The sequence below is a fragment of the Triturus cristatus genome, chromosome 8 (assembly GCF_964204655.1).
Source record: "Triturus cristatus chromosome 8, aTriCri1.1, whole genome shotgun sequence".
NCBI classification, from domain to species: Eukaryota; Metazoa; Chordata; class Amphibia; order Caudata; family Salamandridae; genus Triturus; species Triturus cristatus.
The window spans coordinates 1,496,544,483-1,496,688,661 of record NC_140591.1 but is presented as its reverse complement, the minus strand read 5'-3'; positions in this window follow the sequence as shown (position 1 = coordinate 1,496,688,661).

Sequence of the window (144,179 nt, the reverse complement as noted above, 5' to 3'; positions counted from 1 at the left end):
ATACAGTAGCCATGCAGCTAAGCAATCACACTGTCATTCCCAGTCCAATCCTCCTATCATCTTGACAGCACCATGTCTGTATCTACTCTCTGTGCTGAAACACAAGCACTTAAAAACTCACCCTCCTGTAAACTACCAGCACTCTCACTATCTAGTCACTGTGCATACACCTATAGAATGTCTCAGGCATTAAGACACATAGTGCTACTGTGAAATGTGTGCAATGTATGCAGGCCTGTAACCCCCAGCAGACTACTGATTCACCCTTGCAATAAGCCAGGTAGTATTCATGTAGTGCCCCAACCAGCCTATCAGTCTCTGTCCACTCCTGCAATTATCCTGACAGAAGCATGTCCTTACCTAATCGCTGTGCCAACACACAAGCACTTAAAAACTCACCCTCCTGACAACTACCAGCACTCTCACTATCAAGTCACTGTCCATATACCTGTAGAATGCTTCAGGCATAAAGATACATAGTGCTACAGTGAAATGTGTGCAATGTATGCAGGCTCCCAACCCCCTGCAGACTTCTTATTCACCCTTGCAATAAGCCAGGAAGTATTTATGTAGTGCCTCAATCAGGCTGTCACTCTTTGTCCACTCCTGCAATCATGCTAACATAATCATATCCTTATCTTACCAACTTACAAGCACTTATATACTCTCCCTGCAGTCAATGACAAGCAGTGTAACATTTCAGTCACTATCCATGCACTTGTAGAGTGACTCAGGCATTAAGACAAGCAGTGCTACATTCAAATGTGCACAATCTATGCAGGCCTCTAACCACCAGCAGACTACTGATTCACCCTTGGAATAAGCCAGGTAGTATTCATGTAGTGCCCCAATCAGACTGTCACTCTCTGTCCACTCCTGCAATCATCCACACAGAATTATGTCCTTAACTAATTACTGTGCAGAAACACAAAGCTTTAAAAAATCACCATTCTCTTTCATTGCAGAACTCACATGATCCAGTCAGTACCTATGTACTCATATAATAACCCAGAAACTAATACATGCTTTATTGCAATCATCTATACAGTATTGATCCACTCCTCGAGACACGTAAATATTAGTTATTCCGTTCTGCAATTACCCAGTTAGTACCTGTGTCTTGCAATAAATGGATAGTGATTTTAAAAGAAAACAATTAAATGATTTTTAGATACCATGTCTTTGTTTAGTAATTCAATAGTATATTTTATTAAGTTTGTTTTAATAAAATGATATGTTTTTTTTAAAAAAGATATTGCTCATCGTCAATAAAATAAAAATGACTATGACTAGAATAACACAAAAGAAGAAACAACAAAGAAAGGAATATTATTTGAAGGGAACACAACAGAAAAAATTAGAGGAACTACAACATGTGGAAAAAAAGAAAAAGTCTTCTGGTAAGGGAACCAAAGAATTTATCAAAAAACTTTCAAGGCTGGAAACAGTGTGCATAATGTGAAGAGTAGAAACAATGCCTCAAGAAGAAAAAACAATAACAAGAAAAAAGGAGAAATTAATGGTAAATTAAGTTTTCAAGAAAAAATATATGGTAAAAGGAGAAATAAACAATTTACTGAAATAAGGAAAAGAATGTTTTATAATAGAATTGTCTTTAATTTGTTGAAAGATGTGAAGAAATATAAAAGAAAATACGCATTTTATAAAAAGGAAAAACAGATTGAAACTATTGTTGAAAAGGCTTTTGAATTAAAAAGGAAATTATTCATTTTGGTATTAAACAGAATTTGATCATTAGATAAGCCAATACGTTTTATAAAGACCAAAAGTAAAAGGAAGAGAGTAATTAACAGAACTAACTTTTGTGATGTTTTTTGGGGTGAATGGAAACTCAGTTCAAGTTCAAAGCCTGTTTTTAATGAAGAGAGCTATTTTCAAACCAATAATTTATTGCATGCAGTTGATACCACTGGTCGTACTTATGAGGTTAAAAACGGTTGTCCAATTGAAAAAGAAAAATGGTTCCTAGTAATGTAGAAGAAGTGGTAGCGGATGAAGTTCTAGGGAGACGTACTTGAATTGTAGTAGTATATGCAGTATACGTCAGGAATCTATTTATAGTTTTGGGAATTTCTTACGAGAGTATACTTAAAAAAGTCTTAAACAAAAGATTAAGATGTTGCAAGGACTAGATCCTTGCAGAGTGAGAAAAAATACTGGAAAGCAAGGTCATTCTATAGCTTGTCTTTCTAGAAAAGTATGTCAAAGTGTTTTTCATCATTTTAGAATGTTACAGTACATCATTCTCATCTAGGGAGATGCGTCACGTTGTAAAGCCCTGCGCCACATTATACCTGCGTCAGGTTTAATGTATGCAGGGTGGGCATTCCTTCGGATAAAGCCTCGGAAAAGTGACGCAGTGAAATCTACAAGATTTCACTGAGTCACGTTTCTGATGCCGCTGCGTCAAAACCCTGCGCCTGCTTGAAGCAGGCGTAAGGCATGACGCAGCATGTTAGATATGGGCAGCCCCTGAGCATTGCTGGAGTTGCATCGCTCTTGCGACACGACTCCAGCAATGCGCCGCCCTTACGCCATCAGATGCATCACGCATCTGTCTATCCTTGCACCACGATGCGCCACATTGTAAATGCAGCGCATCTGTGGTGGCGCAAAGGTAAACTTGCGTGACGCATCTCACCTGGCACATCCCTGCTGATATGCAGGGATGCGCCAGTCCTTGTAAATCTGCCCCATAGTTTTTGAAAAAATATACAAGAAAATTGCTTGCAGATCATAATTGCTTTAAAAAAACACGTGCCCTGCAGATGATCCAGGGACATGGAGAGATTTCTTATCCATGTAAAGAAAACAGCCGGTTTGGGCTGCCCATCACTTCCCTGTACTTCAAAACGCCAGTCCACAGAGGTTCAGCTACCCACAATGATTCTAATTGGCTTCCCACAAACATATACTACACCCAGGCCTAAAATAAAAATAACAATTCCAGATTGGGAATTTGCAGGATATCAAACGGGCCAACACTGTTTTAGCTCCAATGGAAATAACGTTTCCATTTCATAAATTGATTAAGTTCTAGTTTTATTAGGAATAAACTATCCGCAGATTGACTGGTATGCTCAGTGGTTTAACTGCTGCTTGAATATTGTGATGCCCCCAAAAATCAAACACTTGTCTAAAAATGTGACTGCTATAGTCAAAAACTATATAGATTGTATTCCGTCTTCACCCCGTTTAATCTGTGCTAAATGTGAGCTGGTGGTTTCCAGTGCTCGGCACTGCTACCTAATTGTCCAAACTGGGACTTTTAGCAGTCTGCCATCTGGTGGAGCTCTATAGAAAAATTTAGAGATGAGGACAACAACAGTTGTTTATTCGCTCAATATACAGTAAAAATGACTAATACCTGCTGCCCAATCCATTCTTATAGCATTGGGGACATGGAATAGTCTGAATTGCCACACTTGTAAGTGTGAAAATCTTTAGTAAGTTGTGTTAGAATTGTCACTGGCAGTGCAGGCAGGGGCAATAAGTGTTGCAAGTTGCAGTTGCCCACTGATAGGGACCTGGTTCTTATTGTGTTACAAATTAAGCACTGTATTTAATTGTCACGTGGAGCAGTACCCATATTGAATACAAATATATTTCTCTGATCTGCCCTCAGACAACCTTTCTACCCCACCCACTTGCTCCAAACCCTGTCACGCACAGGCCCACTGCTCCCATTTACCTGCACTCTATATTGGAAACATACTGTCTCTTCACCTTCAGTTTTCAGAGCCCAGACTCCAACATTTACAGAGGTGGAAGCACAGCTGGCACATTGTCACCTGTCCTCCCAAGTGCATTGGGTTTTGGAGTTCACTGTGGTGATGGTATTGACATGTAAAGTGGTTCTCCATCAGGTATTTTCACAGGCAGTGCTGAACATCCCTGGCCACATGTTTCATAGGTATTTCCATTACAGCACATTGTTTAATGATGGGGCAAATTAAATAAAATTAGGCTAAAACCTGTGAAACAGAGAAGCAAAGTCCACAGACACTAAGTAGAAATGCTATATGTGTTAATGTTTGCACTAATAATACTGACAATGAAAATGATCACCAAAGAGGCCTGCTTGGAAACAATATTTCAAGAAAAACTAAGATGTTAATTCAAAGCAAACATATGAAAAATGCATTTTGAAATGGCTATGTTAAGAGGCTCATTACGATTTGCCCTTTGAAATTAGAAAGTCATGCTACATATGCCATAAAAATGACAAGGTCCATAGATTTATTGCGGACCTAGTTGCTTCTTCTGGAAGTTTGATGTGCTCCAAGCAGACAAGGTCAAGAGTAGAGAAAATGAGTGGATCTTAGGAATCCCTGGCTCATGTAATTCCTGTTTTCTAAGAGGACCCTTAGGGTCCCCATCGTAATCAGCTTATGACTTTGTGGCAGACAGTGTTGCCGGATGATTTCACAGGACAAAGGCAATGGGCCACTAATGTCAACCACCAATGCAACAATGTATAAGCGAAGAGAGTATGTAATAAAAATATGTTCTTACCGGAGGTTGCCACTTAAAGAGCAGAAAGTGATGTTTAGGATACGTTAGTAACACTTAATTATAATTTGTCACCATATAACACCACCATACAACAAAACAACATTTTTCCCATACAAATGAGCAGCCTATGTGATTCAGCAGCAAAAAATCAGAAATGCAAATTCGGAAGAAGCAAGTAGAGATACGCAGGTAAAAAAATCCACTTTATACTTAATTAGAGAGACTGCATTTAGAGTACAGGGTTATAGTTTGGTTATGGCAACAAAGAATCTGATGAAGCTGAGAAAGTACAGGGAAATAAGACATACATTTATAACATGGGTAGTAGTTTTACCATTTGACCAAAGGTCAAAAAAATATGCCTTATACTAAGCCTTCCACCCAGCAGGATTAAGGAGCAAAGGCTGTGTGCATTAATGGTCTATGGAATCTGTTTATACTTCTGTTGTTACAGCAAGAACCTACAATACATATGGCCCGATTCACAAACACTTTGCTTCGACTTACGCTTAAAGTCCATAGCAAAGCAGTTGATCTAAAGAAACTCGCCTGCCCCCCTCTTTTGGAGTCTGACTGAGATGATAAGGTAAAGGCTATACTCGTCACAACTAATTAAATTACCACAGTTTTTAGGAGTTCAAAGGGCAGATATTTCTCAATTTGTTTTATAAGTCTCAGCGAGTAGTAGGAAGCTGTGATGACTTTAGAAATTTGATGCTGAAACTTCAGATCTTTATCTATTTGGATCCCCAGGTTTTTAACCTTTGGAACCGGGATAGGATGTGCTCCTAGTTCTAATGGCCACCAAGACTGTGACCAAAAAGAAGGGTTATTTCCAAATAGAATAAGCTCAGTTTTGGAGGAACTCAACATCAATGAGTTATTATTCATCCAGTTATTTACTTCCTGCATACAGACCCTAAAAGAGTCCCCCTAGTCAATTGTGTTTTTAGCAAGAGATGCTATAATCTGCGTGTGATCTGCATAGGGTTCCATGGAAAAAGAAAAGGACTTAATAAGCTTAGCTAGTGAAGTGACATACACATTAAACAACGTGGGGCTTAGGGATTAGCCTTGCGGTACCCCTCAGGGCAGATAGTAAGATTGAGAAGTACAAATCCCCACCGAGATATTTTGCTGCCTGTTCGTTAAAAACGACTTTAAAGAGCTCAGTGCTGTACCCCCTATTCCCATGCTCCACAGAATGTCAACCAGCCAGCACTCGGTGGTTTACTGTGTCAAACGATGCTGAGAGGTCCAATAATACCAGAGCTGCATTTCCTCCAAGATCAAGAGTAGCTAATATTTCTTCTGTTGCCATTACCAATGCAGATTCAGTACAATGTTTTCTCTGAAAAACCAACTGAGTCACAAAATTCCAGATTTTTAGTCGCTACATTGATGCTAACGGGTGCTGTGAGATCTTTTATAACCTCAAAAAGCATTTTGTTTGCATCACAGGCTACTCTAATTTGTTTGTTCACAGTAGTAACCTGATTTGGTTGTCAATATAAGCTGTTTGTTTTCTGCTAATTTAATTTTATACTCCTTCTTTACGTTTTCCTCATTATTCTTTTGCCCTTTTCGCTCCAGTTTGCGACATTCCTGTCTCAATTATTTTAGTGACTCCCATACCAGGGCTGGGAGTGCTTCTCAGAACTATGAATATGTTTAGGATGAGTGGGAGCTCAGTTCTGAGCTAAGCAGAGCCTCTCCAAGGAAGAGGATGGGAGCTGGGTGGGGCGCAAAACTGGGGAGGTGGAAGCGCAGGCTGCTGGGATTTAACTGCGAGCCTGAAATGCCTGCCTCTAGGGGCTGGTGCTTATAGAGGAGCAAAAATGTCCCAAAAATGTTTGGCAGTGCTTGGAGAATATTAAAGTAAACATTTGCAGGCTGCCTACACCTTTAGCAGATTCCTGCCTCGGACTCTCATTAACCACATTCCTCAGCGACAGCACAGCCTAAACAATTAGCAGAACATCCTTGTTGCAGCTCAGATTGGAGCATAACAGCTGGTCATTTCCAGCTTGGGAGGAGGCGGGAGGGATGAATGCTGCGCCAAAATGCAAGCAGCCACAGTCCTGAAGCACCCACAGTGTAACACGAGCAGAGCAGGAAAAAAAGTTATAAAAATGTCCCCCCACTCAAAGATGAACATAACCAAGCATACTGATACAGTCCCTGCTGCCTGGGAGGAACAAGGAGAAAAAGGAGGGACAAAGAGACAAGACTAACCACTAGCAAGCAAGGATTTCTAAAGGAAACTCAAACAAAAAAATGAATAGCATGGGCATGGTTTTGAGCCCAGAGAGAAGTATGATAAAGTATACATGAGGTTGTACGCTTACGCACAACCTAAAAAGGCAAAAAGAGAGGGTGCTTGGGAGGTAAATGGGCAGAGGTACTTTGGGAAACCAATGCATCGGCTGTCATACAATGGGTCATAAAAGCAGAGAGAAACACATTGCACATCTGCCAGCAAATGATAGCAGGCAGAGCTCTTTTGATCTGTGTTGCGCAGATGATCTAGGGACATGAAGAGATTTCTTATCCATATAGAGAATGCAGCTGATTTGGGCTGCCCCTCCCCTTCCTTGGATTGTAAAACAGCAGTCCAGAGATGTGTGGGCTACCCACATTGATTCTGATTGGCTGCCTACAAAACAAAACTCCTGCCAGTCCTAAGAGAAAATACATATAGGGGTCTTATTTGCAATTCCCTTGCACCAAATTTAGATTATTATAATGGAATTTGCTGAATATCAAACAGGTTAGTTCTGTTTTAGATCCAATAGAAATGACCTTGCCATTTCAGACACCAAATATACAATTTCTCAAGTTCTAGCTTTGTTAGTAATAAACTAACCAAAGCTTGGGTGGTAGGCCTGGTGGTTTTACTCCTGTTTGAATATTTTTTTGGTTTAAAAAAAACAACACTTGTCCAAAAATATGATTGAGAGAGTCAAAGCGTACATATAGTTTATGTTCCAGCTCTACCCTGTATAGAGTAGGGCACAAATATATTGTTCAGAGCTGTCCTCGGACAACCTCCCCACATCACTTTCTCCAACCCCTGCCACTCACTGGCCCGTGCTCCCATTTACCTACACACTTATTGGAAACATACTATTTCTTCAATATCAGTTTTTAGAGCTCAGAATCAAATAGTTACAGAGCTGGGATCACTTCAGGCATATTACACTCTAGGTGGATACCAATATATTGCTCTGAGCCTGCCCACCCCACTCCCTGCAATCCCTGCCAGGTACCATGCCAACCTCCCATTTACACAGAATTTAAACATATAGGGGGTGGGATTGAAGTTGCTTATTATCACCAGTCCTCTCAGGTGCATTATGTTTATGAAGTCCATTGTGATGATGATCCTCACAAGTAAAGGTCTTCTCAATCAGCAGCTATGCAGAGCCAGTTCCTGGCTGGCAGATTGTTTATGTGTGACATTTCATGATTGCCAACAAATTGTATTGTACTCTTTATGGCTCCTGTTGCAAAGAGATCTAAGAGCTAAAACTGTACCTCAACTGTACAATGTTTAAGGATACACAAAGGATAAACAAACAAAACACATTCTACTAAGCAATGCTTCAAGTGGCTGTCAATTAACTACACTTCAGTGCTGCATGGAGCTGTCAAAAATGCCAGACTGTATATCATATGGCTAGCCTTGCAAGTGCATCAACAAACAGCACTTTGGGTGTCTCATGCACATTGCTGCATTTTGCCATAAACACACTTTGCTTTGCTTCATCAGACCCCTCCTGCTAACACTTGTAAAAGGAAGAGAGTAATTAACAGAACTAACGTTTGTGATGTTTTTTGGGGTGAATGGAATCTCAGTTCAAGTTCAAAGCTTTTTTTTAATAAAGAGAGCTATTTTCAGACCAATAATTTATTGCATGCGGTTGATACCACTGGTCGTACTTATGAGGTTAAAAACGGTTGTCCAATTGAAAAAGAAAAATGGTTCCTAGTAATGTTGAATAAGTGGTAGCTGATGAAGTTCTAGGGAGACGTACTTGAATTGTAGTAGTATATGCAGTATACGTCAGGAATCTATTTATATTTTTGGGAATTTTTTACGAGAGTATACTTAAAAAAGTCTTAAACAAAAGATTAAGATGTTGCAAGGACTAGATCCTTGCAGAGTGAGAACAAATACTGGTATGCAAGGTCATTCTCTAGCTTGTCTTTCTAGAAAAGTATGTCAAAGTGTTTTTCATCATTTTAGAATATTACAGTGCATCATTCTCATCTAGGGAGATGCGTCACGTTGTAAAGCCCTGCGCCACATTATACCTGCGTCAGGTTTAATGTATGTGGGCATTCCTTCGGATAAAGCCTCGGAAAAGGGACGCAGTGAAATCAACAAGATTTCACTGAGTCACGTTTCTGATGCCGCTGCGTCAAAACCCTGCGCCTGCTTGAAGCAGGCGTAAGGCATGACGCAGCATGTTAGATATGGGCAGCCCCTGAGCATTGCTGGAGTTGCATCCCTCTTGCGACACAACTCCAGCAATGCGCCGCCCTAACGCCATCAGATGTGTCTCGCATCTGATTATCCTTGCGCCATGATGCGCCACATTGTAAATGCAGCGCATCTGTGGTGGCGCAAAGGTAAACTTGCATGACGCATCTCACCTGGCACATCCCTGCTGATATGCAGGGATGCGCCACTCCTTGTAAATCTGCCCCATAGTTTCTGAACAAATATACAAGAAAATTGCAGAAAAAAAATCAGTAATCTGCCTAATGCCAACACTGCAAGAGTGTTCTACATTCAATGGAGAACTTTTAGAGCTTGAAAATGAACCAATAATAAAAATAGAAGCGATTGATAAAATAGAGCATGACGGAGTTACTATTACTTTAACAGAAAACTAACAAGCAAAATTGGATAATTTGGAAAAATCGATATCTAAAACTGCTGGTTTAGAAAAAAAATTATATGTATGTGTAAACTGTCGGGTCATTTTACGGCGTAATTCGAATGTGGAAAAAGGTTTAGTAAATGAAGCAATGGGAAAAGTGGTTGAATTTGTCAATTATCAAAAAAGAGATGGGGTTGAATCTTTGAAGATACTGCTGGGGCTCCTTCCTAGCCCTAAAGGGAAAAAACTTCCAAGGAAATTTCTCCAGCTGAGGCTGGTACTGGTTAAACGGAGAATAGCAATTAGGTGGATGAGTTTGACGCCCCCCACGGTGGAGAGTCAGGCCAAAGACTTATGGGAATCAGCGATGGTGGAGCTAATCCGCATGAAATGAGTTAGGAAGGATGACAAATTGAAATATGATGCGAGGTCCTGGTATGCCATGATTACATAAGTCCCCAATAGAGGGGTCCTCACCTCACAGGAGGTGGAGGGGACGCAGGCTGACAATACTGAGTCTGAGTTGCTGGTATCTCTTGGGAATATACAGTCCGAGAATGTAGTAGACCTGCAACAATAGGAAGATGTAGCCCAACATACGGCACATGGTGTGGGGGGATTTTCCTCTAGATGACCCCGGGGGGGAGAAGTGGGGCTTTTGAAGAGTTTTGTGTTGTGATTTATATCCATGAGTAGCTGATGTTATGTCTGGACATAGTAATATGTATCATAAATACAAAGTTTATGCTATGAATGTTTTCCACCTTTAAACGGAATGTATTGGCATTTTTGCCATGTTCTCCTGTGAAGTATACTACTGCCATAATTGTATTGTGATTCTGGATGACCAATAAATACAATAAATATGTATTTTACAAAAAATCTGTGAGTGGAGATTCAGGCAAAACTGCAATTAGACTTGCAGCAAGTTGCAACCTGCCAACGTGAAAAATGTGTATTGTGTATATTATTTTGCAACCAGTGAAAGCCTCACAATTCTTTAAATACAGGTTGTCTCACAGCATCCTTCATCACTAAAGTGTGAAACATTTGCAAGATGAAATTACAAGTTACAAAATATGCGCTGGGTAGACAATAAAACATTAAGTTTTAAAATGGCTACCCACTAAAATTAATTTACAACATGACATTTAATGTAAGTGTTCCCAGAATATCAAAATAGGATTCTAACATTAACCTTTATAAATACTTGTACTTCTGGGTGCCATATTTCATCAGAATAATTAGTAAAAGCTACTCATTTTTTTTTGCTTGCAGATCTTAATTGTTTTAAAAAAATGTGCCCTGCAGATGATCCAGGGACATGGAGAGATTACTTATCCATATAAAGAAAACAGCCGGTTTGGGCTGCCCATCACTTCCCTGTACTTCAAAACGCCAGTCCACAGAGGTGCAGCTACCCATATTGATTCTAATTGGCTTCCCACAAACATAAACTGCACCCAGGCCTAAAATAAAAATAACAATTCCAGATTGGAATTTGCAGGATGTCAAACGGGCCAACACTGTTTTAGCTCCAATGGAAATAACGTTTCCATTTCATGAATTGATTAAGTTCTAGTTTTATTAGGAATAAACTATCCGCAGATTGACTGGTATGCTCAGTGGTTTAACTGCTGCTTGAATATTTTGATGGCCCAAAAAATCAAACACTTGTCTAAAAATGTGACTGCTCTAGTCAAAAACTATATAGATTGTATTCCGTCTTCACCCCGTTTAATCTGTGCTAAATGTGAGCTGGTGGTTTCCAGTGCTCGGCACTGCTACCTAATTGTCCAAACTGGGACTTTTGGCAGTCTGCCATCTGGTGGAGCTCTATAGCAAAATTTAGAGATGAGGACAACAACAGTTGTTTATTCGCTCAATATACAGTAAAAATGACTAATACCTGCTGCCCAATCCATTCTTATAGCATTGGGGACATGGAATAGTCTGAATTGCAACACTAGTAAGTGTGAAAATCTTTAGTAAGTTGTGTTAGAATTGTCATTGGCAGTGCAGGCAGGGGCAATAAGTGTTGCAAGCTGCAGTTGCCCACTGATAGGGACCTGGCACTTATTGTTTTACAAATTAAGCACTGTATTTAATTGTTGCGTGGAGCAGTACCCATATTGAATACAAATATATTTCTCTGATCTGCCCTCAGACAACCTTTCTACCCCACCACCTTGCTCCAAACCCTGTCACGCACAGGCCCACTGCTCCCATTTACCTGCACTCTATATTGGAAACATACTGTCTCTTCACCTTCAGTTTTCAGAGCCCAGACTCCAACATTTACAGAGGTGAAAGCACAGCTGGCACATTATCACCTGTCCTCCCAAGTGCATTGGGTTTTGGAGTTCACTGTGGAGTGGATCTTAGGAATCCCTGGCTCATGTAATTCCTGTTTTCTAAGAGGACCCTTAGGGTCCCCATCGTAATCAGCTTATGACTTTGTAGCAGACAGAGTTGCAGGATGATTTCACAGGACAAAGGCAATGGGCCACTAAAGTCAACCACCAATGCAACAAAGTATAAGCGAAGAGAGTATGTAATAAAAATATGTTCTTACCAGAGGTTGCCACTTAAAGAGCAGAAAGTGATGTATAGGATACGTTAGTAACACTTAAGTAAAAATTGTCACAATATTACACCACCACACAACAAAACAACATTTTTCCCATACAAATGAGCAGCCTATGTGATTCAGCAGCAAAAAATCAGAAATGCAAATTCGGAAGAATCAAGTAGAGATACGCAGGTAAAAAAATCCACTTTATACTCAATTAGAGAGACTGCATTTAGAGTACAGGGTTATAGTTTGGTTATGGCAACAAAGAATCTGATGAAGCTGAGAAAGTACAGGGAAATAAGACATACATTTATAACATGGGTGGTAGTTTTACCATTTGACCAAAGGTAAAAAAAATATGCCTTATACTAAGCCTTCCACCCAGCAGGATTAAGGAGCAAAGGATGTGTGCATTAATGGTCGCTGGAATCTGTTTATACTTCTTTTGTTACAGCAAGAACCTACATTACATATGGCCCGATTTATAAACACTTTGCTTCGAATAACGTTTAAAGTCAATAGCAAAGCAGTTGATCTAAAGAAACTCGCCTGCCCTCCTCTTTTGGAGTCTGACTGAGATGTTAAGGTAAAGGCTATTAGAATAGTCTATACTCGTCACAACTAATTAAATTACCACCGTTTTTAGGAGTTCAAAGGGCAGATATTTCTCAATTTGTTTTATAAGTGTCAGCGTGTAGTAGGAGGCCGTGATGACTTTAGAAATTTGCTGCTGAAACTTCAGATCTTTATCTATTTGGATCCCCAGGTTTTTAACCTTTGGGACCGGGATAGGATGTGCTCCTAGTTCTACTGGCCACCAAGACTGTGACCAAAAAGAAGGGTTATTTCCAAATAGAATAAGCTCAGTTTTGGAGGAATTCAACATCAATGAGTTATTATTCATCCATTTGTTTACTTCCTGCATACAGACCCTAAAAGAGTCCCCCTTGTCAATTGTGTTTTTAGCAAGAGATGCTATAATCTACGTGTGATCTGCATAGGATTCCATGGAAAAAGAAAAGGACTTAATAAGCTTAGCTAGTGAAGTGACATACACATTAAACAACCTGGGGCTTAGGGATTAGCCTTGCCGTACCCCTCAGGGCAGATAGTAAGATTGAGAAGTAAAATTCCCCACCAAGATATTTTGCTGCCTGTTCGTCAAAAACGACTTTAAAAAGCTCAGTGCTGTACCCCCTATTCCCATGCTCCACAGATGGTCAACCAACCAGCACCCGGTGTTTTACTGTGTCAAACGATGCTGAGAGGTCTAATAATACCAGAGCTGCATTTCCTCCAAGATCAAGAGTAGCTCTTATTTCTTCTATTGCCGTTACCAATGCAGATTCAGTACTATGTTTTCTCTGAAAAACCAAACTGGGTATCATCCAATAAGCGGTTCCTATCAATGTAGTCCATTAATTGTTGAGTGGGGACTTTGTCTGCCAGTTTAGCCTGGAAGGGTAGCCTAGAAATGGTTCTATCGTTACCCAACTCTTTCGTGTTGAGATTAGGTTTCTTTAAAAGCAGAAGCACTGACGCTAATTTCCAGCCATTAAGGAAAATTCCATGCTTGCACATGGCTGCCATAATATCGCCCAGTCGATGTGCGAGGGGTTCTGGTGCCATATGAAATATCTTGGGTGGGCATGGATCATTAGGGGAACCAGATTTAATAATGGGAATCAATTTCCTTATCTGTACTGCAGCAGGTGGATTAAAGCTATTAAACATTGTGCTTTCCAGCTCCAGATTGGGGCATTGCATTGTATCTATGGGGACATTAGAAAAGGTAGCTAACTGATTATGAATAATAATGACCTTCTCTTGAAAGAAGTGAGCAACTGAGTCACAAAATTCCAGATTTTTAGTCGCTACATTGATGCTAACGGGTGCTGTGAGATTTTTTATAACCTCAAAAAGCATTTTGTTTGCATCACAGGCTACTCTAATTTGTTCACAGTAGTAACCTGATTTGGTTGTCAGAATAAGCTGTTTGTTTTCTGCTAATTTAATTTTATACTCCTTCTTTACGTTTTCCTCATTATTCTTTTGCCCTTTTCGCTCCAGTTTGCGACATTCCTGTCTCAATTATTTTAGTGACTCCCCATACCAGGGCTGGGAGTGCTTCTCAGAATTATGAATATGTTTAGGATGAGTGGGAGCTCAGTTCTGAGCCAAGCAGAGCCTCTCCAAGGAAGAGGATGGGAGCTGGGCGGGGCGCAAAACTGGGGAGGTGGAAGCGCAGGTTGCTGGGATTTAACTGCGAGCCTGAAATGCCTGCCTCTAGGGGATGGTGCTTATAGAGGAGCAAAAATGTCCCAAAAATGTCCGGCAGTGCTTGGAGAATATTAAAGTAAACATTTGCAGGCTGCCTACACCTTTAGAAGATTCCTGCCTCGGACTCTCATTTACCACATTCCTCAGCGACAGCACAGCCTAAACAATTAGCAGAACATCCTTGTCGCAGCTTGGATTGGAGCATAACAGCTGGTAATTTCCAGCTTGGGAGGAGGTGGGAGGGATGAATGCTGCACTAAAATGCAAGCAGCCACGGACCTGAAGCACCCACAGTATAACACTAGCAGGGCAGGAAAAAAAGTTATAAAATAGTCCCCCCACTGACTGACTGACTGACTGAAATGCTTATAAAGCGCACGAATGCCACGGCGTCTTGGCGCTGTGAGATACAGAGGAGAAGGAAAGCAGTGGAGCAGTCAAGTTTGGGTAAAAAGCCGGGTCTTTAGGCCCTTCCTGAAACTCATTTTAGATTTTTGGGTGCGTAATACTGGAGGTAGCGAGTTCCATATTTTAGCCGCCTGGTAGGAGAATAACTTTCCTCCCCATCGGGCTCTGTTTATTCTGGGCTGGCAGACTAGGTCATGATTGGCTGACCTCAGCGTTCGAGAGGGTACATAGCGGGGCAGTAGATTGGTGAAATCGTCGGGTCCCTTACCATGTAGGGACCTATGTACCAAGCAAAGAGCCTTGAATTGAATACGGCACCTGATCGGGAGCCAGTGAAGCTCCCGAATGGCTTTGGATGTAGGGTGGCGTTTGGGGAGGTTCAGCAGCACCCTGGCCGCCGCATTCTGGATTGCCTGCAGTTTGGACAGTTGTTTTTCTCCTACTCCCAAATAGAGAGAGTTACAGTAATCAATCCGGGACATTACAAGGGCTCCCATCACCGTTTTTCTTAACATGATCGGGATGCAGGGTAAAACTTTTCTGAGCACCTTGATACTGTAGAAACAGGTCGATGTCACCTGATTGACCTGGGCTTTACACGAAAGATCTTTATCTAATAGGAAACCAAGGTTCCTGACCTTGTCTACAGGGAGAGGGCAGGATCCTCCTTCGGGAGGCCACGTTATATCACTCCAAATAGATGGTTTATGACCGAACTCTATGATTTCGGTTTTATCCGTGTTCAGTCTAAGAAAATTGTGGCTCATCCAGTTCTTCACCCCGGTAAGGCAGTTTCTAAAGCGTTCCGCCGTGGCTTCGATTGACTGTGAAATTGACACTATGATTTGAGTGTCATCGGCGTAAGACACCAGTTGTAGGTCATAGGATCTGATCAAGGCAGCTAAAGGGGTGACATATAGATTGAATATTGTAGGCGACAATGCCGATCCTTGCGGGACCCCGCCCGGAAGGGAAAATTCTGTAGATTGCAATCCATTCCAGATCACTTGGTGAGTTTGGGCGCCCAGAAAAGAGGTGATAAGGGCCAGAGCAGTGCCGGTGAATCCTAGGGTGGTTAGTCTTTTTAGCAGGACAGAGTGGTTTACAGTTTCGAAGGCCGCTGTGAGGTCTAATAATATCAGGGCCGACCGACCACCCTCGTCCATGGTCTTACGTATTTTTTCGGTGGCCATGATAAGAGCTGATTCAGTAGAATGAAGGGGTCTAAAACCGTGCTGTGACGGATCCAGCAGCTTCTTTTCATCCACATGTCTCAGAATTTCCTGATTCATGGCTTTTTCCAGGATTTTAGCAGGTAGAGGCAGGCAGGAAATGGGACGGTAGTGTTTGGGTTCAGAGGGGTCAAGGGTGTCCTTCTTAAGAATAGGTCTGATGCAGGCCATCTTCCAGCTTTTGGGGAATTCACCTTGATGAATAATTTTATTAAGCAGGGAAGTCAGGACATTTGCGATGCTGTCAGGGATCGAATGCAGTACATAGGGGGGGGGCAGGGATCCAAGGGGGAGCCAGATTTTATCTGAATGAGTAGATCGGATACTTGCTTCTTCTCTAGTAAAGAAAAACTAGAGAAGCAGGCCGTGGTCGGAGTGGACTGTCCGACATCACTGGTGGATATGTCGGATACCATGGTGCTGAGATCATCATATACCATTTGTACTTTAGTTTGAAAAAAGTGGCAATTCCAGTAACAAAGCTCTGATCTGGACTGAAGACTGTGTCCCGGGGGCTTTTGACTAAATGGGCTACAGTTTTGAATAGTTCCCTGGAAGAGTTAGAGGAGTTTTGAATTTTATCTGTAAAATAGGTAGCTTTGGGCTGTACAATTATTTGTTTATACTCCTGTAGGACTTTCATGTATTCCAGTTTGTTTTCCTGACTGTAGTCTGAACGCCATATCCGCTCCACTCGTCGACATTTAATCTTGATTGCTTTCACCTCTGCCGTGTACCAGTGAGCGGTGGCGGACCGTTTACGGGTTTTTTTTGCTTCCATAGGGACCAGTTCATTGACTGCCTCAGTGATCCAATTGCTGAAGTTAGTTGCCCAGTCCTCGCTATTTCCACATTCAAAGTTCGGGGGATTTCTGGCCAGTGTTTTGGCTAAGGCGTTAGATTCAAGCTTTTTCCAGGGACGGGTTATTTCGGGAGGCATGCAATTTCTACGCTGATTTACAAGGTTTTTCAGTAGCAAATTAAAAAAGATAGCGTTATGGTCCGACCATGGTACAGAGAGAATAGACGTAATCTTAATGTGGTTACTGTTGGTAAAGATCCCGTCAAGGGTATGTCCTGCTGAGTGAGTAGGCCTGTCAACTAGCTGCTTCATGTCGAAGCTGAGGAGATTATCAAGAAGAGTGGCTGAGTTCGAGTCGTTATTCTACTCAAGATGATAGTTAAAATCACCCAGAATAGTACAGGTAACTGAGTCAAACGTTGTTTCTGAAAAGGTGTGTAATGCTTTGGTGAAAGGACCTCTCGGGCCGGGGGGGCGATACACAAGCAGTCCCTCGAAGATCAGGCAGTTATTCTCTTTAATCTTAAAGGTCATAGCTTCGGCCTCTAGGTCTTGTTGGGGGCATATACGTAATTTGAGGTGCGATCTATAAATTATTGCAATACCTCCACCCATAGATCCAGTTCTATTTGTGCATTCCACAGAGTAACCTTCGGGAGTGGCGGTGCTCCAATCAGGACCAGAGGCATTTGATGCCCAGGTTTCTGCAAGGAACATCAGGTCTGCGTTGTGATCAGTGATCAACGCTTCAATTTCATGTTTATGCTTCGGCATGGACCTTACGTTCAGTAGTATACATTTGAGAGATCTGTTGTTATTTATCATCGTTTTTGAGCAGTTGTCCTGATTAGTAGCCTGTGGCTGGTTGGTTAAAGCAGTATGCACTTTTATAGCTGGAGGTGGGCCAGCCACATTAGGTGAAAAGGTCAGGGGGTTGGTTAGTACTTGAAAGCCACAGGAGGGACATGTGGGGTCATACAAGTGTCGCCGAAGTCAACGCTTATCGGGTGATCGCAGCAGCGCTGGTCCAGCCTGCATAGATCAAATTTAGAGTATCGCAAGTCGTGAAAACGGGCATAGCTTCTGGCACTAGGCGCGGGTCTGTCGTGGACGGGCGCAGACGGGCTTGCCTTAGGAGGAACAAGGAGAAAAAGGAGGGACAAAGAGGCAAGACTAACCACTAGCAAGCAAACATTTCTAAAGGAAACTCAAACAAAAAAAATGAATAGCAGGGGCATGGCTTTGACCCCACAGAGAAGTATGATAAAGTATACATGAGGTTGTACGCTTACGCACAACCTAAAAAGGCAAAAAGAGAGGGTGCTTGGGAGGTAAATGGGCAGAGGTACTTTGGGAAACCAATGCATCGGCTGTCATACAATGGGTCATAAAAGCAGAGAGAAACACATTGCACATCTGCAAGCAAATGATAGCAGACAGAGCTCTTTTGATCTGTGTTGCGCAGATGATCTAGGGACATGAAGAGATTTCTTATCCATAAAGAAAATGTAGCTGATTTGGGCTGCCCCTCCCCTTCCTTGGATTGTAAAACAGCAGTCCAGAGATGTGCGGGCTACCCACATTGATTCTGATTAGCTGCCTACAAAACAAAACTCCTTCCAGTCCTAAGAGAAAAAAAATATATGGGTCTTTTTTGCAATTCCCTTGCACCAAATTTGCACCTCTGAAGCTTCACTTTTGTGACGCTCGAAGGCACAAATTAGACCATCATATTTATGAAGCCACGAAAAGTGGCAAAAGCCAACAACACAGACACCCTGCACCGTTGTACAAGGGTGCCTGTGTTGGTGCTTGGCAGCAAATTGTGGACCGGTAGAAAGGACAGTAATGCACCGTATCTTGTAAATACAGTGCATTCCTGCCCTTTTGAATTGGCGTTCGGTGGCGCAGCAAAATGACTTGCTAAAATAAAAAATCCTTAGATTATTATAATGGAATTTGCTGAATATAAAACAGGTTAGTTCTGTTTTAGATCCAATAGAAATGACCTTGCCATTTCAGACACCGAATATACAATTTCTCAAGTTCTAGCTTTGCTAGTAAAAAACGAACCAAAGCTTGGGTGGTAGGCCTGGTGGTTTTACTCCTGTTTGAATATTTTTTTGGTTTAAAAAAACTACACTTGTCCAAAAATATGATTGAGAGAGTCAAAGCGTAGATATAGTTTATGTTCCAGCTCTACCCTGTATAGAGTAGGGCACAAACATATTGTTCAGAGCTGTCCTCGGACAACCTCCCCACATCACTTTCTCCAACCCCTGCCACCCACTGGCCCGTACTCCCATTTACCTACACACTTATTGGAAACATACTATTTCTTCAATTTCAGTTTTTAGAGCTCAGACTAAAATAGTTACAGAGCTGGGATAACTTCAGGCATATTACACAATAGGTGGATACTAATATATTGCTCTGAGCCTCCCCACCCCACTCCCTGCAATCCCTGCCAGGTACCATGCCAACCTCCCATTTACACAGAATTTAAACATATAGGGGGTGGGATTGAAGTTGCTTATTATCACCAGTCCTCTCAGGTGCATTATGTTTATGAAGTCCATTGTGATGATGATCCTCACAAGTAAAGGTCTTCTCAATCAGCAGCTATGCAGAGCCAGTGCCTGGCTGCCAGTTTGTTTATGTGTGTCATTTCATGATTGCCGACAAATTGTATTGTACTCTTTATGGCTCCTGTTGCAAGGAGATCTAAGAGCTAAAACTGTATATCAACTGTACAATGTTTAAGGATACACCAAGGATAAACCAACAAAACACATTCTGCTAAGCAGTGCTTCAAGTGGCTGTCAATTAACTACACTTAAGTGCTGCAAGGAGCTGTCAAATATGCCAGACTGTATATCATATGGCTAGCCTTGCAAGTGCATCAACAAACAGCACTTTGGGTGTCTCATGCACATTGCTGCATTTTGCCATAAACGCACTTTGCTTTGCTTCATCAGACCCCTCCTGCTAACACTTGTAAAAGGAAGAGAGTAATTAACAGAACTAACTTTTGTGATGTTTTTTGGGGCGAATGGAATCTCAGTTCAAGTTCAAAGCCTTTTTTTAATGAAGAGAGCTATTTTCAAACCAATAATTTATTGCATGCGGTTGATACCACTGGGCTTACTTATGAGGTTAAAAACGGTTGTCCAATTGAAAAAGAAAAATGGTTCCTAGTAATGTAGAAGAAGTGGTAGCTGATGAAGTTCTAGGGAGACGTACTTGAAATGTGGTAGTATATGCAGTATACGTCAGGAATCTATTTATATTTTGGGGAATTTCTTACGAGAGTATACTTAAAAAAGTCTTAAACAAAAGATTAAGATGTTGCAAGGACTAGATCCTTGCAGAGTGAGAAAAAATACTGGTATGCAAGGTCATTCTCTAGCTTGTCTTTCTAGAAAAGTATGTCAAAGTGTTTTTCATCATTTTAGAATATTACAGTGCATCATTCTCATCTAGGGAGATGCGTCACGTTGTAAAGCCCTGCGCCACATTCTACCTGCGTCAGGTTTAATGTATGCATGGTGGGCATTCCTTCGGATAAAGCCTCGGAAAAGTGACGCAGTGAAATCTACAAGATTTCACTGAGTCACGTTTCTGATGCCGCTGCGTCAAAACCCTGCGCCTGCTTGAAGCAGGCGTAAGGCATGACGCAGCATGTTAGATATGGGCAGCCCCTGAGCATTGCTGGAGTTGCATCGCTCTTGCGACACGACTCCAGCAATGCGCCACCCTTACGCCATCAGATGCGTCACGCATTTGTTTATCCTTGCGCCACGATGCGCCACATTGTAAATGCAGCGCATCTGTGGTGGCGCAAAGGTAAACTTGCGTGACGCATCTCACATGGTACATCCCTGCTGGGATGCGCCAGTCCTTGTAAATCTGCCCCATAGTTTCTGAAAAAATATACAAGAACATTGCAGAAAAATAATCAGTAATCTGCCTAATGCCAACACTGCAAGAGTGTTCTACATTCAATGGAGAACTTTTAGAGCTTGAAAATGAACCAATAATAAAAATAGAAGCGACTGATAAAATAGAGCATGACGGAGTTACTATTATTTTAACAGAAAAATAACAAGCAAAATTGGATAATTTGGAAAAATCGATATCTAAAACTGCTGGTTTAGAAAAAAAATGATATGTATGTGTAAACTGTCGGGTCATTTTACGGCGTAATTTGAATGTGGAAAAAGGTTTAGTAAATGAAGCAATGGGAAAAGTTGTTGAATTTGTCAATTATCAAAAAAGAGATGGGATTGAATCTTTGAAGATACTGCTGGGGCTCCTTCCTAGCCCTAAAGGGAAAAAACTTCCAAGGAAATTTCTCCAGCTGAGGCTGGTACTGGTTAAACGGAGAATAGCAATTAGGTGGATGAGTTTGACGCCCCCCACGGTGGAGAGTCGGGCCAAAGACTTATGGGAATCGGCGGTGGTGGAGCTAATCCGCATGAAATGAGTTGGGAAGGATGACAAATTGAAAGATGATGCGAGGTCCTGGTATGCCATGATTACATAAGTCCCCAATAGAGGGGTCCTCACCTCACAGGAGGTGGAGGGGGCGCAGGCTGACAATACTGAGTCTGAGTTGCTGGTATCGCTTGGGAATATACAGTCCGAGAATGTAGTAGACCTGCAACAACAGGAAGATGTAGCCCAACATACGGTACATGGTGTGGGGGGGATTTTCCTCTATATGACCCCGGGGGGAGAAGTGGGGCTTTTTAAGAGTTTTGTGTTGTGATTTATATCCATGAGTAGCTGATGTTATGTCCGGACATGTTAATATGTATCATAAATACATAATGTATGCTATGAATGTTTTCCACCTTTAAACGGAATGTCTTGGCATTTTTGCCATGTTCTCCTGTGAAGTATACTACTGCCATAATTGTATTGTGATTCTGGATGACCAATAAATACAATAAATATGTATTTTACAAAAAATCTGTGAGTGGAGATTCAGGCTAAACAGCAATTAGCCTTGCAGCAAGTTGCAACCTGCCAACGTGAAAAATGTGTATTGTGTTTATTATTTTTGCAACCAGTGAAAGCCTCACAATTCTTTAAATACAGGTTGTCTCACAGCATCTTTCATCACTAAACTGTGAAACATTTGCAAGATGAAATTACAAGTTAGAAAATATGCGCTGGGTAGACAATAAAACATTCAGTTTTAAAATGGCTACCCACTAAAGTTAATTTACAACATGACATTTAAGGTAAGTGTTCCCAGAATATCAAAATAGGATTCTAACATTAACCTTTAAAAATACATGTACTTCTGGGTGCCATATTTCATCAGAATAATTAGTAAAAGCTACTCATTTTTTTTTTGCTTGCAGATCTTAATTGCTTTAAAAAAATGTGCCCTGCAGATGATCCAGGGACATGGAGAGATTTCTTATCCATATAAAGAAAACAGCCGGTTTGGGCTGCCCATCACTTCCCTGTACTTCAAAACGCCAGTCCACAGAGGTGCAGCTACCCACATTGATTCTAATTGGCTTCCCACAAACATAAACTGCACCCAGGCCTAAAATAAAAATAACAATTCCAGATTGGAATTTGCAGGATATCAAACGGGCCAACACTGTTTTAGCTCCAATGGAAATAACGTTTCCATTTCATAAATTGATTAAGTTCTAGTTTTATTAGGAATAAACTATCCGCAGATTGACTGGTATGCTCAGCGGTTTAACTGCTGCTTGAATATTTTGATGGCCCAAAAAATCAAACACTTGTCTAAAAATGTGACTGCTATAGTCAAAAACTTTATAGATTGTATTCCGTCTTCACCCCATTTAATCTGTGCTAAATGTGAGCTGGTGGTTTCCAGTGCTCGGCACTGCTACCTAATTGTCCAAACTGGGACTTTTGGCAGTCTGCCATCTGGTGGAGCTGTATAGCAAAATTTAGAGATGAGGACAACAACAGTTGTTTATTCACTCAATATACAGTAAAAATGACTAATACCTGCTGCCCAATCCATTCTTATAGCATTGGGGACATGGAATAGTCTGAATTGCAACACTAGTAAGTGTGAAAATCTTTAGTAGGTTGTGTTAGAATTGTCATTGGCAGTGCAGGCAGGGGCAATAAGTGTTGCAAGCTGCAGTTGCCCACTGATAGGGACCTGGCACTTATTGTTTTACAAATTAAGCACTGTATTTAATTGTTGCGTGGAGCAGTACCCATATTGAATACAAATATATTTCTCTGATCTGCCCTCAGACAACCTTTCTACCCCACCCACTTGCTCCAAACCCTGTCACGCACAGGCCCACTGCTCCCATTTACCTGCACTCTATATTGGAAACATACTGTCTCTTCACCTTCAGTTTTCAGAGCCCAGACTCCAACATTTACAGAGGTGGAAGCACAGCTGGCACATTGTCACCTGTCCTCCCAAGTGCATTGGGTTTTGGAGTTCACTGTGGTGATGGTATTGACATGTAAAGTGGCTCTCCATCAGGTATTTACACAGCCAGTGCTGAACATCCCTGGCCACATGTTTCATAGGTATTTCCATTACAGCACATTGTTTAATGATGGGGCAAATTAAATAAAATTAGGCTAAAACCTGTGAAACACAGGCGCAAAGTCCACACACACTAAGTAGAATCGCTATATGTGTTAATGTTTGAACTAATAATACTGACAATGAAAATGACCACCAAAGAGGCCTGCTTGAAAGCAATATTTCAAGAAAAACTAAGATGTTAATTCAAGCCAAACATATGAAAAATGCATTTTGAAATGGCCATGTTAAGAGACTCATTACGATTTGCCCTTTGAAATTAGAAAATCATGCTACATATGCCATAAAAATGACAAGGTCCATAGATTTATTGCGGACCTAGTTGCTTCTTCTGGAAGTTTGATGTGCTCCAAGCAGACAAGGTCAAGAGTAGAGAAAATGAGTGTATCTTAGGAATCCCTGGCTCATGTAATTCCTGTTTTCTAAGAGGACCCTTAGGGTCCACATCGTAATCAGCTTATGACTTTGTGGCAGACAGAGTTGCCGGATGATTTCACAGGACAAAGGCAATGGGCCACTAAAGTCAACCACCAATGCAACAATGTATAAGCGAAGAGATTATGTAATAAAAATATGTTCTTACCAGAGGTTGCCACTTAAAGAGCAGAAAGTGATGTATAGGATACGTTAGTAACACTTAATTATAAATTGTCACCATATAACACCACCACACAACAAAACAACATTTTTCCCATACAAATGAGCAGCCTATGTGATTCAGCAGCAAAAAATCAGAAATGCAAATTCTGAATAATCAAGTAGAGATACGCAGGTAAAAAAATCCACTTTATACTCAATTAGAGAGACTGCATTTAGAGTACAGTGTTATAGTTTGGTTATGGCAACAAAGAATCTGATGAAGCTGAGAAAGTACAGGGAAATAAGACATACATTTATAACATGGGTGGTAGTTTTACCATTTGACCAAAGGTCAAAAAAATATACCTTATACTAAGCCTTCCACTCAGCAGGATTAAGGAGCAAAGGCTGTGTGCATTAATGGTCACTGGAATCTGTTTATACTTCTGTTGTTACAGCAAGAACCTACAATACATATGGCCCGATTCACAAACACTTTGCTTCGACTTACGCTTAAAGTCCATAGCAAAGCAGTTGATCTAAAGAAACTCGCCTGCTCCCCTCTTTTGGAATCTGACTGAGATCTTAAGGTAAAGGCTATTAGAATCGTCTATACTCGTCACAACTAATTAAATTACCACCGTTTTTAGGAGTTCAAAGGGCAGATATTTCTCAATTTGTTTTATAAGTGTCAGCGAGTAGTAGGAGGCCGTGATGACTTTAGAAATTTGCTGCTGAAACTTCAGATCTTTATCTATTTGGATCCCCAGGTTTTTAACCTTTGGGACCGGGATAGAATGTGCTCCTAGTTCTAATGGCCACCAAGACTGTGACCAAAAAGAAGGGTTATTTCCAAAAAGAATAAGCTCAGTTTTGGAGGAATTCAACATCAATGAGTTATTATTCATCCATTTATTTACTTCCTGCATACAGACCCTAAAAGAGTCCCCCTAGTCAATTGTGTTTTTAGCAAGAGATGCTATAATCTGCGTGTGATCTGCATAGGAATACATGGAAAAAGAAAAGGACTTAATAAGATTAGCTAGTGAAGTGACATACACATTAAACAACGTGGGGCTTAGGGATTAGCCTTGCGGTACCCCTCAGGGCAGATAGTAAGATTGAGAAGTAAAATTCCCCACCGAGATATTTTGCTGCCTGTTCGTCAAAAACGACTTTAAAAAGCTCAGTGCAGTACCCCCTATTCCCATGCTCCACAGATGGTCAACCAACCAGCACCCGGTGGTTTACTGTGTCAAACGATGCTGAGAGGTCAAATAATACCAGAGCTGCATTTCCTCCAAGATCAAGAGTAGCTCTAATTTCTTCTGTTGCCGTTACCAATGCAGATTCAGTACAATGTTTTCTCTGAAAAACCAAACTGGGTATCATCCAATAAGCGGTTACTATCAATGTAGTCCATTAATTGTTGATTGGGGACTTTGTCTGCCAGTTTAGCCTGGAAGGGTAGCCTAGAAATGGTTCTATCGTTACCCAACTCTTTCGTGTTGAGATTAGGTTTCTTTAAAAGCAGAAGCACTGACGCTAATTTCCAGCCATTAAGGAAAATTCCCTGCTTGCACATGGCTGTCATAATATCGGCCAGTCGATGTGCGAGGGGTTCTGGTGTCATAAGAAATATCTTGGGTGGGCATGGATCATTAGGGGAACCAGATTTAATAATGGGAATCAATTTCCTTATCTGTACTGCAGCAGGTGGATTAAAGCTATTAAACATTGTGCTTTCCAGCTCCAGATTGGGGCATTGCATTGTATCTATGGGGACATTAGAAAAGGTAGCTAACTGATTATGAATAATAATGACCTTCTCTTGAAAGAAGTGAGCAACTGAGTCACAAAATTCCAGATTTTTAGTCGCTACATTGATGCTAACGGGTGCTGTGAGATTTTTTATAACCTCAAAAAGCATTTTGTTTGCATCACAGGCTACTCTAATTTGTTCACAGTAGTAACCTGATTTGGTTGTCAGAATAAGCTGCTTGATTTCTGCTAATTTAATTTTATACTCTTCTTTACTTTATCCTCATTATTCTTTTGCCCTTTTCGCTCCAGTTTGCGACATTCCTGTCTCAATTATTTTAGTGACTCCCCATACCAGGGCTGGGAGTGCTTCTCAGAACTATGAATATGTTTAGGATGAGTGGGAGCTCAGTTCTGAGCCAAGCAGAGCCTCTCCAAGGAAGAGGATGGGAGCTGGGCGGGGCGCAAAACTGGCGAGGTGGAAGCGCAGGTTGCTGGGATTTAACTGCGAGCCTGAAATGCCTGCCTCTAGGGGATGGTGCTTATAGAGGAGCAAAAATGTCCCAAAAATGTCCGGCAGTGCTTGGAGAATATTAAAGTAAACATTTGCAGGCTGCCTACACCTTTAGAAGATTCCTGCCTCGGACTCTCATTTACCACATTCCTCAGCGACAGCACAGCCTAAACAATTAGCAGAACATCCTTGTCGCAGCTTGGATTGGAGCATAACAGCTGGTAATTTCCAGCTTGGGAGGAGGTGGAAGGGATGAATGCTGCGCTAAAATGCAAGCAGCCACGGACCTGAAGCACCCACAGTATACACTAGCAGGGCAGGAAAAAAAGTTATAAAATAGTCCCCCCACTCAAAGATGCACATAACCAAGCATACTGATACAGTCCCTGCTGCCTGGGAAGAACAAGGAGAAAAAGTAGGGACAAAGAGGCAAGACTAACCACTAGCAAGCAAGGATTTCTAAAGGAAACTCAAACAAAAAAAATGAATAGCAGTGGCATGGCTTTGAGCCCACAGAGAAGTATGATAAAGTATGCATGAGGTTGTACGCTTACGCACAACCTAAAAAGGCAGAAAGAGAGGGTGCTTGGGAGGAAATGGGCAGAGGTACTTTGGGAAACAATGCATCGGCTGTCATACAATGGGTCATAAAAGCAGAGAGAATCACATTGCACATCTGCCAGCAAATGATAGCAGACAGAGCTCTTTTGATCTGTGTTGCGCAGATGATCTAGGGACATGAAGAGATTTCTTATCCATATAGAGAATGCAGCTGATTTGGGCTGCCCCTCCCCTTCCTTGGATTGTAAAACAGCAGTCCAGAGATGTGTGGGCTACCCACATTGATTCTGATTGGCTGCCTACAAAACAAAACTCCTTCCAGTCCTAAGAGAAAAAAAATATAGGGGTCTTATTTGCAATTCCCTTGCACCAAATTTGCACCTCTGAAGCTTTCCCTTTTGTGACGCTCGAAGGCACAAATTAGACCATCATATTTATGAAGCCACGAAAAGTGGCAAAAGCCAACAACACAGACACCCTGCACCATTGTACAAGGGTGCCTGTGTTGGTGCTTGCAGCAAATTGTGGACCGGTAGAAAGGACAGTAATGCACCGTATCTTGTAAATACAGTGCATTCCTGCCCTTTTGAATTGGCGTTCGGCGGCGCAGCAAAATGACTTGCTAAAATAAAAAATCCTTAGATTATTATAATGGAATTTGCTGAATATCAAACAGGTTAGTTCTGTTTTAGATCCAATAGAAATGACCTTGCCATTTCAGACACCGAATATACAATTTCTCAAGTTCTAGCTTTGTTAGTAAAAAACGAACCAAAGCTTGGGTGGTAGGCCTGGTGGTTTTACTCCTGTTTAAATATTTTTTTGGTTTAAAAAAACAACACTTGTCCAAAAATATGATTGAGAGAGTCAAAGCGTACATATAGTTTATGTTCCAGCTCTACCCTGTATAGAGTAGGGCACAAATATATTGTTCAGAGCTGTCCTCGGACAACCTCCCCACATCACTTTCTCCAACCCCTGCCACCCACTGGCCCATACTCCTATTTACCTACACACTTATTGGAAACATACTATTTCTTCAATTTCAGTTTTTAGAGCTCAGACTAAAATAGTTACAGAGCTGGGATCACTTCAGGCATATTACACACTAGGTGGATACTAATATATTGCTCTGAGCCTCCCCACCCCACTCCCTGCATTCCCTGCCAGGTACCATGCCGACCTCCCATTTACACAGAATGTAAACATATAGGGGGTGGGATTGAAGTTGCTTATTATCACCAGTCCTCTCAGGTGCATTATGTTTATGAAGTCCATTGTGATGATGATCCTCACAAGTAAAGGTCTTCTCAATCAGCAGCTATGCAGAGCCAGTGCCTGGCTGCCAGTTTGTTTATGTGTGACATTTCATGATTGCCAACAAATTGTATTGTACTCTTTATGGCTCCTGTTGCAAGGAGATCTAAGAGCTAAAACTGTACCTCAACTGTACAATGTTTAAGGATACACCAAGGCTAAACCAACAAAACACATTCTACTAAGCAGTGCTTCAAGTGGCTGTCAATTAACTACACTTAAGTGCTGCAAGGAGCTGTCAAATATGCTAGACTGTATATCATATGGCTAGCCTTGCAAGTGCATCACCAAACAGCACTTTAGGTGTCTCATGCACATTGCTGCATTTTGCCATAAACACACTTTGCTTTGCTTCATCAGACCCCTCCTGCTAACACTTGGTCACTGAATTGCCACTGTCACAGGATACACAAGCACATTTACCCATTCCAAGCCACTCTTAATCCTGGAAGTGCCAATCTTGACTTGTGTCTAGTCAACACCGATCTGACTGAATCTAAATTAAAAGGTATGCTCTGTATGCACATTGAAAATCAACTCTCAATGTTCCACACTCAGCATATATATTCATTTTGGTGTAGGCAGTGTTTGAATCAGCATCAGCAAAAGTGACCACTATTTTTTTTTTATCTTACATGAGGCCAAGTTTAATAGTGGCAGCCTCTGCTTATTGAGGACAGAGACTACAGTGCTGCACTTAGAGAGCTTAGCTCACCTTGTCTAAACTTGACCAGGGAACTACGACAGGAGACCTTGGAATTACACGGTTGCTCTGGTCAGGATGGGCCTTGCCAGTGTCACGGGTAGCAGGCAACTTTTGTCTATAAAGTTGCTTGTAAATAATCACAGTCATCCAGCTACAGACATGACCCCTTTGATGATTCACAAGCAATATGATGCCAGCCTCTTCAGGCAACAATCCGTCAAAAGGAAACCTGTGACTACTTCCTTGCTGCTATACAGCTCTCCTGCACAACAGAGGGCCCATATACAAGGAGGCTGTTCTATTCGGCCATGTAATGAGACAGGCCAAGCCCATGGCAGGCTGTGGAATCATCGTTTCTGGTATATGATTGGCATAAATTGAAACATTCTGGCACTGGAATATTGGGGGCTTCTATAGGAAAGTGCTTGCCCTGGCACAATGATGCTAGTTTTTCAAATGTAGTGACATCCATAGTGCACTTTGGAAAAATGCGGTCAACTCCTGCAGAGTGTTAGGTTTAGATATCTTGGCACATCAGAAGAGGATTTAAAAATGTAATACGTGCCCTTTCAGAGCCTTTTGCTTTTTAGCAATATTTTTGCAAAGATTGTGGTTTAAAACGCACTATTTGCCCACTAACCTTAAACAATTATTTCAGGGGGAGATAAACCCATAGGACAAGCCTGCTTTCTTGCTTTGTAAACTCACTACAATTGAGGCAAATATTACATTTCAAAACTTCAGTCAGCATCATAATTTAGGTGGTATCTCAAATGCACCTCCGTCTATGCCGTGTTGTTATAATAATCATGCAGTTATAATGGAACTTCCTCAATGTCAATTATTGTAATAATCATGGTGAAGGTCCTGTCACATGACTTCCTGGAAAGAAAACTCTCTCTGATTCTAGCTTTTCATGGCCGGAGGCATAGACATCTGCTTCAGATGTCTCAAATTCCATCAGCGATGAATGGTGTTGCAGAGAGGTAAGGGACTATTGACTTGACATTACATTTGAATGTGGTGATGCAGGGAACAGGCACTAAATATGTTAGTTCAACCAGAGAATGATGGTACTTGGAGGGGCTGTCAGTGCTGGACATCACTGGTCCAATGTATCACGGTCTCTCCAATTCATTTCCAGAGAGCAGTGCATTAGATTTGATTGTGTTTCACAAGTTGCATTCAGTTCTTTAGGCAGATACCCCTCCAAGCTGCAGGTGGATCCACGAATTCAAACACAAATGCCAACGCCAACCAAACATGTTAAAATGCATTTTGAGAAGGCCATTTTAGGAGCCTCATTGTGAGTTGCTCTTTAATGCTGATGTAGCTAGTAATTCCTGTTACTTGTGCCATAGAAATGGCAAGGTCCATGGATTTAATGAGAACCCACTTCTTTCTTTATGGAGATTTGATTTGCTCATAGCAGGGACAATCTCGATTAGTGTAAACACATGGAAATATGGAATTACTCATTTCTAAGAGGACCCTTGGAGTCCTAATAGTATTCACAATACAGCTCTATGGCAGACAATGCTACCAGATGATTTTCCATGGCACTGGCAAACTGCCAATGGGCCTCTAATGTCAGCCACCAATGCTATAATGTAAAGCAAAGACAGTAAATCAAAAAAATATTTTCTTACCAGTCCAGCTCTCTTAAATAAAGAGAAGAAAGTGAGGTCTAAGGTTACTTAATAACGTTTAGTAAGACATTGTCAGCATATAAACCCACCACAGTTTTGTCTCATACAATGTGTTAAATATGACCATTAAAGTCTGGTAAAACCATCTCCAACCAGTTGATCCCCATTCCCTGGAGTTTAAATGTTAAGTGCATATTAACGAAGTGGTGATACTGCATGGCGCTGTACTTACATTCCCACAGTATTGTGTAACTCATGACCCTGGTGCTACACTTAAGACATAGGCATGTTTATAACTGACTTATGGCTAGCTTTGATTTGATTATTTATTCCCTTGATCTTTCCCGGTTTTTAAAGCCCCCAGATTTAAATAAGAAGGTATGAGAAATTGGGTTGTTGGTTGACTGGGGTGTGAGCTCTGGTCAAGCAACAGCCACAATCACTTGCAGGAAGGACCACAAAGAGTCATTAAATTGACCAGTGCTTAACCCGAAGTAACTAGGCACAAAAAACAGTCAAGCTTAACTTAGAGGCTTTGTGTAAGGTATTTATGAAGCACATAAACAGTTTTAAAGCAAAAACATAATACAAGAAAAATCCCAAACAAATTTTAGAAACACAAAGTAAATGTTAATCAATTATTTGACACCAAAACAAACAAAAATTCAATAAGTTTAAATGGTTTTATGAATTTTAATTTGTTTTTGTAAAAACTACCACGTAAAATGTCAAAGCGCCAACCTTCAATATCAAGTAGTGCGAAATCAGGTCAAAGTAAAAAAATATGACAGACTGCGATGGAGCGCGGATCAGATACACACAATGGATTCGACCCAGTCAGTGCTTACCTTCGGATGTAGAAGAAATTCTGAGAAAAAGTGCGTGAGAATGGAACGTTGAGCAGAGCAAGGCTGCAGGAGATTTCCGAGGAGGGAGCGTCATCGTCAGATAACCTTGGGTCAAACCCACTGTGTTGATTTCTGCTTTTGGTCCTAATCTCTGAAATGGAAGTCAAAAATCTCCAGTTGATAGAGGCAGTGGGCTATAGCAAAGACAGTTCCACGAGGCTGGATACCCTTTGTCGAAGGACCGCCAAAAAGGATTTGCTGCTAATAATAATGTAGCAGGAGAAGATGGTCTGCTCCTGGCTCTCAGGGTTTCCGACCAAAATGTATCTGTCGTCAGTTTTGGGATTTGGTAATCTAGGCACCTTTACCACCACTACCAAGGGTCCAGGGCCAGTGGGACACCTCTTGGAGGTTCAGAGCTCACTCAGGCTGGGTCCAGGTGCGCTGTCAAGATGGTGGGTGCCTTTTGAGTACCTGTGGCTCTGAACAGGAGACCAGCAAACTATCCCTTGGAGTTACTCTGGTGGTCCTGGGTTCAGGTGAAGGTGAAGTGCTCAACAGCAGGGCTGGTCTCTGAGGGTTCAAGGCAGGCACCAGGCAGCAAAGCATTCCCTTCAGGTACAGGTTTTGCAGAGTGCACAGCAGGTCACAGCAGCTGGCTTTTCACCACAATTCCAAAGGCACCAAAAATGGCATAGCTACCTGCTCCCATTTGGAAATTACTGCTTATGAAATGCAATAATGAATCTCCAATGTAAACCTATGGGAGGGGTAGGCCTCACAGTAGTGAAAAACAAATTTGGGATTTTTTCACTACCAGGACACGTAAAATTTAAAGTACATGCCAAACCTTTCAAGTTGACATTGCAGGATGAAACTGCATTCAGGCAGCAGACCTGGCATATGTGATAAGGTGTATGTTGTAAGGTGCTATTTAAGTGGGTGACACAATACATTCTGCAATCCCACTGGTAGAATTTAATTTACAGGCCCTGGGAATATGGTATACCATTTTACAAAAAACGTCTAAGTAAATTAAATATGGAATTGGGTATGAGCCAATGTAAGTATGGTTTAGGGAGCAGTGGTAAAGTGCACATAGTCCTAAAGCAAACAAAAATAAGTGCAGCAAAAAGGGTGATGATGAGTGGCAAAAAAGTTGGGGAAGACCACCCTAAGGCTGACTGGTGTAACAAAAAGCAAGTTATTTTTTCTTGAAGTACACCTTACCTTATAGTTCTTTTGTTCTAGAAGTCTTTTAGTTAACAAAACTAACACATGGAAGTACATAGAATTTAAAAGAAATGGATTGACTTCCACAAATGCCTGATGCAAACCTTATGCAGTCCTCTTTTAATATGTTCCTTGAAACTATGGATTGACTTCCACAAATGCCTGATGCAACCCTTATGCAGTCCTCTTTTAATATGTTCCTTGAAACTATGGATATAATATTGATTGATAAGTTGTAGAGTGATTCATTGCTGTACAACATGTGGTCAGTAGAAACTATGCCCAGGTACGGAAAAGAGTGGACTTTTAAAAACTTGACCTAAGTGTCGGAGGTGTACTTCTGAAATATTAATATGTTTTGCGATTGTCTAATTAAATAGAATATTGCAAATCCTTGTAGCAGTACCTAGTGTCACAACAAGCGACAGACAGCAAGTTGTGCAAACAGAGCACTGTCTCTGGGTGTACAAGATTGAGAAATGGCCCTTATCCCATACTGCAATTGATCGGCTGAAACACTACTTATTTCAAAATGACATTATGTCTCTACTTCTAAAAAAGTAACTAAATATCTAATGCACTACTTCAGGCAGCCCATACCTCAGGCAAATATCAGGTCTCCTTAACAAGCGTCATTGCAGAAGTTCTTTTTCACTTTAAGCCTATTCAAATTCCAAATACCAATGCATGCTCGCTCTAGCTTGGCGTTACAACAAACAAATAATGGACGGAATGCTGACAATGCAGACATTCTCCCCCAGTCAAGAGATCTGGGTTAAATCCATCGTTCTTTTGCCCACTACGCCACCCCAGTTCAGACATGGCCATATGCAAATCAGTCTTGACCCTGTGCCTCATGGGAACAGTCCAGCCCGAACTGCCAAGCCATGTCTTCCCTGGACCGGAATCAAGCATCCTAGGACCGGTTTCTGGCTATCAGCCGTCATCAGCCAGGATAGCTTGAATCCAGTGGCGTAGTGAGCACGGGTCCCAGGTCTGGGAATACCCATCCCACTTAGGGCGAAAAGCGTTACAACAAACAAATGATGGACGGAATGCTGACAATGCAGACATTCTCCCCCAGTCAAGAGATCTGGGTTAAATCCATCGTTCTTTTGCCCACTACGCCACCCCAGTTCAGACATGGCCATATGCAAATCAGTCTGGACCCTGTGCCTCATGGGAACAGTCCAGCCCGAACTGCCAAGCCATGTCTTCCCTGGACCGGAATCAAGCATCCTAGGACCGGTTTCTGGCTATCAGCCGTCATCAGCCAGGATAGCTTGACTCCAGTGGCGTAGTGAGCACGGGTCCCACGTCTGGGAATACCCATCCCACTTAGGGCGAAAAGCGTTACAACAAACAAATGATGGACGGAATGCTGACAATGCAGACATTCTCCCCCAGTCAAGCTTGGCATCAGTTAAAACCACCTGAGACGGCTGTTGCTTCAGACAAATATTGACGACGTGATGCCACATGCTGAATGGCACTACTGGGTTTTCCCATACAAGGCGCTCAGATCATTTTGAGTAACTTGTGTAAAACCACTAAACCTTGCAATGCTAGTATAAAACTATAGCAAATGTACATATTAGTATTTGGGAAGGCACTGATGAAGTGCTGCACATCTAAGCATAATAGCTTAACAATAAAAATGTACAATCCGTAAATCTTGCATCTTTAATCTTACATTCTCTAATACAGTCTAAGTACATTACTGCTATGTTGAACCTTTGCAGAGGCCAATAATAACAATGGACTGCTGCTTAGAATGTCTTGATCTAAGCCCTAAAAAGTTACCAAAGTCTAACTTTACCAGGAAATTAAACATGATATGGATAATACTCATTCTACGTATTTTAAAAACCTGCAAAAAGCTATTTCCTTCAACAGCATGAAATCCACCATCTTCATATCATTTGCAATAGACTCCTTTTAAGGCAAATCTTGCTCTTACAAGATAATTGTGAATATCAAAGTTCACAATTTTTGGAATCAGAGACTCTCTGCCAAAGATTGACCAAGAGAGGCTATTCTTGCTGGCTGGTTAAGTGAGCAAAGAAACATGTTTGGTTTTATCTAAGAGAGAAATTATTAAACCATAAGATTCATGACATTACTTTTAACTCCTTGAAAAATGTCATCAAAAGAATACTTTTATGTAATTGTAACAATTTAATGTGCAAATTGAAAAAAATAAACTAATTCCTTTTAAAAGAAATCAGCATATTGAAAATCAAATAGTCTAAGCCCATGCTACCAGGCCTAGTTATTTGACAGCAACATTGGACCTTCCAGGAGTTGCAAGTGATTTCACATCTGCCAACTGGGTTGTTTGTGCACACACTAATAACACTAAGGTGCCAATTACGATCCGGTAAAAAAAATTCCCGTACGACTCGTATCCGGTCTTTTTACCGTACGAATCATACAAGTGCCGTACGAACTGGCAATCATGATTCGCATGGTAAAAAGTCCATACGAACCGCCTTGGGAATTAGTCCCCACACGTCCTCGGGTCGGAAAATGTGTCCGACACGTCCTCGGACGATTTACCGTACAAACGTGAACAGTCAAGTCCGACCGAGGAATCACGATCCATCCCGTGCGTCCGATGTCACAACCGTATGGCTAAAAGACCGTCCGCACCGAACTCCAATAGCAACCATGAAGACGTCCAAACAGGTGCCCGGTACGCGCCGTACCCCCCCAGCCCCCGCATGTACGCGCCGCCCCCCCCCTGCCCCCGCATGTACGCGCCGTACCCCCCCAGCCCCCGCATGTACGCGCCGCCCCCGCATGTACGCGCCGTCCACCCCCCAGCCCCCGCATGTACGCGCCGTCCCCCCCAGCCCCCGCATGTACGCGCCGTCCCCCCCAGCCCCCGCATGTACGCGCCGTCCCCCCCCAGCCCCCGCATGTACGCGCCATCCCCCCCCAGCCCCCGCATGTACGCGCCGTCCCCCCCCAGCCCCCGCATGTACGCGCCGTACCCCCCCCAGCCCCCGCATGTACGTGCCGTCCCCCCCAGCCCCCGCATGTACGCGCCGTACCCTCCCCAGCCCCCGCATGTACGCGCCGTACCCCCCCCAGCCCCCGCATGTACACGCCGTACCCCCCCCAGCCCCCGCATGTACGTGCCGTACCCCCCCCCAGCCCCCGCATGTACGCGCCGCCCCCCCCCAGCCCCCGCATGCACGCGCCGTCCCCCCCCAGCCCCCGCATGTACGCTCTGTACCCCCCCCAGCCCCCGCATGTACGCGCCGTCCCCGCCAGCCCCCGCATGTACGCGCCGTCCCCCCCCAGCCCCCGCATGTACGCGCCGTACCCCCCCAGCCCCCGCATGTACACGCCGTACCCCCCCAGCCCCCGCATGTATGCGCTGTCCCCCCCCAGCCCCCGCATGTACGCGCCGTCCCCCCCCAGCCCCCGCATGTACGTGCCGTCCCCCCCCAACCCCCGCATGTACGCGCCGTCCCCCCCATGTATGTACACCCGAGTACGTGTCGAACCCCCCCGTGTATGTACACCCGAGTACGTTTGAGTCGTACCCCCACCCGTGTATGTACACCCGAGTACGTGTCGAACCCCCCCGTGTATGTACACCCGAGTACGTTCGAGTCGTACCCCCCGTGTATGTACACCCGAGTACGTGTCGAACCCCCCCGTGTATGTACACCCGAGTACGTTCGAGTCGTACCCCCCCGTGTATGTACACCCGAGTACGTGTCGAACCCCCCCGTGTATGTACACCCGAGTACGTGTCGACCCCCCCCGGTGTATGTACACCCGAGTACGTTCGAGTCATACCCCCACCCGTGTATGTACGGTGCGTACCCCCAGCGCGTACATACACGGGTGGGGGTACGACTCGAACGTACTCGGGTGTACATACACGGGGGGTTCGACACGTACTCGGGTGTACATACACGGGGGGTACGACTCGAACGTACTCGGGTGTACATACACGGGGGGTTCGACACGTACTCGGGTGTACATACACGGGGGTTCGACACGTACTCGGGTGTACATACACGGGGGGGTACGACTCGAACGTACTCGGGTGTACATACACGGGGGGTTCGACACGTACTCGGGTGTACATACACGGGTGGGGGTACGACTCGAACGTACTCGGGTGTACATACACGGGGGGGTTCGACACGTACTCGGGTGTACATACATGGGGGGGTTCGACACGTACTCGGGTGTACATACACGGGGGGGGCGTGTACATGCGGGGGCTGGGGGAGGTACGGCGCGAACATGCGGGGGCTGGGGGGGGACGGCGCGTACATGCGGGGGCTGGGGGGGGATGGCGCATACATGCGGGGGCTGGGGGGGGGGGCGGCGCGTACATGCGGGGGCTGGGGGGGGTACGGCGCTTACCGGGCCACCTACTCTGGTCATTTCGCGCCATACTTCGCATTTCCGGCACTTTTTGGGCGCCGTAAAAATATTGCCGTCCGGACTGCTGTCGGTTCGAATCGTAATTCCTGGTTCGTGAAACGCGGCCTGAGAGCGTCCCGACGTCACGTCGGCGCATTCCCCGGATCCCATTTGTATGTATCTTTTCGTCGGCCGGTGTTTTGTACGACTCGTACGGAAATGGTGTTTCCGTGCGAATCGTGATTGCATGTTTGTAAAGTTTTACGACCGGGTACGAGTCGGACGGAAAAAAGCCTCCGCCCGACGGTTCGTACCCGGTTTTTGCCGGATCGTAATCGGCACCAATGATGTTTCAGTATTACACAACACCCTATAAACCCACACTAATTCTAACAGCATCAATGTAATTTGTGCCATTGCTTGACTGAGTTGAGTTACTCTTTGTTGGGCACACTACAGAGAAGGCAAAGCTGAGAATAAATCAACATGAGGGCAAAAATGGCTGCGGAATACAAAAGGCCCCCTTGACACAACACTTTTTGCAGTTTAAACAGCTAGACAATAACTTGCTATGGATGATATCTGGGGATTTCATACCCCTGCAGGAGGTGCTGGCTAGCATAATGTAGCATTTTTGGTACATTCAGAGTATTTTTGGGACTGATTTTATTCTTGATATACTAGATATATAGTGAATATCTTTTATCAAGAACTTCTTTAAGTAACATTTTCTTAACCTAATTTCATAGTGGTGTTCCTTGAGTCCACTCAATTACTCTTTTCAATTTCTGTTTGGACCTAGGTTTTCCACAATGGCTTTAGCAACCCGACTCTAGTATGTACCACGTTTGGTGACTGTTAACCAGTGTATGTCACAATGTAAATGTAATAAAACAACATGCTCCTTACATATTACTGTGAATCTCATATTGAAGGAGCCAATATTAAATACGGTAAATAGACATAATATCGAAAAAAAAATATCGAGTGGACAGAATATCGAGTTTTAAATATAGAATGGACAGAATATCGAATTGCCAAAATATAGTGGTGAAGAATATCGAAAAACAGGTAAGAAATATCGATTGCAATAATATAGAAGTAAGTAATATCGACAGTCATAATATAGTTGTTAAAAATATCGAATTTTTTATAGTGTTTTAAGTGTTAGTATAGGTGTTAAAAGTATGTATTAATATTGTAATGTATGTTAGAATATTTTTAAAGTAATTAATTTTATGTTATTTTATTTTTGTGTAATTTAATTCCGTAGCGGGTTGTGGGTTTATAGGGGAGTAGGGTGGGAAGTCATTTAATTATAGTACATTAAATAATAATTTATAGGAATTATTAATAATTTTTAATTTAATTTAGCGTTTTACTTCTGTAGCGGGTTGTAGGTTTATAGGGGAATAGGGTGGGAAGTAATTTAATTGTTATGAGTTAATTATTAATTGGTATTGAAAATTAATTGGTTGTTGATTAATTATTAATTGGTAAATAATTTGTATTAATTGGTAATTAATTTGTATTAATTGTTTAATTGATAATTATGTTAATTGTATTCATTTAATATTTGTAGCGGGTAGTGTGTTTATAGGGGAATATGGTGGGAAGTAATATAATTGTAAAAAATTAATTATTTAAATAATTTGTGTATATCGTTAATCAATATATTATTAATTAATGATTAATTGGTATTATTAGCATTTATTAATGTTTGTTATTGAAAAACAATTGGTTGTTAATTAATTATTAATAGGTAATTAATTAAACAAAAATATATTGGTATTTATAAATAATCAATTATTAAATCTTGTGTGATTGGTAATTAATTGTAATACTTGTTTTGGTATTAATAATTAATTAATTTTTAACAAAATATTAATTTATTATTTACCCTACTTTTGCACTTACTTGAGTGGGAATAGTAATTTTTACCCCTACGCTATCCAATGGTTTCCCTATTATTGCACTCTCTGGAGTGGAAATAGTAATTTTTACCCTACCGCTATCCAACGCTTTCCCTACTGTTGCACTCTCTGGAGTGGGAATAGTAATTTGTATCCCTACGCTATCCAATGCTTTCCCTACTGTTGCACTCTCTGGAGTGGGAATAGTAATTTTTACCCCTACGCTATCCAACGCTTTCCCTACTGTTGCACTCGCTGGAGTGGGAATAGTAAATTTTACCCTCCCGCTATCCAACGGTTTCCCTACTGTTGCACTCTCTGGAGTGGGAATAGTAATTTTTATCCCTACGCTATCCAATGCTTTCCCTACTGTTGCACTCTCTGGAGTGGTAATAGTAATTTTTACCCCTACGCTATCCAACGCTTTCCCTACTGTTGCACTCTTTGGAGTGGGAATAGTAATTTTTACCCCTACGCCATTTGACGTTTTCTCTACTGTTGTAATCACTGGAGTGGGAATAGTAAATTTTGAACTCCCGCTATCCAACGCTTTCCCTACTGTTGCACTCTCTGGAGTGGGAATAGTAATTTTTATCTCTACGCTATCCAACGCTTTCCCTACTGTTGCACTCTCTGGAGTGGGAATAGTAATTTTTACCCCTACGCTATCCAATGCTTTCCCTACTGTTGCACTCACTGGAGTGGGAATAGTAATTTTTACCCCTACGCTATCCAACGCTTTCCCTACTGTTGCACTCACTGGAGTGGGAATAGTAATTTTTTCCCTCTCGCTATCCAACGCTTTCCGTACTGTTGCATTCTCTGGAGTGGGAATAGTAATTTTTACCCTCCCGCTATCCAACGCTTTCCCTACTGTTGCACTCTCTGGAGTGGGAATAGTAATTTTTACTCTCCCGCTATACAACGCTTTCCCTAGTGTTGCATTCTCTGGAGTGGGAATAGTAATTTTTACCCTCCCGCTATCCAACGCTTTCCCTACTATTGCACTTACTGGAGTGGTAATAGTAAATTTTACCCGCCCGCTATCCTACGCAGAAAATATTGAATATTTGTAATAAATATTACGTTAATATATATGTATTAATTTGTTTTTTTACTTACATTAAATATTTATTAATTTTAATGTTATTTAAGTATTTTTAAGTATGTGTCAGTTAATTATATGTATTATTTCATAAATTTTATATTACTTTTAAAACATTTAAACAATTCAATATTTTGACTAACTATATTATTTACAACGATATTTTGGATTTTATATTTTTGTACTTTCCTGTTTGGAGATAGGGAGTCGATATTTTGGTATTCTATATTTTGGCATCGATATTTTTGTAAGTCTATATTTTTGTAGTCGATAATATGTCAGTGATCCATTAAATACAAATACCTTTTCTTTTCTAAAAATAACCTTTTGCAAACCAAATTTGCAGCCTTCTTTCGCCTTTTTCTAAAAGCATTTCCTTCATTAACAAACAACATTTTATTTTATGTTATGAAGGCCATTGTACATTGTTGATAAAGTGCGCCTTAGGAGTGTTAACTCCTCTGGAGTGGAGGATGAGATGTTTAGATCCTCAGCATTAACTTTATAATATGGAGAAGGTGAATATCTTCAACTCCATGGTGGAATGTGTGATGTTTGCCTCGAATGCTTCCCATATCTAATTAAATATGAGTGGCTGACGCAGAGCATGCCATACACTGTGCTGACTTCATTAACCCACCGGATAACCTGGCTAACATGCAGGAGGTTAGCAGTGCGGAAACATCCAGAGATATTTCTCTAACCACTACAGCAACTACATACATGGGAGAGGCACTTCTGGAAAGATGAGCATCTCCCCCTTTCAGTGGTGCCTCTCCTAAATGGATTCATGCTAACAAATGTGGCCAAACTATAGTCCCTGAACAAGAATCCCCATTAAACACTAGGGAAGATTTTTTGTTATAGCAGGGTCAGCTCCCAGGCAAAGGGTCAAGCCAACATGGGCATATATTCAAAAATGACTTTTTCCCTGTACAGGTGTTGGGGCAGGTGGGTTGTTGTCTCCCTGAAGGCTTCAATGCCCTTCAACAAAGGGAAAATTGAGGTGGTCATTTTGTTTATGATCGCTCCTGCCCGGGAGTTTTCTATTACCTCCGAGGTAGCAGGAGTTATATGAAGGGCATCATTTGAAAGGAGGGAGCCTCTACTTTCTAATGATGCCACTCTGCCACAGATTCCTGCTGATCGCTGAGGAGGAATTGAATCAGCCTACCACAGCCATTTCCTTCACTGTAAGTGATGCCATTATGTAGGAATTACTGAGCCTTTCAGCCAGCCCTCTTCATCTAGTGGTCTACTGTTTGTGGCCCACTACAGCACACAGCATGGAGCAACGGGCCAGCCCATTCAGCCATAGGCTAACTTTACTGTGGATGATGGCATTCTGGCTTCTCACAATGAGCACATATTCACATAAAGTAGTTCCCTTCAGTGCCTGGAACTACTGTGGCAATATGTGCTTTTGGCACCACTTGTTCCCTGTTGAATGATTCCAGGTTTTTGTGTATGATGTGATCTTTGAGGAAATGGTGCCCCAAACAAATTTGCATGCCTAAACATTTCTGATGGAGAATGGACGTACTTGGGGCCTCATTCCAGGATTCATCTGTGAACTCACATTTCACTTGGGGAGTTGAAACATATTTGGGCTTTACACTGCTCATATTAAAATTGCACAGATCAACATCACAGTCTAATTGGTCTACTCATACACTTTGGACAACACCCAGATTTCCATATGTTAAGAGCAGAGATCAAAAACTCTTCAAAATTACCTTGGGCCGTACAGACTATGACTGGTTGTTCTAAATTTAGACTGCCATGCAAAAAGGAGTCTGCCAAAGTCCCCTAGATTTATATTCCAGGAAAGAATATAGGGTCATATTTACAAGGATTTAATTCAATTTTTTGATGCTACGGTGGCTTTTTTGTTATCGCCATATTTTCAAGTTGCAGCAAAGCCCCGTTAGTGACAGTTTTACAGATTTAGCAGCATCTTGTCACAGCACCAATTCGGTTTTGCATGACTTACCAAAAATGAGAATGACGGCTTGGCGTTCCCATGTAAAGAATCCACTAACCACACAACGCTATATTTACAAGAATTTCCTTGTACATCGTTAAAAAAGAAATGCTGCCACTAAGTCACATTAGTGTCAGTTTACTACCGCTAGGAATTACCTCATCTTTAAAATGATGCTAACACACTTGTATAATAGGGGCCTCATTCATGAGCTATTGGTGCCGGGCGGCACTGCAAGGAATCTTGTTGCTCTACCCTGCATCAATAGAAAAGGGCAGGAATGCACTTCCCTTAAGCCTCCCCTGGGGCGGGGGCATTAGATTCTGACGCATTCTCAGGTTTGCGATTTCTCGTAAATCTGGGAATGCTTCAGATTCCAAGGGTGTTATATGGGAACACCTATGGAATGCCCCTTTCATGCAATGTTCTGCATGAAAGAGGCACATAGTTACAAGGCCATTAAATGCCACATAAAGTGGCTTTGCGTGGCTTTGTAATTATGCCATGGCACATTGTGCCACTGGCCCATCAGCAACAGAAAGCTGGAGACAGGGAACCGTGGAAAGCCATAAACTCCCCGGAGCCATTGGGAACCATGGAAGAAGGCGGGTTGCACAACCAGAAACCATTGGGGGAGCAGAGACGCCCTGCCCGGATATTCGTCACTGAAGAAAGGAGGCACTCAGGTAAGGTGGCGTTGACAAGGGCAAGTGCATGCAGATACTTTGAGCATCTTTTATAGCCTAGCTGTCGAGCTGCTGAAGGTGGCGGTGTGCTGACAATGTGTCACAATCAAATAGGCCATCTGTGCATGTCTATGATTGTGTGGACACGTGTCATGGTTGTGAATGCAACATGCTTAATGTCTTTTTGCGTAACTAATGTTTGTTGTGTATACAATCATTGTTGGACAAATCCAGAGTGCACAAACATGTAAATGATGGAACAACCACTGCCACCAGGGATTACTCAGATCATAGCCCACATGATACATTGGGACAATTAAACTACCAACAGTTCCATAATACTAGCACTATTTACACTTTAGGTTAGACAAATGTGAGTGTGCACACTGTGCAAGAACAGGGTAAAGCAGGGTCATGACAACCACCACCTCAGCCACAGCAGTGTTGTTGAAGGGAGCAGATCTACTGCTAGAGTATCACCCTCCTTCACTTCTGCCAAGAGGAGGTCATAGCCCATTACATGCTTAAGAAGGCATCCATTACCTGCCTCCTGAACCAGATAGCGCCTGGCCTGTAGCCCACATCCCAGAGTTGCCGCAATACCCCTCCACAGACCAAGCTACTCGCTGTCCTCCACATGCTGGCATCAGCAATTTTTCAACCAACCACAGTCAGAGTGGCAGGAGCATCACAGGCATCCTTTTTCCAGGTTCATCCCCAGTGTCCCGGGTGGCAACATAAGCCTGACAGTTAACAACGGCGTCTCCAAGGGCATATTGTGAATGTCATAGAGGAATTCTGCACTGCTATTGCCAATGCAGAAACACAATGAATGAATATCAAATACTGTCAAAGCTATGGCCTACACTGGCCCCAAGTTTTCGTGCATTGCAGTGCATGCAGGAGTCTTGTTCAGTGGTTCTGTGTACCTCACAAATTTACTAACTTCGGTATAGTGTCCCTACAGTGGACACCGTGCACCACCATGTGTCGTCTCACAGGGTCACACACATCCACTTTCATGTCCATGACTCACTAACTGAAACACCACATTTCCAATCAGAAATGTTAGGGGTAATCTATGATGCAATATCTGAGGCTGGTGTTGTGCAATCTTTAGTAGCATGGCATTTTGACTTGTCTCAACACACAGGGATGAGGCATATGTATCTTATTTATGGTGCATTCCTGTGCGTGGCCTTGGGATGGTGCCAACAAATCTGGGCAGTGTCAGGACACTTGTGCCTTGTAGCAAGAGTAACTGCACTGCATAGTTATTTATTCTGTGCATGAAGGGATACCTTACAGCACAAAAATAATCTAGAAAGGAGATTTGCCTCATCCATGTGTGCTGCAGCATGCACAAGAACTAAGAACGTTTCCGAGTGTTGCATGTCTAATGTGGCATTTTCAGAGCTGTAAAATTTGACACAGCCCCAGATATGTGAATCTATGATATGTCATCAAAAGCTATGGATGTTGTTGTGGAAAGTCCAACCCGACACCGATTGCCCAGCCCTTTGCTGTAGCGGACTGCTGTAGTAAGGAAATTATGAACAAGGTGGTATAAATAAAGGTAACACCACAAGAATATACACAAAATTTATGTCGCAATGGCATTTGTGCCTTGACACAAGTATAACATGCTTGGTGACACATATGTGTGTGTCGCAGCCCCATGACAGTGGTAGACACCTTACTGGAATGGGCCACATATGTAGTCACACATACAAGATATGGAAAACATCTGACCAATGAAAGCCATATACACAACATATATCATATGCCTTAGCCATATTATTGCCAGGCATGCAACAGCAAAAAAAAATGGCACAAATACAAATCGAAATAAAAAACTCACAAAGTACATTAGTTGTCAATGGAAATTCAACTCTTAACCATTTGCGGCACACAAATTAAAACAAACTGCACTGAACTGCCATCTCCGGTCTGCAATGCTGGTTGTCGATTGCTCACCAGTTTCTGCTTAGTTTTGCACTTGGCATAATGCCAATACTTCTTGCAGTTCATCACTTTCCTCTTAACTTCTGCGATGGAGTTCAATTTGTTGACAATGGATTGCCATATAGCGTTTTTGGTTCCCAATGCTACCTAGGAGGTGAGTAAGGGCTGGTGTTGATGCTCCGTCACCTCCGCAATCATGATCTCATTCTCCTCTTGACTGAATCTGTGCTTACTCTTCTTCTTTCCCTGGGACTCTGGCTGGCCATCCTGGCTTTTGGGGGTGTTGAGGTTGGTTGTTGTCCTGTGCTGAACTTGGTCCTGGCTGCTCCATTCTGTATTCAGGAATTATGTTTTATTTTTTCTTTAGTGGTGTATTTGTAAGCTCTTTTTGCTGCTAGACGCGGAAAAGTGATGCTGGGTTGATTAGCGTTTTTACCGCTAGTTGGTCGGCCCAAAATGTTTACACGCTAACAGAAAACATTTTTATCACCTCGATGCTAGAGATAGTGTCATTTTTTGGGCCCACAAGCTGATCCTAACGCTACGTAGTTACGTATTGTAAATACGTCACAAACATAGTGTTAGCATTTGGCGATCAGCAGCAGTACAAAAATTGCCCCTAAACAGTGTGAAAACTGCTTAGCAGCAATTTTTGTAAATATGCCCTATAGTGTTTCACACATTGCTGAACCTATACAGTTGTTGGCTGCTGTTTAAGTAGTACATACCAAGCAAAAGACCTCTCTAACATCAAGCTGTACATGTTGTGCAGGATTTCTGCTGGTTATACATGCAGCCTGAGAGAGTATGCTGGGAAGGACTCCAGTATAAAGCTGAAGGTTGCTCATCCACATTAGGAATAAGTGAGAAGACTGTAAAAGATCTTGCTCAATCACTCTTTCAAAAAGCTTATAACATTTATATAAATTTATTCAACAAGAGTCTGCAGATTTCAGTTTGTGTGGAAAATGCACTATTTGTAAATGTCATACCTATAAATATTCTATGCATATATATACTTACAACTCTATACACACACACACTCACACATATGTCTAGGCATTCAAACATTATAATGGATATGCACATATTTGGAGATATATTGTATATACATTGTTTTATGATTGCACTGTTTTTAATATATTGTTATGTTATCTATATTTATAAACGTGCACTACCACCTGTGAGGGTACACTGATTCTGAGCAGGTGCGGTGCTTCAGCTTCTTGTGGAGTTCAAGAAGGGAGGAAGAAGCTCTAATGTGGAGTGGGAGGTTATTCTATGCTTTATGAGCGATGTAGGAGAATACGCATCCTCCTGATCTGGGTCTGTGTATGAGTGGGATATTGGCTAGTAGGACTCCTGTGGTGCAGCAATGGTTTGATGGTTGGGGGAAGATGTGACTGTTCCGATAGTTGGGGCCTGAGTTGTGAAGTACCTTGAATGTGTGAGTGAGGAGTTTGAATTGAGTGCATTTGTGTTTCAAAGCCAGTGTAGTTCCCCGAGCTGTGGTGCAATGTGAGTTCTGTTTGGGAGGTTGAGGAAGGGTCTGGCTGCCATGTTCTGGAACATCTGCACTCTTCTAGTCAGTTGCTTGGTGATCCAATCATAGAAGGTGTTTTCATAGTCCAACTTGCTGATGACTAGGGTGTGATTCACAGTTTTTCTAGTGTTACTTGAGAGCCATGTGAAGATCTTTATCAGCATCTTCAGGGTGTGGAAGGAGGATGCAGTGATGGCATTGGCTTGTGCAGTCATGTCCAGTCTGATGTCAATTATTATTTTGAGGTTCCTGGAATGAGTCCTGGGTTTCGGTGTGGGTCCCAGTTTGGCCAGCCACAAGTTGGAGTCCCATGGTAAGGTGTTCTTGCTGAAGGTCACTACTTCTGTCTAGTCAGGGCTCAGCTTAAGACAGTTGGCATTCATCCAGTTAGCAACTTTGTTCATGTAGGCAGTGAACTTGTTTCTTGTATTGGGGTCTTTGGAGAGAGGGAGAGTATGAATTGTGTGTCATCTGCTTAGGAAAGGATGTTGATCTTGTGTGTGCGGATGACATTGCCCAGATGGACCATGTTTGTGTTGAAGAGTTTGGAGTTGAGCAATGTACTGTGAGTTTGAAGGCTTCCGATGAGTAAGGTGTTTGCGTAACAGCTTTTGTTCTATTCATTAAGAAGGAGCGGATCCAACAGAGAGCCAATCCCAGGATGCCATACTTGTTCAGGAACCTGATGAGTATGTGATGTGCGACTGTGTCACATGTTGCAGGTAGGTCCAGAAGAATGAGGGCTACCATGTCTCCTCTGTCAAGGATCATGTGGATGTTGCCTGTGGCAGCAATGAGTGGTGTTTCTGTACTGTGGTTGGGCCTGAATCCAGACTGCATGGCATCAAGGAGCTGTAGTTGCGAAGCAGGCAGTGTCAATTGGTGGTTTTCTTGAGCAAGGGCATGATAGTGACATGTTTCTAATGTCTGGGAATGTTGTTGAATCAATGGAGGCATTGAGGTTCGGTGTTAGTGCTTCACTGGTTGTTAGGAGGGTTTTTTGAGGGTCAAAGTTGCTGTATATGGAGATGAGTTTGATACATAAGAATTCCAATAGTTGCTGCCAATCTCTTGTGACGAGGAAATGTTACTGGAGGTGGCAGTAGGCATAGTAACATCTTTGATAATGGTGAAGATGTCCCTGCTACTGTAAGTGCTGTCAGCAATGCAATCTGCAAAAGCTGTGGGCTTAGTTGTTATGAACCCCAATGTACCCTACACAACCTTTTACCTATATCTGCCCTACCATTGTTCTACATACGGGTCTGACGCTTATCTTTTACCTAGTTAGATGGTACATGACTTTGTTGTGGTTTTCTTTGAAAAAAAGCCTCATATATTATGCATGAGGATTCTCAGCATCATAGCAGGATTACCATCTTCTGCATAATAACTCTGTATAAGGGTCACCTTTATCATCATCCTTGCCCAACATGCCCTTGGTACACTTCTAGGGAGAACCCCTGAGGGTACCTTTTGGGTATATAAGCACTACATCTTCTCTGGGCAAACCAGGGGTGAAAAAGACATCCATGCTGATGCAAGACTCTGAGGTTCCTGCACGCAGACACTCCAGCACTCAGTGGCCTGACATCCCTGCGAGGTGTCCTTCTTGAGAACAAGACGGGGTCCTTCGCTCTACCACATCAGGTAATGGGGATGGCTTCATCCTAAGGGGATTCTTGGCTTTACACCTGCATACATGCTAGGTACACTTTGGTACATTTAGCTAGGGTTTGCATCGGAGGAGTACGCATTATTACGTTCATGTATCTATATGCCTGCATATATTCATTGTTTTAGCACCATGGAAGAATTTTAGCTTTTCTTTACTCTGCTGGTGGTCATAATTGTATATATCTGTTTTTGTCTAATGGTTGTTGTAGCACACATATTTTATACTAGAATGACGCATGTTCAATAAATCCTTATTGAAAATGTCCCCATCATTTATTCTGTGCATCTCTCTGAGACAAAAGTACGCACAAATGATTGAGCGAAACGTTCTGTACTGTTTCCACGATCCCTGAGGGGTCAGGGTTGTCATGTTCGATAGTTGTCAGAAACTATTCGCTCCTTGGTAAGGTTGGGGTCTTATAGTGGCACTGTGAGCTAGCTGGTCTAAAGACTAACATGTCCTCCAGGGGTGTCAGGAATCAGTCTGGACACCAATTCCTTAGTTTATGTTGTCTAAACACGCAGATCCTATATAGATTTATAGGAACTACACAACATAGTGTTCTGTATCAGCTAGTGGTAGCGGCTTAGGGCTGATTTGAAGATGTATCTATCTGTGGTGTCTTGGCTTGATCTCCATGTGGACTCCAGTTGCGTGATGTGGTTTTTCACCAGTTCTTTCGAGTACCAGCCGGCTCTGGTGGACATTTTCAGTGGTGGTAGGTCTGTGATGGTGCATGATGGGTATACGTAAAGTGACGAGGGTGTAGTCTGTCCAGGTCATAGTTGTTGGCTTCTTGACTATGATATTTGCTGAGAACGCATATTCATATACATGCCTATATGTTTCTGTCTATACATGTCTATTATTCTTAGAATCAATGTAAATGGTGGATTAATAGGCAAATACAAAAACTGCAAGATGGTTTATTGGTCTGTTTTACACGTTATGCTAACTGCAACAGGTGGCCAGTGTTGAACTTATGGAATTCAAATGAGTCACATATGATTGTTGCCCAAACTGGGTCAACTGTGGACATTCTTAGATTTGGTGCATACACTGGCTGGGGTAGAGACTCTTTAGATAAGATGCGGAGTCCGTACACGTATAAACACACCCAAGATGGCGCCCATACCTGGTCCAGTTGGTGTGCATCACAACGCAGTAGCTACCATTTATCCTGTGGTTAAGTATCACTTCCGGCATAACCACGCAAGTGCAGCAGGAGATACAAACACTGGGAGGACATGGACTGGGGGTCCGATCAACAGGTACGATAAGTTTGGAGGTCAAAGGATAGATAATGCACTTTATTGGTAAAGATTGGAATACGAAATGGAAAACAAGTTCTGATGTTTTAGCATATGTGATTCTATATTATGGGAGCAAACAATACAGCCGAATGAAGAAACTAATTACTTTGGAAATAAAGATGGTGAACATTAATTGAGGAAAGATATTGGGATTTACAAAGTCGGAATATAGAAATTAACGTGTGAATGAGATTTATAGACAGCAATCCTGGGATGGAAGTATAACCGGCATTAAGTTAGGACATCTATATGGATACATATAATATATACATTTGAAGCTATTGGTGATGAGATACTGGTTTTTAAATCATTGATTACCATACACATTTATAACGTGACATTAAAGAGGAAGACAGGTATGTGCCATGCCACATATTGGGTTATAATTGGGAAGCATACTTTTTGACCAGAGGACAATTTTGGGGTCATGTCATGAAGGCCCACTAGTAGGTGTCTTTTATGTGACAACTAATATCAGTAATGTAGACAATGAATTGCACCACGTCCCGCTTGACAATGTTTGTGTAAAACCAACACTGGAAGTGAATTGACATAAACTTATATATGCTCAATATCAAGTTTTCTTTTATTAGAACAGGAAAAAAACTGAAAACAAGCAGACATAATACATGGCATCACAGAATAAATAAGAAGAGTCGGAAATAGCAGTTATCCAATAGTTAGCAGCACTAGATTACATGGAGATACTTTAATAGATCTTGATTATTAGCAACTATACAAGCACTCAATAAAAAATAATGTGGAGAATATATAACATATTTCTCAGTAACCTGTATTAAACTATGGTGGATGCTCTAATTTACTCCCAGTAATTCCCCACGAATACTTATGCCACTAATTGTTACTGTATAATCGACAACTACGTTCTACAATAGATACATCAAACTGCAGTACAATCTATTTAAAGTGCACATAAGACTAGCAGCAAAACATTTTAATTGAATACTATGATAAGCTAACAGCTATAAGATGGCTACAACAACCTGGCATATAAATCACAACCTATTGAAAGTGCATTGTGCGACTATCCTTGCAAAAAAAAAAAAAAGAAAATCATAAACTATTCAAAGTGCATTGTGCTGTAGCAGTGGCTATTTTTAAATTATCTGAACAATACCTACATCAAATTTTGCAAATCAATATCAAGAACTATTGAGAGCGCAAATATGGCTAACAACAGCTAATAAATAAATAAAATGCAGAGTTTGGCTCCTATAAAGCACCAACTTTTATAATCTCCTTTCCTCCATTACACAATAGGTACAGAAATTCTGCCAGATAGCTCTGAATCTTACAGTAGCCCCAACAAGTTTTGCATAGGCCTCCTCAAATCTGAAAGTCCTGCATATTTTATTAATCCAGTGATCAATAATAGGTTGCTTATCGGTTCTACAATTTTGCAGGACAAGTGGCCAAGCGACCGCTATGGAAATTAGTTTAAAATACTACTACTATTTTGTTAACCATTTCACCTCCCCAGATAAACCAAATAAAACCAACATAGATGATGGATCAATTGTCAAAGACATAAATAGAGAATTCTTGGTAAAAACATCTTCCCAAAATTGCTGTAAGTTGTTACATCGGTAAAATATGTGCACCCATCCTCCATCACCCTGTTTATTGCATCTAAAACATTGGTTCGGATTTGTTGAATACATCTTATGCAATCTCAGGGGGGTATAATATGCTAACCATCTTGATAAGAAGTCCATTCTCTTAAAATTAGCGCCTCTGAGTGCTTTATTTGATAACTCACTGAGCTGCTGCCATTCTTTCGCATTAAACTTGCAACCCATCTCCACACAAATTTTCGGGAGCTCTTTTGTCAAAATCTCTTCTGTATGGGCCTTTTGGTGTGATAGCCAATATCACAGCCCTATCCCCACCATTTTATTTGCCATCTGCATAGTGATTTGACGTGCAGCCTCACCTATCACAGTATAATTGTTTTTGAGAAAATTAACTAGCTGAAGAAAACTCAAAGAAAGGGCGGTAGTCAATGTGCAAGATTGCAATCTCATCGTTTCTCAAGTAATTAATGTCTTTTGGTTATAAAAATCCCCAAGCTGACCGAAACCTAGTTATTTCCATACTTGGTAGAGCCCTCTAGACAATGTAAGACCTCCTCCTGCACAGTCTTGAATAGGGGTATAGGCAATATCAATGGTGATGACTAGCACTTAAACACAACTGTTAGTGTGTTATAGAATAATTAATGATGGTCTAACTTGGTAATACACTCTTATACTTGGGATAACCTTTTCTGGTTTCCAATATTATCACAAATGTATGGTATGTGGTGTGTTTGTCACACACTACAACCCAAAGCAAATCTTATAGTATTCTAGCCCTGAAGAAGTCATGGGGAACACCCTATGCAATGAAATACGTGTTCCCTGGTATTTAAAGAAAGAAAATAAAGAACAAAAGACAAAGATTTCCACATATGTTGTTTAGAACTTTTGTATATAATTGAATGAAGTGTGTGCTCGGGACTCAAATTGTACTAATTTAAAAGATCAAATTGGTCTCAACTAAGGAGGTTGGGTGATTCTTCCTTCCTTTGGAGCACTACTGGTATAGATAGTAGATAATGCAAACACACTCATGAATAGAGAGTGCAACGCAAGGGACCCGGGAAATCATCACCCGATTGTGCATGCATATGTGATCATTTCCAACACCCATTGATCTGAGCTAATATTTCTCCATGTTGGTGAAAAGTTTTGAAGGCATACCCTGACAGTTGTGAAATAGTCAGGGGGAATGGTAAGAAAGTCAGTGCTTGGTGTCTGCATTTGCGGTTTGGGTATTATTTCTGTGACCACAACCTTTAAAGATATTTCCCCTGTAAGATCCTCTATAAAAGGTTTTACTGTTGGAGGATTAAGCTTGAGTTTTATAGGCAGAGCCTGAGGGGGAAACATCCATTACAATGCAGGCATTGCATCGCAATGCCTTTACATCGCGGTCATTGCAACGCAAGTTGTTACAACGACTTGCGCAGGATGGCGCTCTAACATAAGGAATAGTATGATTTACTATTCCAACACCTTCCCTACTGTACGTAGACTAGAGTTGGAAAAGGAAATCATACTTTTCCTAAGTCCTGCACCCTCCAGCGCAAGTCATTGTAACGACTTGCATTGTAACGAACGCAATGTAAAATACCGCGTTATAATGGTTTGCGATGTAACGACATACATCCAGCCTGAGGTATCAGAGGAGACAGATTTATCACCGGTTTGTAATTGAGCATGTGAAAGGATCCCCAATATCTGGAAGTTTGTAAAGCCCCCACTGATTTGGCATCCTCGGTGTCCTTTTTCATTTTCTCAGGCACTGAATCCAACTGAAGACCAAAGAGGTGCTCTTGTCAAAGGGGATATTGAGAATGGTTTGTTGCACTTCAGGTTTGAAACCTGAGACACGCAGCCAAGCATGCCTACGTAAAAGAACACTAGTATTTATACCTCTGGTTGCATTATCCACAGAGTCTAATGCTCATTTAAGTTAATTGTTAGTGATGAGTTTACCTCATAAACAATTTCCAAACCCCTCTTTTTATATTGTTCTGGGAAATATTGGGTAAGCTCCTCCCTCTCATCCCAATGAGCCCTGTCATTTCTAGCTTAAAGAGCTTGGCTGTTGGCAGTACACTATTGATTAGCAGATTGTGCTGCTATTCGTTTCGCAGAGGCATCAATGAGGTTTAATTCTTTCTCTGGGAGAGTTTGCTCTTTTGCTTGCATTAGCCACTGCTAGCGAGTCTGGTGGTAATTGTCCCCTGATGTATATAGGGTACGATGGTGCAGCCTTGTACTTTTTGTCCACTCTTGGTGTAATCATTCATGGCTTGACAGAGTCTTTAAAAATGTTGTCTATATGATGTAACATTCCTTTAAGGAATGGTAAATATTGTGACACCCTTTGAACAGTGGATAATGCTTAAAAAATGAAGTCATCTTCCATGGGGTTTTTATGTAAAGGCACATTAAAATGAACTGCAGCTCTAGCTCTTCAATCCTTATTGGCAGAGGCATCATCTGGTCGTGATGGACATGTGGGATAAAGGTCTGGGAATGTATCCCCTTGTGTTTATATGTCCTAAGCATCCCATGATGTGTGTCCTCTCGTATGATATCATCCTCATTAATTATAGGTGAATGAGGTGACATATGGCCACCCTCAGAATGTTGTAGTGAATCAGGTGGTGGAGTGGCTGGTGGGTGGTGGTGTTGGTGGGTTTGGTCAGGTAGGAATGGGAACATTCAAAGGGCTAGTAGCAATGACTTTTTTCTTCTTTTTAGAAGTTTTTGAAGGAATGTGTATAGCATCTTCAAAACTAAATTGTCTTTCAGAGGATTGAGGCTTTAGTGGTTGAAGAATTATCTTTTTGGTTCAGGGTTCAATCTGAAGTGTTGTTTGTTTTGGATCAAGTCTTTACTGCATAACATCAAGGATTGGTTTTGGTGGAGTTTTCGGTCCAAATGTGAGCACTTTTCAGCCAAAGAAGGTTTGGCATAGTCGGAACCGAACCCAAAGGCAAGGCATCCAAATCAGTGACGGACCAGAAGCAGGTTTTTTAAATGGAACAGTTTATTTAGTTTCAGGATCAGGGACAGTTGTACTCATGGTCTGATGTTTTTTAGTTGAATCGAGGATGGCTGAGTCCTGTTCAATAACGGGATCGGAATCATTGATGGAAAATGTATCCTCTTGAGCTGCTGAGGCTTCCTCTTGTCAACTGAAGATGTCCAGTGAATCGTCTGCCTGTCTACGCAGCATTACTTGGCATTGGGCACGGCGGTCTCTAGGTGTTTTTTTGGACCAAAAAGATCTGCAGGCATACAGTTTTCCTCTTGTTAATCCGATGATAGGCATAAATTGGAAATGGAATGCTAGTTGGTGTGAGGATACTTCAATTGGCAATTCGGACAGAAATAGAATAGAGTATGTTCCCTCAGCAGTTCATTCTTGAAGAATCCTTTGGAAGTTGAAGAGGCCCGACCGGGCGGGGCCCTTATGCCATGTAAGGAAGTTGAAGACCTCAATGCGCAAATATGTTTTTGCTTACAAATCAAGTGCAGTATTAACTTTCAGTGCAGATATATATATATATATATATATATATATTATCAGTAGATAGTTATAGTTAGGACCACGTTTCCATAGGATAAGCATTTTGACGAATTTTCCAAAAGGTTTCTCTTTTTTGATCAGCTACTATCTTGAAAGTTTGGGGGTGATTGGTCAAGGGGGGCTGAGAAGAAAGGGGGGTTCTAAAATGTGTTTTCTCAATGCATTTTCAATAGGAAACTTTAGACAAGGCTACAGGTCAAACTGCTGAACGGAATTACGCCAAATTTGGGAGGAAGAAAGGTCTTTTCCAGAAGGAACGTTTTTGTTGAAATGTTGTAAATCCGTTCAGTAGTTTTTGAGATGTTAAAGGAAACAAATATATCTGTGTGGAGCCTAACTCCCGAGCACGAGCTTGCCTCTGATTGGCTGCTAACGTTTCAAACCAGGAAGTGTCCTCTGATTGGCTGCTGTTGGACTTGGCCCTTCTGGCAGGGTCACCCCTGAACTTTTTGCTTTTTATTGTGACCTGGTGTTAGTGGTTTTAGGCCTCTAGGCGCTTTCACACTGTGTCCCAGTGGAAAGCGCGTGCGCTCTGAGTGCATGTAGTGAGACTGACCTGCCCTCCCATAGGAATGAATGGGGAATGTGTGTGTCCCTGGTAGTTCCTGATGCGTGGGGAGTGCAGGTGCGAGTTTGGTATGTACGGACTCGTGTGATAAAATGCTGCACGATGATGTGTGCGGCGTGCATGTATCTAGTGTGGAAGTGCCACTTCTAGAAGTGGGCACTTCTGTGTGCAGTGTGAAATGAGTGCCTTGTCTGGCGATTGGTTGCCTGAGGTCAGGTGATGGGCTAGGGAATCCCCAGAGTCAGGAGGAGTCACCCAGTGGTGAATAGGGAGATCAGCAGCTAGATGGGTGGGAGGAGTACACTTGGGTCCTGAATAGGGCTGGGCTTTCCCCACACAATGCTGTCTCCGCCCCCTGTGGTGCTACTGATGACCCTGGCCTGTCCTGTGAATAGGGAGAGGGGCTGAGCAAAACAAAGTGCTCAAGAACCAGTTGCATCTGGTTCACCCCTCCCCTGCACCTTTGGAAACAAAGGAACCTGTGTAAAAAGGGGCTGTGTCCCCTTACAAAATGTTCTCGTTCTGTACTTGAATCTGCCTGGGGCGTGCTGCTGCTGGGGCCCAGGGGAAGGCTGGCCTCCCTGGGCCCTGCCCAGCCCCTGGATGCCTGAAGGACTTTTCTGTGCTGGGAGTTTTTGCCCCATTTCCTTATGTCCAGGACTTTGGCTTCAGCTAGCGCCTGGAAGCGCTATCCTTTCATTGCCCAGCTGAGGAGGAGCGTGGGCTGCGCAGCGCTGTGCCGCTGCCCCTTGTCCGAGGGAATCCCAGCGCGAGGGATTCCCCCAGTGATGCTGTTGGAGCAGGTGCCCACCCCGCGTTCTTGTTAATGTGGTCGCGTTATGGCCGCCCGCTGTAATTAATGGAAAGCGGGTGCCCGCCCCGCTGTATGTGGCGCTTATTTGATTGTTGGAATGGCGGGTGTCCACCCCGCAATCGCCACCACCTCGCGCTGGTTTTACGAAGCCGGAGCCCACCCGGCATGGCCGCATTGTGTAGGCTATTACGGGAGCCCGCCCCGCACTCCTAACTCTGCTGGCAGGAGCGGGCTGCCGCTGCCACTAGTGACCCGGAAGTGAGATGAGGGAGGCGGGGCCTGTGCCCCGAGCACGTCCAGAGCCTCGCGGACTCCCGGGCGGAATCCCTGTCCTGAGGGAGGGGACCGGGCGAAGAAAAGGGAGACCGAAGAAGTACCCGCGGGGGGGAGAGAGCCTTCCCTGTGCAGCCCACCTATGCCAAAGAGTCTCCCGCTCCAACGAAGGGAGCATATGTGATGAGAGCCCCGGTCCCAGAAGAGGGACGGGACCTGGTGAAGAGGGGGCCCGCCTGAAGCAGAGACTGCTGCCTTTACCCCCAGAGCCGGTGAGTGAGGGCTGAGGGCTGACCGGGCCGCATTTCTCTCCCGCTTCAACGAAGGGAGCACATCGTGATGTACGCGCCAGTAAAGGCATCATTATTTTAGAGCCAGAGGGGGACCCTTATTTGTGAGGAACTTTACCGGGACACCGCCACTTGCCGACTAAGTGAAGTGGGAAACCGCCAACTCATCTTGTAGCCTCCCCGTGTCCCTGGAGGGATTGACCGCCATATCGCCGTTTAACAACTTGCAGCACCCGCTTCGCGGGTGCCGCTGCGCGGCATTTGGCGTGGGGTCGAGGCTGCAGGAGCGCCGGAGAGCACCCGGAAGGAGGAGGGAACAACAGCGTGAGGTAACTGAGGACGCGCGCTGCAGGGACTCTCTAGACCAGGAGTCCCTGCGCTGCACAGGTGTGCACGGCCGCGCCCCCAGCAAGACACGCCCCCGGCCGACCAAGCTCTTAAGTGTGAAGACCTCCTGAGTGCAGTGGGATCCTTATTTGTGAGGAACTTTACCGGGACGCCGCCACTTGCCGACTAAGTGAACTGGGAAACCGCCAACTCATCTTGTAGCCTCCCCGTGTCCCTGGAGGGATTGACCGCCATATCGCCGTTTAACAACTTGCAGCACCCGCTTCGCGGGTGCCGCTGCGCGGCATTTGGCGTGGGGTCGAGGCTGCAGGAGGGAACAATAGCGTGAGGTAACTGAGGACCCGCGCTGCAGGGACTCTCTAGACCAGGAGTCCCTGCGCTGCACAGGTGTGCACGGCCGCGCCCCCAGCAAGACACGCCTCCGGCTGCAACGCATCCTTTAAGAACAGCGCTCTTCCGCTCAGCGGGACGCCGAGCGAAGCCCGGGCAAAGGGCGGGCCCTCTGTGGCCCTCAGAGGCCAGAAGAGGCTGGACTGGGCCACAAACCCTGGTCGTTTACACCTAGCTCCTGTTTGCTACTACTTCTAGGAAATTCGGGTTATGAACTGTCGCAAAACTAGAAGTATGGCCGCTGCAGGAGCTAAAAAACTCACTGGAACTCTGGACGATTTTATCACCCGCACTCATGCGTTAATCGACGAGGGAATAATACTAATGGATAGGAGAGTGTCTCAATACTTGGCCATGGCCAAGCGATCCTCCCTGGGCCTTATTGCACAGGCACAGACACCTAACATTGACTCTCGGACAGATATACAGGCCCTAGTACATAGCACTGGAGAGACTGGGGATCTTGATGTTTCAAACACTTTACAGGATCTGGAGGTTTCTCCTAACCTTCATCTCCTAACAGAGAGTGGAGCGCAACAAAGTGAGTCAAACACCTCTAACACCATATCCGCTACAAAAGAAAGGGGCCAGATAGAAGGGGCAATCCCCAAGCAAAAACGAAAGGCCAATAAACCATCCATTCCTAAAGGAAAGAAGGTTCGAATTCCCCCTAACCTCCCTAACATGGATAAACTGCCAGTAGTTTTACCTAGTCCGCACACTATCATCGACCAAAGTCTGGAGGAAATGCTGGAGCTGAGTGGGGAAGTTGGTAATTTAGCAAAATCACCACAACAGGAGGGGAATGGTTCAAGCATAAATAACACCACTATTTTTAATATGTTAAAAGTATTGCTGGAACCTATAGAGGCTAGATTACGCTGCCTGGAAACTGTCCTAAAAAACATACATAAGGATATAAGTGCTCCTAGTTTTACCTTGAACAACAAAACCGCCCAGGTCACCATCCCACCTAAAACGGCCAACAAGCCTTCGGTGGCTATTAACAGAACGTTGGAGACCAAAAATGTGGCCCCCAAGAAACCTAGTAACACTCTAAACCAGGTTGGCACCAAAACAAAGCCCTCTGTAATTGACCAAACTCAGAAAACAGATCAAACCCAGGAAACAATTAAAATTAATCCAACCCCTCAGGCTACATCAAGTGATCGTTTATCACAGCCTCTAAATCTTGATGCACCCAACAGAGCCAAGGGCATGGCCCGCAGAAATATTCACCTTCCCCCTGATGCCTGTCCCTACGTGATCATTTTCACTGGTGTTACTGAAATCCCTCCATCAGAAGTAGAATCGTATCAGGCTCTTAAAAACAAAGTATGTCACTGGCTATCCAAAAATTATCCCCTCCCGCCATACATACCGAGCAATATTCTAATGATAGAGAGAGCTCCGTGGGTGGGAGGCAACAGAAAAAACCTACAAGGGGACTGCGTAGTGGTCACTTTTGAGAATACGGAGGTTGTAGATTTTATCTGCAGTAGTGGATCCCCTAGATATCAGGCGAGCACGGTGACTGCTAGACCTCTTTCCTACTTTTATCTACTACAAAATCAAGCTGATAATCGATGGAGCTGGTTAAAAGGTCCACATGACCGTAAATCCAGACAGAGACTTAATCGCCCCTGGGAAATACAACCCCTTGGGTGGGAGGAGGGGTGGGATGCGGGATGGAACCTGGCAAGGAGCAGAAGAGGTAGACCGCGCCAAGGCGGTCCTCTTGTTGGTTCACATCACATCCAACCTTATTATTACCACCAGCTTACAAATGGTCTAGACAATCCCTTGCACTTTCCAATAGCCAATTGCTTTGAATGCCTGTCAACCACAGACTGGGCTAACAAACACAGGGCTCGCCAATTGGACGGAGTTATCAGATTATTCCTACTCAACCATGTAAGGATGTTGCTACGGAGGACTTGATTAAATTAAACTTATCCCCTACGCCTGACAAAGGCCCGGCGGAGGGCGAGTGCCGGGGAGTGCTTACCCCTCCTAATGTAGATTCACTATATTGTAAATTTCTTACCTGGAATGTGGCGGGTTTAAATGTAAAGGCTCTAGATCCCATATGGCAAGGGTTCGTAAAACAATACGACATCCTGGCAATCCAAGAAACATGGGACACCACCACAAGTTTTTCATTGGATGGTTTCTGCAGTTTTTCTACTCCAGCAGTTCCAGGAGCAAGAGGGAGAGCAAAGGGTGGCCTACTCACACTGTGTTCTCTGGACTTGGTGGGGGTTTTTAAAAAACTAGATTCCGCACCCATGAACACGTTAGTTGTGGAGTGGACTCTACCTGATTCAAACATTTTTTTGCTTATTAATTTCTATAATTCCAAGGAGGTTTCCTACGCGAATGAGCATTTGACCTCCCTGTTAGACTTCCTGTCAGTCTATAGACAAGATTGCATTTCCGTCCCAGAGATGGTAATCCTGGGTGATTTTAACATTCACCCTTGTGAGGGAGATTGCTATAACGATAGATATGGGGGTTTACCGACCGAGGGCATTCCCCATTTTGAACACACGAACGAGGGTGACTGTCTTGAGACTTTCCTTGCGAACTTAAACCTATTTGAATTTGATCAGGGCAAAAATGAACCCAGAGCCCCAACCTTTATTGGGAGAGACGCCAACACCGTCATAGACTATATTTTTGTATCAACCGGGGTCCTGTTAAAGGCATGTGAGTATAGGGTTGTTACTGCTAGTTTCAGTGATCATCATCCTGTCCTCCTAATGCTGGACCTAGACTGTTTCCGGACCAGTAGAATGACAGGCGTGGCAGCTTCAAAAGACTTGACGTCTAAGGACCAGGGAAGGCATCTAAAATAGGGGATGATTGTCCCTGATCAATTCTTCCAAACATTAGCCCAAGAGTCGGAGGCTAATATGGCAGTGTGCTTAGACCCAACCGCCCTGGGCTCCGATGTAGTGGCAGCATATGAGGAGATATGTGTAAGGATCTCTAAGAACCTGGAGCCAAGGCCAGGCGCACAAAAGAATAAGAAGATTTACAAATGGTTTAACAAGGAATGCTCGCTAAAACACAGTGCCCTGCTGAAAGCACTAAAACATAAACCCAGAGACAGGCCCTTAGTGGCTAACCTAAGGAAGGAATACAAAATTGCAGTTATTAATCGCAAAACCCAAATTAAGGAGGAAGCTTGGGATAGTTTACTATCCATTGATGTATTGAGAGACAGCAAAAAGTTTTGGGCCACTGTGAACCAGCCTTTTTTTTCCGAGGATGGGAAAACTGATATGGACTGTGTGATCGAAGACGATAGATGGCTAGGCCACTTCAAACAGATTTATGAATCCACAGCATTAACTTCACCAGTCAGTGCCCATGCTTCATCCCACCTGGCTATGGAGTTTAACACCACTGAGGTTGAAAGGGCGATTAAAGACACAAGTAAACACAAGGCCCCGGGACCTGACGGGGTCCCCGCAGATCTCTACATCCAGTATCCGCAATTTTGGACAAAAATATTAACCAATGTTTTTAATGCGATACCTGTCGCTGGTTTTCCTTCCTCTTGGTCTACCTCTATTATTGTGCCCATCTTCAAGAAAGGGAACAGGGGGGACCCTGCCTGCTACAGGCCAATCTCCCTGTTGGACTCTGCCGTTAAGATCCTGGGCAGAGTCATTCTGCAAAGACTGGGGGATAGGCTTGAGGAGAGCGGGATCCTTTCGGAACTACAGTATGGTTTCAGAGCACATAGAGGGACCATGGACCAATGTTTAAACCTTCACCTCATTATTAGCAAATACACCGTGGTGAAGGGGGGGCTTCTTTATTTGGGATTTATGGACTTATCTTCTGCTTTTGATTTGGTTAACCGTTCAAAACTGTGGATTATTTTGCGTGATTTGCGTTTGGACACTACTTTGGTTAATTTTTTGCACGACCTTCATCAAAACTTGTCCGCCTCTGTTAGGGTAACAAGGGAAGGAAGATGCACGGCGAAGTTTAGGTCAGGGAGAGGGGTCAGACAAGGCTGCATCCTGACCCCTCTCCTCTTCACACTGTACATTAACTCCTTGGGGAAATCCCTGAACTCAGCTACCTTGGACATGCCGCGTATGGGGGGGCTACCTATTCCGGTCCTCCTATACGCGGACGACGCTGTCCTTATAGCTCGGACGGGTACGGGCCTGCAAAGACTATTAGATCACTTTGGTGGTTTTATGGAAGCCTTGGACCTAAAGATTAACACTGCTAAATCTCATGTTATGGTTACAGGTTCACGGAAGAAAAATATGAAGATTAGGTCCTTCAGCTGTAACAGTTCTCCAATTTGGAGGGTACCCTTCTTTTGCTATTTGGGAGTCACCTTTGACGAGAAAGGAACTTGGGGTGCCCAACTGAAACTAAAGGAGAATGGAGTTAGCAGATCCACCACAGCTCTTATGCATTTCTCCAAAAGATTGGGTTCGAGACCCATGGAAGCCATGACTCGTATTTATAGAGCTAAATGTGTGGCAATTGCATCCTATGGGGCAGATATCTGGGGCTACGTTTCAGCCCCAGGCATCCAAATTGCAGAAAACAATTTTATACGAGCCTTGTTATCACTCCCGAAATCATCTCCTACATATTCAATCCATAATGAAATAGGCTTGGGACATGTCACTGATCTCTTAAAAATGTCCCCACTGTTATGTTGGTTTAAAACCTGGACAAATGAGGAGATCACATTGAATCATTGCATTCTCAAAGATTGTATGACTCTGGATAAAGCAGACAGCATACCGTGGCTGGCGTATATTAGAGCGGCATGCGCTAGGCTAGGGCGCCCAGATATGTACTCTTTTCCACAGAACCTTAAGAAAGAGGATGTACGGTGGGTCAAGCAGCACTTTCGAAATATGTTGGAGTCTGAGAGGGAAACGGTTGAGCTTTGTAAACCAATGGTAAGATCATTTTACCAACTTTCGTCGTCCATGGCTATGGAACCTTATTTAAAATATGTAACCAAACCATATCATCGTTTCCTACTTATAAGGTTCAGGTTCAACCTGATACATCTTGTGCTTGGCTCGTACACAAAGTGGGGTACTCCAGAAGATTCCCCACCCTGCACCTGCGATTTTTTTTCCACACAGGACACTCTGCACCTAGTTATGCTTTGTGAACATTATTTGGTGGCCCGTAAAAAATGTATTTTCCCTATCTTGAAAGACTTAAACTTTGCTCAGGTACGGCCGGCTCTATTATACCTACAGATGTTGAACTCGGTACAGGTCACATATGGTGTAGCTTGTTTTTTGGTAGCAGCCGTTAGACAAAATAAAACAAGACTTGTCCCAAAAATCAACCACCAAACCTGACACTTGAAAAAAAAAAAAAAAACATTATTGGTGGGAATGTTTAAAATATACTGAAATGGGTATTCCCTATATCTATTTTTTAAACTTGTGCTTGTAAATCCTTTTTTAACATGTTTTTCATCCAGGATTGGCAATCACCTTTAAACTTGTTTAATTGTATTTTAACCTTGTTTTATGTACTATGTATTGCTTTTATGGTTTTAATTAACCGAATAAAGTTCTTTGACTGACTGACTAGAGCCAGAGGGCTCCAACCTGGGGGCCATTTGATATTTAGAAGTCCCAGGGGGACTTGGGGGCCAATTGTTCTAGAGCCTAGAGGCTCCAACGCTACGGGGGCATAATACATTTCTGAGCCTGCGTGGCTCCCATGAAGGGCATATGTTTGTTTGTTTTGAGCGCCAGGGCGCTCCAACGTGGGCTCCATATTGATTTAAACCCCCAGTGCGCTCCACAGTACTTTGGGGCAAGTTCCCTTGCTAGATGGGCGCACAATTATTTCAGGAGCCCGTGCGCTCCATGGGGACATATCGTTTCAGAGCCTAGGTGGCTCCAACGTTTTGGATATTGTTTCAGGGGCTAGTGAGAGCCCATGCCTACTATTTGCCTTCCCCAGCTGCGCAGCACTTAGTGCCAGCTGCAGCGTTTAGGCCCTGTGTTTGTCCCCAGCTGCCCAGCAAGTAGTGGGCAGCTGCTACGTTTAGGTTCTGGCGCAACCTGGACTCTGTGATTTTGGTGCTAGGAAATGTACGGTGTAGTATGTTTTGCGCACCCTGTGTTCATGCTTTTGGTGCTAGGAAATGTACTGTATATAGCATGTTTTGCGCACCCTGTGTCTTATACCTCTAAATGTGGTCATTTCTGCCTAGGAGGTTGGCTTACCTGTTTAGGTTGGTGTTAGGGAGATGGTACTTCCCTGTGCGATATACGCCCCTAGTATAGTTATACTTAGGTGGGTAGGTCTAATGCGTTAGGCCAATGAGAAACTGCATAATGTGTTTAGGCCCCTGTGATGGATGCAGAATAGGTTTTATACCTGATGCTAGTGTGATGACGCTGAGGTCATTATTGCGCCAGTAGTTACTGGTTGTGCTCTACCGTGCTAATTTGTGTTACAGTTAGTTTATGTCCTATATGTACAAATTGGTGATTTGTGCTGATTCTGACAGTGGTCAATGTGGCCCTGTCCCATGTAAATAGTCCCTTGTAAAATTCGGCACAGTGTAAATTGTGTGAATATTATCTAATGTGTTTTGGTATAATACAAAGGCTATTTTTATATAATACCTTGTGTGGAGTTTCTTTTGTGGTGGGCCTTGGGTGTTGTTGCTGTGTGCGCGCGCAAATGCTTTACACATTGCCTCCGGGATAAGCCTGACTGCTCGTGCCAAGCTACCAAGGGGGTGAGCAGGGGTTATCTTTGGCGTGTAACTCCCCAGCCCTGACTAGAGTGGTGGTTTCTGCCTGGCTTTGGCGCAGGCCCTAGCCAACCAGAAATCCCATTTCTAACAGCTGCTAACACTTCAAACCAGGAACTGTTAGCAGCCATCTTCTGCCTCGCATCGAGTGAAAATATAAAAAAAGGTGCCGGGGGCAATTTAATATACCGGAGCTCTCTGTGTGCGACATAGCCCTTTCACGCTCCCTCCGCCCACATCACCAGCTTGCAGCTATGCCTTTAGAAGTCAGTCCGTCGGCTCACAGCTCTCTACCTTTGCGAGCTAGTATGCTGCTGTGCCTCTTTGCAAGTGGACGCGCCACATTTGGCAGGGAGAAAGATCGTGGTCCAGAGAGCATGCTTTTGTTTATACACCTTTCACGCGTGCTCTGCCCACATCACCAGCTCACAGCTATGCCTTTAGAAAGCAGTCCGTTCGCTCGCAGCTCTCTACCTTTGTGAGCTAATACACTGCTGTGCCTCTGCGAGCGGACGCGCCACATTTGGCAGAGAGAAAGGTTGTGGTCCAGAAAGCACGCTTTTGTTTAAACCCCTTTCACGCTCCCTCTGCCTACATCACCAGCTCGCAGCTATGCCTTTAGAAGGCAGTCCGTCGGCTCACAGCTCTCTACCTTTGCGAGCTAGTTTGCTGCTATGCCTTTTTGCAAGCGGGCGTGCCACATTTTGGCAGGAAGAAAGGTCGTGGTGCAGAAAGCAAGCCTTTGTTTAAATGGGGTAAATCCGTTCAGTAGTTTTTGAGAAATATCATACTGTACAGATATCGATATTTGAGAATTTTGACATCTGAATGGTTGAGGCGTTACGAGCATGAGCTTGCGGCTCATTTGCTGCGAACAGTTGAGACTAGGAAGTGTTGGTAGCCATTTTGTGATTCAGTCCATCAGCGGGTATCTCTCCGTAGTTCTACCTCTGCGAGGCAATACTGAATATATAACGGAGCTCTGTCTGTGCGAGATTCCCGTTTCACGCTCCCTCTCCCCACATCACCACTTCGCAGCTATGCCTTTAGAAGCCAGTCCGTCGGCTCGCAGCTCTCTACCTTTGCGAGCTAGGACGCTCCTGTGCCTCTACCTCTGCGAGCTAGTACGCTGCTGTTCCTTTGCGAGCGGACGACCTGGAGTTCTCCCTCTGCGAGTCGAGCTCACGGGCCGCAGCTGTCCCTCTGCGAGCCTGGGTGCAAACTGTTGATAAGTCACACTATATAAGCATTGAAAAGCCATTTTGTGATTCAGTCCGTCAGCTCGCATCTGTCCGAGGCAACTCTGAAAACTGACCAGAGCTCTTTCTGTGCAAGATACTCCTTTCACGCTGCCTCTAACCACATCAGCAGGTAATGCACCCTCTTCCCATATCACCAGCATACCCCCAACAACCTTCTTGGGCCCACAAGTCTCCCTCTGCGAACCACCGGTCGGCTCGCAGCTCTTTGGGTGCGACTTCTCGGGCCCGTAGTTGTATCTGCGAGATACCCCCTTCACGCTCCCTCTCCCACATCACTGTTCCTCAGCTATCCCTTTGGAAGCCAACGACCTACACCTTTCCCTATACCTGTGGACCTGCAGCTGTTCCTCTGCGAGCTGGCCCGCTGCTCTCCCTCTGCAAACTGACGGGCCATGGCTCTCCCTCTACAAGCCAGCCAGTCGGCTCGCAGCTCTCTACCTTTGCGAGCTAGGACGCTGCTGTGCCTCTACCTCTGCGAGCTAGTACGCTGCTGTTCCTTTGCGAGCGGACGACCTGGAGTTCTCCCTCTGCGAGTCGAGCTCACGGGCCGCAGCTGTCCCTCTGCGAGCCTCGGTGCAAACTGTTGATAAGTCACACTATATAAGCATTGAAAAGCCATTTTGTGATTCAGTCCGTCAGCTCGCATCTGTCCGAGGCAACTCTGAAAACTGACCAGAGCTCTTTCTGTGCAAGATACTCCTTTCACGCTGCCTCTAACCACATCAGCAGGTAATGCACCCTCTTTCCACATCACCAGCATACCCCCAACAACCTTCTTGGGCCCACAAGTCTCCCTCTGCGAACCACCGGTCGGCTCGCAGCTCTTTGGGTGCGACTTCTCGGGCCCGTAGTTGTATCTGCGAGATACCCCCTTCACGCTCCCTCTCCCACATCACTGTTCCTCAGCTATCCCTTTGGAAGCCAACGACCTACACCTTTCCCTATACCTGTGGACCTGCAGCTGTTCCTCTGCGAGCTGGCCCGCTGCTCTCCCTCTGCAAAGTGACGGGCCATGGCTCTCCCTCTACAAGCCAGCCAGTCGGCTCGCAGCTCTTCATCTACGAGCCAGCCCGCCGGCTCGCAAGTCTCTGAGAACAGATGCAATGGAACCAATGATCATGTAGGTCGGACACCCAACACTGCTCCGACAGCCTCCAGCAGCAGCTCCTTGTCCCCCATCCCCCCTCACCCCCACCCCCCACAAACAAATGTGGCAGTCACGTTAGAGAATCTGGAACGTAAAGAATTGGCTAATGTCGTACAATTATTAATAAGAAGATGTTTGTGAGGTTGGACAAATAAGAATCACAGTCATGTATGGATTTACATATAAAACATTTTATTTAAACAAAAGAACAAAATAAAAGTAGGTACAGGTATGGCATGTCATCCCTCGACAATTTGTGAATCACAGCCTGCAAGACAAAAAGAAAGATAAGATGGTGCATCATGCGTCCAGCAAAGGAGAGAGAGAGAGAAAGAGTGAGAGAGAGGAAGAGAGAGGCCATCAGGCCATCAGGCCATCAGGTCTCACATTTGGTGCTGCATCTTAATTTTACCATGAGAGAGGACATACCAGTGCACCCACCATCATTGCAGGCTGCACACTCGCTCAGCCCCTATGGTGCCAATAACTCAGTGACCAGTGAGGCCCCCGCTGTTTGATGGTTCAAGCCTACACTGCGGTCCAGCAGGGCACACAAAGCATGAGCTGTCCGGACCACCGGGACGGGGGATCATTGCAGGCTGCATACCTGCTCAGCACTTACAATGCCCCTACCTCAGTGGACCAAAATTCACCGTCCTGTGGCGGTGTGCCCATGCCGGCCGTAGTGCATCCGGTGCACCAAGTCTGAAATGGAAATGGCGTGGAGCACGTGCATCCAGTCATTTTTATTGGCAGGGTATCGTGTCCTGTGACAACTGTGCTTGATGGGTGTGGTGTGGGTGTAAACCAGCCGTTAAGGAGTGGCTGTGGCTTACTGAGAACTAGACCAGTGAGCAGCAGATCACTGCAATGAAAAGATGGGCCATGTAGTGTTGTTTTCCCTCCCTGTATGTGTAAATGGATTGGGCTGTCCTGGCATATGCCAGTCCTGCGTGAGGCTGTGAACAATGATTCCGGAGCTCTGGGCGTGGTTCTGTCCTGGGCTGTATGAGGAATCAATTGATGCGGGTGTCCCTGTTGTAGTGGTGCCACCACCCGGGTCGCAAGCACCAATGTGTTACCCTTTACTCTTGGTATTGTGTGCATTATTATTGGTGGGTGACTTGCATTCTTCACACATGTTTGGTTGCCACATCTCGCTACATTCAGCTATAGTGTGGCTGAGGGGCAATGACGTTTTTGGAAGGTCCACTGTCCTGTTGTGTGCTGCCTCAGTGGTAGTATGAGGGTGGTCCGGGGGGAGGTCCTGAGGGAGGTGGCAGTGGGTTATGTGGCCTTCTTGGGTGTCGGAGGTGCATGAACAGTAGCTCTATGACATGTGTTGGTCTTCAGATGTGATTCAGGGCTGGGCTCCCTTTCATTCTGTAGGTAGTCGTCCTACTTTACACCAGTAAAAGGCAGATGTTACATTCCTACTGCTAACACAGCTTATTGCCTGGTTTTGGGACGCACCGCAGATTTGGCTGCTCATTGAAAATATCGGGAAGTGGTTTTTTCGTGTTATTTTTGTACAGGAACGCCTACTCTGCATATTATTTATGTTAGTTGTTGCTCTCATTTGTGCCAATTTTTTTTGTTGGGAGCTATTGCTGGAAAAGTGGCGATATCGTCTGTTTTAACAAGGTTGAGAATGGAATGATAATTTAAAATACCTGAAAACACTATTGGTTTAATGAACATTATAATTAGAAATTAACATTTAAAAAACCTTTGAAATTCACTGAAAAAAAACATAGGTTTTACAGAAGTTATAGTTAGAAATTAGCATTTACAAAATCTATGGAATTCACTGAAAAAAACATAGGTTTCAGGGACGTTATAGTTATAAATTAGCATTTAAAAAAGCTGTGGAATTCACTGAAAAAACCATAGGTCAGGGACGTTATAGTTAGTTGGCTATTTCACTCGTACAAAAACAGAGAAATTAGAATTTTAGAGTTAGTAGAGCTAACTATAACTCGCGCCCCCGCAATGCACTGCTGATGACGTCATATATTACATCACTCATGACATGGTCAGTGACATCACTGATGACATCTCAAATGACATCACTGATGACATTATCCACGTGATAATCTGATGCACCTCCTCACACCCTAATATAACCTTTGATACGTCTAAAATACAGACTACCATTTTCGAAACCATAGACAAATCAATAGCAGTTACTATATACCCACTGACTAATTCCCAGCTGTACACACACATTCATTCATTCACCCATACAGTTACTCATATATGCAGTCACTCATCAATACAGCACAATTATATGTACTCATACACCTATACAAACACTCATACGCTGTCACTCATACATAGAGTTATTGGCACACCTAGCTAGTTATGTAAAGAATCAATAACACTGCCATTTACTCACCTATACAGTTATACATTCACCATCTAACCTATTCATACAGTTACTAACATATACTTACTCTCTTATACAATGACTGACACAAGCACACACTCATTTATACTGCCACTCTCACAATTACTCACTCTCACAAATAGTCATTTATATACTCCAACACTCACATATACTGCCTTTCACATATGTCGTTACTCACACTTATACCAATGAGACATACATTCACTCACCAACACACTGATACACACACTCACTCACCTATACAGCTATTTCCACATGCACTATTGAACCCATACACCCAGTAAATTATCCACTCACACATGTAGGCAGAAAGGCACATACCACCCACCCACTCACACACACAAACACTGAGGCACCCATATAGATACTCATGCAACTAATAAGTAAGCCACATAGAGAGTCATGTACCTAATCATCAACCCATGCAGCAGCTTACACAACAACTGAGAGACTGATACAGACATTCACACAGTTTAGTCACTAAGCCATGCATTCAGTAAGACACATTTGATCACTAACTTATACAGTCAGTCACACACCTATTAAATGAGCCACCCACACACTTATGCACCAACTTATTCTTCAATACAGCTTGGCATTAACATATATAAAATATATTTAAACTTTACAGAAACACACATTCACTGGATGATGTCATCAGTGAAGTCATCAGTGATGTCATTTGAGATGTCATCAGTAATGTTACTGACCATGTCATGAGTAATGTTATATGTGACGTCATCAGCAGTGTATTGCGGGGGCGCGAGTTATAGTTAGCTCAACTAACTATAACATTCGAATTTCTCTTTTTTTGTACGAGTGAAATGACCAACTAACTGTAACATCCCTGAAACCTATGGTTTTTTCAGTGAATTTCAAATGTTTTTTAAATGCTAATTTCTAACTATAACGTCCCTGAAACCTATGTTTTTCTCAGTGAAAAAAAAATATATATTGGTCGCCAGTAGATAGTTATAGTTAGGACCTATTTTCCATAGGAAATCCGCAATATTCTATTAACAATAAGTCTGGCGCCGGTTGACGAATCCTCGCAAAATTTTCCAAACTTTTGGCCAGCTCCGCTCTGCTTTTACCCTGAAATATTCGTGGTGATTCGTCAAGCGGGGGCCGAGAAAAAAGTGGAGTCCCAAAACGTGTTTTCCCCATGCAATTTCCCATAGGATCTGTTGTCGCAGCTACAGCTCGAACCGCTGAACGGAATGACACCACATTTGGCAAAGAGGTAGTCCTCAGTTCAGACTCGTGCCTTTTGCATAAATGGTGTGAATCCGTTTAGTAGTTCCTGAGAAAATTAGAGTTAAATGTACATAAATATTTATGGCCGGGGATGATACGCAGACCCTACCTGCACCGTAAGCGCACCCTCCCCGAACAGAGCACACACCCTCCCGATCGTGAGCTGAATGCTAATTGGCTGTCGAGTGTCTCTCTACATTCGAAACCAGGAACTGTTGGCGGACATTTTCTGCCTCGGTAGAAGCGAGGCTGAAGAAGCAAGGGGAATAAGTGTGTAAAACATATAAAGGGGGCAGAGTGGAAATACTCTGACGCTCTAGAGGTGCTTAAGGGGTCCCAGAAGGACCCCCTGGGGCCCCCTTTATAAAAAAAAAAGAAACGGGGAAATGCGCACAGGGTGCGCGCATCCTATCGCGTTGGGTGCACGGATTCTCTCGCGTTGGGTGCGCGGATCCACAGAATTTGTTTTTTAAAAAGACAAGAAATCATTGGTTGTATGACTACTTTTTACACTGAAAGGTAGGGTGTATATTTCTGTTTTTTAAAGGTATGATTCTTATTGGTTAACAAAAATAGATCGTAAGGAACATTATATATGATTAGCTGATATGTTGAAAAGTGAAGAACACTTCCTCTCTTGTGTAGGAACATTGTGTGCTGAACTTCTGACCTGTGAGCTCAGTGCAGTGTTCCATGACCTGTTTCTATGGTAACAGGCAGACGGCAGATTGGGGGAAGGGTTGAAATGTATTTCAGTTGGAAAGGGTTGAAATGTTTAACCAATAGAAATGTGTGTTTGCTTTTGAGTTTATGTGCGAAGGATTGTGATTTGATGTTTACATATATATGTGTGGAAAATGAAAGGGAAACTTTTCCATTCTTTGCTTTTGCTGAGAGGTGCACAGTGCAGAGATTCTATAAAAGAAAATATGGTGAGTGACTGATATACTTCTTAATCTACAAAAGAACTTGAAAGATGAGTTATTTAATTGTGAGGGGATTTATGTAGACTATTATGATTTTAATCAGACTTATGTATTTCTCCTGCTAAAGTGTAGGGAGTACTTTTCTTCTCTACAATCTTATTGACAGTGTGTGTGCATGTAGAAACCATTCTGTGATAAGCATTTGTGTTTTTCATGTGTTTGCAGACAGATAACTGTGCTGTTTTCATATTTTGGTAGAATTAGAAACCAGTCATTGTTTATGAATTTGTGAAATGAGTTATGTTATGTTTCTATACTAAAATGTAGTACTTCTTCTAGATGAAGAAATGTGTTTTGGTATAGTGGAAGGGATAGTGTTGTTTGTCTAGAATCTCACAGTGAGTATGTGTGCATTTGGGAACCAATGTGAGATAAGCATTTGGTAACATTGTGTATTTGCTGACAGAAAACTGTTTTAACCTGTCATGTTGTGAAGTTTTAGTAGCATTAGAAGATAGTTATGGCTTATGATTTGATTAAATGAGTCAGGCTTTGACAGAAAAGTGCAGTCCTGAAATATGTAGATTGTGTGCAGTTCCCTTACCACTTGCACTGTAGTGAATGAGTTTTGGTAAACTCCTAGGGATAGTGGTGCTTGTCTAGAATCACAGTGGGAGTTAGTGTGTATTTGGGATCACTGTGAGAGAAGCATTTGGTGACATCATGTATTTGCTGACAGATAACTTTTTTAAAACCTGCCATGTTGTGAAGTTTTAGTAGCATTAGAATCCAGTCTTTGCTTATGCGTTGATTAAATGAGTCATGCTTTGACACTGATGTGCTGTACTTAAATATGTAGATTGTGTGCAGTACCATTAACTCTTCTAGTTTTGGTAAACTCCTTGGATAGTGTTGATTGTCTAAAATCACACTGTGAGTCTGTGTGCATTTGGGTAAGGATTGTGAGAGAAGCATTTGGTAATATTGTGTATTTGCTGACAGATAACTGTTTTAAAACCGGTCATGTTGTCAAGTTTTAGTAGCATTAGAAGCCAGTCTTTGTTTATGCTTTGATTAAATGAGTCAGACTTTGACACAAAAGTGCAGTCCTGAAATATGAAGATTGTGCGCAGTTCCCTTACCACTTCCACAGTAGTGAATGATTTTTGGTAAACCCCTACATATAGTGGTTGTTGTCTAGAATCACACTGTGAGTCTGTGTGCATTTGGGAACCACTGTGAGAGAAGCAATTGGTAACATCGTATATTTTTTAGCAGATAACTCTTTTAAAACCTGTCATGTTGTCAAGTTTTAGTAGCATTAGAAGCTAGTCTTTGCTTATGCATTGATAAAATGAGTCAGGGTTTGACACTAAGGTGCAGTACCATGTACTATTCTCTTCACTGTGGCAGAACTGAAAATGTAAAGGTTTTCCCTCAGCACTGTCCTAGAAGTAGTCTGATTATTTAGTCAGTTTCTAAGTACCAAATAGGTTGCTTCAAATGTCTATGCAGTATGCATGTAGTGTTCTAACATACTATACACTTGTATTTTACACCTTCAATTCCCTAGTCAGTATCCATACACTTCCAGGAAACACCCTGTCACTCCCTTTGCAGTCCTCTAGTGACCCATTCAACACCATATACTAATCCATTCACTGTGCCAAAACCCAAACACTTATAAATTCACCAAGACACTCTCTTTGCAGTACTCTAATCATTCAGTCAGTGCCTAAGTATTCATGCACTGAGCCAGGCCTTAGCACATGGACTGCTTCAAACCCCTATCCACTATGCATGCAGTCTTCAAACCACCTAGACACTTGTCTTTCACACTTTCAATTTCCTAGTCAGTATCCATACAGTCTTGCAAACATCCTATCACTCCCTTTGCAGTCCTCTAGTGACCCATTCAACACCATGTACTAATCCATTCACTGTGCCAAAACCCAAACACTTATAAATTCACCAAGACACTCTCTTTCCAGTACTGTAATGATTCAGTCACTGCCTAAGTATTCATGCACTGAGCCAGGCCATAGCACATGGACTTATTCAAACCCCTATCCACTATGCATGCAGTCCTCTAACCACCTACACACTTGTCTTTCACACCTTCAATTCCCCAGTCAGTATCCATACACTTCCAGCAAACACCCTGCCACTCCCCTTGCACTCCTCTAGTGACCTTATTAAGCATCATGTACTAATCCATTCACTGCGCTAAACCCTAATAAATTCACCCAGGAACTCTCCTTGCAGTACTCTAATCATTCAGTCAGTACCCAAGTACTCATCCAGTGACCCAGGCCTTAGTATATGGACTGCTTCAAACCTCTATCCACTATGCATGCAGTCCTCTAACCACCTACACAATTGTCTTTCACACCTTCAATTCCCTAGTCAGTATCTATACACTTCCAGGAAACACCCGGTCACTCCCTTTGCAGTCTTCTAGTGACCCATTCAGCTTCATGTACTGATCCATTCACTGTGCGAAAACTCAAACACTTCTAAATTCACCAAGATACTATCGTTACAGTACTCTAATCATTCAGTCAGTGCCTAAGTATTCATGTACTGAGCCAGGCCTTAGCACATGGACTGCTTCAAACCCCTATCCACTATGCATGCAGTCTTCTAACCACCTAGACACTTGTCTTTCACACTTTCAATTTCCTAGTCAGTATCCATACAGTCCAGCAAACATCTTGTCACTGCCTTTGCACTCCTCTAGTGACCTATTTAGTACCAAGCACTAATCCATTCCCTGTGCGAAAAGCCTAGCACTTATAAATTCACCTAGGCACTCTCCTTGCTGTACTCTAATCATTCAGTCAGTACCCATGTAGTCATGCAGTGAGCCAGGCCTTAGCACATGGACTGCTTTAAATGCCTATGCAGTCTAGATGCAGTCCTCTAATCACCTACACAGTTGTGTTTCACACATTCAATTCCCTAGTTAGTATTCATACTCTTTTAGCAAACACCCTGTCACTCACCCAGAGTGTCTCCTTATACTCAGTTAGCATGTAGAGTTTTAGTGAAGTAGGCTTTAGGGCATGAACTGCTTCAAAGTAGTATGCACTATGCATGCAGTGTTTTAACCATCGTCACACTTGTGGTTCAGGGACATAGTTTCTTAGTCCGTATTTATATAAAATGTGTTTGGACAGTAATGGAATAGTATAATTTTGAAAGTTATTAATATACATTTATTTGTGATTCTTTTTTACAGATACAGAATAGGAGTGTTTCGCATCTGTTTGCATTCTTCTCGTGCAAGATTGTTCGGATGAAGGGTCCTTAGGTGTTTCACCATACTTGCCATGCCGTACGAGTATTTCTTGTTAGGATCCCCTCGTGACAGAACTCTTTTGCAAATCTTGCACGTGACCAAGGTGGCATTGGTCTTTGTTTGCCCCTTGGGAAAAGTACAAAATTTCCTCACCACTGAAGAAAAACATTGTGGGCGTGGTGCCTACTGCAAAAAATTTTCCTCAGTTTCGGTAAATATTTTAAAGTGGCAACATTTACAGTTTTTGTAAGTTAAACTTATAAAATGTTGTTAGCTGTATGCATTTTATATATCTGTGATTTGTTTCTTGTGGTATTTTGTTGAGAATAGCATGTTGTTTTTTTTTTTAACAATCTTTCTGATTTTCCAGGTCTGTCGTCGACATCCATGGTCCAAACAGGAGTGTTCCGCCTTGTTGTTTTGTATTATTTTTGATACATTTTGTTTATTAGTTTATCGTTCATATATATGTTAATAAAAAAATAAAGTTTGAAAATAGTTTATCGTTTACATATTTATGATTCTAAAAAATAAAGTTTGAAAAAAATAATAATTACGTTTTTGGTTGTTCTCTTAACTGCTGTGTGACTCTTTCTTGTTCTTATTACTGTTATTTGATGGAGTCCACCATGGTGTTAAATGTTGGGGCACTTATCGCTGGAATACTGGTGATATCTGCAGTTTGCACCAACTTCTGAATAGTGTGTTAGATTTATCTCAACTTTACTTCCGTTAAAGTGCTGATAATGAAATGGAGACTAGCCGTTCCCGTGCAAAAAGACACGAGGTACACCTTTCCGATTTATTCTAAATACTAAAATCCTGTATTGAATTGCACTGAGGTATTGGCTGCACTTACAGTGTACACACAAAATCTATTAAGAAATCTCATTGTATTTATATTGATTGGGAATAGTGCGTCAGGTGCTGGATCTTGACAAGATACACTGCTCAGTTCGTATATTGTTCTGCACACGAAAAAAATCACATCACAACTTTCACACCAATTGCAATGCAAAACAAATTCCGACGATAAGAAACGTTAGCACCAGGGATTTTACACCTGCTTTCTGCTGGTGTTAAGCAGGACAACTACCTGCACCATGAAAGGGAACACAGCCAAGAGCCACACCAGAACACCCACAGGTGCAATAGAGTCAATGAGCATGATACAGGGATACCCATGAGGGCCAGAAGACTCATCTCAACAACTCCAGGACCGCCAATGCCCCCAAACCCACATCTTAGCAAGTGTGTCCCTGTGGTCATTTTCTTAGCATGATAGGCACGAGCCCTGCAACATCACAATGTGCTGTCACCTCAGCGTTGGCTGTGAGCCTGGACATGTAGCTACACACGCATCCTCCTGCATGCACAACTGGCGTGTGCTGGTCTGGGGTTCACAGGTCAGTGCAGGGGTGTGCCTATCCGGCAAGGGGAACGGGGTGTCTTGGACATGTCCGTGTACAGGAAGTGTGGTAAGTGTGTCTCTGTGTTCTGGTGTGGCCTGCAGTGATGTCACTGACCATGTCATGAGTGATGTAATATGTGATGTCATCAGCAGTGCATTGCGGGGGCGCGAGTTATAGTTAGCTGAACTAACTATAACAGGGGAATTTCTAGGGTTTTGTATGAGGGAAATGTCCAGCTAACTATAATGCCCCTGAAACCTATGGTTTTTTCAGTGAATTTCTAAGGTTTTTTAAATGCTAATTCCTAACTATAACGTGCCTGAAACCTATGGCTTTTTCAGTGAATATATATATATATATATATATATATAGAAAATAGAAATAGTCCTTTCCGCTCTCCTTTCCACTCGGCGGAAATACAGGCACGGACCTCTCGCCTCCAAATCAAAAATCAAACAGTCCCACAAGCCAGGGCGGGTGAAGCAAATAATTTAATACCCAATTAAAATGCAGAAATAAACGGACCAGTGTCCTCCATGACGCGTTTCGCTCCACGCAGGGAGCTTGATCACATGATGCGTCTCCGTGAAATGAGCTCATAAATAGAGCGACACTGAACACCACAAGGAAGAAAATAGAAGACAGACTGACAAATAGATCCTGACACACAATCTGTTCCCTTTAGGCATGATCGGCAATGCATTCAATGTCTTGTGCAAAATACGCAAACTGTAACAACGGGGCTCAGTAAACAGTAATTTAACAAAATAGACAGTCATTGACAAAATTGTATAAATATATAATTATATATAAAAAATATATAAAATATATAAAATACAAAAAGGAGGTGCCATAAAAGGTGGTATTAAAATAAGTGCATAGTGCATATAATCCACCTAAAAAGGCAACCTTAATAAGCCCTTTGTACAAAAAACGAACTGTCACATTTAAGTGCAAGGACAAGTGTCCAGTGACTGAGAGCCCAAGAGGTATGTTAAAAAACTCAATGTGTACAGCACAGGACATTAGTCAAAATTAGCAGCATATATGAATAAAACTAGTCAAAAAAGAAGAAAAGCAAAATTTCATAAATATACTAAAAAAGCCATATAAAAAAATTCATCTTATTAAACAAATCAAGAGCCCAGGGAAAATAGAAAATCTCTAAAGAATCAAGCAGTCTGAAAATTAAAAACTTATTCATAAAATGCCTAAAAGACATAAAAAAGTGTAAAAACCATTTCAGCAATAGAGTTAAAAATTGACAAGGCAAGTAGCGACAGTAATTCACAAAACCACTCATAAAAAATTGTGAAGATCCTCATTAATATTCAAACCATTAGGAGCTCTTGTATCTAAGGCTAGAATAAAATGTGATTCACGCTGTCTAAGTAATTTATCACGGTTGCCACCTCGTCCGGGGTTGGCAACTGCTCCTATGACAGTGTATTCCAGATCTTTTTATTTATTATCATGGATGGACTTAAAATGTCTTGCCACGGGATAGTTGTGGTCTGAGTTTACTATCGCCCTAATATGTTGCAGGATTCGTTTATGCACAGGAAGTTTTGTACTTCCTATATATTCAAGATTGCAGGTGCATTTAAGTTTGTAAATTGCATAATCAGTGCATATAAATGAAACCCAAAATGTCCTTAGATGAAGCTGCACTCGACAGCATGTCGTTCCATTCTTTAAGGCAACCTGCATTTCCAAAAATAATATTTTGTCTGCTTTACGCGTTTCTGGCTGCCAAAGCCCTTGTTCACAGGCTATTCTCATGGCATCCACACAATTAGCATGAACCAACAATTCCTTTTCAAAATTGCTCTTCATTGCCTCTAGTGGAAAGCTCATTAGTATCCATGCATGCTGGGATAGATAGTTCATAATTCTTTTTCCCTCAGTGGGTTCCCATCAATGGGTGTTTAATTTCTCCCTCTTTGCATCCTGGCATTTGTAGTTCATGTACCTTTTTCCCTGGTGGGTATAAGGATGCCAAGAGACAATTAATATTCTTTACCACCCTCCAGTGGGCTTGCCGATGTACATTGCATGGTTCAGTAAAAAAGAGACTTGCTGTTCCGTCTATGGCATGGACGGTCCAAACCACAGACCCGCTTTTCTTTTCAGCGCAGTGGTGAGAGCTTTACGGCTGGACAGAAGTTTGTTAATATGAAACACAAAACATTTCCGCAGACAAAGCTGCACTCGACAGCATGTAGTTCCATTCTTTTAGGCAACCTGCAGTTCCAACAACAATATTTGTTCTGCCTTACACTTTTCGGGCTGCCAAAGCCCTTGTTCACAGGCTCCTCTCATAGCATCCACACAATTAGCACTAACCAACAATTCATTTTCAAAATTGCTCTTTATTGCTTCTAGTGGAATGCTCATTAGTATCCATGTATGCTGGGATAGATAGTTCATAATACTTTTTCCCTCAGTGGGTTCCCATCAATGGGTGTTTTATTTCTCCTTCTTTGCATGCTGGGATTTGTAGTTCATGTTCCTTTTTTGCTGGTGGGTGTAAGGATGCCAAGAAGCAATTAATATTATTTATCACCTTACAGTGCGCTTGCATATGGACATTTCATAGTTCAGAATAAAAAATAAAAATAAAAAAATATATATATATTTTTGTGTGTGTTTGTGATTAAGCTTGCTGATGAGAGTGCAACTCTGAGTGATCGCTTCATTTAACCTATATATGAATATATATATAAATATATAACACAATAGAAAGAATGTCCACACTCTCAGACAGTGCCGCAGTGGGGTGTCTTGATCACACATCCTCAGCTGTCGAAACATGTTACCATATGCAATTAATCCCCCACTGTGGCACTATCTAAGAGTGTGGAAATTGTTACTTTTGTGTGCAATTGATTGACGGCTTGCTCCGCTGCCATCCCGCGCCACCTAACTCGGGCCACAGATCCTAGCGGGAGCATGTTTGTGTGGAATGTATCTAAATAAATATATATATATATATATATATATATATATTCCATCATCAAAGTTTCCCACTAATGAAGAACCTCACACAGGTAGGTGAATTTTCTCGTTTATTTCAGGAAGCTGCAGAAAGTTGGAGGAGATTCTTTCACCAAAGTAAGCTGCCTGACGCGTTTCATGCGCAACCGCATTTCTTCAGAGGCAGACGATGAATACACTGCGTGTAGCCGAGGCATCCCAATTATTACAACCACCTGCCTCAGTGGGCGTTGGCTCTCGCTGAGCCTCCTGGTCTAGGTAGTGCCATTGATTAAACTCGAGTGAGTGGCTTTGCACGCAGTGAAAATGTCAAATTTAAAACAACCACAGTGGGTCTGGAAAGAGTCTCAAACACAGCAATCTGCACTATAATCCTTCCAAAACGACCTTCCTGTCCAAAATGTGCTGCTGGCGTTTGCTGCTGCACTGGTCCATTTCTCTCGTGGCAGGGTTCTTCAAACGACCGGGACCAGCCGTCGTGATGCAGGTCAAAGGGCAGCGCAGAGACTTTGAGACATTTTCCATACCCACTGTGGTGTTTATTTTTTATTAAAACTGACATTGCATTTGAGCAGCTCACTGTAGCGTTATTGCGGCACTACTAAGACCAGCAGGCTCAGGGTGAGCCAACGCCCACTGGGGCAGGTGTTAATCATTAAAAGATGCCAGTGCTCTTTGCAATGTTAAAGGAAGCCTCTGAAGAAATGCTCGAGGAGCATGAAACGCGTCAGGCAACAAATTCATTTGGACTCTGTTTTCATTGCCCTGCGCTGTTTTCCTGCACATTAAAACGAAGATTTACCTACCTGTAAGCTGGCTCTTCTAAGTGGGAAACTTTTGATGTTGGATATATATATATATATATATATATATATATATTACCTGCTGGCGGTCGCCAGTAGGTAGATATAGTTAGGACCTATTATCCATAGGAAAATAGTAACATTCTTTTCCCCATATTTGGCGTCGGTTGGCGAATCTTCGGGAAATTTTCAAAACTCGTGGGGTGCTCCGGTCAGCTCCTATCTTAAAAGTTTTGGGCTGATTCAGCACGCGGAGGCTGAGAAAAAAGGGGTGGTCTCAAAATGTGTTTTCTCCATGTTAATTCCCATAGGAAACTTTAGACAGGGCTACAGCCCGAACTGCTGAACAGAATTACACCAAATGTGGCGAAAAGGTAGCCCTTGGTTCAGAAAGATCCCCTTTTGTTAAATAATGTAAATCCGTTCAGAACTTCATGAGAAATTAGAAAAAGAAAAAGTTTCAATATCTGGGCGGGGCCTAACAACACATCTCATCGTGAGATCTGATTGGCTGTCAGCACTTCATCCTGGAATTGCTGGCAGCCATCTTGAGACCAATAAACATAATAGTACCCCATTGAAATGCATTGCAGTGAATCGAAGATTTTGAGGGTTACCAAAAGGAGAACTATAAAGGGTGATAACAGACTTTAGTTACATTAGAATTCATTTGTTGATGGTACCATACTAATTTCAGGAATTGTGTTGTGTTCTAAGGTGATTATACCCTGTGAAAAACCTTCTGCTGGGATATCATGAATCATGTTTGAGAGAAAACTGAAGTTAAAATGAGAGCATATTTTCTGTAAATTCACATTATCTTTCTCAGTCATGTGAGAATGAAGTCTGTCATTCTCAGTAAATCATGTACATCCAACAAGGGCAGAGACTGTCAGTTGCTTCCTTTGTGTTCTACTGCAGATTCCCAGACTGTTCTAAAGAACAACTAGAGTGCTAACAGCCTTACTTATGACAAACGTATGGCACACCTGAAGCCATCTTGATTGGAATAAACTGGTAACGCTTAAAACATTTAATGTAAAAAGGAATTATGGGGTTCATTTTGTCATAGAAATGATGGTTAGTGCTGTAGAAAGAAAAGTTAGGACATGTTTCAAGTGTGATCTCAAATATCTTCCTGTTATATTTCAACAGGAGCAGCCTATCAGATGATGCCTTTGTGTTCTACTGCAGCTTCCCAGGGTGTTCTAAAGAACAACTAGATGCTAACAGTCTTACTTATGACAAAATTATGGCACACCTGAAGCAATCTTGATTGGAATAAACTAGTAACTCTTAAAACATTTAATTTAAAAAGGAACAACATGAGGGGGTTCATTTTGTCATAGAAATTATGGTTAGCACTGTAGGAAAAAAAATTAGGACATGTTTTAAGTGAGATCTCAAATATCTTCCTGCTATATTTCAAAAGGAGCAGCCTGTCAGTTGATGCCTTTGTGTTCTACTCCAGCTTCCTAGCGTGTTCTAAAGAACAACTAGAGTGCTAACATTTAATTTAAAAGGAACAAAATGAGGGGTTTCATTTTGTCATAGAAATTATGGTTAGTGCAGTAGAAAGAAAAAATAGGACATTTTTTAAGTGAGATCTCAAGTATCTTCCTGTTATATTTCAACAGGAGCAGCCTGTCAGTTGATGCCTTTGTGTTTTACTGCAGTTTCCCAGAGTGTTCTAAAGAACAACTAGAGCGCTAACAGTCTTACTTATGACAAAATGATGGCACACCTGAAGCCATCTTGATTGGAATAAACTGGAAACTCTTAAAACATTTAATTTAAAAAGGAACAGCATGAGGGGGTTCATTTTGTCATAGAAATTATGGTTAGCGCTGTAGAAAAAAAAATTAGGACATATTTTAAGTGAGATCTCAAATATCTTCCTGTTATATTTCAAAAGGAGCAGCCTGTCAGTTGATGCCTTTGTGTTCTACTCCAGCTTCCTAGCGTGTTCTAAAGAACAACTAGAGTGCTAACAGTCTTACTTATGACAAAATTATGGCACACCTTAAGCCATCTTGATTGGAATAGACTGGTAACACTTAAAACATTTAATTTAAAAAGGAACAACATGAGGGGGTTCATTTTGTCATAGAAATTATGGTTAGCACTGTAGGAAAAAAAATTAGGACATGCTTTCAGTGAGATCTCAAATATCTTCCTGCTATATTTCAAAAGGAGCAGCCTGTCAGTTGATGCCTTTGTGTTCTACTCCAGCTTCCTAGCGTGTTCTAAAGAACAACTAGAGTGCTAACATTTAATTTAAAAGGAACAAAATGAGGGGTTTCATTTTGTCATAGAAATTATGGTTAGTGCAGTAGAAAGAAAAAATAGGACATTTTTTAAGTGAGATCTCAAGTATCTTCCTGTTATATTTCAACAGGAGCAGCCTGTCAGTTGATGCCTTTGTGTTTTACTGCAGTTTCCCAGAGTGTTCTAAAGAACAACTAGAGCGCTAACAGTCTTACTTATGACAAAATGATGGCACACCTGAAGCCATCTTGATTGGAATAAACTGGAAACTCTTAAAACATTTAATTTAAAAAGGAACAGCATGAGGGGGTTCATTTTGTCATAGAAATTATGGTTAGCGCTGTAGAAAAAAAAATTAGGACATATTTTAAGTGAGATCTCAAATATCTTCCTGTTATATTTCAAAAGGAGCAGCCTGTCAGTTGATGCCTTTGTGTTCTACTCCAGCTTCCTAGCGTGTTCTAAAGAACAACTAGAGTGCTAACAGTCTTACTTATGACAAAATTATGGCACACCTTAAGCCATCTTGATTGGAATAGACTGGTAACACTTAAAACATTTAATTTAAAAAGGAACACAATGAGGGGGTTCATTTTGCCATAGGAATGATGGTTAGTGCTGCAGAAAGAAAATGTAGGGCATGTTTTAAGTGAGATCTCAAATCCTCTTCTATTTCATTAGAAAAGTCTGACATGCAGACTGAAACAATCACTTTCAATACCAGCAGTAGACTTCCAGTTAACTCCCTGGTGAGCAATAGCTTTACTACAGTGATCTAATGAACAGCTAGAGTATTAAAATTCTGAATTTATGGTAAATGTGTGACACATCTGAATGCCTTCATGATGGAATCAAAGTAAAAAACTGAAAGCATTTCCTACTGAGGAGACTGCAGTAAATGAGGCAATTAGAAACTTCATAAAAAATAAGTCTCCCAAGATGGCCACCAGAGAGAAAAGAGCCCAAATGTAGCTCACATATCACCCAGATGTAGCCCACATATAGTCCAATGACAGAAGTGTGCAAAATACTTTTTATTTTTCATTTTTCTGCAGTTTTATATAGTGCAGACTGGTCAGGTATTGGAGCGTTAAATCTTACTTGGACCCCTTATTGCGTATTTTGCACGAAGTACATGAGATTGATCTTGCGAAACATTGAACCTTACGATTCTGTTAACCTGAAGTTGCTCTGAACCGGGCTTTGTAACGCCCGTTATTACCTACTGGTTTTAATTAATTCTCACTGTATTGTATTAGGAAAGAGGATTTACTGTCTTTATGTACACTTTTATGATCTATGTTTCTAAATCAGATCGAATAAAGTTTAATGAATTCTATGGCAAGACAGAGGCGAGGATTATGCATATCTTTCCTCACTTTATTTGCATAGCAGTTCAAAGAAAAGGTAACACTACAATCATTAAACAAAATTCTACACAACCCATGAACCATTAGGGTGGTAGGCTCCAAGGCAACTATAGTCCAATCATATCACAGTCCATCATATATAATATTGTGACGTCCCTTCCGCTTCCTCTTTCTTCACTGCTCGTCAGTTAAGTGCATTCCTTACATGCTTGAGTTAATCTGACATTGTTGCTGTTTGTATAGTGGTTTCTTGCGTACTTTATTAGCATTATTGCCTTGGAATAGTTTCATATTCCCTGTGCAGCAAGCTCTTGCCCAAGAGCGTTCTCCCCCTCGCAGTTTCTCCCGCTGTGCGCTCTGCGTGAGGTGATATCCTGTCAGGCGCATCTGGTCCAAGCGAGGCAGCTCCGTCGAGAACTCCCGCCGGTCTTTATGCGCGTTTGGGAATCCGGTCACTCCTTTAGTGTCCGCTTGACCCGCGACCAACACTTGCCTAATTTTGACACCGCTACGCGGGGATTTCCCCACACGGCCATGTTAGTGACCAGCACCACCTGGTGGTGGTAATTGGTATTGCACCTCAGTCTATTCTTATAACAGCTTCGGGGAAAGCCCAACTGTTGGAGCACCGGCGAGGGGGCTACCTTAAGGAATTTAAGGGCATTTGTTCTGTGCTGACACCCTCTGCTATCATGTGTTCTCCAGAAGACCATTTTTACTCCTCCTACCAGGAAGTGGAGGAGGAATGGCCCTCCAACTTCTCCCTCCAGCAGTGGACCAATCCCTCTCTCTGGCTATTTCTAGGGCGCTGGCTCCTCTTTAATATCAGATTGATAAGCTGGCGTAAAGCATCCCTGGGGTGTTCAGTGACCCAGATCTGGTGGTGGCGGGTCCCAGTAGCTCCCAAATGGGGAATAAAAGGACCATTAAGCATAATGCGGTGCGCTTGGAAGGATTTGATAAACTTACGGAGACCCTCCTCAAGAATGCGTGAATGCTAAAACATGCACCCTGCCGGGAGGGGGAGGAGTCTGGAGAAAATTGTGATGCTGCCACCACTATTGTAGACCCCAATGGCGAGTTTCCCTTAGAGGGAGAGGGTGTATTGGAGGACGATTTCTCCTCTGATGAGGATAAGGACTCGGGGCGTCCCTGGCATCCAGATTCCCACTCCTCTCAGTCCCGGGTTGGGGACGGGGTCCACTCGGACATGTTCGAGCCTACCCAAATTTACCATCCTAGGTCGGCGGAGTGGACCCCTGACACCGAAGTGGCAGAGTTTGTGGTGGGGAAAATCCATCAACCCCTTGAAAATGAGGTCAGGAATAGGATGAGGGGAGAATGCCTCAGGCCCTCACTGAAGGGTAAGGTGGCACACACACCTGAAATTGATGAGAAACTATGTACCTTTTTCTCCAAGTATATGAGGGATACCAAGAAAGGAATTAATAGGTCTTGGACGTGGTAGGGCCCTTTACCCAAATTATTCAATTGGCGGAGTGTTCAAAAGAGTCAGGATCCCCTTTGTCTACGGATATTGTGGCTGGTTCGGCACACTACCCTAAACCTTAAAACACTACCCCCTCCACAACCCAAACACCACTGCACTACCCTAAACACTAAAACACTACCCCCAGCACGACACCCTACACCACCCAAACATAACTGCACTACCCTAAACCATAAAACACTACCATCAGTACAACTCCCTATGCTACCCAAACACCACTGCACTACCGTAAACCCTAAATCTACCCCCAGCACGGCCCCCTACACTACACAAACACCACTGCACTACCCTAAACCCTAAAACACTACCCCCAGCACGACCCCCTACACTACACAAACACTACTGCACTACCCTAAACCCTAAAACACTACCCCCAGCACTACCCCTACACTACACAAACACCACAGTACTACCCTAAAACACTACTCCAGCACTACCCTCTACACTACCCAAATACCACTGCACTACCATAAACCCTAAAACACTACCCCCAGCACTACCCCCTTCACTACACAAACACCACTGCACTACCCTAAACCCTAAAACACTACCACCAGCATGACTCTCTACAATGCTCAAACACCACTGCACTACCCTAAACCCCAAAACACTACCACATCACAACCCCCTACACTACCCATACACCACTGCACTACCCTAAACCCTAAAACATTACCCCCAGCATGACCCCTACACTACTGCACTACCCTAAACCTTAAAACACTACCCCAGCACGTCCCCCTACACTACCGAAGCACCACTGCACTACCCTAAACCCTAAAACACTACCCCCAGCACGACCCCCTACACTACCCAAACACCACTGCACTACCCTAAACCCTAGGAAAAAAACACCCCATGCCCAATCCCCCTTACCTCTCACTCCTCGTGGTTCCTCTCTCCTTGTGGTTCCTGCTTCACGTCATCTCTGAGGGGCGGTGCACATCGTTGTGAGGAAACTAAACAGACTCTGTTTCCTTACAACAATGTGGATCGTTTAAATGTTTTTTTAGAATGCATGGTCATTTACCAAACATACATTTTCAACAAAATTTGTTGTAAAGGCATGCGTGGTAAATTACCATGCGTTCTAAAAAATGTGTAGTAATGAGTCAGCGATGTGCAACGCATGCGTGGTAATGCCTGCGTTGTAGTGGTATTGCGAAGTAAAAAAGTTGTTGTAACGGCTGTTTACCGATCGAAGCTGGCCCCTGTTCTTCAGTGAGACATTTATTTTATTAATTAGGAGGAAGGAATGTGTTTTTTTTCCCGAAAAGTGCATTCCCAGCTGTTGTATTGTGTAAGTGTCCGCGTGGCCTGGTTTCACTTCCGGTGAGTAAGTGGAAGAGTCTGTTTGGATCTCAAGGAGTTCTGTTGTTGGACGGGGCTGGCGCGACACATCATCAAAAAACATAGCTAATGGAAAGCATCCTCCCTGAAGTGTGGAGCAGTGCCATGAGAGGTCAATGAGAGTGCGTCCCACCGCAGTTTGACCGTACCACGTGACCCATGTGCCGCCTCCAGGGTATGGGAGGCAGAAGCAGCATCGCAGGTCCTCTTGAAGACCATTGTAACACTAATTCTACATTTTGGTATTAGGGCATTTTAACTTTGCTGTTCCTGCCAGATACAAAGAGAAGATCCTGTGTTATTCAGTGCCCTAGTTACCTTTTTTTGTGGGTTGTGGTGCCTGTCACTTCGCTGCCCCGCCGGTGCACACGACTGGGCACCCCACCTCGTGTACCATCTGCAGGGCCTTTGCACTCAGATCACTGGTTTCGGTATCTGGAGTGGCAACATAAACAGTTGCTCCCAAAGGACTAGCCTTACCACTTAGGTGAATATCCCCGGCGCCAGCATTCCACGGAAATTCATTCCTAGCTCTCCCACGTTGACGAGGACGTCATAATAGCACGGCTCCGCTCGCGACACCGTATGAAGTCATCGGAGCCATAAGAGGACCTCGTCGGCATGCTGACGTCAGTTCCACTCATTTTTTCTGTGCCACCTAGGCAAACAGGCGGACCGAGACATTTTTCACATGTATACATAGTATAATAAATATATATATAGTCACTGAAAAAACCATAGGTTTCAGGCACGTTATAGTTAGAAATTAGCATTTAAAAAACCTTAGATATTCACTTAAAAAACCATAGGTTTCAGGGGTGTAATAGTTAGTTGGACATTTCACTCGTACAAAACCATAGAAATTCCCCTGTTATAGTTAGTTCAGCTAACTATAACTCGCGTGCCCGCAATGCACTGCTGATGTCGTCACATATTACATCACTCATGACATGGTCAGTGACATCACTCATGACATCATTGATGACATCTCAAATGACATCACTCATGACATCATCCAGTAAATGTGGGTTTTTCTGAAAATTAAATATTTTTTATATATGTATATCTCAAGGTCGATGGAAGAATAAATGAGTATATATATGTCTAAATGGATGATTTTTTTTGTAAAATTGATTGTATAACTGACTGATTATGTGTATCTTAGTGAATACATGGGTTAGTGAGTAATGTTTAAAAATGTAAATATCTGTATCAGTCTCTCTCTTTGTGTATAAGTGGCTGCATGGGTTGGTGAGTAGCTACATGAGTGTCTATATGGGTTATTAGTTGATTTCTTGAGTATCAATATGAGTGTCTCAGTGTCTGTATGGTTCGGTGGGGGGTATTACTTAGTGCATAGATGAATGAATGAGTGACTCACTGTGTTGAAGACAGCAAGTGTGCAGGACTGTATAGGTGGATGAGTGTGTGTATGGGTGTGTTAGTGAGTGAATGACTGTCTCAATAGTGTCTTTATGAGTAACTACATATCTTTTAAACTAGTATATGTAAGCATTGGTGTATATAAGTGAGTATATGTGAGAGTGAGAGATTGGAAGTGTTCCCGTACAAATAAGTAGGTGTTTCTATAAGTGATTGTTTAAGAGAGTAAGTATGTGTAAGATTCTATAGAAGTAAGTGCGGTAGTGTGTATATAACTGTATATGCAAGTAAATGGATGTTTGATACTTTGCTTGCATGTGTGACTATGTGTGTGAGTAACTCTATGGATGAGTGGCAGTGTGTAACAGGATGTATAGGTGGATGAGTACATATGATGAGGGAGTACATGTATGAGTCACTGTATAGGTACTGTTGGTGAATGAGTGGATGTGTGTGTAAATCTTGAAATTACTGAATAGGTGTGTTGTAACTGGTATTGGTATGTCCATTGTTTTGAAAAAGTTAGTTTGTATTTTTGAGTCTGTGTATCAAAGGTTATATTAGGGTGATAGGAGAACTGCAAATCTATCACAAGGATGATGTCATCAGTGATGTCATTTGAGATGTCATCAGTGATGTCATGAGTGATGTCACTGACCATGTCATGAGTGATGTAATATATGATGTCATCAGCAGTGCATTGCAGGCGCGTGAGTTATAGTCAGCTGAACTAACTATAACGGGGGAATTTCTATGGTTTTGTACGAGTGAAATGTCCAACTAACTATAACACCCCTGAAACCCATTGTTTTTTCTGTGAATATATATATATTCAGTGAAAAAACCATAGGTTTCACAGACGTTATAGTTAGCTGGACATTTCACTCATAAAAAACCAATGAAATTCCCCCGTTATAGTTAGTTAAGCTAACTATAACTCGCGCACCCGCAATCCACTGCTGATGACGTCACATATAACATCACTCATGACATGGTCACTGACATCACTCATGACATCACTGATGACATCTCAAATGACATCACTGATGACATCACTGATGACATCATCCAGTGAATGTGTGTTTTTCTGAAAATTACATATGTTTTATATATGTATATCTGAAGGTCGATGGAAGAATAAAAGGGTATATAAGTGTCTAAATGGATGATTTTTTTTTGAATAATTTATTGTGTAACTGATTGATAAAGTGTATCAAAGTGAATACATGGCTTAGTGAGTAATGTTTTAATATGTAAATATCTGTATCAGTCTCTCACTTTTTGTATAAGTGGCTGCATTGGTTGGTGAGTAGGTACATGGGTGTCTATATAGGTTATTAGTTGTTTTTTTGAGTATCAGTCTGAGTGTCTGCATGGTTCGGTGGGGGGTATTACGTAGTGCATAGGTGCATGAATGATTGACTCACTGTATGTGTTGAAGACAGCATGTGTGCAAGACTGTATGGGTGGATGAGTGTGTGTATGGGTGTATTAGTGAGTGAATGACTGTCTCAATAGTGTCTCTATGAGTAACTACTTATGTTTTAAACTAGTATATGTGACTATTGGTGTATATAAGTGAGTATATGTGAGAGTGAGAGATTGGAAGAGTTCCTGTATGAATAAGTATGTGTTTCTATAAGTGATTGTTTAAAAGACTAAGTATGAGTAAGTTTCCGTAGAAGTAAGTGTGGTGGTGTGTGTATAACTGAAGTACTGGGAATTTTAAGCCCAGCGGTGCAGGGGAACACACCCTATGACTTCGGGTTCTTCCTGTTTCAGACCTACAGAAACACAGAGTCTTCTGGGTGAAGTCAAAGATCAGTTTATTGGCTGCAGACCAATTACAGGTATCCTAGAAGTACAACAGCATGTATGTTCTCAGGAGACTGCTAAAAGTTACAGAAACGGGCTTCTCCTTAAATACAAAATATCATGCTTCAGGCACACATTCCTTGGTTTACGATATGGCCATACAGATGTATACATTACAAACGAAAAGGCAGAGTCATGATGACCATCCCACATTCCAGTTAAGCCAGCCCACAATTATTTACCCAGCAAGGCTCAGATCCCACATCAGATATCAACAGGCCCCAATAAACACGAGCATCTCCTGTTTGGAAAACAAGCCATAAAGCAGGAACAGTCAGGTGTGAAAGAGATTAGCTGGAGGCTCGTGTAGGATGAAAAGGCTTTATGGTGTGTCAAGCCCTGATGCTAATCACAGGTGGCCGTAGGACGGGGAGCTCGTGGGACCGGACTGACCTGGGCCAGCGGAGCCAAGCTGCCCAGGTCACAGAGAAGTCAAAGGAAGGCACATGTGCTTTAAAAGGCCCGTATTTGCTTCATGATATGTAGCCTATGTGAGGGCAACCATAAGATGGCCACCGCTCTAAGATGGAACCCACGTAGTGATGTATAATATCGTATACACAGTGCTTTCATAGCTGGAATGTTACACAAAGCACTTGTACATACCGCATTGACCATTCGCGGTTCGCTAATACCGGGATAGACAGGGGTAGGGCCCTGCCTCCTACGCGGTCCCAAATTTCAAAGTACCACAGACCCTCCTTTTGCCCTTCCATAGGCAATAACTATGCTCACATCAATCCGAGTCTAGGTCAATATTCACGAAGTCATGGAGATGTTGCTGTAGCATCATCCTATTACTTAGCTCGTCCCTCGATACAGGATTCCTTACACATAATGTAGCACAGAGGCCACATATCGCAGGAGCACACTGTATGCCCAGACAGAACAGGAAAAGGATGGCTAAGATCATTCCAATGACCATCAGAATCTTCCAACCCCAGGCAGATATCAGTTCCCAGAACCACCCCACCAGTGACCAATCTCCTTTATCCACGTGTATGGATTCAGATATTTTATGCAGTTTGGAGATGGCTTGATAAACTGTTGGACAGTTATCTGGTATGAAAATGCAACAGCTAGATTGGATAACCTTACATACCCCACCGCGGTCTGCAAGTATGACGTCTAGAACCATGCGGTTCTGCAAAGTCATGAGGCGATCCGCTTGGAGCTCAGCTGTTAAATTACCAAGGGCACCAGCCGTAACATTAACAGTGGATTCAACCACACGAGTCAGTTGTCTCAGGTTCCTACTATTTACCATAGGTCCCCAAAACGGCAGGAAACCCAAAAAGAAGTCTCCTGCTTCCTGACCGGCAGTATCCTCTTTACTAATCACGCCTCTCACAACTCTGGTCTTGTGGTAGTCGGAGGCAGCAGTAAATGTTGGCGGTAGCCGGTTTGAAATATAACATGTGCCCGAGAAATCAGGGGGCAACCATGTATATGCTCGGTCATTGCAGACAAAATATGTACCCTTGGCAGCCAAAAATGCAGGGGAAAACTGCGATGGAAAAGTGTACGTTTCAGTACAGTCACTTCTCCCCAGTTGAGCTCTAGGATTCTGACCATTACCTTGTAAACAGAACCGACCTATGTGGGGTACGACCCAAATTGGGGATGAGATTTTTTGCTGTCTTTCACCCAGACTAATACTATACCCCGTCGCGTTCCACCCTACATAAGCTCTCAATTCTTCTTTGGGAATAGATGAGTATGCGTCGATATCTCTGCTCATATCGGCAACTCCTTTCATTAAGGCTTTATTATTTGTGCTAGGTCTGATGGAACGCGGTTGTCGCGGGGAGTAGGCGTCTACTGCAAAGAGAAACATGGTCTGGAATGCCCATGACGATCCATTGTAACTAAACAGCAGCACTAGATACGGAATACCCTTATTAATGGTATGTGGCATTAAACCACACACCCAGCAATTGGTTGTATTCATGACTAGTTGGTGCTGGTGCAGGAGCTGAATAAATGAGTTGTTTACAAACTCTGATCGTCTAGCTTGTTCATGTTCAGGCAGAGGGTGAAAAGAGTGTGAGGAGACAGTAGGAGGAGGTATAGGCTGTACAGTGGGTGCAATGGGCTCTTGAGAAGAGAAGAATACAAATCCTACAGTAAACACTACCATACTACATAATACAAACAGACATAAAAATACAAAACGTTTGCTCTTCCTTATTTTACACATTCTTGCTTTAAAGTTCATTTCCTCAGCGGGTCTCTCCATCTTGAAAAACTCCATCCTCTAATCGTGCCACTCGCGGCGGGTGAGTTTCTTCTGCTAAGGGGTACGCCTGTCAGTCCAGGGAACGCCCTAGACCAACCAGAACCGTTGACCTAACGTCTTCGGCCTGTACCCCAAAGTCTTGGCACCGCGACCCTGCGGCTGAACCTGGATGGTGGTTCGAAAAACAAAAATCAAGAAAGTCCTTCAGATGGGAGAGCTATGGTTATCAAAAACCAAAAAGGTAAGGGAAAGAATATTTATTTGTCCATAGGCCTTGGTCTTAAGTTATAGTGGAGACGGCCAGGTACTGTCTGATCTTGAAACAAGAGTTCAGGCTCTGTAGTGTCCAATCGAATTGACGGTGGCACAGCTTCTTTCAAAATATCGTCACTTTCTTGTGCTGAAGCTGTGCCTCTTACGTGTGCATCACTGAACGGCACAAAACGAGGTACAGTGTCGGTTTCAGAGTCAGCGATACTCTCCTGGACCCACTGGTCATACGGCAGAGGCAAAGGGATCCTTTTGACGTGGGCGCCGTGGATCCAGTTCTTTTTCCCCTTTACTCGAACAGCTGATCTTGTAGACAGAAGTACGAGATGAGGGCCAATCCAACGGGGCTCATCGTTGCTTTTGCGCTGGAAATTTTTGACGAGCACCCATGTGCCAGGGTCGATAGGGTGTCCTGGAGCCTCAGAGGCCTGGGGGAGAGTATCATGCACCTGTTGGTGTAAAACACGCAATTTAGCCATCAATTCGTACAAGTAATCAAGCAGTACTGGATGTTCGATTTCGCTGAATTTCGCCGGTCTTGGCACACCCCATACATTGGCCGGGCGGCCAAAAATAACCTCGTATGGGCTAAATCCCACTCGTGAGTGTACGGTCATTCTGGTGGACAGGAGTGCTAGAGGCAGAGCGTCAGGCCATTTAAGACCGGAGCTCGCCTGGATTTTGGCCAGCTTGAGTTTTAGAGCGCCATTGTAGCGCTCTACTAATCCAGCTGATTGGGGGTGATTTGCAGCGTGGAACTTCTGCTTGATCCCTAATCCCTCACACACATTCTTCATCACTTGGCCCACAAATTCACTCCCATTATCACTCCACACCATTCTTGGCATTCCAAACCTAGGAAAAAATTCCTTCACAAGGGCTTTGGCTGTGGACAGAGCAGTGTTGTCTTTTAGGGGATAGGCCTCTATCCATTTTGAAAAAGCGCAGACAACCACCAATACATATTTCAGGTTGTTGCACCTTTCCATTTGGATAAAATCTAGCTGCAAAACTTCAAATGGATATGATGGGGGCGCAAAATGACCAGCTGGAGTTGGGGTTCCCCTACCAGGGTTGTACTTCAAGCATACCATACAATTCTTGACCACATTCTCTGCACACTTGGGAATTCCAGCATTCTGCCATACTGGAGCCAACAACTTACAGATTCCTTTCATACTGATATGTGCCATTCCATGTGCCATAGTGACCACTGGAAGCACATATGCATCAGGTAACAACCATCGCCTATGTTCTGACAGATCAATCCAACAACCATTCTCATCCAACTTACCCATACTTTCTCTCCACTTGCTCAACTCTTTCTCTGTGGCTTCAGCTTGAAGGGACTTTACACTTTCTATTGTGTTTTTACACATTCCAACATCACCAACCCATCTTGTAGGGCCTGCAACATACATTCGAGTCTTTACATCTTCAGCAAACGCATTACCACGACCAACATCATCAGTGATTTTCTTGTGCGCACTGCATTTCATAATCGCAACTTGTAACGGTAGGGTCAGCGACTCAAGGAGATCATTCACCAACTTGCCATTCTGAATCTTAGCTCCATGCGAAGTCAGGAACCCACGTTCTTTCCACAATCGCCCAAAACTATGAGCCACGCCAAAGGCGTACTGGCTATCCGTATATATGTTCACTTTCATTCCTTCAGACAACACGCATGCTCTCGTAAGGGCAATCAATTCTGCTGCTTGAGCCGAATTTTGTGGCACACGTGCAGTTTCAACAATCGTGTGCAAAGTCGTGATAGCATATGCAGCAGTCGTATCACCATTCGGAAGCTTGAAACACGAACCATCCACCCATAAGGTACCATCACACTCAGTCAGGGGAGTATCTTTAAGATCTACTCTTCCTTTCGTCTCTTCTTCTGTTCTGAACAAACAATCATGTTGCTCAATCTCATCTAGGTCTGCTGGAATTGGTAATAGTTTAGCTGGATTCAACGTGTTGCATCTCTTTATGTGTAAATGATTTGCTAACAGTGTCAGCTCATATCCAGATAATCGCGCACTAGTTAAGTGTTGTGTCTTGGTCCTGTTTAACAATGTGTCCACAGCATGTGGAACCATAACAATCAATCTATTATCCATTACTAGGCCAGCAGACTGTCGAATAGACATAGCTGCGGCGGCTGTAGCTCTCAAACAACTTGGCAATGCCCTCGCTACCGGGTCCAAGGTTGACGAAAAAAATGCGCATGGACGCGGTCTGTTGCCAAAAGGCTGTGTTAACACTGATAATGCGCAACCATCTTTCTCATGAACATACAATGTAAAAGGCTTGCTGTAGTCAGGGGTACCCAACACAGGAGCTGAACATAATGCATTACGCAATTCCAAAAACTTTTCTGACACTTTTCAGACCATGGGATAGGATTCGGTGTGTCTTTACATGTTAATGCTAACGAAGGTTTTGCCAACAAGGAAAAATTGGGAATCCAATGCCTACAGTATGAAATAATGCCCAAGAAAGCACGCACTTCTCTCTGTGTTCTTGGCACACTCAACTGTGCAATGGCTTGAATTCTTTCTGGGGTCAGTTTCCTTCCCTCCTTCGATAAGAGATGACCTAAGTAGGTCACTTCTTGTCGACAATATTGCAACTTTGAGAGAGACACTTTGTGATGGAAGGCAGACAAATGACGCAACAAAGACAGTGTAGCTTTCTTGCAAATCTTTTCAGTATCCGCGGCGATTAGTAAATCGTCAACGTACTGAATAAGGATAGCGCCACTAGGTAAAACAAGTGCATCAAGCTGCGCTTTTAAAGCCTGACTGTATATTGATGGACTTTCACAGTAGCCCTGTGGAGCGCGTTTAAAGCGGAAGCTTCGACCTCCTAAACTAAAGCCAAAAATGTCTCTGCTCTCCTCTGCAATTGGGATGCTAAAGAAAGCATTCTTTAGATCGATCACTGAGAACCATGCAGCGGAGGCTGGAATCATGGTTAACAAGGCAGTTATATCAGGGACAACTGGAAACTGTGGCACAACAATCTTATTAACCTCTCTAAGATCAATCACAAATCTGTAAACAGGTGGCTGTGAAGGGTCCGTTCTTTTTAAGACAGGTAAAACAGGACTATTGCAAACGTTGCCTCTTGTCTCTTCAATTACATCCTTTTTAATCAAATCACTGACAATTGCTAACAATGCTTTCTGACCTTCATTGGAGATCTTGTACTGGGGAATACGTGGCAATCTGACATTGGCTTTTAAAGTGACCACGTATGGCGGTATTTCCAAAAGACCCACATCATTGGGACCAGTAGCCCAAAGGACATCCGAAAGGGATGACAATTCAGGTGGCATTGCATTTTTAGACAAATACATTGGGGAAATCACTTTCTTACCTAATGTAAGTTGTACTCCTGAGGGAGAACAATATAGTGTTGCATGCAATCTTTTTAGCAAATCTAATCCTAGCAAATTTTCACCACAACCTGTCGTTAGGATGAGGGGTGCTTTTAACTCGCAAGGTCCAACAGAAAGTGACATAGGACTAGAAATCGGGTTCCTAACTGGGGCGCAGAAAAACCTACTGAAACATTCATTTCGCCAGACAAAGGCGCGCCAGGGAGTTTTGAATGCATGATTGAACTCTTTGCAGCACCAGTATCCAGCAGAAAGGGCTCCGTTACATTTGCTGTAGTTACTTTAACATAGGGTCCGCTCTGATCCACTGGCACTGAAACAACTCCCTCTCTCTGTCTACGGCTGTCCTAGTAATCATTATCTTCTACATTGTCGTCTTCTGCATAATAATCATTATTGTAGTACTGAGTTGTATTACCAGTCGCGTTGGCTTGCTGATCAAAGCTATTTATGGTATTTTGAGGCGGAAGAGGACGCACGTTCTGGGGAGCATTTCCACGCCCTCTGCCTCTAGGAGCTTGCTGACCACCTCTACCTCTTGCGCCATACGCATTATTGTTACGCTGCATTAATTTTGGGCAACTATATTTAAAATGACCTTGCTCTTTGCAATATGATCATTGGTTGGGACCTACAGGGATTCGTGGTTGATAATACCCATTCATTTGCTGATTATTCTGAAACTGTTGGGGATGCTGATAGATACCTTGGGTTTGCCTATAATTATTCTGTCCTCCACGTGGTGGATAAGCCTGCTGCAAGAGGACCTTTGTTTTCAGTTCTTTCGTTTTCTTATCTGTTCTATCCTTCTCGTCTTTATCTCTATTTTCATAATACTGTGCAGTAGCCAGTATTTGCGCTGAAGAGGAAACAGCCCAGGAACTTTCTGAGTCTTTTAATTTTTTACACAACTCGGGAAGTAGATTCTGTACAAATTTATCAACAAATAACCGTTGGCCACCTTCAGAGCTCATATCTTGACCACTGTGGTTGATAAACGTTTCTTCAAACCTGGTAAAGAAATCGGACACTGTCTCATCTTTCTTCTGATTGCATGCGGATAGTTTATCCCAATTTACGCGCATCGCAGGCATTATAGTTTTCATATAGGTAATAATTCTACCAGGGAGTTCTGCAACCAAAGGGTCAGGCTTTGCGCCACCAACTTGTCTAGCGTCTGCAGCAACGATATTAGCCCATGTACCCCCTAGCTCTGCAGCATGATCCGTATTACGGATGGATCCCCATAAAGGCTGTGGAACAACATTCCCGAATAACATATCTATGTCAGCCAGATTCATGACACACGATTCTGCAGTTTGGGATAACTCCTTATAATATCCTGTAGGGTTTTTACGGGGGTCAGGCAATGTCTGCTTAAGTGCTAACACCTCAGATCGCTTCCATGGGACATGCACCCAAACACGCTGAAAATGTGCTAGAACAGGTGGATTAGCATTTGGATCAGCAGGTCTCCAAACTGGGGGAACCTCACGCATCGGATATTGGCGCGCTTTTACCTTTTTCTCCACAGGGAGTTCCTGTTCGAACAATGATTGCTGACAATCCCCATTTCTGAGGGACAGTAAAGTCGCAACTGCTTTATCTACATTGGGGCCCACAATTATACCTGTTTCAAAATCAAATCGCACTCGACACAATTCCTGTGGGTTTGGGTTTGCACCATTATCCTCCAATTCCTCACAGAGGAATTCACACATCTTATCAAAGACATACCTCTGTTTTGGGGCATCCCATTGGTGAAAAACGTTAACAACTGATTCCACATCATAGAGTGAAGGGAAACCAATCCACCTACGCGCCAGATGATCTAACACCTCTTACTCTTCGGGACCAGGCAGCTGACTGCGCAATTGCCTACGCTGTAAGCCAGGAGTCGCACTAGATCACCCAAAGAGAGGCGACATTAAACTAGTAACTACATTAGCTAGTCGTTGTCGTGCTGAAGGAGAAGTTGAGGCGAAAACGGGGGGATAGACAGAGGGAAGAAAAACGGATTCAGATACAGGTACCTGGGTAGTGTAAGAAGGAGCGCCAGGGGAAGCCGCTGGCGTGCTAGGCAAAGTCGCAGGAAGCGCGGGGGTTACCGGTAACAAAACTGGCGGCCCTTGAGAGGGCTGCACTGCAGGGATAGGAGCCAGCTGAAGGGGAGCTGGCGGCTGCGGGAAGGCTTGCGGCATATTTACTGGAGGCTGCACATTTACAAGCTGTGGAGGTGCTGTGGCATTTTGCACATATGGGGGTGGCGAACTTAGCAAATGGGACATTAGGGAATCTTTCTCTTTCTCTTTTGTCTCATCTTGCACAAGGGGTGACAAAACAGGGTAACATTTATCGATCCCTAGTTTGCGCTGTCTATGTAATTGCTCATTCATTTGTTCCTCCTCATTATCTTTAAATTGCACAGCTGCTTGCATCACTGACATACCTCTTTCTCTCTTATTCCTTTTCGCTAGCTTAATTTCCTTCTGTTTGGCTTTCTTTCGCCATAGGCGGAAAGAATCAAACATCGCCGGTTGGGCTTTCTTTTTAAACAATTTCACTTCCAAATTACTTAAGATATCTGTATCGAAACTACCATTTTGGGGCCATTTTAAAACACCGTCCTTTCTGGTGTATCGGATCCATACTTCATTATATGCAATGGGGCCCACGCCATGTTTTACATAAAGCTCATAAGTTGGAGTTCCAATTGGAGGAACCGGACATGAATCCTCTAACTGGAAATCCCTTCCACAACCCAAACAAAATAATCTTCCAAATACACTAGCACCAGGCATCTTCGCTCACTAGTCTAGTTCCAAACTTCAAAGGATTATCGATTACGATAGTCTCGTGAATACACGAGTCCTCTGGCTTTGGCGTTTGCAAACTCCAAATCAAAATAATCCCGAAGGATACGAAAAATCCCAAAAGATACCAAACAAACTGGGAGACGCTCCACTTATACTTAACTGAATATCGATGATCAATGGCGTCACCAGAAGAGTCTCTCAATTGTTTCGCTCTACCAAAATCGTCAAGGGTCCAAAACAGGGCGATTAATCAGGGCAGCAGTCCTTCGTAGCCGTCGGGACGCGGAGAACCTCGCAGAAAAGACTTTCGGACCACGTCGACATGCAGAGGTCGATGAAGTGGCGGCCTTCCTCCAGAATTTCCACACGAAGCTCCTCACGAACCTCTGGCTTGGACCGGTACCGCTGAAATCGCCCCACATTGGGCGCCAACTGAAGTACTGGGAATTTTAAGCCCAGCGGTGCAGGGGAACACACCCTATGACTTCGGGTTCTTCCTGTTTCAGACCTACAGAAACACAGAGTCTTCTGGGTGAAGTCAAAGATCAGTTTATTGGCTGCAGACCAATTACAGGTATCCTAGAAGTACAACAGCGTGTATGTTCTCAGGAGACTGCTAAAAGTTACAGAAACGGGCTTCTCCTTAAATACAAAATATCATGCTTCAGGCACACATTCCTTGGTTTACGATATGGCCATATAGATGTATACATTACAAATGAAAAGGCAGAGTCATGATGACCATCCCACATTCCAGTTAAGCCAGCCCACAATTATTTACCCAGCAAGGCTCAGATCCCACATCAGATATCAACAGGCCCCAATAAACACGAGCATATCCTGTTTGGAAAACAAGCCATAAAGCAGGAACAGTCAGGTGTGAGAGAGATTAGCTGGAGGCTCGTGTAGGATGAAAAGGCTTTATGGTGTGTCAAGCCCTGATGCTAATCACAGGTGGCCGTAGGACGGCGAGCTCGTGGGACCGGACTGACCTGGGCCAGCGGAGCCAAGCTGCCCAGGTCACAGAGAAGTCAAAGGAAGGCACATGTGCTCTAAAAGGCCCGTATTTGCTTCATGATATGTAGCCTATGTGAGGGCAACCATAAGATGGCCACCGCTCTAAGATGGAACCCACGTAGTGATATATAATATCGTATACACAGTGCTTTCATAGCTGGAACGTTACACAAAGCACTTGTACATACCGCATTGACCATTCGCGGTTCGCTAATACCGGGATAGACAGGGGTAGGGCCCTGCCTCCTACGCGGTCCCAAATTTCAAAGTACCACATAACTGTATATGCAAGTAAATGTATGTTTGATTCCTTATTAGCATGAGTGACTATGTGTGTGAGTAACTCTATGGATGTGTGGCATTGTGTAGAAGGATATATTTGTTTATAAGTACATATGAGTGAGTACATGTATGAGTGACTGTATAGGACTGTTGGTGAATGAGTGGATGTGTATGTGGATCTTAGAATTACAGAAGAGATTGTTGAAACTGGTATTGGAATTTCCAATATTTTTTTAATTTTTAGTCTCTATTTTTGAATGTGTTTATTAATTGTTATATTACGGTGAGAGGAGGACTGCCACTCTATCATGAGGATGATGTCATCAGTGATTTCATCAGTGATGTCATTTGAGATATCATCAGTGATGTCATGAGTGATGTCAGTGACCATGTCATGAGTGATGTTATATGTGACGTCATCAGCAGTGGATTGCGGGTGCGCAAGTTATAGTTAGCTTAACTAACTATAACGGGGGAATTTCATTGTTTTTTTACGAGTGAAATGTCCAGCTAACTATAACGTCTGTGAAACATATGGTTTTTTCACTGAATTTGCAAGGTTTTTTAAATGCTAATTCCTAACTATAACGTGTGTGAAACCCATGGTTTTTTCAGTGAATTTGTATGGTTTTTTAAATGCTAATTCTTATATTTAACGTGTGTGAAACATTTTTATTTTTTTATCTTTGCAAGGTTTTTTACATCTTTTTTTTTTACTTTTTATTCCCTTTAAACACTATGGTAAAATTTAATGCATTCTGCAATATATACATTTTCACCTTTTTTTAAAAAAACAGGTAAGATATAGTAGTATAACATAGTGAATCTTTTTTACAAATTTCTTTTTTTTTTTTTTTCGTGCGCATACGGTAAGCTTACCGTAAGCGCACGTTTTGCTTTATGTACGTAATATTTCTACTCTGTTTGCGTATGGTTACGCAATTTGCGTAGACGTCTGTACTGCGTACGCGACGCGTAAGCGCATACGTTACACGCATACGCGCGCGCACGTTACGCGGAATTGTTCAAGCGTGCTTGTTATGTGCATGCGCGCGTGCGCGTGTCTTTTATACGCGCATGCGTACTTTTACCGTAAGCGCTCCGTAAGCGCTCCGTAAGCGTAACGTACGCGCACGGTTGGTCATGTGATCAAGAAACAACACTTTTGATTGGTTTAAACTACTTTCAGTTCTAGAACCTTCCTACACCACACCCATTCCCCTCATTTCTGCTTGTGATCCCTTAGGAGAAGGAGCTGAATTGTCTTTGTGATACGATGGCAGAACAGCAGTCCTCTTCTGAGAGTAAGCCTGGTAGCAGCATCATCAGAGAGAGAAGGAGGAAACAAAAGACTTCTTTTGTATGGGAATATTTCACCTATCCAGAGGGGCAGAAAAAGGTAAATGCTCCTTTAGTCACCTGCTCACTTTGTGAGCGTGTCTTATCTAGAGGGAATCCAAGGAAGAAGTATTCCTTTGGAAATCACTCTATGGTTAGACACATTAAGGATAAACATCCCAGGACTTATGCTCGACATACTGGAGAAACATCTCCAGTAAGTCACCCGAGCACACCTGCAGAAGCTCAGCCGAGTACATCTTCGGCAGCTCAGCTGAGCCCTTCCTCTGCGGTGGGAGCATCACCCTTTTCTGCTCCTCTTGATATAAACCCTCGTTTTGGGAGGGTTGCAATGAGGTGCACAACATGTCATGGCCTTATTGTTTATGCGGAGACCAGTGTTTCCCTCATAAACAATAGGATAGACCAGCACATCTGTGGTCCTTGTTAGTATTCCCATTCTTTCTTTCCTCTTTCCCTTTATGAACACAACAGTTCTTTTAAGAGCCAACCTCTTAACTTTTTTAAAAAAAAATTTAAATGACTTTTTTTTATTTTTATTTTTTACCGTACGCGTACGGTACGCGCAATTTATTTTTTTTTTTTTTTAAACAAAACATTTTTAATCACCCTACAAGGTCAATGAGGGACTACTACAGAAATGAGAAAAGCATAGAGAAGAGTAGTGAAAAAAAGTGAGCATTAAAGTAAATGTGTGATAATTCCAGAAATTTCACACTTACCTGACAATGAAAATAACTTAAAGAAAAATAAGTGATTTATTTAACTTTCTATAAAGAAGTTTATTTTTCATATTTTTCCTTTCTCAATCTGTAAAAAAAGAAAAAGGTATTAATATTTAACAATACATTTTAGAATACAGTGCACATATTTTCATATTTCAACAAACATTTTTTTGCCCTTTTTTTGCTGTTTTCAGAATATATTGCATTTTACTGTAAATCGTAAAAGCAATTGCATTCATCACTTAACAGCGGGCAAAAAAAAAAAACAATCAGAAAGATTGTTTAAAAAAAGCCCAGAATCTCTTCTCACTAAAACATACCGTAATAGAAATGAAACATTTGCAATATAAATCTCACGTAAGAACAATAACTAATTTCAGTAAATATCGTCTGAAAATTCTGTTGCATAAGCATAATCAACAAAATAATTTGTGTCAAATAAGTCCACAATGCAAATTATTACCTTTCCTTTAGGCCAAATGGTAATTTTTAAAATATTTTTTGATGACATTTCCAATGGTAATCCAATTAAATTGTAATAATGTTTTGTACAGATGTTGCAATTTCTGTCTAAAATTTTGGTTTCAGAAAAATTAAATAGGAATTTGCTAAATCAAAAGGCAAACGTTGCTTGAAAACCAATTGAGAATCATTACACAGTGTCCAGCCTTTTTCACATTTAAGAAAAACTGTGTAATGACCAGAAGTTACAAAAGGCCCATCATGGAAAATTATTGCAACTGTGACAAAAGTTTTGCCAGAAATTGATAATTGCTGTCCTGTAAATTTCTTTATTAAAGTGTCCAATTTTGTTCCATCAGCTCTACAACGTTGCATCATTAAAATTACATACTGTCCATATTTCTTTAAAAATAATGTTGAAAACATGTCTGAATTACATTTAGAACATTCCATGTTGTGATTGGCATCTTTAACTAATTTACTAAAAGTCACTGATTTAGTCGCTGGCAATGTTAAATAGATAAACCTTTCAGAATCAACATTAGAGCTGCATGTGTAGAAACAGTTTTCACAACTATGTTCCCATTTATAAAAGAGACCAAACATATTTTCTATTTCTACCCCTTCATCTTCAAGTACCAAAAGGATGTACATCAAGAATTCCTGTGCATCTTGCTGGACATTTTGAGAAAACTGTGTTCGTCCTGAACAAACATCTAATAGATTTCTAATTTCATTCGCACTTTCTATTTTAGCTTTATCAACACTCAGCTTCTCGTAAAGAAGACTTAGCACAGAACAGAATCTTTTTTCATGATTTTCTATTATCTGCTCTTGCAAACTTTCAAGATAAAATACAACATTCAGCACTACATTTGCGTAGCAGTTGACACCAGAGCTATTTTCAAAATGGCAACCAACAACCTCTTCAACATTGTCCTTTTTCTTTTTGCTTGCAATCACATCACTGTCTTTTTGTTTTCTCTTCTGTACAACCTCATTACAGAAATTCTCAATTCTCCTTTTCCGACAAACAACACGTTTCTCCAACACAGGATACTGACCTAAATGAGGAGCATAGGTTCTTCTTAATCTATTATACTCCTTAACACAATTTGCATCAGCACTAACTTTTGAGTCATCAAAGTCTATCATGAATAAACCAGATAATGTTTTTACTCGTGACAAAGCAACATATGCCATACCTTCTTTGAACACAGTAGATCCAATGTTTACAAATGCACTATCAACAGTTAATCCTTGACATTTGTGAATAGTTACAGCATATGCTAGAGAAAATGGAAACTGCTTCCTACGTACATATAAGTCTTTCACAAGCAAAAAACGGACTGAACAACGACTAATGTCTTTTACCTCTTCAATCTGATCAAATTTTATTTTTACAAACTCAATTCCTTCTTTTTTCTGGTAGTTAACAAAACCCACAACTTTACCCATAGCTCCATTCACTAAACCTTTTTCAACATCCAAATTTCTCCTTAAAAATACTCGACAGTTCATGCAAAGATATAGATTTTTTTCTAATCCAGCTGTTTTCGAAATGTTCTTCTCTAGAGAATCCAATTTATTTTTCAGTTCGCCTGTTAATGTAATAGTAATTCTTTCATGTTGGATTTTGTCCACTGCTTCCATTTTCTTAATCTCTTCCTTTTCCAATTTCAAAAGTTCCTCATTGAATATTGAGCATTCACGTAGTGTTGGCATTAAGCAGATTACAGTATTTTTTTCTGCAATGTTCTTGTATATTTTCTCTGCAACTATTTCTTCACTTGGAAATAAATTATGTAGCAACCGACTCTGTAATGCTTTTCTGCCAACTTCTGTAAGTAGTCCAATTCTGATATCTTTCAGAATACTTCCATATTCTTCATCATTTGCTTGCCTCATATTGGTAGTGAGTTCTTTGTACTCAAAGAATGACCAAATATTCGCATTACCAATGCTTCCTAATGACTTCTTCGTGTCCTCATGTGTCACAGTATTAAACACTGGTTGTCCTTTAACTGGAGTGAGCTGCAGTAGATCCCCAAAAACTATAACAAGTTTTCCACCAAATAACACGTCCTAGTCTCTTTTTAGAATTTGCTGCATTCTTAAATGCACAAAGGCAAGCATTAGGTTTGATACCATGCTTACCTCATCAATAATGAGAACTTGCATCTTCTTCAACACTCTTGAAACTTCGAAACATGCTTCGCCAGTTAGCTTGTGATATTCTATTTTGTTCTCATGCTCCACTGGTAACATTAGCAATCGATAGAGAGTAATTCCTTTTATATTCTATGCTGCTAACCCAGTTGGAGCAGTAACAACACAAGATAAAGTTGAATCAGTTTTTTGCTGTAGGTAGCTTCTGATGACTTTAATTAAGAAACTTTTCCCAGTTCCAGCTTGTCCACTCACATACAACCTAATTTGTTCAAATGATGTGCATGTGCACTGTTTATTTTCATGTAGTAATCCGTGATCAATTTTTTTTCTGACTTCTTCATAAATTTGTCGTTGTTCTTCATTCAGTTGTTGTTCCAAATCTGGTAATTCTAATAAATCTTCCTGAGCTTGATTCATAGCCGTTTCCACTTCAGTCATGGCTATTGCAGCTTCATTTTCTAAGATTGGTTGTCCTAGTGGATCTTGACTGAGCATTCCAGAACTTTGGCTGTCTTGAGAACTGTCTCTAGCTACTTCAGCTGCAATTGTAGCTTCCTGTTCAATTTCTTCGTTTAACATTTGGACATAATTCCTGAAAATACTGCATTCAATGGTATCTTTACATGCATTAAATGAATCCTCATAGCTTTGAAATTCTCCAAGTAGTTCGTCCTCTGAACGCCATGGTTTAAACAACTGTAAAAGTGCCAAGTAGTAAAATTCCTTTTTGTCAGTAGTGTCACAACTCAGCTTCCTGTGATTAATCAAACTTCCTTTTGTTTGCTTCACTAAACATCCTTCCTCACCAATGACTTTATATTTTCCATTGTTGATGTCTTCTGTGGCTTTCCGTGAAAAAATGTAGTTCTGCAGCACTTCATAGAGACACATGTTCTCAAGATGATGACTTCTTTTTGGGTAATATGTGTCCAACATGTTTGTTTTCAAAATATCTGTACTTTCTGAGTCGTTCTCGGCCAAATAGTCAATTTCTCCAAAAGATTTCAATACCCGATTTCGCATTCCTGCAAGGCCTAAACTGACCCAAATTCTTCTTCTTGATTTCGAGTATAGACTTGCAGATGATAACCTATCTGAACATTCGTAGGATCCAATTTCTCGATGTGATAACATCTTTAAACTGAAACTTTACAGCTTCTTACTGACAGTCTTCTCGTTAGAAATCTCTTCCAACATTTCCTTCAATTCTGTTTTTTCAGATTTAGTGATGTAAGATGTGACATACCGAGCAACAGCAATAGAATTGTCTGCCACATACTGAATATCCATGTTAGCATTCCACATGGATAAAATGACTGGGTTGTAGTCATTTATATATTTTGACTCTTCTTTTCTTCTTAGGTTGTACGTATTTTTGGGAGATTTTCTTGTAATAGTATGTCGCACAGCTGACATAAAACTGTTGACTCTTCCTTTTGAAAGAACAGGTCTAGGAAATCAAAATCGACATTTTGTGTAGAACTTATCTTTGGTCTTGTACTTCCGTCGACAGTATTTTCCACACCGATGACTTTGGAAACGTAAAACTTGCTCTTTTAACTTTTTCTCTTCTGTGCTTTTAGGTATAGCACATGTTGCATATTCTTCAATGAAAGATAACACTGCTTCATCAGCATCTGTTCCAAATTTTGGAGCATCCTTGATCCACAACAGCATATGAATGTGAGGAGCACCTCTTGCTTGGTACTCTTTTCTCCAAAAGAAATCCACAACTTCTCCAAGTGGTGGATTTTTTTTATTGCAGATGAAGGACATCATAGCCTCAAATCTATGATTGAAATATCTGCAAACATTAACCGGATCCAATGAGCACAGTTCTCCTGCTGTCTTGTATTCGATGTTTTTAATGTTTGAATTTGCCTCTCGTAGAAAATCCAGTAAATCATCCCAAGCGTACTCGGCACAGCTTAGGGTTAGGAACCATATTGGAGTTCCTAAATTCCGTAACATACATTTCAATTCTCCATGGCGTCGGTACCAATATCCATTCGTCCCACGCTGACAAGCCATCAGATTGATCAATTGTGATTCCAAATGATCATCTCGCTGCTGCACTTTGTTCATAAAATCCTTAGCAGACACATTATGTAGATGTGTTCCACTTTTTAAAATGTGGTTTACTGCATAAGATAGTGCAGACAAGTCACTTTCAAATAACAGATGGAACAAATAAGGAATACTTTGACGAAATCTGGGATCTTCTGCATATAATCTTGTAGTCCGATACTCAGAAGCAGGAATCTGGACTGGACGTTCATCATATCGTCCACCTTCTCCTGTAAGAAACTGCTGGGGAAAACAACAAGCTTCCAAACTCTCCTCCCATACACTCACGGGAGTTCCTTGTGCTTTTTTCATTTGAAACAGATCAATGGTGTTTGCCATTACTTCTTTTGAATGAAGAGGATGTATGCTGAAATGTTCATAAATTTCTTCTTCTTTTGACTTGTCAACTTTTTCAATTTGCCCAGTTGGTGTGTCTGTGTCTCCTACTAAATCTTCTTCATCTTCATCTATATAAATTGATTCATACCATTTATTATTCCTTTTCAAATATAAATTTGCTCTTTGTACTTTCCGTACATCTACCAGCTCCTGCCAAATTTTCTTACTCTTTGTAGGTACACCATTAACCAGAATAACTAATGGTTCATTTTCCAAAGTTTCTGTATCAATAGTTTCCATATTTTTTTTCAAATCCAACGGCAAATAGACAACTCTTCCTTTTAAACCTCTCTGTCAGGGCCGGACTGACTACCGGGCGTTTTGGAATTCTGCCGAGCAGGGGGCTGATTTCACTGCGGTGGGGGCTGATTTCATTCATGGAGACCTGCGTGTACTTTGAAATAATTAAAGCAAAACGAATTTCATTCAGTACACGCAGGTCCCCATCAACGAAATCAGCCCCCAGCTCAGCAGCATTCTAAAACGCCCGGTAGTCAGTCCGGCCCTGCTCTCTGTAAATCTGAAGGAGGTAATTTGCCTGTTTTTGGCTCCATACGTACTATGGCCTGAAACGGATGAACACATTGAATGAGTATAGACTCATACATATTTAAATCAGAAAGTTCTGCAGGAACTTCAACCAATTCTAAATTAATTTGTACAGCTCTAGCTGGCATTTTATTTTCTTCTAACTTGTTATAACAGTATTTACAAATACGATGATCTTCACCCAAATCAAAACAATTTTCAAGAAATATATATGTTGCAAAATCCTTCCACTTATAATTATCTTCTTCTTCACTTTTTTTGTAAAGATCAACATTCCTTGTTTGGATTTTGTAATGGCTTCTCCGGCAACAAATACAAGTAATATTTGGTCTTTCATTAGAGATGATAGCAAATTTTGTAATTTGATCTTCAAATTTCTTATTTACGGAGGGTTCTACATTCTCTTCCACATTTTCCTCAATAACTGTGTCATTCCCTGCACTTTCTTGTTCTTGACCAAAGTAACAAAACTGAATCTCATCAGTAACCTTCTCAACATCTGATACAGATCCACGAAAAGGAGCCTTATTCAACTCATTTAACTTTAGTGCTGGACTTTTAGCAAAATACAATCTTCTCACAAATTTCCTAATTTCAGTATGATGAACTGCCAGCATCCTAAAATGGTGAAAAACACTTTGACAAACTTTCCTAGATAAACAAGCCAGAGAGTGTCCTTGCAAACCAGTATTCTCTCTCACTCTGCATGGATCTAGTCCTTGAAGCACCTTAATCTTCTGTTTAACACTCTTTTTACTATATTCTCTTAAAAACTCACGTAATTTATCAATAGATTCCTGTCGCAAAGTACAAATACTACTACAATTCTAAGTATACACTGGGGCTTTAGGACGTCTCCCCATAACCTCATCTGCAATCACTTCTTCCTCATTTCTTGGAACCATTTTCTCCTTTTCCATTATACAACCATCTTTTACTTCATATGCTCATCCACTGGTGTCAACTGCATGCAGCAAACTATTACTTTGAAGATAACTCTCTTCATTAAAAAATGGGCTCAGCCCCTATGGTGCCAATAACTCAGTGACCAGTGAGGCCCCCGCTGTTCGATGGTTCAAGCCTACACTGCGGTCCAGCAGGGCACACAAAGCATGAGCTGTCCGGACCACCGGGACGGGGGATCATTGCAGGCTGCATACCTGCTCAGCACTTACAATGCCCCTACCTCAGTGGACCAAAATTCACCGTCCTGTGGCGGTGTGCCCATGCCGGCCGTAGTGCATCCGGTGCACCAAGTCTGAAATGGAAATGGCGTGGAGCACGTGCATCCAGTCATTTTTATTGGCAGGGTATCGTGTCCTGTGACAACTGTGCTTGATGGGTGTGGTGTGGGTGTAAACCAGCCGTTAAGGAGTGGCTGTGGCTTACTGAGAACTAGACCAGTGAGCAGCAGATCACTGCAATGAAAAGATGGGCCATGTAGTGTTGTTTTCCCTCCCTGTATGTGTAAATGGATTGGGCTGTCCTGGCATATGCCAGTCCTGCGTGAGGCTGTGAACAATGATTCCGGAGCTCTGGGCGTGGTTCTGTCCTGGGCTGTATGAGGAATCAATTGATGCGGGTGTCCCTGTTGTAGTGGTGCCACCACCCGGGTCGCAAGCACCAATGTGTTACCCTTTACTCTTGGTATTGTGTGCATTATTATTGGTGGGTGACTTGCATTCTTCACACATGTTTGGTTGCCACATCTCGCTACATTCAGCTATAGTGTGGCTGAGGGGCAATGACGTTTTTGGAAGGTCCACTGTCCTGTTGTGTGCTGCCTCAGTGGTAGTATGAGGGTGGTCCGGGGGGAGGTCCTGAGGGAGGTGGCAGTGGGTTATGTGGCCTTCTTGGGTGTCGGAGGTGCATGAACAGTAGCTCTATGACATGTGTTGGTCTTCAGATGTGATTCAGGGCTGGGCTCCCTTTCATTCTGTAGGTAGTCGTCCTACTTTACACCAGTAAAAGGCAGATGTTACATTCCTACTGCTAACACAGCTTATTGCCTGGTTTTGGGACGCACCGCAGATTTGGCTGCTCATTGAAAATATCGGGAAGTGGTTTTTTCGTGTTATTTTTGTACAGGAACGCCTACTCTGCATATTATTTATGTTAGTTGTTGCTCTCATTTGTGCCAATTTTTTTTGTTGGGAGCTATTGCTGGAAAAGTGGCGATATCGTCTGTTTTAACAAGGTTGAGAATGGAATGATAATTTAAAATACCTGAAAACACTATTGGTTTAATGAACATTATAATTAGAAATTAACATTTAAAAAACCTTTGAAATTCACTGAAAAAAAACATAGGTTTTACAGAAGTTATAGTTAGAAATTAGCATTTACAAAATCTATGGAATTCACTGAAAAAAACATAGGTTTCAGGGACGTTATAGTTATAAATTAGCATTTAAAAAAGCTGTGGAATTCACTGAAAAAACCATAGGTCAGGGACGTTATAGTTAGTTGGCTATTTCACTCGTACAAAAACAGAGAAATTAGAATTTTAGAGTTAGTAGAGCTAACTATAACTCGCGCCCCCGCAATGCACTGCTGATGACGTCATATATTACATCACTCATGACATGGTCAGTGACATCACTGATGACATCTCAAATGACATCACTGATGACATTATCCACGTGATAATCTGATGCACCTCCTCACACCCTAATATAACCTTTGATACGTCTAAAATACAGACTACCATTTTCGAAACCATAGACAAATCAATAGCAGTTACTATATACCCACTGACTAATTCCCAGCTGTACACACACATTCATTCATTCACCCATACAGTTACTCATATATGCAGTCACTCATCAATACAGCACAATTATATGTACTCATACACCTATACAAACACTCATACGCTGTCACTCATACATAGAGTTATTGGCACACCTAGCTAGTTATGTAAAGAATCAATAACACTGCCATTTACTCACCTATACAGTTATACATTCACCATCTAACCTATTCATACAGTTACTAACATATACTTACTCTCTTATACAATGACTGACACAAGCACACACTCATTTATACTGCCACTCTCACAATTACTCACTCTCACAAATAGTCATTTATATACTCCAACACTCACATATACTGCCTTTCACATATGTCGTTACTCACACTTATACCAATGAGACATACATTCACTCACCAACACACTGATACACACACTCACTCACCTATACAGCTATTTCCACATGCACTATTGAACCCATACACCCAGTAAATTATCCACTCACACATGTAGGCAGAAAGGCACATACCACCCACCCACTCACACACACAAACACTGAGGCACCCATATAGATACTCATGCAACTAATAAGTAAGCCACATAGAGAGTCATGTACCTAATCATCAACCCATGCAGCAGCTTACACAACAACTGAGAGACTGATACAGACATTCACACAGTTTAGTCACTAACCCATGCATTCAGTAAGACACATTTGATCACTAACTTATACAGTCAGTCACACACCTATTAAATGAGCCACCCACACACTTATGCACCAACTTATTCTTCAATACAGCTTGGCATTAACATATATAAAATATATTTAAACTTTACAGAAACACACATTCACTGGATGATGTCATCAGTGAAGTCATCAGTGATGTCATTTGAGATGTCATCAGTAATGTTACTGACCATGTCATGAGTAATGTTATATGTGACGTCATCAGCAGTGTATTGCGGGGGCGCGAGTTATAGTTAGCTCAACTAACTATAACATTCGAATTTCTCTTTTTTTGTACGAGTGAAATGACCAACTAACTGTAACATCCCTGAAACCTATGGTTTTTTCAGTGAATTTCAAATGTTTTTTAAATGCTAATTTCTAACTATAACGTCCCTGAAACCTATGTTTTTCTCAGTGAAAAAAAAATATATATTGGTCGCCAGTAGATAGTTATAGTTAGGACCTATTTTCCATAGGAAATCCGCAATATTCTATTAACAATAAGTCTGGCGCCGGTTGACGAATCCTCGCAAAATTTTCCAAACTTTTGGCCAGCTCCGCTCTGCTTTTACCCTGAAATATTCGTGGTGATTCGTCAAGCGGGGGCCGAGAAAAAAGTGGAGTCCCAAAACGTGTTTTCCCCATGCAATTTCCCATAGGATCTGTTGTCGCAGCTACAGCTCGAACCGCTGAACGGAATGACACCACATTTGGCAAAGAGGTAGTCCTCAGTTCAGACTCGTGCCTTTTGCATAAATGGTGTGAATCCGTTTAGTAGTTCCTGAGAAAATTAGAGTTAAATGTACATAAATATTTATGGCCGGGGATGATACGCAGACCCTACCTGCACCGTAAGCGCACCCTCCCCGAACAGAGCACACACCCTCCCGATCGTGAGCTGAATGCTAATTGGCTGTCGAGTGTCTCTCTACATTCGAAACCAGGAACTGTTGGCGGACATTTTCTGCCTCGGTAGAAGCGAGGCTGAAGAAGCAAGGGGAATAAGTGTGTAAAACATATAAAGGGGGCAGAGTGGAAATACTCTGACGCTCTAGAGGTGCTTAAGGGGTCCCAGAAGGACCCCCTGGGGCCCCCTTTATAAAAAAAAAAGAAACGGGGAAATGCGCACAGGGTGCGCGCATCCTATCGCGTTGGGTGCACGGATTCTCTCGCGTTGGGTGCGCGGATCCACAGAATTTGTTTTTTAAAAAGACAAGAAATCATTGGTTGTATGACTACTTTTTACACTGAAAGGTAGGGTGTATATTTCTGTTTTTTAAAGGTATGATTCTTATTGGTTAACAAAAATAGATCGTAAGGAACATTATATATGATTAGCTGATATGTTGAAAAGTGAAGAACACTTCCTCTCTTGTGTAGGAACATTGTGTGCTGAACTTCTGACCTGTGAGCTCAGTGCAGTGTTCCATGACCTGTTTCTATGGTAACAGGCAGACGGCAGATTGGGGGAAGGGTTGAAATGTATTTCAGTTGGAAAGGGTTGAAATGTTTAACCAATAGAAATGTGTGTTTGCTTTTGAGTTTATGTGCGAAGGATTGTGATTTGATGTTTGCATATATATGTGTGGAAAATGAAAGGGAAACTTTTCCATTCTTTGCTTTTGCTGAGAGGTGCACAGTGCAGAGATTCTATAAAAGAAAATATGGTGAGTGACTGATATACTTCTTAATCTACAAAAGAACTTGAAAGATGAGGTATTTAATTGTGAGGGGATTTATGTAGACTATTATGATTTTAATCAGACTTATGTATTTCTCCTGCTAAAGTGTAGGGAGTACTTTTCTTCTCTACAATCTTATTGACAGTGTGTGTGCATGTAGAAACCATTCTGTGATAAGCATTTGTGTTTTTCATGTGTTTGCAGACAGATAACTGTGCTGTTTTCATATTTTGGTAGAATTAGAAACCAGTCATTGTTTATGAATTTGTGAAATGAGTTATGTTATGTTTCTATACTAAAATGTAGTACTTCTTCTAGATGAAGAAATGTGTTTTGGTATAGTGGAAGGGATAGTGTTGTTTGTCTAGAATCTCACAGTGAGTATGTGTGCATTTGGGAACCAATGTGAGAGAAGCATTTGGTAACATTGTGTATTTGCTGACAGAAAACTGTTTTAACCTGTCATGTTGTGAAGTTTTAGTAGCATTAGAAGATAGTTATGGCTTATGATTTGATTAAATGAGTCAGGCTTTGACAGAAAAGTGCAGTCCTGAAATATGTAGATTGTGTGCAGTTCCCTTACCACTTGCACTGTAGTGAATGAGTTTTGGTAAACTCCTAGGGATAGTGGTGCTTGTCTAGAATCACAGTGGGAGTTAGTGTGTATTTGGGATCACTGTGAGAGAAGCATTTGGTGACATCATGTATTTGCTGACAGATCACTTTTTTAAAACCTGTCATGTTGTGAAGTTTTAGTAGCATTAGAATCCAGTCTTTGCTTATGCGTTGATTAAATGAGTCATGCTTTGACACTGATGTGCTGTACTTAAATATGTAGATTGTGTGCAGTACCATTAACTCTTCTAGTTTTGGTAAACTCCTTGGATAGTGTTGATTGTCTAAAATCACACTGTGAGTCTGTGTGCATTTGGGTAAGGATTGTGAGAGAAGCATTTGGTAATATTGTGTATTTGCTGACAGATAACTGTTTTAAAACCGGTCATGTTGTCAAGTTTTAGTAGCATTAGAAGCCAGTCTTTGTTTATGCTTTGATTAAATGAGTCTGACTTTGACACAAAAGTGCAGTCCTGAAATATGAAGATTGTGCGCAGTTCCCTTACCACTTCCACAGTAGTGAATGATTTTTGGTAAACCCCTACGTATAGTGGTTGTTGTCTAGAATCACACTGTGAGTCTGTGTGCATTTGGGAACCACTGTGAGAGAAGCAATTGGTAACATCGTATATTTTTTAGCAGATAACTCTTTTAAAACCTGTCATGTTGTCAAGTTTTAGTAGCATTAGAAGCTAGTCTTTGCTTATGCATTGATAAAATGAGTCAGGGTTTGACACTAAGGTGCAGTACCATGTACTATTCTCTTCACTGTGGCAGAACTGAAAATGTAAAGGTTTTCCCTCAGCACTGTCCTAGAAGTAGTCTGATTATTTAGTCAGTTTCTAAGTACCAAATAGGTTGCTTCAAATGTCTATGCAGTATGCATGTAGTGTTCTAACATACTATACACTTGTATTTTACACCTTCAATTCCCTAGTCAGTATCCATACACTTCCAGGAAACACCCTGTCACTCCCTTTGCAGTCCTCTAGTGACCCATTCAACACCATATACTAATCCATTCACTGTGCCAAAACCCAAACACTTATAAATTCACCAAGACACTCTCTTTGCAGTACTCTAATCATTCAGTCAGTGCCTAAGTATTCATGCACTGAGCCAGGCCTTAGCACATGGACTGCTTCAAACCCCTATCCACTATGCATGCAGTCTTCAAACCACCTAGACACTTGTCTTTCACACTTTCAATTTCCTAGTCAGTATCCATACAGTCTTGCAAACATCCTATCACTCCCTTTGCAGTCCTCTAGTGACCCATTCAACACCATGTACTAATCCATTCACTGTGCCAAAACCCAAACACTTATAAATTCACCAAGACACTCTCTTTCCAGTACTGTAATGATTCAGTCACTGCCTAAGTATTCATGCACTGAGCCAGGCCATAGCACATGGACTTATTCAAACCCCTATCCACTATGCATGCAGTCCTCTAACCACCTACACACTTGTCTTTCACACCTTCAATTCCCCAGTCAGTATCCATACACTTCCAGCAAACACCCTGCCACTCCCCTTGCACTCCTCTAGTGACCTTATTAAGCATCATGTACTAATCCATTCACTGCGCTAAACCCTAATAAATTCACCCAGGAACTCTCCTTGCAGTACTCTAATCATTCAGTCAGTACCCAAGTACTCATCCAGTGACCCAGGCCTTAGTATATGGACTGCTTCAAAACTCTATCCACTATGCATGCAGTCCTCTAACCACCTACACAATTGTCTTTCACACCTTCAATTCCCTAGTCAGTATCTATACACTTCCAGGAAACACCCGGTCACTCCCTTTGCAGTCTTCTAGTGACCCATTCAGCTTCATGTACTGATCCATTCACTGTGCGAAAACTCAAACACTTCTAAATTCACCAAGATACTATCGTTACAGTACTCTAATCATTCAGTCAGTGCCTAAGTATTCATGTACTGAGCCAGGCCTTAGCACATGGACTGCTTCAAACCCCTATCCACTATGCATGCAGTCTTCTAACCACCTAGACACTTGTCTTTCACACTTTCAATTTTCTAGTCAGTATCCATACAGTCCAGCAAACATCTTGTCACTGCCTTTGCACTCCTCTAGTGACCTATTCAGTACCAAGCACTAATCCATTCCCTGTGCGAAAAGCCTAGCACTTATAAATTCACCTAGGCACTCTCCTTGCTGTACTCTAATCATTCAGTCAGTACCCATGTAGTCATGCAGTGAGCCAGGCCTTAGCACATGGACTGCTTTAAATGCCTATGCAGTCTAGATGCAGTCCTCTAATCACCTACACAGTTGTGTTTCACACATTCAATTCCCTAGTTAGTATTCATACTCTTTTAGCAAACACCCTGTCACTCACCCAGAGTGTCTCCTTATACTCAGTTAGCATGTAGAGTTTTAGTGAAGTAGGCTTTAGGGCATGAACTGCTTCAAAGTAGTATGCACTATGCATGCAGTGTTTTAACCATCGTCACACTTGTGGTTCAGGGACATAGTTTCTTAGTCCGTATTTATATAAAATGTGTTTGGACAGTAATGGAATAGTATAATTTTGAAAGTTATTAATATACATTTATTTGTGATTCTTTTTTACAGATACAGAATAGGAGTGTTTCGCATCTGTTTGCATTCTTCTCGTGCAAGATTGTTCGGATGAAGGGTCCTTAGGTGTTTCACCATACTTGCCATGCCGTACGAGTATTTCTTGTTAGGATCCCCTCGTGACAGAACTCTTTTGCAAATCTTGCACGTGACCAAGGTGGCATTGGTCTTTGTTTGCCCCTTGGGAAAAGTACAAAATTTCCTCACCACTGAAGAAAAACGTTGTGGGCGTGGTGCCTACTGCAAAAAATGTTCCTCAGTTTCGGTAAATATTTTAAAGTGGCAACATTTACAGTTTTTGTAAGTTAAACTTATAAAATGTTGTTAGCTGTATGCATTTTATATATCTGTGATTTGTTTCTTGTGGTATTTTGTTGAGAATAGCATGTTGTTGTTTTTTTTAACAATCTTTCTGATTTTCCAGGTCTGTCGTCGACATCCATGGTCCAAACAGGAGTGTTCCGCCTTGTTGTTTTGTATTATTTTTGAAACATTTTGTTTATTAGTTTATCGTTCATATATATGTTAATAAAAAAATAAAGTTTGAAAATAGTTTATCGTTTACATATTTATGATTCTAAAAAATAAAGTTTGAAAAAAATAATAATTACGTTTTTGGTTGTTCTCTTAACTGCTGTGTGACTCTTTCTTGTTCTTATTACTGTTATTTGATGGAGTCCACCATGGTGTTAAATGTTGGGGCACTTATCGCTGGAATACTGGTGATATCTGCAGTTTGCACCAACTTCTGAATAGTGTGTTAGATTTATCTCAACTTTACTTCCGTTAAAGTGCTGATAATGAAATGGAGACTAGCCGTTCCCGTGCAAAAAGACACGAGGTACACCTTTCCGATTTATTCTAAATACTAAAATCCTGTATTGAATTGCACTGAGGTATTGGCTGCACTTACAGTGTACACACAAAATCTATTAAGAAATCTCATTGTATTTATATTGATTGGGAATAGTGCGTCAGGTGCTGGATCTTGACAAGATACACTGCTCAGTTCGTATATTGTTCTGCACACGAAAAAAATCACATCACAACTTTCACACCAATTGCAATGCGAAACAAATTCCGACGATAAGAAACGTTAGCACCAGGGATTTTACACCTGCTTTCTGCTGGTGTTAAGCAGGACAACTACCTGCACCATGAAAGGGAACACAGCCAAGAGCCACACCAGAACACCCACAGGTGCAATAGAGTCAATGAGCATGATACAGGGATACCCATGAGGGCCAGAAGACTCATCTCAACAACTCCAGGACCGCCAATGCCCCCAAACCCACATCTTAGCAAGTGTGTCCCTGTGGTCATTTTCTTAGCATGATAGGCACGAGCCCTGCAACATCACAATGTGCTGTCACCTCAGCGTTGGCTGTGAGCCTGGACATGTAGCTACACACGCATCCTCCTGCATGCACAACTGGCGTGTGCTGGTCTGGGGTTCACAGGTCAGTGCAGGGGTGTGCCTATCCGGCAAGGGGAACGGGGTGTCTTGGACATGTCCGTGTACAGGAAGTGTGGTAAGTGTGTCTCTGTGTTCTGGTGTGGCCTGCAGTGATGTCACTGACCATGTCATGAGTGATGTAATATGTGATGTCATCAGCAGTGCATTGCGGGGGCGCGAGTTATAGTTAGCTGAACTAACTATAACAGGGGAATTTCTAGGGTTTTGTATGAGGGAAATGTCCAGCTAACTATAATGCCCCTGAAACCTATGGTTTTTTCAGTGAATTTCTAAGGTTTTTTAAATGCTAATTCCTAACTATAACGTGCCTGAAACCTATGGCTTTTTCAGTGAATATATATATATATATATATATATATAGAAAATAGAAATAGTCCTTTCCGCTCTCCTTTCCACTCGGCGGAAATACAGGCACGGACCTCTCGCCTCCAAATCAAAAATCAAACAGTCCCACAAGCCAGGGCGGGTGAAGCAAATAATTTAATACCCAATTAAAATGCAGAAATAAACGGACCAGTGTCCTCCATGACGCGTTTCGCTCCACGCAGGGAGCTTGATCACATGATGCGTCTCCGTGAAATGAGCTCATAAATAGAGCGACACTGAACACCACAAGGAAGAAAATAGAAGACAGACTGACAAATAGATCCTGACACACAATCTGTTCCCTTTAGGCATGATCGGCAATGCATTCAATGTCTTGTGCAAAATACGCAAACTGTAACAACGGGGCTCAGTAAACAGTAATTTAACAAAATAGACAGTCATTGACAAAATTGTATAAATATATAAATATATATAAAAAATATATAAAATATATAAAATACAAAAAGGAGGTGCCATAAAAGGTGGTATTAAAATAAGTGCATAGTGCATATAATCCACCTAAAAAGGCAACCTTAATAAGCCCTTTGTACAAAAAACGAACTGTCACATTTAAGTGCAAGGACAAGTGTCCAGTGACTGAGAGCCCAAGAGGTATGTTAAAAAACTCAATGTGTACAGCACAGGACATTAGTCAAAATTAGCAGCATATATGAATAAAACTAGTCAAAAAAGAAGAAAAGCAAAATTTCATAAATATACTAAAAAAGCCATATAAAAAAATTCATCTTATTAAACAAATCAAGAGCCCAGGGAAAATAGAAAATCTCTAAAGAATCAAGCAGTCTGAAAATTAAAAACTTATTCATAAAATGCCTAAAAGACATAAAAAAGTGTAAAAACCATTTCAGCAATAGAGTTAAAAATTGACAAGGCAAGTAGCGACAGTAATTCACAAAACCACTCATAAAAAATTGTGAAGATCCTCATTAATATTCAAACCATTAGGAGCTCTTGTATCTAAGGCTAGAATAAAATGTGATTCACGCTGTCTAAGTAATTTATCACGGTTGCCACCTCGTCCGGGGTTGGCAACTGCTCCTATGACAGTGTATTCCAGATCTTTTTATTTATTATCATGGATGGACTTAAAATGTCTTGCCACGGGATAGTTGTGGTCTGAGTTTACTATCGCCCTAATATGTTGCAGGATTCGTTTATGCACAGGAAGTTTTGTACTTCCTATATATTCAAGATTGCAGGTGCATTTAAGTTTGTAAATTGCATAATCAGTGCATATAAATGAAACCCAAAATGTCCTTAGATGAAGCTGCACTCGACAGCATGTCGTTCCATTCTTTAAGGCAACCTGCATTTCCAAAAATAATATTTTGTCTGCTTTACGCGTTTCTGGCTGCCAAAGCCCTTGTTCACAGGCTATTCTCATGGCATCCACACAATTAGCATGAACCAACAATTCCTTTTCAAAATTGCTCTTCATTGCCTCTAGTGGAAAGCTCATTAGTATCCATGCATGCTGGGATAGATAGTTCATAATTCTTTTTCCCTCAGTGGGTTCCCATCAATGGGTGTTTAATTTCTCCCTCTTTGCATCCTGGCATTTGTAGTTCATGTACCTTTTTCCCTGGTGGGTATAAGGATGCCAAGAGACAATTAATATTCTTTACCACCCTCCAGTGGGCTTGCCGATGTACATTGCATGGTTCAGTAAAAAAGAGACTTGCTGTTCCGTCTATGGCATGGACGGTCCAAACCACAGACCCGCTTTTCTTTTCAGCGCAGTGGTGAGAGCTTTACGGCTGGACAGAAGTTTGTTAATATGAAACACAAAACATTTCCGCAGACAAAGCTGCACTCGACAGCATGTAGTTCCATTCTTTTAGGCAACCTGCAGTTCCAACAACAATATTTGTTCTGCCTTACACTTTTCGGGCTGCCAAAGCCCTTGTTCACAGGCTCCTCTCATAGCATCCACACAATTAGCACTAACCAACAATTCATTTTCAAAATTGCTCTTTATTGCTTCTAGTGGAATGCTCATTAGTATCCATGTATGCTGGGATAGATAGTTCATAATACTTTTTCCCTCAGTGGGTTCCCATCAATGGGTGTTTTATTTCTCCTTCTTTGCATGCTGGGATTTGTAGTTCATGTTCCTTTTTTGCTGGTGGGTGTAAGGATGCCAAGAAGCAATTAATATTATTTATCACCTTACAGTGCGCTTGCATATGGACATTTCATAGTTCAGAATAAAAAATAAAAATAAAAAAATATATATATATTTTTGTGTGTGTTTGTGATTAAGCTTGCTGATGAGAGTGCAACTCTGAGTGATCGCTTCATTTAACCTATATATGAATATATATATAAATATATAACACAATAGAAAGAATGTCCACACTCTCAGACAGTGCCGCAGTGGGGTGTCTTGATCACACATCCTCAGCTGTCGAAACATGTTACCATATGCAATTGATCCCCCACTGTGGCACTATCTAAGAGTGTGGAAATTGTTACTTTTGTGTGCAATTGATTGACGGCTTGCTCCGCTGCCATCCCGCGCCACCTAACTCGGGCCACAGATCCTAGCGGGAGCATGTTTGTGTGGAATGTATCTAAATAAATATATATATATATATATATATATATATATTCCATCATCAAAGTTTCCCACTAATGAAGAACCTCACACAGGTAGGTGAATTTTCTCGTTTATTTCAGGAAGCTGCAGAAAGTTGGAGGAGATTCTTTCACCAAAGTAAGCTGCCTGACGCGTTTCATGCGCAACCGCATTTCTTCAGAGGCAGACGATGAATACACTGCGTGTAGCCGAGGCATCCCAATTATTACAACCACCTGCCTCAGTGGGCGTTGGCTCTCGCTGAGCCTCCTGGTCTAGGTAGTGCCATTGATTAAACTCGAGTGAGTGGCTTTGCACGCAGTGAAAATGTCAAATTTAAAACAACCACAGTGGGTCTGGAAAGAGTCTCAAACACAGCAATCTGCACTATAATCCTTCCAAAACGACCTTCCTGTCCAAAATGTGCTGCTGGCGTTTGCTGCTGCACTGGTCCATTTCTCTCGTGGCAGGGTTCTTCAAACGACCGGGACCAGCCGTCGTGATGCAGGTCAAAGGGCAGCGCAGAGACTTTGAGACATTTTCCATACCCACTGTGGTGTTTATTTTTTATTAAAACTGACATTGCATTTGAGCAGCTCACTGTAGCGTTATTGCGGCACTACTAAGACCAGCAGGCTCAGGGTGAGCCAACGCCCACTGGGGCAGGTGTTAATCATTAAAAGATGCCAGTGCTCTTTGCAATGTTAAAGGAAGCCTCTGAAGAAATGCTCGAGGAGCATGAAACGCGTCAGGCAACAAATTCATTTGGACTCTGTTTTCATTGCCCTGCGCTGTTTTCCTGCACATTAAAACGAAGATTTACCTACCTGTAAGCTGGCTCTTCTAAGTGGGAAACTTTTGATGTTGGATATATATATATATATATATATATATATATATATTACCTGCTGGCGGTCGCCAGTAGGTAGATATAGTTAGGACCTATTATCCATAGGAAAATAGTAACATTCTTTTCCCCATATTTGGCGTCGGTTGGCGAATCTTCGGGAAATTTTCAAAACTCGTGGGGTGCTCCGGTCAGCTCCTATCTTAAAAGTTTTGGGCTGATTCAGCACGCCGAGGCTGAGAAAAAAGGGGTGGTCTCAAAATGTGTTTTCTCCATGTTAATTCCCATAGGAAACTTTAGACAGGGCTACAGCCCGAACTGCTGAACAGAATTACACCAAATGTGGCGAAAAGGTAGCCCTTGGTTCAGAAAGATCCCCTTTTGTTAAATAATGTAAATCCGTTCAGAACTTCATGAGAAATTAGAAAAAGAAAAAGTTTCAATATCTGGGCGGGGCCTAACAACACATCTCATCGTGAGATCTGATTGGCTGTCAGCACTTCATCCTGGAATTGCTGGCAGCCATCTTGAGACCAATAAACATAATAGTACCCCATTGAAATGCATTGCAGTGAATCGAAGATTTTGAGGGTTACCAAAAGGAGAACTATAAAGGGTGATAACAGACTTTAGTTACATTAGAATTCATTTGTTGATGGTACCATACTAATTTCAGGAATTGTGTTGTGTTCTAAGGTGATTATACCCTGTGAAAAACCTTCTGCTGGGATATCATGAATCATGTTTGAGAGAAAACTGAAGTTAAAATGAGAGCATATTTTCTGTAAATTCACATTATCTTTCTCAGTCATGTGAGAATGAAGTCTGTCATTCTCAGTAAATCATGTACATCCAACAAGGGCAGAGACTGTCAGTTGCTTCCTTTGTGTTCTACTGCAGCTTCCCAGACTGTTCTAAAGAACAACTAGAGTGCTAACAGCCTTACTTATGACAAACGTATGGCACACCTGAAGCCATCTTGATTGGAATAAACTGGTAACGCTTAAAACATTTAATGTAAAAAGGAATTATGGGGTTCATTTTGTCATAGAAATGATGGTTAGTGCTGTAGAAAGAAAAGTTAGGACATGTTTCAAGTGTGATCTCAAATATCTTCCTGTTATATTTCAACAGGAGCAGCCTATCAGATGATGCCTTTGTGTTCTACTGCAGCTTCCCAGGGTGTTCTAAAGAACAACTAGATGCTAACAGTCTTACTTATGACAAAATTATGGCACACCTGAAGCAATCTTGATTGGAATAAACTAGTAACTCTTAAAACATTTAATTTAAAAAGGAACAACATGAGGGGGTTCATTTTGTCATAGAAATTATGGTTAGCACTGTAGGAAAAAAAATTAGGACATGTTTTAAGTGAGATCTCAAATATCTTCCTGCTATATTTCAAAAGGAGCAGCCTGTCAGTTGATGCCTTTGTGTTCTACTCCAGCTTCCTAGCGTGTTCTAAAGAACAACTAGAGTGCTAACATTTAATTTAAAAGGAACAAAATGAGGGGTTTCATTTTGTCATAGAAATTATGGTTAGTGCAGTAGAAAGAAAAAATAGGACATTTTTTAAGTGAGATCTCAAGTATCTTCCTGTTATATTTCAACAGGAGCAGCCTGTCAGTTGATGCCTTTGTGTTTTACTGCAGTTTCCCAGAGTGTTCTAAAGAACAACTAGAGCGCTAACAGTCTTACTTATGACAAAATGATGGCACACCTGAAGCCATCTTGATTGGAATAAACTGGAAACTCTTAAAACATTTAATTTAAAAAGGAACAGCATGAGGGGGTTCATTTTGTCATAGAAATTATGGTTAGCGCTGTAGAAAAAAAAATTAGGACATATTTTAAGTGAGATCTCAAATATCTTCCTGTTATATTTCAAAAGGAGCAGCCTGTCAGTTGATGCCTTTGTGTTCTACTCCAGCTTCCTAGAGTGTTCTAAAGAACAACTAGAGTGCTAACAGTCTTACTTATGACAAAATTATGGCACACCTTAAGCCATCTTGATTGGAATAGACTGGTAACACTTAAAACATTTAATTTAAAAAGGAACAACATGAGGGGGTTCATTTTGTCATAGAAATTATGGTTAGCACTGTAGGAAAAAAAATTAGGACATGCTTTCAGTGAGATCTCAAATATCTTCCTGCTATATTTCAAAAGGAGCAGCCTGTCAGTTGATGCCTTTGTGTTCTACTCCAGCTTCCTAGCGTGTTCTAAAGAACAACTAGAGTGCTAACATTTAATTTAAAAGGAACAAAATGAGGGGTTTCATTTTGTCATAGAAATTATGGTTAGTGCAGTAGAAAGAAAAAATAGGACATTTTTTAAGTGAGATCTCAAGTATCTTCCTGTTATATTTCAACAGGAGCAGCCTGTCAGTTGATGCCTTTGTGTTTTACTGCAGTTTCCCAGAGTGTTCTAAAGAACAACTAGAGCGCTAACAGTCTTACTTATGACAAAATGATGGCACACCTGAAGCCATCTTGATTGGAATAAACTGGAAACTCTTAAAACATTTAATTTAAAAAGGAACAGCATGAGGGGGTTCATTTTGTCATAGAAATTATGGTTAGCGCTGTAGAAAAAAAAATTAGGACATATTTTAAGTGAGATCTCAAATATCTTCCTGTTATATTTCAAAAGGAGCAGCCTGTCAGTTGATGCCTTTGTGTTCTACTCCAGCTTCCTAGCGTGTTCTAAAGAACAACTAGAGTGCTAACAGTCTTACTTATGACAAAATTATGGCACACCTTAAGCCATCTTGATTGGAATAGACTGGTAACACTTAAAACATTTAATTTAAAAAGGAACACAATGAGGGGGTTCATTTTGCCATAGGAATGATGGTTAGTGCTGCAGAAAGAAAATGTAGGGCATGTTTTAAGTGAGATCTCAAATCCTCTTCTATTTCATTAGAAAAGTCTGACATGCAGACTGAAACAATCACTTTCAATACCAGCAGTAGACTTCCAGTTAACTCCCTGGTGAGCAATAGCTTTACTACAGTGATCTAATGAACAGCTAGAGTATTAAAATTCTGAATTTATGGTAAATGTGTGACACATCTGAATGCCTTCATGATGGAATCAAAGTAAAAAACTGAAAGCATTTCCTACTGAGGAGACTGCAGTAAATGAGGCAATTAGAAACTTCATAAAAAATAAGTCTCCCAAGATGGCCACCAGAGAGAAAAGAGCCCAAATGTAGCTCACATATCACCCAGATGTAGCCCACATATAGTCCAATGACAGAAGTGTGCAAAATACTTTTTATTTTTCATTTTTCTGCAGTTTTATATAGTGCAGACTGGTCAGGTATTGGAGCGTTAAATCTTACTTGGACCCCTTATTGCGTATTTTGCACGAAGTACATGAGATTGATCTTGCGAAACATTGAACCTTACGATTCTGTTAACCTGAAGTTGCTCTGAACCGGGCTTTGTAACGCCCGTTATTACCTACTGGTTTTAATTCATTCTCACTGTATTGTATTAGGAAAGAGGATTTACTGTCTTTATGTACACTTTTATGATCTATGTTTCTAAATCAGATCGAATAAAGTTTAATGAATTCTATGGCAAGACAGAGGCGAGGATTATGCATATCTTTCCTCACTTTATTTGCATAGCAGTTCAAAGAAAAGGTAACACTACAATCATTAAACAAAATTCTACACAACCCATGAACCATTAGGGTGGTAGGCTCCAAGGCAACTATAGTCCAATCATATCACAGTCCATCATATATAATATTGTGACGTCCCTTCCGCTTCCTCTTTCTTCACTGCTCGTCAGTTAAGTGCATTCCTTACATGCTTGAGTTAATCTGACATTGTTGCTGTTTGTATAGTGGTTTCTTGCGTACTTTATTAGCATTATTGCCTTGGAATAGTTTCATATTCCCTGTGCAGCAAGCTCTTGCCCAAGAGCGTTCTCCCCCTCGCAGTTTCTCCCGCTGTGCGCTCTGCGTGAGGTGATATCCTGTCAGGCGCATCTGGTCCAAGCGAGGCAGCTCCGTCGAGAACTCCCGCCGGTCTTTATGCGCGTTTGGGAATCCGGTCACTCCTTTAGTGTCCGCTTGACCCGCGACCAACACTTGCCTAATTTTGACACCGCTACGCGGGGATTTCCCCACACAGCCATGTTAGTGACCAGCACCACCTGGTGGTGGTAATTGGTATTGCACCTCAGTCTATTCTTATAACAGCTTCGGGGAAAGCCCAACTGTTGGAGCACCGGCGAGGGGGCTACCTTAAGGAATTTAAGGGCATTTGTTCTGTGCTGACACCCTCTGCTATCATGTGTTCTCCAGAAGACCATTTTTACTCCTCCTACCAGGAAGTGGAGGAGGAATGGCCCTCCAACTTCTCGCTCCAGCAGTGGACCAATCCCTCTCTCTGGCTATTTCTAGGGCGCTGGCTCCTCTTTAATATCAGATTGATAAGCTGGCGTAAAGCATCCCTGGGGTGTTCAGTGACCCAGATCTGGTGGTGGCGGGTCCCAGTAGCTCCCAAATGGGGAATAAAAGGACCATTAAGCATAATGCGGTGCGCTTGGAAGGATTTGATAAACTTACGGAGACCCTCCTCAAGAATGCGTGAATGCTAAAACATGCACCCTGCCGGGAGGGGGAGGAGTCTGGAGAAAATTGTGATGCTGCCACCACTATTGTAGACCCCAATGGCGAGTTTCCCTTAGAGGGAGAGGGTGTATTGGAGGACGATTTCTCCTCTGATGAGGATAAGGACTCGGGGCGTCCCTGGCATCCAGATTCCCACTCCTCTCAGTCCCGGGTTGGGGACGGGGTCCACTCGGACATGTTCGAGCCTACCCAAATTTACCATCCTAGGTCGGCGGAGTGGACCCCTGACACCGAAGTGGCAGAGTTTGTGGTGGGGAAAATCCATCAACCCCTTGAAAATGAGGTCAGGAATAGGATGAGGGGAGAATGCCTCAGGCCCTCTCTGAAGGGTAAGGTGGCACACACACCTGAAATTGATGAGAAACTATGTACCTTTTTCTCCAAGTATATGAGGGATACCAAGAAAGGAATTAATAGGTCTTGGACGTGGTAGGGCCCTTTACCCAAATTATTCAATTGGCGGAGTGTTCAAAAGAGTCAGGATCCCCTTTGTCTACGGATATTGTGGCTGGTTCGGCACACTACCCTAAACCTTAAAACACTACCCCCTCCACAACCCAAACACCACTGCACTACCCTAAACACTAAAACACTACCCCCAGCACGACACCCTACACCACCCAAACATAACTGCACTACCCTAAACCATAAAACACTACCATCAGTACAACTCCCTACACTACCCAAACACCACTGCACTACCGTAAACCCTAAATCTACCCCCAGCACGGCCCCCTACACTACACAAACACCACTGCACTACCCTAAACCCTAAAACACTACCCCCAGCACGACCCCCTACACTACACAAACACTACTGCACTACCCTAAACCCTAAAACACTACCCCCAGCACTACCCCTACACTACACAAACACCACAGTACTACCCTAAAACACTACTCCAGCACTACCCTCTACACTACCCAAATACCACTGCACTACCATAAACCCTAAAACACTACCCCCAGCACTACCCCCTTCACTACACAAACACCACTGCACTACCCTAAACCCTAAAACACTACCACCAGCATGACTCTCTACAATGCTCAAACACCACTGCACTACCCTAAACCCCAAAACACTACCACATCACAACCCCCTACACTACCCATACACCACTGCACTACCCTAAACCCTAAAACATTACCCCCAGCATGACCCTACACTACTGCACTACCCTAAACCTTAAAACACTACCCCAGCACGTCCCCCTACACTACCGAAGCACCACTGCACTACCCTAAACCCTAAAACACTACCCCCAGCACGACCCCCTACACTACCCAAACACCACTGCACTACCCTAAACCCTAGGAAAAAAACACCCCATGCCCAATCCCCCTTACCTCTCACTCCTCGTGGTTCCTCTCTCCTTGTGGTTCCTGCTTCACGTCATCTCTGAGGGGCGGTGCACATCGTTGTGAGGAAACTAAACAGACTCTGTTTCCTTACAACAATGTGGATCGTTTAAATGTTTTTTTAGAATGCATGGTCATTTACCAAACATACATTTTCAACAAAATTTGTTGTAAAGGCATGCGTGGTAAATTACCATGCGTTCTAAAAAATGTGTAGTAATGAGTCAGCGATGTGCAACGCATGCGTGGTAATGCCTGCGTTGTAGTGGTATTGCGAAGTAAAAAAGTCGTTGTAACGGCTGTTTACCGATCGAAGCTGGCCCCTGTTCTTCAGTGAGACATTTATTTTATTAATTAGGAGGAAGGAATGTGTTTTTTTTCCCGAAAAGTGCATTCCCAGCTGTTGTATTGTGTAAGTGTCCGCGTGGCCTGGTTTCACTTCCGGTGAGTAAGTGGAAGAGTCTGTTTGGATCTAAAGGAGTTCTGTTGTTGGACGGGGCTGGCGCGACACATCATCAAAAAACATAGCTAATGGAAAGCATCCTCCCTGAAGTGTGGAGCAGTGCCATGAGAGGTCAATGAGTGTGCGTCCCACCGCAGTTTGACCGTACCACGTGACCCATGTGCCGCCTCCAGGGTATGGGAGGCAGAAGCAGCATCGCAGGTCCTCTTGAAGACCATTGTAACACTAATTCTACATTTTGGTATTAGGGCATTTTAACTTTGCTGTTCCTGCCAGATACAAAGAGAAGATCCTGTGTTATTCAGTGCCCTAGTTACCTTTTTTTGTGGGTTGTGGTGCCTGTCACTTCGCTGCCCCGCCGGTGCACACGACTGGGCACCCCACCTCGTGTACCATCTGCAGGGCCTTTGCACTCAGATCACTGGTTTCGGTATCTGGAGTGGCAACATAAACAGTTGCTCCCAAAGGACTAGCCTTACCACTTAGGTGAATATCCCCGGCGCCAGCATTCCACGGAAATTCATTCCTAGCTCTCCCACGTTGACGAGGACGTCATAATAGCACGGCTCCGCTCGCGACACCGTATGAAGTCATCCGAGCCATAAGAGGACCTCGTCGGCATGCTGACGTCAGTTCCACTCATTTTTTCTGTGCCACCTAGGCAAACAGGCGGACCGAGACATTTTTCACATGTATACATAGTATAATAAATATATATATAGTCACTGAAAAAACCATAGGTTTCAGGCACGTTATAGTTAGAAATTAGCATTTAAAAAACCTTAGATATTCACTCAAAAAACCATAGGTTTCAGGGGTGTAATAGTTAGTTGGACATTTCACTCGTACAAAACCATAGAAATTCCCCTGTTATAGTTAGTTCAGCTAACTATAACTCGCGTGCCCGCAATGCACTGCTGATGTCGTCACATATTACATCACTCATGACATGGTCAGTGACATCACTCATGACATCATTGATGACATCTCAAATGACATCACTCATGACATCATCCAGTAAATGTGGGTTTTTCTGAAAATTAAATATTTTTTATATATGTATATCTCAAGGTCGATGGAAGAATAAATGAGTATATATATGTCTAAATGGATGATTTTTTTTGTAAAATTGATTGTATAACTGACTGATTATGTGTATCTTAGTGAATACATGGGTTAGTGAGTAATGTTTAAAAATGTAAATATCTGTATCAGTCTCTCTCTTTGTGTATAAGTGGCTGCATGGGTTGGTGAGTAGCTACATGAGTGTCTATATGGGTTATTAGTTGATTTCTTGAGTATCAATATGAGTGTCTCAGTGTCTGTATGGTTCGGTGGGGGGTATTACTTAGTGCATAGATGAATGAATGAGTGACTCACTGTGTTGAAGACAGCAAGTGTGCAGGACTGTATAGGTGGATGAGTGTGTGTATGGGTGTGTTAGTGAGTGAATGACTGTCTCAATAGTGTCTTTATGAGTAACTACATATCTTTTAAACTAGTATATGTAAGCATTGGTGTATATAAGTGAGTATATGTGAGAGTGAGAGATTGGAAGTGTTCCCGTACAAATAAGTAGGTGTTTCTATAAGTGATTGTTTAAGAGAGTAAGTATGTGTAAGATTCTATAGAAGTAAGTGCGGTAGTGTGTATATAACTGTATATGCAAGTAAATGGATGTTTGATACTTTGCTTGCATGTGTGACTATGTGTGTGAGTAACTCTATGGATGAGTGGCAGTGTGTAACAGGATGTATAGGTGTATGAGTACATATGATGAGGGAGTACATGTATGAGTCACTGTATAGGTACTGTTGGTGAATGAGTGGATGTGTGTGTAAATCTTGAAATTACTGAATAGGTGTGTTGTAACTGGTATTGGTATGTCCATTGTTTTGAAAAAGTTAGTTTGTATTTTTGAGTCTGTGTATCAAAGGTTATATTAGGGTGATAGGAGAACTGCAAATCTATCACAAGGATGATGTCATCAGTGATGTCATTTGAGATGTCATCAGTGATGTCATGAGTGATGTCACTGACCATGTCATGAGTGATGTAATATATGATGTCATCAGCAGTGCATTGCAGGCGCGTGAGTTATAGTCAGCTGAACTAACTATAACGGGGGAATTTCTATGGTTTTGTACGAGTGAAATGTCCAACTAACTATAACACCCCTGAAACCCATTGTTTTTTCTGTGAATATATATATATTCAGTGAAAAAACCATAGGTTTCACAGACGTTATAGTTAGCTGGACATTTCACTCATAAAAAACCAATGAAATTCCCCCGTTATAGTTAGTTAAGCTAACTATAACTCGCGCACCCGCAATCCACTGCTGATGACGTCACATATAACATCACTCATGACATGGTCACTGACATCACTCATGACATCACTGATGACATCTCAAATGACATCACTGATGACATCACTGATGACATCATCCAGTGAATGTGTGTTTTTCTGAAAATTACATATGTTTTATATATGTATATCTGAAGGTCGATGGAAGAATAAAAGGGTATATAAGTGTCTAAATGGATGATTTTTTTTTTAATAATTTATTGTGTAACTGATTGATAAAGTGTATCAAAGTGAATACATGGCTTAGTGAGTAATGTTTTAATATGTAAATATCTGTATCAGTCTCTCACTTTTTGTATAAGTGGCTGCATTGGTTGGTGAGTAGGTACATGGGTGTCTATATAGGTTATTAGTTGTTTTTTTGAGTATCAGTCTGAGTGTCTGCATGGTTCGGTGGGGGGTATTACGTAGTGCATAGGTGCATGAATGATTGACTCACTGTATGTGTTGAAGACAGCATGTGTGCAAGACTGTATGGGTGGATGAGTGTGTGTATGGGTGTATTAGTGAGTGAATGACTGTCTCAATAGTGTCTCTATGAGTAACTACTTATGTTTTAAACTAGTATATGTGACTATTGGTGTATATAAGTGAGTATATGTGAGAGTGAGAGATTGGAAGAGTTCCTGTATGAATAAGTATGTGTTTCTATAAGTGATTGTTTAAAAGACTAAGTATGAGTAAGTTTCCGTAGAAGTAAGTGTGGTGGTGTGTGTATAACTGAAGTACTGGGAATTTTAAGCCCAGCGGTGCAGGGGAACACACCCTATGACTTCGGGTTCTTCCTGTTTCAGACCTACAGAAACACAGAGTCTTCTGGGTGAAGTCAAAGATCAGTTTATTGGCTGCAGACCAATTACAGGTATCCTAGAAGTACAACAGCATGTATGTTCTCAGGAGACTGCTAAAAGTTACAGAAACGGGCTTCTCCTTAAATACAAAATATCATGCTTCAGGCACACATTCCTTGGTTTACGATATGGCCATACAGATGTATACATTACAAACGAAAAGGCAGAGTCATGATGACCATCCCACATTCCAGTTAAGCCAGCCCACAATTATTTACCCAGCAAGGCTCAGATCCCACATCAGATATCAACAGGCCCCAATAAACACGAGCATCTCCTGTTTGGAAAACAAGCCATAAAGCAGGAACAGTCAGGTGTGAAAGAGATTAGCTGGAGGCTCGTGTAGGATGAAAAGGCTTTATGGTGTGTCAAGCCCTGATGCTAATCACAGGTGGCCGTAGGACGGGGAGCTCGTGGGACCGGACTGACCTGGGCCAGCGGAGCCAAGCTGCCCAGGTCACAGAGAAGTCAAAGGAAGGCACATGTGCTTTAAAAGGCCCGTATTTGCTTCATGATATGTAGCCTATGTGAGGGCAACCATAAGATGGCCACCGCTCTAAGATGGAACCCACGTAGTGATGTATAATATCGTATACACAGTGCTTTCATAGCTGGAATGTTACACAAAGCACTTGTACATACCGCATTGACCATTCGCGGTTCGCTAATACCGGGATAGACAGGGGTAGGGCCCTGCCTCCTACGCGGTCCCAAATTTCAAAGTACCACAGACCCTCCTTTTGCCCTTCCATAGGCAATAACTATGCTCACATCAATCCGAGTCTAGGTCAATATTCACGAAGTCATGGAGATGTTGCTGTAGCATCATCCTATTACTTAGCTCGTCCCTCGATACAGGATTCCTTACACATAATGTAGCACAGAGGCCACATATCGCAGGAGCACACTGTATGCCCAGACAGAACAGGAAAAGGATGGCTAAGATCATTCCAATGACCATCAGAATCTTCCAACCCCAGGCAGATATCAGTTCCCAGAACCACCCCACCAGTGACCAATCTCCTTTATCCACGTGTATGGATTCAGATATTTTATGCAGTTTGGAGATGGCTTGATAAACTGTTGGACAGTTATCTGGTATGAAAATGCAACAGCTAGATTGGATAACCTTACATACCCCACCGCGGTCTGCAAGTATGACGTCTAGAACCATGCGGTTCTGCAAAGTCATGAGGCGATCCGCTTGGAGCTCAGCTGTTAAATTACCAAGGGCACCAGCCGTAACATTAACAGTGGATTCAACCACACGAGTCAGTTGTCTCAGGTTCCTACTATTTACCATAGGTCCCCAAAACGGCAGGAAACCCAAAAAGAAGTCTCCTGCTTCCTGACCGGCAGTATCCTCTTTACTAATCACGCCTCTCACAACTCTGGTCTTGTGGTAGTCGGAGGCAGCAGTAAATGTTGGCGGTAGCCGGTTTGCAATATAACATGTGCCCGAGAAATCAGGGGGCAACCATGTATATGCTCGGTCATTGCAGACAAAATATGTACCCTTGGCAGCCAAAAATGCAGGGGAAAACTGCGATGGAAAAGTGTACGTTTCAGTACAGTCACTTCTCCCCAGTTGAGCTCTAGGATTCTGACCATTACCTTGTAAACAGAACCGACCTATGTGGGGTACGACCCAAATTGGGGATGAGATTTTTTGCTGTCTTTCACCCAGACTAATACTATACCCCGTCGCGTTCCACCCTACATAAGCTCTCAATTCTTCTTTGGGAATAGATGAGTATGCGTCGATATCTCTGCTCATATCGGCAACTCCTTTCATTAAGGCTTTATTATTTGTGCTAGGTCTGATGGAACGCGGTTGTCGCGGGGAGTAGGCGTCTACTGCAAAGAGAAACATGGTCTGGAATGCCCATGACGATCCATTGTAACTAAACGGCAGCACTAGATACGGAATACCCTTATTAATGGTATGTGGCATTAAACCACACACCCAGCAATTGGTTGTATTCATGACTAGTTGGTGCTGGTGCAGGAGCTGAATAAACGAGTTGTTTACAAACTCTGATCGTCTAGCTTGTTCATGTTCAGGCAGAGGGTGAAAAGAGTGTGAGGAGACAGTAGGAGGAGGTATAGGCTGTACAGTGGGTGCAATGGGCTCTTGAGAAGAGAAGAATACAAATCCTACAGTAAACACTACCATACTACATAATACAAACAGACATAAAAATACAAAACGTTTGCTCTTCCTTATTTTACACATTCTTGCTTTAAAGTTCATTTCCTCAGCGGGTCTCTCCATCTTGAAAAACTCCATCCTCTAATCGTGCCACTCGCGGCGGGTGAGTTTCTTCTGCTAAGGGGTACGCCTGTCAGTCCAGGGAACGCCCTAGACCAACCAGAACCGTTGACCTAACGTCTTCGGCCTGTACCCCAAAGTCTTGGCACCGCGACCCTGCGGCTGAACCTGGATGGTGGTTCGAAAAACAAAAATCAAGAAAGTCCTTCAGATGGGAGAGCTATGGTTATCAAAAACCAAAAAGGTAAGGGAAAGAATATTTATTTGTCCATAGGCCTTGGTCTTAAGTTATAGTGGAGACGGCCAGGTACTGTCTGATCTTGAAACAAGAGTTCAGGCTCTGTAGTGTCCAATCGAATTGACGGTGGCACAGCTTCTTTCAAAATATCGTCACTTTCTTGTGCTGAAGCTGTGCCTCTTACGTGTGCATCACTGAACGGCACAAAACGAGGTACAGTGTCGGTTTCAGAGTCAGCGATACTCTCCTGGACCCACTGGTCATACGGCAGAGGCAAAGGGATCCTTTTGACGTGGGCGCCGTGGATCCAGTTCTTTTTCCCCTTTACTCGAACAGCTGATCTTGTAGACAGAAGTACGAGATGAGGGCCAATCCAACGGGGCTCATCGTTGCTTTTGCGCTGGAAATTTTTGACGAGCACCCATGTGCCAGGGTCGATAGGGTGTCCTGGAGCCTCAGAGGCCTGGGGGAGAGTATCATGCACCTGTTGGTGTAAAACACGCAATTTAGCCATCAATTCGTACAAGTAATCAAGCAGTACTGGATGTTCGATTTCGCTGAATTTCGCCGGTCTTGGCACACCCCATACATTGGCCGGGCGGCCAAAAATAACCTCGTATGGGCTAAATCCCACTCGTGAGTGTACGGTAATTCTGGTGGACAGGAGTGCTAGAGGCAGAGCGTCAGGCCATTTAAGACCGGAGCTCGCCTGGATTTTGGCCAGCTTGAGTTTTAGAGCGCCATTGTAGCGCTCTACTAATCCAGCTGATTGGGGGTGATTTGCAGCGTGGAACTTCTGCTTGATCCCTAATCCCTCACACACATTCTTCATCACTTGGCCCACAAATTCACTCCCATTATCACTCCACACCATTCTTGGCATTCCAAACCTAGGAAAAAATTCCTTCACAAGGGCTTTGGCTGTGGACAGAGCAGTGTTGTCTTTTAGGGGATAGGCCTCTATCCATTTTGAAAAAGCGCAGACAACCACCAATACATATTTCAGGTTGTTGCACCTTTCCATTTGGATAAAATCTAGCTGCAAAACTTCAAATGGATATGATGGGGGCGCAAAATGACCAGCTGGAGTTGGGGTTCCCCTACCAGGGTTGTACTTCAAGCATACCATACAATTCTTGACCACATTCTCTGCACACTTGGGAATTCCAGCATTCTGCCATACTGGAGCCAACAACTTACAGATTCCTTTCATACTGATATGTGCCATTCCATGTGCCATAGTGACCACTGGAAGCACATATGCATCAGGTAACAACCATCGCCTATGTTCTGACAGATCAATCCAACAACCATTCTCATCCAACTTACCCATACTTTCTCTCCACTTGCTCAACTCTTTCTCTGTGGCTTCAGCTTGAAGGGACTTTACACTTTCTATTGTGTTTTTACACATTCCAACATCACCAACCCATCTTGTAGGGCCTGCAACATACATTCGAGTCTTTACATCTTCAGCAAACGCATTACCACGACCAACATCATCAGTGATTTTCTTGTGCGCACTGCATTTCATAATCGCAACTTGTAACGGTAGGGTCAGCGACTCAAGGAGATCATTCACCAACTTGCCATTCTGAATCTTAGCTCCATGCGAAGTCAGGAACCCACGTTCTTTCCACAATCGCCCAAAACTATGAGCCACGCCAAAGGCGTACTGGCTATCCGTATATATGTTCACTTTCATTCCTTCAGACAACACGCATGCTCTCGTAAGGGCAATCAATTCTGCTGCTTGAGCCGAATTTTGTGGCACACGTGCAGTTTCAACAATCGTGTGCAAAGTCGTGATAGCATATGCAGCAGTCGTATCACCATTCGGAAGCTTGAAACACGAACCATCCACCCATAAGGTACCATCACACTCAGTCAGGGGAGTATCTTTAAGATCTACTCTTCCTTTCGTCTCTTCTTCTGTTCTGAACAAACAATCATGTTGCTCAATCTCATCTAGGTCTGCTGGAATTGGTAATAGTTTAGCTGGATTCAACGTGTTGCATCTCTTTATGTGTAAATGATTTGCTAACAGTGTCAGCTCATATCCAGATAATCGCGCACTAGTTAAGTGTTGTGTCTTGGTCCTGTTTAACAATGTGTCCACAGCATGTGGAACCATAACAATCAATCTATTATCCATTACTAGGCCAGCAGACTGTCGAATAGACATAGCTGCGGCGGCTGTAGCTCTCAAACAACTTGGCAATGCCCTCGCTACCGGGTCCAAGGTTGACGAAAAATATGCGCATGGACGCGGTCTGTTGCCAAAAGGCTGTGTTAACACTGATAATGCGCAACCATCTTTCTCATGAACATACAATGTAAAAGGCTTGCTGTAGTCAGGGGTACCCAACACAGGAGCTGAACATAATGCATTACGCAATTCCAAAAACTTTTCTGACACTTTTCAGACCATGGGATAGGATTCGGTGTGTCTTTACATGTTAATGCTAACGAAGGTTTTGCCAACAAGGAAAAATTGGGAATCCAATGCCTACAGTATGAAGTAATGCCCAAGAAAGCACGCACTTCTCTCTGTGTTCTTGGCACACTCAACTGTGCAATGGCTTGAATTCTTTCTGGGGTCAGTTTCCTTCCCTCCTTCGATAAGAGATGACCTAAGTAGGTCACTTCTTGTCGACAATATTGCAACTTTGAGAGAGACACTTTGTGATGGAAGGCAGACAAATGACGCAACAAAGACAGTGTAGCTTTCTTGCAAATCTTTTCAGTATCCGCGGCGATTAGTAAATCGTCAACGTACTGAATAAGGATAGCGCCACTAGGTAAAACAAGTGCATCAAGCTGCGCTTTTAAAGCCTGACTGTATATTGATGGACTTTCACAGTAGCCCTGTGGAGCGCGTTTAAAGCGGAAGCTTCGACCTCCTAAACTAAAGCCAAAAATGTCTCTGCTCTCCTCTGCAATTGGGATGCTAAAGAAAGCATTCTTTAGATCGATCACTGAGAACCATGCAGCGGAGGCTGGAATCATGGTTAACAAGGCAGTTATATCAGGGACAACTGGAAACTGTGGCACAACAATCTTATTAACCTCTCTAAGATCAATCACAAATCTGTAAACAGGTGGCTGTGAAGGGTCCGTTCTTTTTAAGACAGGTAAAACAGGACTATTGCAAACGTTGCCTCTTGTCTCTTCAATTACATCCTTTTTAATCAAATCACTGACAATTGCTAACAATGCTTTCTGACCTTCATTGGAGATCTTGTACTGGGGAATACGTGGCAATCTGACATTGGCTTTTAAAGTGACCACGTATGGCGGTATTTCCAAAAGACCCACATCATTGGGACCAGTAGCCCAAAGGACATCCGAAAGGGATGACAATTCAGGTGGCATTGCATTTTTAGACAAATACATTGGGGAAATCACTTTCTTACCTAATGTAAGTTGTACTCCTGAGGGAGAACAATATAGTGTTGCATGCAATCTTTTTAGCAAATCTAATCCTAGCAAATTTTCACCACAACCTGTCGTTAGGATGAGGGGTGCTTTTAACTCGCAAGGTCCAACAGAAAGTGACATAGGACTAGAAATCGGGTTCCTAACTGGGGCGCAGAAAAACCTACTGAAACATTCATTTCGCCAGACAAAGGCGCGCCAGGGAGTTTTGAATGCATGATTGAACTCTTTGCAGCACCAGTATCCAGCAGAAAGGGCTCCGTTACATTTGCTGTAGTTACTTTAACATAGGGTCCGCTCTGATCCACTGGCACTGAAACAACTCCCTCTCTCTGTCTACGGCTGTCCTAGTAATCATTATCTTCTACATTGTCGTCTTCTGCATAATAATCATTATTGTAGTACTGAGTTGTATTACCAGTCGCGTTGGCTTGCTGATCAAAGCTATTTATGGTATTTTGAGGCGGAAGAGGACGCACGTTCTGGGGAGCATTTCCACGCCCTCTGCCTCTAGGAGCTTGCTGACCACCTCTACCTCTTGCGCCATACGCATTATTGTTACGCTGCATTAATTTTGGGCAACTATATTTAAAATGACCTTGCTCTTTGCAATATGATCATTGGTTGGGACCTACAGGGATTCGTGGTTGATAATACCCATTCATTTGCTGATTATTCTGAAACTGTTGGGGATGCTGATAGATACCTTGGGTTTGCCTATAATTATTCTGTCCTCCACGTGGTGGATAAGCCTGCTGCAAGAGGACCTTTGTTTTCAGTTCTTTCGTTTTCTTATCTGTTCTATCCTTCTCGTCTTTATCTCTATTTTCATAATACTGTGCAGTAGCCAGTATTTGCGCTGAAGAGGAAACAGCCCAGGAACTTTCTGAGTCTTTTAATTTTTTACACAACTCGGGAAGTAGATTCTGTACAAATTTATCAACAAATAACCGTTGGCCACCTTCAGAGCTCATATCTTGACCACTGTGGTTGATAAACGTTTCTTCAAACCTGGTAAAGAAATCGGACACTGTCTCATCTTTCTTCTGATTGCATGCGGATAGTTTATCCCAATTTACGCGCATCGCAGGCATTATAGTTTTCATATAGGTAATAATTCTACCAGGGAGTTCTGCAACCAAAGGGTCAGGCTTTGCGCCACCAACTTGTCTAGCGTCTGCAGCAACGATATTAGCCCATGTACCCCCTAGCTCTGCAGCATGATCCGTATTACGGATGGATCCCCATAAAGGCTGTGGAACAACATTCCCGAATAACATATCTATGTCAGCCAGATTCATGACACACGATTCTGCAGTTTGGGATAACTCCTTATAATATCCTGTAGGGTTTTTACGGGGGTCAGGCAATGTCTGCTTAAGTGCTAACACCTCAGATCGCTTCCATGGGACATGCACCCAAACACGCTGAAAATGTGCTAGAACAGGTGGATTAGCATTTGGATCAGCAGGTCTCCAAACTGGGGGAACCTCACGCATCGGATATTGGCGCGCTTTTACCTTTTTCTCCACAGGGAGTTCCTGTTCGAACAATGATTGCTGACAATCCCCATTTCTGAGGGACAGTAAAGTCGCAACTGCTTTATCTACATTGGGGCCCACAATTATACCTGTTTCAAAATCAAATCGCACTCGACACAATTCCTGTGGGTTTGGGTTTGCACCATTATCCTCCAATTCCTCACAGAGGAATTCACACATCTTATCAAAGACATACCTCTGTTTTGGGGCATCCCATTGGTGAAAAACGTTAACAACTGATTCCACATCATAGAGTGAAGGGAAACCAATCCACCTACGCGCCAGATGATCTAACACCTCTTACTCTTCGGGACCAGGCAGCTGACTGCGCAATTGCCTACGCTGTAAGCCAGGAGTCGCACTAGATCACCCAAAGAGAGGCGACATTAAACTAGTAACTACATTAGCTAGTCGTTGTCGTGCTGAAGGAGAAGTTGAGGCGAAAACGGGGGGATAGACAGAGGGAAGAAAAACGGATTCAGATACAGGTACCTGGGTAGTGTAAGAAGGAGCGCCAGGGGAAGCCGCTGGCGTGCTAGGCAAAGTCGCAGGAAGCGCGGGGGTTACCGGTAACAAAACTGGCGGCCCTTGAGAGGGCTGCACTGCAGGGATAGGAGCCAGCTGAAGGGGAGCTGGCGGCTGCGGGAAGGCTTGCGGCATATTTACTGGAGGCTGCACATTTACAAGCTGTGGAGGTGCTGTGGCATTTTGCACATATGGGGGTGGCGAACTTAGCAAATGGGACATTAGGGAATCTTTCTCTTTCTCTTTTGTCTCATCTTGCACAAGGGGTGACAAAACAGGGTAACATTTATCGATCCCTAGTTTGCGCTGTCTATGTAATTGCTCATTCATTTGTTCCTCCTCATTATCTTTAAATTGCACAGCTGCTTGCATCACTGACATACCTCTTTCTCTCTTATTCCTTTTCGCTAGCTTAATTTCCTTCTGTTTGGCTTTCTTTCGCCATAGGCGGAAAGAATCAAACATCGCCGGTTGGGCTTTCTTTTTAAACAATTTCACTTCCAAATTACTTAAGATATCTGTATCGAAACTACCATTTTGGGGCCATTTTAAAACACCGTCCTTTCTGGTGTATCGGATCCATACTTCATTATATGCAATGGGGCCCACGCCATGTTTTACATAAAGCTCATAAGTTGGAGTTCCAATTGGAGGAACCGGACATGAATCCTCTAACTGGAAATCCCTTCCACAACCCAAACAAAATAATCTTCCAAATACACTAGCACCAGGCATCTTCGCTCACTAGTCTAGTTCCAAACTTCAAAGGATTATCGATTACGATAGTCTCGTGAATACACGAGTCCTCTGGCTTTGGCGTTTGCAAACTCCAAATCAAAATAATCCCGAAGGATACGAAAAATCCCAAAAGATACCAAACAAACTGGGAGACGCTCCACTTATACTTAACTGAATATCGATGATCAATGGCGTCACCAGAAGAGTCTCTCAATTGTTTCGCTCTACCAAAATCGTCAAGGGTCCAAAACAGGGCGATTAATCAGGGCAGCAGTCCTTCGTAGCCGTCGGGACGCGGAGAACCTCGCAGAAAAGACTTTCGGACCACGTCGACATGCAGAGGTCGATGAAGTGGCGGCCTTCCTCCAGAATTTCCACACGAAGCTCCTCACGAACCTCTGGCTTGGACCGGTACCGCTGAAATCGCCCCACATTGGGCGCCAACTGAAGTACTGGGAATTTTAAGCCCAGCGGTGCAGGGGAACACACCCTATGACTTCGGGTTCTTCCTGTTTCAGACCTACAGAAACACAGAGTCTTCTGGGTGAAGTCAAAGATCAGTTTATTGGCTGCAGACCAATTACAGGTATCCTAGAAGTACAACAGCGTGTATGTTCTCAGGAGACTGCTAAAAGTTACAGAAACGGGCTTCTCCTTAAATACAAAATATCATGCTTCAGGCACACATTCCTTGGTTTACGATATGGCCATATAGATGTATACATTACAAATGAAAAGGCAGAGTCATGATGACCATCCCACATTCCAGTTAAGCCAGCCCACAATTATTTACCCAGCAAGGCTCAGATCCCACATCAGATATCAACAGGCCCCAATAAACACGAGCATATCCTGTTTGGAAAACAAGCCATAAAGCAGGAACAGTCAGGTGTGAGAGAGATTAGCTGGAGGCTCGTGTAGGATGAAAAGGCTTTATGGTGTGTCAAGCCCTGATGCTAATCACAGGTGGCCGTAGGACGGCGAGCTCGTGGGACCGGACTGACCTGGGCCAGCGGAGCCAAGCTGCCCAGGTCACAGAGAAGTCAAAGGAAGGCACATGTGCTCTAAAAGGCCCGTATTTGCTTCATGATATGTAGCCTATGTGAGGGCAACCATAAGATGGCCACCGCTCTAAGATGAAACCCACGTAGTGATATATAATATCGTATACACAGTGCTTTCATAGCTGGAACGTTACACAAAGCACTTGTACATACCGCATTGACCATTCGCGGTTCGCTAATACCGGGATAGACAGGGGTAGGGCCCTGCCTCCTACGCGGTCCCAAATTTCAAAGTACCACATAACTGTATATGCAAGTAAATGTATGTTTGATTCCTTATTAGCATGAGTGACTATGTGTGTGAGTAACTCTATGGATGTGTGGCATTGTGTAGAAGGATATATTTGTTTATAAGTACATATGAGTGAGTACATGTATGAGTGACTGTATAGGACTGTTGGTGAATGAGTGGATGTGTATGTGGATCTTAGAATTACAGAAGAGATTGTTGAAACTGGTATTGGAATTTCCAATATTTTTTTATTTTTTAGTCTCTATTTTTGAATGTGTTTATTAATTGTTATATTACGGTGAGAGGAGGACTGCCACTCTATCATGAGGATGATGTCATCAGTGATTTCATCAGTGATGTCATTTGAGATATCATCAGTGATGTCATGAGTGATGTCAGTGACCATGTCATGAGTGATGTTATATGTGACGTCATCAGCAGTGGATTGCGGGTGCGCAAGTTATAGTTAGCTTAACTAACTATAACGGGGGAATTTCATTGTTTTTTTACGAGTGAAATGTCCAGCTAACTATAACGTCTGTGAAACATATGGTTTTTTCACTGAATTTGCAAGGTTTTTTAAATGCTAATTCCTAACTATAACGTGTGTGAAACCCATGGTTTTTTCAGTGAATTTGTATGGTTTTTTAAATGCTAATTCTTATATTTAACGTGTGTGAAACATTTTTATTTTTTTATCTTTGCAAGGTTTTTTACATCTTTTTTTTTTACTTTTTATTCCCTTTAAACACTATGGTAAAATTTAATGCATTCTGCAATATATACATTTTCACCTTTTTTTAAAAAAACAGGTAAGATATAGTAGTATAACATAGTGAATCTTTTTTACAAATTTCTTTTTTTTTTTTTTTCGTGCGCATACGGTAAGCTTACCGTAAGCGCACGTTTTGCTTTATGTACGTAATATTTCTACTCTGTTTGCGTATGGTTACGCAATTTGCGTAGACGTCTGTACTGCGTACGCGACGCGTAAGCGCATACGTTACACGCATACGCGCGCGCACGTTACGCGGAATTGTTCAAGCGTGCTTGTTATGTGCATGCGCGCGTGCGTGTGTCTTTTATACGCGCATGCGTACTTTTACCGTAAGCGCTCCGTAAGCGCTCCGTAAGCGTAACGTACGCGCACGGTTGGTCATGTGATCAAGAAACAACACTTTTGATTGGTTTAAACTACTTTCAGTTCTAGAACCTTCCTACACCACACCCATTCCCCTCATTTCTGCTTGTGATCCCTTAGGAGAAGGAGCTGAATTGTCTTTGTGATACGATGGCAGAACAGCAGTCCTCTTCTGAGAGTAAGCCTGGTAGCAGCATCATCAGAGAGAGAAGGAGGAAACAAAAGACTTCTTTTGTATGGGAATATTTCACCTATCCAGAGGGGCAGAAAAAGGTAAATGCTCCTTTAGTCACCTGCTCACTTTGTGAGCGTGTCTTATCTAGAGGGAATCCAAGGAAGAAGTATTCCTTTGGAAATCACTCTATGGTTAGACACATTAAGGATAAACATCCCAGGACTTATGCTCGACATACTGGAGAAACATCTCCAGTAAGTCACCCGAGCACACCTGCAGAAGCTCAGCCGAGTACATCTTCGGCAGCTCAGCTGAGCCCTTCCTCTGCGGTGGGAGCATCACCCTTTTCTGCTCCTCTTGATATAAACCCTCGTTTTGGGAGGGTTGCAATGAGGTGCACAACATGTCATGGCCTTATTGTTTATGCGGAGACCAGTGTTTCCCTCATAAACAATAGGATAGACCAGCACATCTGTGGTCCTTGTTAGTATTCCCATTCTTTCTTTCCTCTTTCCCTTTATGAACACAACAGTTCTTTTAAGAGCCAACCTCTTAACTTTTTTAAAAAAAAATTTAAATGACTTTTTTTTATTTTTATTTTTTACCGTACGCGTACGGTACGCGCAATTTATTATTTTTTTTTTTTAAACAAAACATTTTTAATCACCCTACAAGGTCAATGAGGGACTACTACAGAAATGAGAAAAGCATAGAGAAGAGTAGTGAAAAAAAGTGAGCATTAAAGTAAATGTGTGATAATTCCAGAAATTTCACACTTACCTGACAATGAAAATAACTTAAAGAAAAATAAGTGATTTATTTAACTTTCTATAAAGAAGTTTATTTTTCATATTTTTCCTTTCTCAATCTGTAAAAAAAGAAAAAGGTATTAATATTTAACAATACATTTTAGAATACAGTGCACATATTTTCATATTTCAACAAACATTTTTTTGCCCTTTTTTTGCTGTTTTCAGAATATATTGCATTTTACTGTAAATCGTAAAAGCAATTGCATTCATCACTTAACAGCGGGCAAAAAAAAAAACCAATCAGAAAGATTGTTTAAAAAAAGCCCAGAATCTCTTCTCACTAAAACATACCGTAATAGAAATGAAACATTTGCAATATAAATCTCACGTAAGAACAATAACTAATTTCAGTAAATATCGTCTGAAAATTCTGTTGCATAAGCATAATCAACAAAATAATTTGTGTCAAATAAGTCCACAATGCAAATTATTACCTTTCCTTTAGGCCAAATGGTAATTTTTAAAATATTTTTTGATGACATTTCCAATGGTAATCCAATTAAATTGTAATAATGTTTTGTACAGATGTTGCAATTTCTGTCTAAAATTTTGGTTTCAGAAAAATTAAATAGGAATTTGCTAAATCAAAAGGCAAACGTTGCTTGAAAACCAATTGAGAATCATTACACAGTGTCCAGCCTTTTTCACATTTAAGAAAAACTGTGTAATGACCAGAAGTTACAAAAGGCCCATCATGGAAAATTATTGCAACTGTGACAAAAGTTTTGCCAGAAATTGATAATTGCTGTCCTGTAAATTTCTTTATTAAAGTGTCCAATTTTGTTCCATCAGCTCTACAACGTTGCATCATTAAAATTACATACTGTCCATATTTCTTTAAAAATAATGTTGAAAACATGTCTGAATTACATTTAGAACATTCCATGTTGTGATTGGCATCTTTAACTAATTTACTAAAAGTCACTGATTTAGTCGCTGGCAATGTTAAATAGATAAACCTTTCAGAATCAACATTAGAGCTGCATGTGTAGAAACAGTTTTCACAACTATGTTCCCATTTATAAAAGAGACCAAACATATTTTCTATTTCTACCCCTTCATCTTCAAGTACCAAAAGGATGTACATCAAGAATTCCTGTGCATCTTGCTGGACATTTTGAGAAAACTGTGTTCGTCCTGAACAAACATCTAATAGATTTCTAATTTCATTCGCACTTTCTATTTTAGCTTTATCAACACTCAGCTTCTCGTAAAGAAGACTTAGCACAGAACAGAATCTTTTTTCATGATTTTCTATTATCTGCTCTTGCAAACTTTCAAGATAAAATACAACATTCAGCACTACATTTGCGTAGCAGTTGACACCAGAGCTATTTTCAAAATGGCAACCAACAACCTCTTCAACATTGTGCTTTTTCTTTTTGCTTGCAATCACATCACTGTCTTTTTGTTTTCTCTTCTGTACAACCTCATTACAGAAATTCTCAATTCTCCTTTTCCGACAAACAACACGTTTCTCCAACACAGGATACTGACCTAAATGAGGAGCATAGGTTCTTCTTAATCTATTATACTCCTTAACACAATTTGCATCAGCACTAACTTTTGAGTCATCAAAGTCTATCATGAATAAACCAGATAATGTTTTTACTCGTGACAAAGCAACATATGCCATACCTTCTTTGAACACAGTAGATCCAATGTTTACAAATGCACTATCAACAGTTAATCCTTGACATTTGTGAATAGTTACAGCATATGCTAGAGAAAATGGAAACTGCTTCCTACGTACATATAAGTCTTTCACAAGCAAAAAACGGACTGAACAACGACTAATGTCTTTTACCTCTTCAATCTGATCAAATTTTATTTTTACAAACTCAATTCCTTCTTTTTTCTGGTAGTTAACAAAACCCACAACTTTACCCATAGCTCCATTCACTAAACCTTTTTCAACATCCAAA